The sequence below is a fragment of the Ambystoma mexicanum genome, chromosome 5q, assembly GCF_040938575.1.
Source record: "Ambystoma mexicanum isolate Mex_15411 chromosome 5q, UKY_AmexF1_1, whole genome shotgun sequence".
Taxonomy (NCBI): domain Eukaryota; kingdom Metazoa; phylum Chordata; class Amphibia; order Caudata; family Ambystomatidae; genus Ambystoma; species Ambystoma mexicanum.
Genome location: NC_090933.1, coordinates 139358576 through 139502754, shown reverse-complemented (window position 1 = coordinate 139502754; position 144179 = coordinate 139358576).

Sequence of the window (144179 nt, the reverse complement as noted above, 5' to 3'; positions counted from 1 at the left end):
TTTACTCTCCACATTCCTAATTTTACCCTCCACCAGTGCGCCAACACTTAAATACTAGACAAGTTCATAGCCATGAACACTTTTTAGCTCACCATTACAATTCCCTAAGGTGCAGGTGGATGAATTTTATTTTAACAAAATTGCCTGGAAATTATCTAAAAAATGACACATTTATTAAGGCACTATGACTTATGATTGCGGGGAAAAATGCATGCGTTATAACTGTCCACTTTAACTAATGGGAAATCTTTGTCATGCAAATTGGTTCCCTCCTGTCCACAGCACCATTTGCCTCTATGCCCAGTGTTTTTATTAGTCTCTTTGTTGTTTGAAGTGTAGGATGCAGATCGTAAATATCTGGGATGCACCGGCCAACACAGTGATCCCCCTTCCTACTTAAAACATCTGGAATCCAGTCCTCTAATCTGAAGGGGACCACATTTTGATCAGAAAAGCTTCTATTTTTTTATATTTGTTCAGAGTTCCACCTTGATTGCAGCCCCTATATTCACACCTCCCCCTACATTCCGGTCATGCAGCGGCTAGGCTCATTTGTCCTGCCACATTTTATTGCAGTTGTATACAGTTGGGATGCACACACCAGGCTTTCAGTGGGGGGAGTCCTTTGTGAAATTTGCCTACAGACGCAATATTTGTCCTTGGCTGAGAGGAACGCACATATGGCATTTTCTAACATCAGCCTGTATTCATTGACATAGGGCCTCATTCCGAGTTTGGAGGAAACCACATCGCTATTTGCGGCATGGCTGCCTTCGAACTCATCCAAACTTCAGCCTGGTGAATGGAGTAATTACCGGTCCATTCTGAGGTTGGAGGGACCGGTAATTCCCCATTCACTAGGGCCATTCCCCATTCCCATTTGAGCCCCCATAGGGCTCAATCGGAAGGCGTAAGGTGGCAATAACGGTACCGTAAATTACAGTACCGTTATTGACCAGGGAGTCCCTCTGCGGGTCCCGTCCTTAACGCCCGCTAAAAGAAGGCGTTAAGGAAGGACCCGCAAAGGGAACTCGTAGTAGGGCAGTAAGGGTTTAACGTTACCGGTCTCGTTACCGGTGACCCTTAACCCTTACCGCCCTACTCGGAATGAGGCCCATACTGTGTATTTTACTGATCAGGGTTCACTTTGCTTTTGCATCAATGGATTTCTTTTCTTTTCACACAGCTTTGTTTTGTTCAAAGATGACTGCTGAAAGTACAGGGCTTTTTCTTCTAGTCATTAATGAAATACACTTTTAATTATCTGCTGTTCATTTGTATGGTGAAACGTGGGTCTGAATTGTCACAGTGAACCACCTTTTTGATGGGTGAAAGTTTCAGTGGAAAATGCTGCGTGTTTTTCTCAGCCCGCAATGTGATGTGCTTTTCTAATCTGCAACTGTATTACATTTTTGATTTTGATGCAGGAAGAAACCCACATAGGCCCCCCTTCAGCATTCAGGTTTCTGAATGCTCGCAGGTGATTTCCCCAGTGAGCCCTTCAGTTCTGTTGGTTTGGGGCATTTGATTACACCCCACATGTGTTCCACTATTTTTACACACTTTTAACACTTTTTAAATACATTTAAAAATACATTTCATATCACATAATTCATTAAGCATTCCATACAATCTTTGTTAAGCCTACAAGTAATTATCATTTAAAATATGTTCAATATTTTGCCATAGCCAGGTTAATGCTAAAATTAAGGATGTGCTTCTTCCTAAAACTTGCCAAAACTCATTGGTATCAATCATTTTAACATTATGTAGAAACATACTTAAAAATACCCAACTCATATTTACCAACTGCACACAAGTCAAAAATAGTGAGCAGTCTCTAATTCCTCGTTCTTTTTATGTATTCTACAATATTTGTTGTCGACTGCAAGACCTAGTCTTGCCCAAATTACATTTAAACAAAGAGTTAAATTGAATCACCTATACATGAAAATGTGTCTCAATTTCCATTCTGAGAACATTATTAGATAGCCTTGGAGGCACATGAATAACCCATTTCATCCGGCATACGATATGTTTTAGCATAGAAATGTGGCCAAAATTCTCCAGCCAATCCCACTCCATGGCTTTTTTCTTCATTCCTTTAATCATGACAGTAATTCCTTAATTTTCCTCGATCGTCCAGTCAATACTATTAAAAAATTCATTATTTTGCTAAATTTATTAATCACTTTAATGGTACTGCTTTTCATGACTTACCCAATAAGAGCTAAAATGGGACTGTCATAGCTTTAATTGTTCACAATGAAATAAGCCCCAGTTCTAACTCCAGGACTTGGACAGGGACATATTTAGGGAGTCCAAGTACTGCTATGCTCACCTTCATTTCTATCTTATTCAACCAAGCGATATGGCCCACAATGTTGGCGTCAATGTCTTGTAAAATTGTTGGGACTACGCTTTGTTCATATGTAAGGATGATAGCTTTAAGACTGTGTCCGGCAGAGGTATTAAGGAATGTCTTTGCTGCCAAAATCAATTCCATTGCTTCAGTGGTATTCCTCTCTAACTAAACAGACTCCTTTGTGTCCTCATTCTTTATGGTTGCCCCAAGGTAATCATACAGCATTGTGGTTTTAATGTGTTCCTTACCTATGTCCCATGCTGTTTTTCTGGACCACATTTTGCCAAAACACAATCCTTCTTTTCGATGTACTCACCTTCAAATCATTAAAAGTAGCTTATTTGTGAATCCCTATCAGATTGTGTGCCATTCCGATAGCAGTGTGCTAACAAATGATGACATTGTCTGCATAAGCCATCCAAGGTATGTGTTCCTATCCCAGTTTCGGGGGGAAATTATTAATGTCACTTAAAGCATGGGGAAGGTCAGAGATGTAATGGTTCAAAAGCAGCGGGGCTAAAAGAAATCCCTGCTTCAATCCACTGTGATGTGGATCTCCCTAGACAAGGTGCCTTCAGCGTCCAGTCTAATTTGAATTGATGTCTGAATCTATAGTCCCATAATCTTATTTAACACACCAGCAGGAATCTTCCATAAAATATTTTTTTCCATAATAACACCCTATCTATAGCATCAAAAGCCATTAAGAAATCAACATATAATACATATAACGGAGAGGCACCCTTTTGTATGGCATCTCATTTCAGCCTGTTTAAAGAAGATATTATGGGATTTGGTTGCGCCTTTCCTAAAACCAGTCTGAAAATCATTCAGAACACCTTCTCTGGTGGCCCATTCCTGCAGTTTCTTCAATATCAGGTTATCAAAGATGTTAATTGCTACATCCGTCAGGGCAAGTGGTCTGTAATGTCTAGGTTTACTCCAATCACCTGGGAATCAAGGGGAAGACTAATTTGACAAAGATGCAGGTGCACTGTTAACTAGAATGCCCTGTGCCTCCCATTTATATGTAGCACCAAGTGAGATGTAAGTTCCTTAAAACACAATAAAAAAAAGTGCAGTATTTTGTGCCCTTGAATGCATATTGCTTTTGTAGAGTTATACAGAGTTAAAATAGAATCTTTGACTCATGCCAGTGTAGAATCACCCGGACCATAGTGTAGTAATGCCACATTATTGGCTAAAGTGATTTCAATGCCTATTTATAGATGCTGTGAGTCTAGTCATACAATAATGTATTCACACAACAGAAATGCTCACACAGAATTCCTCTGAATCACAGAAAAGTGTGCAAAGTGTTAAACCCCTGAAGTCCCTTATCTTGAAATGTAAATATAGATGTGTGTGTAATGTGAAAGGAATAGGGTGCTTTAGCATGGTACCCCTTACTGGGGACTATTACATCTCCAAATCAAAACCTGTAGATAAGAAGGCAAATTAATTTAATAGAGGGTGAACTACACACATGTACAGTGAAAGCAGTAGACACATGTATAGAATGAATACACACACAGATGTAGATCTAAAGTTTCACACACATATTCTGAAAAGACAGCACAGACGCGTTCATAGAAGAGTGCTAATTTAGTTCTTCAAATGAATTGTGTTTGATAACATAGGGGGATGCCTGAGACAATCAAGTGTTTTTTTAACAGTTTGGTAATGGTTCTGTATGGGAACACACTTTCTGAAAAGCAAACAATGTCATAAATGAAGTAAACTGTGTTGCTTAGATGGAGGCAATCATAGAAGGCGTGCATTTCAAATGCCTAGTATCCTTTAGAGCACGATGTCTACCTAGAATTAATAATGGAACATAATGCTTGTGTGAACTAAAGTAGTGATATTCATGTCGGCAGGTAAAACAACATGTTGACAAATTGTTTATGCGTACATAACATTGTAGTGATGTCCATGTAATAAAGTTCAAGGCCACTTTTGTTTATATTGTGATCCATTCGTTAAAGTTTTAGTTTTGAGAAATCCCTGTCTCTTCATTGCCCAGAATTGTGGGGTGGAATGATATGCAAGGGACATGAAATTAGTTACATCATCCTAGTAGAACCTATTAATTATTTCAAACACATATATTTCTACAGTAGAACATTGTGAACTCAAATTAAGTAAGTTACAAGACAGATAAGATGTAGATAGTAGAATGGAACCTTGGGTCTTTTGCGCAGTACAGAGATAAAGCGCTAATATGTAATATTGAGAGATTTCTATGGGCTAATATATTGAACTAGTCTTACCTGATGGTCAGTGCATTTGAATGCCTCCACTTGATGCAAACCTTAGCACAGACATTAAGGTGGAGAAGACGACAAAGTGGTTTGACATAGAGGAGGACCGGGGCCCTTAAGTTAATCTCCTAGTAGACATATGGATCCTAGTGTGATATCGGGGGAAGAAGGGATGCTTTCCAATTCCTTTCTGAGATGCCATCCCATACTCTGAGACATGAAAGTATTACAATTATATATGGATATTAGATATTTGCACACATATGACTGATTTGCAATGAGCATTTCATGTTTTAAAGTTGTACCCATTCCACCAAATTGTTGCTTTCTGTGACAACTTTCTAAAACAATAAAGTGAGCATGACCACCATATAAAATAAAACACATTCTTTGAATCACAGATTGCAAAGAGGCCTAGCAATGTTTTATTTCCTTGGTAGAGATGTGACGCATAGTTATGTGAATTCAAATTAATTAATTCAAACAGCAAAAAGTTCATTATTTCTGTTTTTGTAAACATGCAATTATTTATGTTTTTGCAAAATCTGTACTTTTAACAATTTAAACAATAAGCCACTAATGATATGTCTTATCTGATAGGTCAATGCTGGTTTAGTAGGAAATAAGTCATGCGATGTGCTGCCTGTTGAAGGTACAATCGAATAACATGCACTTTCAATGTTCCTTGAACAACTTCATCACATGAGCCTCACAGAATTGAAATAAGTAACAACACAATGTTTGACTTTTCTGTCACTTACAAAACAGGAGAATCTTCACATTAAAGACCATTGGGTACAGGGGGCGTATGGATAGACAGAGGTATTGGGATGCCCACCTGGTCTTCATCGTATGCATCTGAATCCTGGAAAGGGCACAAACCGTTCCGTAATGAAACTAGTGTTGAAGTGTTGGGTATGGCATGTTTAGAAAGAGAAATTCAGTTGCACAACACTATTGCACATAGGTACACAAACTTGGGTGATGGCATTCTTAAAGAGCGCACTAGTATGTTTGGAAAAACATTCACAGTATTGTAAACTTGAAATGTAAGGTTTAAAAACGCATGTTTTGAAAGAAGCTGCGGTTTTGCATATACTGTATTTCACATATAGTCTAAAGATCTTTACAGGTGTGCTTAAAATTCCATTGTCCAGTGATCAGCCATCAGTGTTTCCAAATAAATTGCATGTCTGCATCTTCCTGGCAGCCCAACACATATAATTGCCTACAGTGATTTCAATGCCCAATTAAGCATTTAAATGACATTTCACACCACTGTAAAAACTGAAGTATTAAGTCTAAGGGAAGTATTTGTGTTTTTTTAAAGAAAAATGTGGTTTGAACCGAAACATTTACATAGCGGCAGGTGCCGTACATTAGTAAGATGTAGAGGAGAACTGGTGTACAATTAAAAATGGATCAGAGATACGATAGGACACACTACAGAGGTTCCACCGCGGGACGAGATAACCGTTTTGCATGTAGAGGGGAGAGTGGAGCTGGGAGTCAAGAACGCCCTTGACCATTTATGAGGTGGTGCTTGAGTGTCAATTTTGAGTGGTGGAGTTGGGTTGAGTTTTTAACATGGTGGGCAGTGAGGAGCGAGAGGTGAACGTGAGAGAATATGCATGATGATCAGGAAAAAGTGGGGTTGGTGAAGGTGCTGGATCAAAGGTTCAATGAGGAGAGTAATGAACGATAGTGTCAGACATGTTTGGGGGGGTTTCAAGGTCATCTAGTGATTTGAGGACAAGTTCTAGAAATTTAGATAGGACTGATTGTGCATAGAAAGAACGTCGGCCTGGATGCAGCGAAGCAAAGTGGGAAAAGAGTTGGTAAGACTCTAAAGGTTGCGGTTGGCAAAGATTATCATTTTTTGCATTTGGAAAAAGGAGTAAGGGGGTGGCCGAGGAGAAGACTGCTTATTAGGCCAGGCAGCTCAGTGCCAACATTTGAATAGGGGGATCCAGTGATGTGGAAGTCGAGGAGAGGGTGGATTTTCTTGATCCAACTTTCAAGCCAGTTAACAGTGATCGAGCAGTAATCTCTATCAAAGAAGAACTTGCGGTGCCAGATGCAGCCCACGTCCCGAGCACACTCCTGGCTGACAAGCCAATGAGGGGCGCAAAGGCTCATTGCAGCCCTTATTGGTGGGTAATAATGATGTATTAAAATTGCCTTGGTAGATCAAACATGATCTCTGTAAATCACCTCTGATTTGCTTTGTGCTCCATGTGTTCCCTTTCCCGAAAACTAAACCTTTTAATGAGCAATTATCCTTTACATTTATTTATTTATGTATTTGTAGAGCACTCTACAGCCCACGGGCATCGCGGCGCAAACGAACTATCACCAACGAAATGCCCTTCTATATGCTGGCAGATGCACTGCAGGCCCAAACAGCAGAAATCCCAAAACCTGACTCCCAGTTCAAGCAACTTATAAATCGGGCTCTGGGAGGCGTGCCGCGTTTGATCTAATGAGAATCGCAGGACCGTTAAGATTTACAACAGATTCTAGTACAAAAAAATAGGCAGGGGATGCGAAATGAGAATAAAAACAGGTATTTTTCCCCTGGCCTGCGCTTTTTATTCATCGCACGCACACTTCACCAACGCTTGGAGACATTTCAAGTAGGTAAATGCCGGTAATCATTGTGTTTAAAAGCACAAGGTTGCGCAGCGCCGACCAGGAAACACATTGTCCTCGCTCATTACATTAGCAAATTAGCGCTCATTACTGTAGTGGTAGAAACATCCACAGGAAATAATACGGAGTTCACATGGTGCTCAAGATGACGGAGAGTCTCTTTTAAGTAGCCAGGGATTAAAAGGGTATCAACAGCTGGGCCGGATTCTCGCGCCGCAAAGGGAAACGCGAGGACGGTCGCCGGCCTTTCTGCAGCTGACAGGCCCAATGCAGAGAGCGGGAAATCTCTCGGAGCGGAAAACTGTCTGCTCGCGGCTTGCCGGCCATCATTATACAGTATGCTCATGCGCGCAGTTATACATGCTTTGGCATTCTTCCATGGCATGTGCAGATAAACGCATTCCTCTTTTCTAAGAATTCAAATCCTGCCATAATCCATAGAAAGCCAGCCAGGTCCACTATTTTATTTTCAAGCTCAATTACTTTATAAAACTCCAAATAAACAAATTGAAAGCGTCCATTGTGTTGCATCAAAAGTGAGGAATGTCGTGCAGGCCCATCAGAAACATGACACTCTGCCCTAATGGAATGTCTCCAGATCTGGAAGTTAAATATGAAAATTCATGTAGAAAATAGGAAGTATTTTCCACTTTGCTTGCCTCACACAAACATCTTGGAGCTCTTCGCAGCTCAGAGACTTCCCTGCTTATGCTCTTGGAAACAAACACCGCTCAGTTCAAAGCCAGGTGGTTCTGAAGGCAGTCACCGGCCATCTTAAGCCAAGAGAGCATGCAGCACCATCTGAATCCAAGATGGCCACCAGGACTGATAGAGCCTCAGCAAATAGACCCACCTGTGCCCCACTCGAACATGAACATCGGACACAGTTGTTTCAGGCCAACAGTGGTAGATGGAACAGTATTTCATAGCGATTGTATGTGGATTCCACCCATATCCCCAGCAGTAGCAATTCTGGGTCTTCTAGAATTGCAGTTCACAGAATCGAGTTCAACCTGTTCATACATCCGCTCCAAAAACGGCAGTCCTGGGCACATTCCCACAGAATATGAAAAAGTTCCCTCCGTTCCCCCACATGTTAAATAGTTAGCATGTTCAGTGCACCACCATTTGAATAACGAAGTGCAGGGGTAGTACACTGAAGTATTTTCAGTTGTATTAGCCGTAGCCTAGCTGAGATTCCAACTTCCCTAGGACCTATCAATGCCTCCATCCATTCTTCAGGTTGAAGTGTGCTCACATCCACCTCCCACCTTGCGTTGAGGCTGGATATTCCCTGGTTCCAAAGGCCATTATAGCCGGATATAAAGTGCAAGTGTCTTTAGTAGCAATGCTTTCCGGGAGGAAATTCGTCTCAAGGGGCGATAATTTGGGGATTTCCTGAAAGTTCTGAATTTGTTGTCAAATGGTGCACGGTGCTCTGTGTCCAGAGGCATACCAGTGTGTTTGTTAATGTTGGTGTTCGTAAGAAAGGGAGATCATGTGATTTGGTATGTCGTCTTGTCTTGTTGGTCATCCACCATGTATGCTAGTGCAAAGTTGATGCATGAGAATGACTGACCTCTCAGGACAATGTTGTAGAGTGTTGTGTGTGTGTTGGAAATGTGTCATTGTGGCCTTGAGGTGGAGTGAATGGGGATGGTTTATGTATATACTTAAGAGTAACTGGAAACTGTATGAACTGCACATTTGTAAAATAAAGCTACCTGGACTTTTCTACAAAGGGGTTCACTGCTGTTCTGTGTTTGGGGCCGCCCATACCTCTTCATTACACAAGTCCAATAGACCTTGTGCCTAGATGTCCGAGGAGGGTGTTGAGGGGGTTTAATTTCCTTCTGCAGTGACTCAGTTTCAGAACGGCAAACTAGTTTCCTGCGCAAGTCTCCTGCTGTGAGATTTGTGCCTTCCATTTTTTGGCTACCACTTACTTGGTTATAAAACAGATTATCTCTACAAACCTCCAGTACCATTTTCGTATGGGCTTGTGAGCAACCATATGTCATTTGCAAGCTAGATACTTTAAATACCTGCAATTCTGTGCAATGGACAAGACTTCATCCCAATATGTTTCTATTGGGGGACAAACCCTGATGCATGTACAAAACCGCCAAATTTCCCCCCCATCTTCGACCAGCATCATGTATTTCTTATGTTAAGAAGCTTTTACATTGCTGCAAATCGCCAGCCAGGTGAATAGATTGATTTGTATTAGTGTGAATGCTTGTTGATCAGTTTGGGTGGCTACTATGCCAGTTATGAAGGTACCATTGATAGTTAGAAACAAACTCAATTTGTCTTATAATATTGCTATTCAAGCTTGTACTGCAGGAGATTATCGATAATTAATTAATTGTTCTTGTAGGGTGTAGGATTTGAACCCAGATGTCATCAAATAGATCTTGACTTTCAGCTTCCCATTGGTAGGACCGCAAAGCCAATGTTAATGAGTGCCAATGTTAACTAACCTATAAAGAACGGTCAAGATTAGCCTATTTCACCTTAGACAGGTGTAATAATTGTTAGCATGTGCCACACGTAAATGGAATTCTTAACTTTAGCCTGCGTCGCATCTAGACACAAATGTGAATGTTAGCATGTGCCGCACTTAGACGGAATTCTTAGCCTTAGCTTGCGTCACATCTAGACAGGATTATGAATGTTAGCATGTGCCACACGTAAATGGAATTCTTAGCCTTAGCTTGCCTCGCATCTAGACAGGATTATGAATGTTAGCATGTGCCACACTTAGACGGAATTCTTAGCCTTAGCCTGCGTCACATCTAGATAGAAACGTGAATGTTAGCATTTGCCACATTTAGATGGAATTCTTAACCTTAGCCTTCGTCGCAGCTATACAAAACGTGAATGTTACAACACTTAAATGAAACTGTGAATGATGACAAGTGCAACACTAGAATGGAATCGTGATCACTAGCCTGTCTCACATCTAGACAGAATATTGAAAATTAGCAAGCATCACACTCGGACATAATAGTGAATGATAGTAGGCATCACACATAGACACAATTGCAAGGACAGCAATGCCAACTAACCAATCCACTAACAATTTCTTCCCTCTGCATCCTCCTCTCAAACTCTAACCAAACACAACCACAAGCCTAAAACGTAGCAAACCGCACAAACTTCACTACACTGCACCAACAAAACAAACCGAACATAGACTTGCACAACAGCACGTGATGACTATCGACCGTATAACACCCCAAGCCCAGCCAACGGACCCACCGGGCTGAGGCTGTCAACAGCACATCACTGCTATCTAGCACTTTTCCAGCTCATTCCCGCTAACCCACCCTCTCCCTCTTTCAGAGCCGCCAGAGCGCCAGGGGACCACTCCGGTGGTGATAGTGCACGGTACAAATATCTATTAACATTAACATTAACAGTTGGTGAAATTGCAGTCCATCAAATAGAGTACCCAATTTCAAAAGTAAAAAAACGGCACAGGTCAACTAACATAAAAGTAGGACTAACTGTTCAAAGTGGATGTCAAGCATACCCGCCTAATCTCTGGATTTTTCTCGGAGACTCAGGTGGGGGACAGCTTTCACTGATTGCTTTTTTGTTTTTTGTTATGCTTCAGGACTGTGCCACCGTGGACTCCCTGCCAAAGTGTGGCTTTGTCTCTGCAGCAATGACTGTAATGCTTCCAGCACATTGGCAAAAAGAATGCAGGTGAAGCAAAATAACGTGTGCTTATTTAGCTTCACCTTTCATTCTTTTTTGCCGACTTTCAGTGCGAATGTGTGTTTCTTTTGCTTTCGTTCTTTTTTCCCAGTTTAGGGTGGACTCAGCCCCATTGAACCACAGCCATCAAGTTTGCAGGCTGGGCAACTCACCACTGCACTAGATAACCGGATGAAAAACAACTTAAGGTGAAATGTCCAATTGCCGTACTGCAAAATTCAGGGAAAACCTTTGTATTGGTTCTTGGAGTTTACCCATGCACATTTTAACTTCTTGATTTTATGGAAGGTGAATGCCTTTTGTCCTATGCAACGTGGGTGGTTGTGAACAGGTAATTTAATTAAATGTGCATATTTCAATTTGAACTGCAAATTTCTCACATCACATCACATTACAACAGAGTTTACCTTTTTGACATGTGGGCGGAGTCATGTGAAAGTGGGCGGAGTTTTTGAGTGACTGTGGGCGGGGCATACACTCAGGAATTTTGATTTTCAAATGTAGGCAGGTATGATGTCAAGGCACTACACTTAAGTAGCGGTTGGAGGAGAAGGGGGTTTAAGTGTTACTGTTCAAATACACACATAATATAATTGATTTATCACAAACTAACACAAATCTTAAATTGTACAATGCAGCATTTCTTCTGTACGGGATTGTGCATTCCTGCTTTCCACCTATGAAGACCTACTACCAAAAACAGGGACCACTGCAGTTTCCAATGGAAACACAATCTTGAGAAAGGGGGACAGAGCACCGATTTCCTGGACAGACAGGACAAAACCGGGACGTGTGGTCACCGTCTGGTCACCCTACAATCGAAGCATGCACCAATTATTGTGATTGCTTGATTCGCTTGGAGGCCACCACTACTGAAGCTGGGGGTGTAAAAAAAAGGGCAGCATTAATCAAGAGTGTGGGAGTCCGGAATTGAAGGTGAAAGAAGCAGGGCAGTGCATGGCGGAGCTGCAAGGAGGAAAGCGATAGAGAGGGAGAAGCAAAGGAGGAGAGCAGCACTTTGGAGGGAAGGATGTGACCATCAAGACAGAGGAAGCAAGGAGCCGTACATGTGGGGATCAGTGCCGTATGAATGATAAAAGCAGACCACCAAGAGAGAGAATACATGCATGTGCCAGTGCCCATCACATTTTTATTTATTTACTTGATATTTGTATGGTGCCTATACAACAAATGGTGTTATAACTGATGGATTCACAGCATAGGTGCCGAGTACAAGGGGGCAGAAGGGGCAATTGACCCTATGCTTCTTGATCCTTCGTGGCAGGAGTGTCAATGTGCCCCTTTGGATATTCTGCATACATTTTTATGGACACACACACGTGAAAATGAAAAAAAGGATTCAGTGCTGTGCACTTTAAATCGCTCAGCATGACAGGGCTCTGGATCTTCTCCTGCTGGTCTGAGGGAAGGCTCCGTCAAGTGTAAGCTTGCCTCTCTCTTGCAATATTAGAAAGTGCTGCTCACTTTAGGCATCTTCTTCTTCTCGCTGATAGATTTTATCCATCAGCAGTGATTTTTGCGTGCCGGCGACTCTGTTCCCGGCGAGGGGCGTGGCAGCCCCTCATCCAATGAGGAGGCACGAAACGGGGCAATCCCCGCTCTGAGCCTCCCCATGGCTGGAGGCTTCCTTCGTCCCCCGCCGGGGACTCAGGTAAGAATTTTTTTTTTCCTCCCACCTCCCACCGCACCCGACTTACCTTCTATCCTGCGATCTCCGGCGGCGGGGGACGATGGAAACCCCAGCCGTGTGGAGACTCGGAACGGGGCCATCCCCGCTTCAAGCCTCCACATGGCTGGAGGCTTCCATCGTCCCCCGCCGGAGACTGCAGTACTTTTTTATTTATTTATTTATTTTTCCTTCCCCGCCCCCCTCCCTTCCACCCTCCCAACCCCACTTACCTTCTTTTTTCTTCTGGTCTTGGGAGCGAACGCGCTGGGAACACTTGTGTTCCCAGCGCGTCCGCTCCCGATGGCCGCCATGGAAAGGGAAAACGGACTACGTTTTCCCTTTGCCGGCGGCAATTATTTTTCATTTATTATTATTATTTTTTTTTCTTTTTCGAAACAAGCGAAACAGAAAAAAAAATGCCATTATCATCCTCGTCTTACGGGACGGGGTGCTAATGGCAATAAGACCCTCGGCGGTGGGCCAATACCGCCCACGGTAATGCCCCTGGGGCTTCATTAAGGCCCTCACTATGCTCGGGCCTGTAACTACGGCCCCGGGGGCATTACCTGGGGTGGTATTGGCCCGCCGCCTCGGGTCTTATTGCACCAATAATAGTACCAGATGAAACGACGGAAAGAACCGGGGGCGGTAGAGGCTAGAGCTGAGACTGATTGAACATTATTTTATTTCATTCTAGTTGAATATAAAAGTACAAATACAAATCTAATTCGATAAAACATCATAGCTAAAGCATTCATTCATACTCCATACATACCATTCAATATCAAAATTCTAAGACAGGTCATTATTTTGAGAACTCAACATTTTTCATGTATACTTTTCAATTCCAATATACTTTATTGCAAATTCAATGCACTAATAATTGTCCACATTGTAAGGCTGGTTTCACAGGTCTTCGCCATGTTGGTCCGTGGGTAGCGGTCGAAGGGGTTTGCAGTAGTGGCAGTGAGCCTTCTGATCAGAGTCTTCACTTCTGATCTGCAATGCACCACTTGGCCCTTTATTGCGAGGTGGAGGGGGAACAAGACTGTGCACAGGCCAAAGCTGTTTCGCAGCTGTAAGAGGAAGTAGGGGGAAAGGTGGGAATCCCAAAGCAGAATGCTGAGGAATCACAGCTTTGCAGGTTAATCGACTGTTGCTAAACTGATATATGTTTACACCTGTCCATTAAATCCAATGTCTTTTTTCCAATTATTGCTGCAAAATGTGCTCTAGAATGGGTGGTTTCGACATGGGGATGGGGACAGCCGCTACGCTTTGCTCGCTGCAGGGATTTCTGCCCCCGTAGTGAAAATCAAAAGTTGGCCCCCTTGATTCACAGCGTACACATTTCTTTTGTCATTGAATAAGCAATTCATGTTTGATACACTTTCGACCATCCCTAAACACATGCCAGGAGAAAAACACATGTATTAAATACTGTGCCCATTGAAATAACAGCCCTTAAACCATCCATGCCATATAAGTATCACAGTAGGATTACTGTGCCAAAAAACCCAGAATGGGCCTCATCACGAGGTGGGCGCTATCCCGGAGGTATTCCCGCCGGGATATGGCCTGCGCTAAGAGCACTACTGCCACGTGGTCTGGCGCTATTAGCGCCTGATCACAGGTTTGGCGGAACTGACTTTCCCCATTCGCCATTGGGCCCATTTGGGAATTCCCCATTTGACCCAATGGGGAATTTTTGCCATGAATACCATCAGCGGTATTCACAGCGGATTTCCCCCCAGCTCAGAGCTGGGTATAAATACTGCCAAACCCGTGATTTGGCAGACCCTTAAATGTTACGGTAATAGCGTTACAACAACATTTTAAGGGTTACCGCCCAACTCGTGATGACCCCGAATGTCATTTGTCATTACTACACTTTATCCTCGGGGGCGTATCAAATAACATAGCACTAATATGAAACAGATGTGTGCAGTTTTAACCATTGCTTGCCAATATGACACAGAGAGCCCTATATGACAACTATGCTGACCAGTTTGACAAAACAATGCTTACAACTAGGAAGTGGGCCTCAATATCACACAGGTGCAGCTCAGGACTACAGCAAGTGCTGAAACACTGGCTAAACCAGGAGGCATGTGCCTACACATTCAAACACTATCTTCAATGGCACAACGTAGGGAGACATTGTGAGTGGACAAAAGAATTTTGCAAACAAAACCACAGAACGGTACTACCATCCTACCTTCTCAGCAAAAAAACACACAAAATAGGGTCAGGAGCAGTTTGCAGCTGTAAATCAGAACAACTAAGTGTGGCAGGAAACGTTCATCATAACATTCAGTCACCACGAACACATAACTGAGAACCCCTCATCCCGATTCCCAAACAGGCCACTTCGGACGTTCAAATGTGCAGAATCAGTTTTCGGTGAGCGGAACCATGGAGCTCTGGGATAACCATTGAATAGGCAAAAGCACCCCTGTTGCCCAGAAGAATGGTCCATGATGCAGCGGATAAAAAAAGGGATCATGTCTCTTAATGACTCATACTGGCAAATGGCATATGAACTATTCCTATGAAACGACATATGAACTCATACTCAACCTCAAAGCCTCCCGAACCCCTGCCCTAGAGAGCCTATTGAATGTTATCTTTAAGGGGAAACCAGAAGTTTGGGCTAAAATATTGAGTCCCCTTTCTGATCTAGTATTGAAACCTTGCTCCACGCCTTCATCCTGGAAAAAGTCCCATTTGGTACCATTTTATAATAAGGGTGACCCACTATGCCCCCCGAGTTATCGCCCGATTGCTCTTTTCTTTTGGACATTAGAAGCAAGATCTTTTCCTCTCTTATTTTATAAGACTTAGGGCCTCATTATGACCCTGGTGGTCCCGTAATGAAGGGTGCCGGCACGGGACCGGCACCCTTCATTACGGGAGCTCCTATTACGAGGTTCCCTTTGCGGGACCCAGAACAGACATCTGGTAAAACCAGACATCCTTTCCGGGTCCCGCGAGGGGAAGAGGGAGCTAATAACGGGCCATTTGTAATGTGCCCGTTATTACCTCCCTCCCCATTCTCATTGAGCCCTATGGGGGCTCAATTGGGAATGGGGAATGATTCCTTCAAAGAGGAATTACCGGGTCCTCCAATGTTGTAATGACCCGGTAATTCCCCATTGAAGGAACCCGGTATTGGAGCCCGGTATGAAGGCAGCCATGGAGCTAATAGCACCATGGCTACCTCCATACACATAATGAGGCCCTTAGACTTCCGGACACAGGAGAGTTGTAGAATGGATTTCAACCAGTCTGGTTTTACTGAAGGTTTGTTCACGGTTCTTAATTATATGATTTTAAGTTTGTTTTAAAAAAAGAACCATTTCAACTTTACCTATTTGTTTGCCATTTATAGATCTTCCCTGTGCTTTCGATCATGTTAATAGATCACTTCTTTGGGCCAAATAACATAAATGGGTCTGATGGCTTTCTCTGCTAGATATTTTAAAATGTAAACATTCTAACACTAAAGCCCAAACTAGACTATTTTCTGCTGGCCACGTGACCAAAGCAATAGACTTCCATAGGCTTCCACTACAGATGCATTTTAGCGCCTGCTCTATTTAATCTATTTATCCGAGCCACAGGGGCACGTTTCTTGAAGCTATAACATTCTTGCCACGTCTATGTACCACCCCCATCCAATATCTTTCAAATGCCGATGATTTAAAAAAATAAATGTTTTTATTGATTTTCAAAAATAACAGAACAAACCCCCCCTCTCCAAAACATCAACCCAGAACAGTCAGAGCATATACAATGATAGTGTCATGTACTGTATTACCTCTTATAACATATTCCATATTCGTGACTGCACAGTTAGACCATCTAAACCAACAATACAGGTTCCCCACAGATTCAGAACGTCTGCCTCAGTCTGTTAACCCTATAAGTACCAACCCACCAAGACAGCCCTCCTGACAGTCCCATCTACTGACTGTCCCCTTCAAGCATCCCACCCGAACACTGCAGCAAAGCTGGCTGTGCTTCCCCTGAAACAGACACATCCCCTTCAGGGCACATAAGAACGGAGACAGTCATGAGAACGTTTAACAGTTGTCCCCAGTCCAATAATAGGCCCTCCTCTATATCCTCATCTTTACCCTGACGTAACCCTTCTGTGTCCGCTAAACCCCACCTCTTTACATCCGACAACCATTGAGGGATAGTGGATGTCAGGTTGCTTGATTGTCGTGAAGAGTATTGAAACCTCCGTCCCCAAGTACCACAGAGAGAGAATACAAGATTACTCCCTATGCGATCATTCAGTCCACAGGTGGGTAGTTCTTGCAGCTCGGATCCACGGGAAATGTTGAAACCCAAGGCAGCTGTAAAGGAAACCTTTATTAGCAATCAACTGAGCACAGTACAAGCAAACAGGCAGAATAAAGAACAGGGCTTACCTAAACTGATGGGTGAGGAAGCCCAGAACCTAAGATAGTTGGTAATTCCGTGGATGGGCACGTGAGCTGGTTTCCCTGATGACAGTAGGGAGAAGAACTGTAGGCTGGGTTAAAACCCAACTTGCCCTCCTGTAACTTGATGAAACAAAAGGACCAAAATCCAAAGTACTTGATAACGTAATGCAGTGAAGAGGAAACAATGCCAAGTCCAATTCAGGGTAATCCAAGACAGTCCAAAAGGCGTTCCGAGTTCGAGATGATCCAGCAAACAGAGCCGTAGACGTGAGCAAAAGCAAATCCAAAAAACAATCCAAGAGTCAAGAGCCGTGAGACACAAGGTATCCAAACGCTGTACAGAGTCCTCCAAAGAACAGCTGTGAAGCGTGGACATGCGGAAGTTCAGCGCTTAAATAGAGGAAGCTTCCGCGTCACCTGATCCGCGAGTGAGAAGGATGAACGCGTCACATGACCCACAGACGCGACACGTGAGCGTTGTTTTGATCTCAATGGTCTCCATGATCGCGGAATTGACTTTCTGCGGGCAGCGTCCTGTAGCCGGCGCCTGCGAGCTCCCTCTTGCAGATGCCATGGCAGACGCCAATGAAGGAACGGAGAACCCTTGAGTCTGCATGTGTGGCCCTTGGGGTAAACCCGCTCACGTGACACCCTTCCACTGTGAGGGAGATGGTGTGGAAACCTAACTGGTGTATTGTGAGTGTTGCCTGTCCTATTGTCTGACCTAGATAATTGTGAAAAAGGGACAGAATGAGAGGACAGCGTGACAGAGGACCCCTGGGGCACTTCCATGAAATTGCTCGTGTTCTTTTTGATAACACTAATACAAATTGGGCAATCTTTGTCCGTTGTTCCTCTTTCTTACTGCCTGGTCATTTACCCAACAAGCACAAGGCCGGATCACATTCATAGGACTTAGGAAGTAATGCATTGATCAAATCCATCACTTCCTGTCAATAGCATTAGATCACAGGACACTACCAGACCATATGCCAGAACCCCACTGAGTCTTGAGCACATCTGGGCCATGCATGGGGGCAACTCCGGGGCAATGATCTGCAACCTAGACAGAGTCATAAAGACCCTGTGAAGAAAATGTAACTGGATCATTTTGAACCCGGCATTCCTGGATACTTTATTTTTACATATTCACATATCACCAGCCATTCCCACTCAGATACAGCCCAGGTCGTGTCCCATTTACCCCTAATTGCAAGGACAGGGGTCTGCCGTCCATGTACTAATATGTTATATATTTACAAATCCATGCCTTTCCCTTCCCCTATGGAGAAGAACTCCTGCAACAATAAATTGGCAGCTGCTTCTTCTGGCGTATCCGACCAAAGTTTAGCCATTCTTCCAACTAACCTGGCGTGATTAAAAAAACGCCCTTGTGACATACCATATTCTTCTGCCTATAGATTAAAGGGAACTAAAGATCCGTCCTTATAAAAATCATCCACCGTCCTGCCACAATTAGACTGTAAAGTGTAGAGTCCCAAATCCCTATATATCCTAAACAAAACTTTATTAAAACCAATAGGTAAATCAGGGAGATAACATGCTGTCAATCTAAATTCTTACAAAAATCTCTTCCATGCCTTGCGAACTATATGCACTATGAATGTGTTCCCTTTAGATCCCATCACATCCCATATTGGCTAAATCCTTTGCCAATATTTTGGGAGGCCTTCCAATAACATGGAGACTGCTCCATCGGGTGAATCATTCCAGTGCCGTGCATATTGCAGCTGAGCGGCAAGGAAATACAGCTCATAATCCAGCAGGGAAAAAACCACCTCCCCGGTAGGGTCTCTGCAGTGTCAACAACGCCACTCTGCGCCTACCTGTACCCCATAATCATTCAGTGATTTTAACATCGAACATCTGAAGGGATAAGGGATATTGTTAAAGAAATACAATAATCTCGGAAGGATTATCATTTTGCACAACGCTATTCAGCCCTTTAAAGAGAGAGAGGTAGTTTCTGCCAAAAGGTCATCACATTACCAATCCCTGTTAATGCCCTCCCTGTTTTATACACAAATATATCTTCCATACCATGAAAATTGTGAACCTCCAGATATTTAAATGATCCATGTTCTCATTGTAAACCCCAATCCAGAAATGAATCCCTGTGTCTGTGCGTCATACCAGCTAGGGGAAACAGCACGGATTGATCCCTATTAATCTGGAACCCCGACACTGCTTCAAAGTTGTCCAGTACCTCCAATATGATGGGTATATTATACAATGGATTGCACATGTATAACAATGCATCATCAGCATATAAAAAGATTACATGTGTGGTTCCATCCTTCGTATGTCCACCTCCAACATGTACCTGCAAAAATAGACAGCGAATGGTTCTACTGCCAGAGTGAATAGTATCGGAGATACAGGGCAGCCTTGTTGGGTCCCCTTTGCAATGTACACCTTATAGAAAGTAGAATTCACGTCCTAACCCTCGCCAATGGATCTTGATATAGTAAGCAGATCTATTGCATTATAGTCAGGCCGAACCCATGAGTTCGTAACACTTTGAATAAACAAAACCCATTCAAGCAAATCGAATGTCTTAATGTCATTATGGGATATTATCACTAATTCCTCCTTTGCGCCTTTAATCTTATCCATGCTATGTTGCAGACGTCATAGATTCATAGACGTGTATCTAAATCCTACAAAGCCATGCTGATCTGGGTGCATCAATTTAGGAACTACTTTGAACAACCGTGAAGCAATTATGTTGCGTACTATTTTGGCATCACTGTTAATCAATGAAATTAGGCAATACGAGTCACAATATCTTTGATCATTCTGAGGTTTGAGTAACACAATAATTGTAGCTTCTTGCATTGATTCCGTGAGAATTCCGACCCTCAGAGCATAACTGTATACTTTCTTCAACTGCAGTGCCAAAAGATCAATAAAGGCTTTGTAAAATTCGACCGGGAGTCTATCGGATCCGCCCTTCTCCAAGAGACTGATAGCACATTGAATCCTCCCTTCCTCTACCGGAGCTTCTTATGTGGCCTTACCTTCATCAGAAAAAGTGAGGTAATTTGACCTGTTCTAATAAATCTGAGGCCTCGCTCTCCTCGTAGTTGTTAGAACTAGAGTACATGGTTTTATAATAGTCCTGGAATACCGCGTTGATCCCTTCCTGCGAAGACACCAAGGCTCCCACCCTGTTGTAAATCTGGGCTATAATAGACCTGAGAGCTAACCACACCAAAACTCTTCCAGTCTTATCCCTTCACCATGAATGCTCATCGCAGGTTGATTATATTCAAATGTATTTAGAAACCTCTGGAGCTCCCCAGATCTATGAAATTCCTTGGATAGGTAATTTCCACACTGATTGCCCATTGACATTTCCCCTCAACCTCTGAACAGCCATCACAGCATCCATTAGAGACATGTGAAGAGTTCTACACACCCCTAGGGTGCTGTCCATGCATAGCCTCCTGATGTGACCTCAATGGCCTCCCAAAGCAGACCCAAATCCTCAATGGATTCCCAATTAATGTCAAAGAAGGAAGATATTTCCTCAGTGCGCGCTCCTTCCACAACAGCATGCTTGAAAGAGGGGAGTCGTCGGAAAGTATCCTCCCCAAATATTCAATGTCTGATAATAACTCAGAGTGCTCCCAACCAATAAAAATATAATTGAGACGGGAATAAGAGTCATGTGGATGGGAAAAGAAGGAATACCCCCAAACCTCATCCCAAATCATAGCCACAATTCGACCAAGTCCAATTACTTCACTAGATGATTCAACAATGCTGAGGATTGTTTTTTATAGGGACATGTCATTTCCGATCTATTCAGCCCTGGATCCAACAAACAGTTAAAGTCCCTACACCAGAGAAAAATGTCATATCTATAGCCCCCACCCATTCCAGTACTTCTTGTAAATGTTACTTGTTATCCACATTCGGCGCATAGGAGTTAATAAGGCATATTTCTCTGCCGTTACAACTGCCAACCAATATCAATGTACTTCCCTCCATATTCCCCACCTTTTTGTACACTTGCATTGGGACTCCCCCTGCCACCCAAATCAGAAGCCCTCTTGCATATGATGAGTGACCCAAACCAAATACCACCCCATGAGCGCTTCACTTCCTCAAGGTCCGAATCCATATGGTGCATTTCCTGTAACTGCGCAATTTGAACCCCATGCCATGTCAAGTGTCTGGCTATTGGTCCCATTTCACTTTGTTGCCTAGACCCCATACATTCCAAGTCACCAGTCTTACTGTATTAGGAGCCATATCAGATCAGTCCAAAAACCAGATGCATCAAAACCTCCCTAGCCTACTGCCAATCTGTGTTTTCTGTGCCAACTAGTTATCTGACTTCCTCCCCCAAAATCCCAAAATGCTGACTCCTCCCCCACTCAGTTCTGAACATCCCTCCGTCCTTTCCACAAACCCCAAACACAACTGACTTGTAATGTAAGCCCAACAAATTCAGACACGGCCCATAGCCCTTCAGTGGAACCCCCGTCAAATACTTGCAATGAATGCCCACAAGTTTCCAACCTCTGCACATGGGAAACCACACACTCCATACAGACCATAGGGCCCGTGGGCAAGGAGGGCGGGTCCTGTAGCTCTGAACCCTATCTGGCCATCTCCAAATTTTCTTTTTGGTTTAGTTATCTCTGGAATGCCGCCACATATAAACAGGATAAACCCTCAACCTGGGCAAGCCAAAAATGAAAAAGAATGATAGCATATACCTAACAGACCAAAACTTGTTTGCAACACCAGAATGGACATCATACCAGAATGGATATTAGGTGACCTCACCAACAAGTTTATACCCATTCCCCTCAGACAATAAAACATAAGTTCCCTTGACACTGAGGCCAAGAACTCCAGGAGTGTATGGTCTATTTGCCCCCTGGCTTTACAAGTTCGCTTTTTTAGCCAGTACCAAACTTCCTGTGCTTTCAAAAACAGCGATGTACGGTCCACCATTATCTTAAGTTTGGCTGGCAAAAACATCATATATCCGATGTTGTTCTCCCTCAGTGTTTTCCTCAGCATATCAAAGGAGCAACGTTTCTGCACTTCTCAAGGGAAATAGGGAAACATTAAGATCTCAGTGGTCCCCATTTTGAAATGACCAAGCTTCCATGCCCCCTGCAGCACTGCATCCCTGTTCCCGAAAATTCAAAAATGTCCCTACCATGGCCCTATGTGGAGCACCTGGAGGGGGTTGCCATCTCGGTACCCTATTTGCTCTCTCAATAGTAAAAAAAATCTAAACATCCTTAATATTGAAAGTATCCTTGGGTAGACCAATTATCCAAACGTTACATCTACACGACCATCCTTCAGGATCCTTTACCCTTTGCTCAAGAGTTCTCGTCACCATAGACAGACCATCCATCCTTTTTTGTAGCAGTGACAATGTGTCTTCAATATCACTGACTACTTGTTCAGTGGCCGTCTTTCTCTCATTTAATTTGTGTATATCCACCCTTATAAGACAGACATTAAAATCAACCCCCTGAATTTAGTTTTCTAGAGATATCATAGAGTATTTTCAAACTTCCTGTAAGTTTTCCACAGTCACCCCTTTCACATCCTGGTCAGGTCCCAATGCTGTGCTCCGCATCTCTACCTTGTTTGCTCCTGGCCCCTACACATTGGTCCATTTTCTGTTGACCATTCACCATGATGGGGACCCCACTTCCTAAGTAATCCCATGAAGGTTGGATTGATTCCAAACTGATTGAACCACTTTATATTTTTGTATTTTTTATTGTTTGCTTGTTATGCGCTTATACTATAAGAAATACTGTTTCAAAGGACCCACAGGGCAAGGGATGGAGTATGAGTGGGAATACATTAAAATACATAAAACACAATACTTAAGAACAGGGGGGAGAAGACAAACCTACTATGCTTTGTAAGTATTCAGAACGTGCAAGTGCAGCAAAGAAGAGGGCAGGGAATCAGTGCTGGGTAGTCTGAGCTCATGGGTGAGCCACAGATGAAGTGCTGGGAATGTTGAGTGCTACACAGCCTGGAGCAGCGATGGGTGTAAGTGCAAACGTCCAGTGCAGAGAGTGCAAGTGTAAGTGCAGAGGATAGACAGGAGCTGGGCCGATTGGGAGCGGGGGGTTAGGGCCCAGAGGATACATAAGGGCCTAGGAAAACAATCGCAACAACTATGGGATTAGCAGGGGGAGAGGAAGGGAAGGAGGAGGTAAATAGGATCGCTTTAAGGCACTTCTGGAATTTAAGGAATTGAACCACGCAGGATTATCATGAAGTTAACCCGAGCAAAACCACTCCCAATCCTAGCCTGTGCTCTTTACTTACCAGGATATCCTATGGGTCTGAACAAACTCAGGATGACTCTGCTATATATGTCCTTTTATCCTCAGAGCTCAGTGCGGCCAGCTGTGGCCTTCATAGCCCTGCCTGAGGGCAATTTCCCAGTCAATGTTGCCCAAACAGAACCTGATTTCGTGTCACCCCAATGACATTCCAGAGCCCCCGTGAAGATCGGAAAGCACAGACGCTCAATAAACTTCGCACAGTGCACCCCTTGAGGGCACACTACTCCTTTCTGGCAATGTGCTGCACCGTTGAATCTCTTCTGATCACCAAATGCTCCCCATGCCTGTAGGAAGTTCTTTCAATATAGTGACTGTCTCTTGTGTAGACGTCAAACAGCTACGAAATCCCAGACTTTCAGACAGTCTTCAAAAGGGACACCAAGTGTCCCAGGTCACCAGTCCCTGAGCCACCCGATGCAGTCCCTGGGTCGTTCACTCCAGGAAACCACCAGAACAATGATGGTATGATCTCACAGCTCAACCTCTGGGCTCCAATGACCCTCTGGAGCATCCTGCATATAGAAATCACTGGTGCTTCGTAAGCTCCACACAGGGCACTTCAGGGGAGTATCCTACTCCAATCCGGCCATGTGCTACACAGGGCACTCCAGGGGAGTATCCTACTCCAATCTGGCCATGTGCTGGGCCCTTTAACCACTCCTGAGCATCGTGTACTACCCATGCCTCCGGGGATTCCTCCAAGATGACAGGCATCTCCTGTCTCGCTCGGTGTCATTAAGCCACAACATCCAGGACTCCCATGCTGTCTCCAAGAGGGATGTTGGGCCCCGCAGATCACCTGTCCTTGAGCCATCCGATGCAGTCCCCAGGACCGTCCACTGCAGGAAATAATCAGGATAATGATGGTAGGATCAGGGAGCTCACCACGTTCACATCCGCAGTGAAGGGTTCCCAGCCACGCCCCTGCAAATGCTGATGATTTAGTGTTATGTGACCCTACTTCTATTGGCTTAAAACATTCTCTCGAAGCACTTCAGAAGTATATTACCAAAAATGAATAAGAAATGTGCACTTCCAAATGTAAGATTCTTTCTTTGATGGCACACAAAAAGAGAAAGCACATAGACTTTTTTTGGACACTAAACCAGACAAAATTTAAAGTAATGAAGTGCTTCATATATCTTGGGTTTTCTATCCAAGAGAGGATTTCTATAAAAAGCACCTATGAGAGACTTACAAATAAAATAATGGCATTGGCTATTGAAACCCCACAAAAATCAGGTAACATGTGGTCGATATTCCGTACTGCCAGCAGTAACATTTTACAAAACAAAGATTGTTCCATGCATAATTTATGGTATGGAACTTCATGATGTAAATATCACAAAGAGACAGATTGATATAATATTCATAACACATTCATTATGTGGTGAACGTCTTTTCTCTTATCCTACTGCAAGTTCCGAAAAAATTGACTCTGTATATTTAAATAAAAATTCATAATCCAGTTTATTTTGTCAATATGACATATACCAAAGAAAACTCTAAAGATAATACAACTCTAAATTACTAACACCCAAAGCACAAAAAAACACATATGAAAAAAACACAAAACATACAATATAATTATACATTACTCACAATACACATATTTAAACACTTCATCATACGGACACAATTAGACAACAATGACATCTCATTCCAAATAATGTGTACCAATTTCATAATCCCAACATGTTTCTGTCCATAACACCACGTCGGTAGAACATTCATCAGGGAATGTCCTTTATAGTTGATAATTAAATTCTGATTCTTTATGTTTTGGGTGAACTTTACATAAAATCATTCACTGCACTGTTCAAATACTAAAATTGAAGAAAAAAGAGAAAAAAACAGATATCACCAATTGCTTCTTCAATACTATTGCTGCATAATTGCACACACTGATACTAGAAAATATAGCATCATAGTGTAGGTCTGTAAGACACACAGACAAAAGATACCTGCTATTTACGCGTGATACACTCCTTCACATTTGTAGAAGAAAATTGCACAATTCTATTGACTTTGAATCAAAACCCAAACACGCCTGCAACTGGCATCTGAGCAACACTGTCAAACAAAGCACAAGGGAACTCCAATCAACTTCATTTTCCTTAGGGTCAAACACCAACGTACATACTCTCATCAAGGAACATAAGGCAAATACAGGGGGAAAAACATATATCCTACCTTATTTCGACCCCCAAGGTTTCCCATTCATATCATTTTCATAAATTGTATTTCGTTTATACGTCTAACATGTCAACTTCAAATTCCACTCAGAGTTCTAGGGTCCAAAAAAACAAATGATGCGCAGATGAAATACCCGTCCTTAGGAACACGCTTCAAATTCATTATCAACAAACTCCATTCAGTGCCCATCAGCACTACACCAGTGAAATAGCACTGTGTTCGTTCGTCAACATCACTTGTATGTGGATCCAGTCCAGCAACCTCTTAGACCAGTACTATTTAATACCACAGAGAGTAATGGTAACCTTTACCAGCACTGCTACGTGCAAGATAACGTTTAGCCATGTCTTACCTCAAAATCGCTTCATGAGAGCTTGGTAACCAAGGAAGTTCATCAGTGTATTTGCGCACGCCAAAACTGAACATTATCTCTCACCTCCTTTTTATGTACGTTCAAATTCCCGTGGGTCAACACCAACAACAGACTAATCTTTTCCACAAAATGTACCGGCGGCCATGTTGTAAAGTCTTGACACAATGGGGGTCATTACGAGATTGGCGGTAGGGGGTTAACGGGGCTGGTAGAGTTGCCGGCCCCGTTAAGCCCCTACCGCCTCATCACGAGTTCCGCTCGCGGGACCCACTAAGGACACCTGGTTTTACCAGGCATCCTTAGCGGGTCCCACGAGCGGTCCAGCATGCTAACAACGGGCCTGTTATTAACGGGCCCGTTGTTAGCACGCTCCCCATTCCCATTGAGCACTATGGGGGCTAGAATGGGAATAGGGATGGGTTCCTGGAATGGGGAAATATCGGGCCCTCCAAGGTCGGAATGGCCCAGTATTTCCCAATTCCAGGAACCCGGACCCAGTGCCCGGAATGGGGTAGCCATGCCGCAAATAACGGCATGGCTACCTCCAAGGTCTTAATGACCTCCAATGTCTCACTAATATCTAAACAACCATAGAAACTTTCATAGACCCGCATAGGTCAAAACCGTGCATCGATGTAAACCTCCAAGCAGTCAATGGCTTACTATTTATGTGCTTGAACGTCATCTCTCACTTCCTTTTTATGTGCGTTCAAATTCACGCGGGTCAACACCAACAATGGAATATTCTTCTCCGCAAAATATACCGGCAGCCATGTTAGAAAGTCTTGACACAATGGGCCTCATTACACGGTAGGCGGTAAGTTACGGCCCTTATCGGCATGGTGCTAATAACGTGTCCGTGTAGGAAGCAGGCTGCTAATTGCGTAGCATCACGAGTACGCGGGCACGAGCTTAGCGCCATGCAGGTAAGGACCCTACCGCCATGCCGCAAAAGGCCCTGAAAAGTCCCTTAGCGGCACCGAGGAAATCGCTGATTGCACTTCCGCCCTCCCACAACACGGCATTAGCGGTGACCGCTAATAGCAGTGACCGTAAATAAGCAGAACCGGAAGTAGCGTCATCGCACAGGAACGGGAAAGAGCGTGGCGGCCATCTTTAAAAACACAATCCATTGCCATCCTCTGCCCCCAGGACCTGCACCCACACCAGAGCTTTCCAAAATCACCCAGAGACCCACTGAGAATGCCCAAGGCCATAAAAAAAGGAGCTGAGCGGCTTTGCAAGGAGCGCTTTCCAAATGAAGAGCTGACAATGCTAACCAACACGCTTGCTGCCAACGCAGAGGTGGTGTTTGCCAATGACATGCGGCGTCCCACCCTAATCAAGAAGAAGGAGATCTGGGCAGAGGTGGCCTGTAAAGTCAGTGCGGTGGGCTCCACCCCCTGCACTGTGAAGGATGTCTGGAAGCGGCGGGACGATCTACGCCTCCGTGTATGCAGCATCCTGGCTGCCAACCAAAGGCTGGCAGTGGGCACAGGAGGCAGTGCAGGATCCCCAATAAAACTGCAGGAGTGGGAGGAGACCTGTGCAAGCACCATTGGGGTCGAATCAATCAAGGGAGTAGGCGAAATGGAGCGTGGTGTGCTGACATCGTCAGATGGAGGTGAGTGTCCACACAAAACACTGCACTTTGAAACATGAGGTAATCCCCCAAATGTGACCCTGAAATCATCTCATGGATGGGGCCATCAAACATACATGCACACAACTGGGCCAATATGCGGTGCACGTCCCGACACAAACACATGCATGCAGCACCACAGACACGTGTCACCCAGATTCATGCATGAATGACCCACCCAACTGTCTAACAACCTGTATAGCCAAACATGAAGTCCGAATGCATAGAACAGGAGGAACAACATCTGCATGAAGCACGTTGACCATTCACCAATGCCATCCCTCTCTTTGTCCCCCACAGGCTCAGAAACTGACAGCGATGAGCAGGACACTCGAACGCAGGCCACACCCGCTAAGAAACAGGCCAGGGTAATGGAATCAGGCAACATGGCCAGCACGTCGAGGGGCACTGGAAAGAGTGCACTCCCGCAGAGGGCCAAACCCACAAAGCCACCCACGTCACCAAGACGTGAAATTCCGCCTGAACCAATTGCAGCACCCACTCCAGGAATCCCCCCCACGCACGATCCAACCGCAGAAGCAACATTGTCCGCTGCCAATAGCTCTATCGGCGAGGCAGCTGCCACGGCACCCATGTCCGATATGGAGGACACTTGTAACTCGCCCATTCAACACCATACACCAAACCCCCAGCAGTCAAAACAACCGAGCCCATGCCCCACATCACATTCCAGCAGCCATGTGCAGTCTGGGGATTAATTTGTGCAGGGAGCTGGAGTCCACCGGTGACATCACCTGATGCTGGACAAATACCACAATGACACCGCACAACGCAGGCACAGAGGCCATGACATGGCCATCATCAGACCGCGGCAGGAAGACATCACTGCGCTGGTTGGCCAGCATGTGGGCGAGGCTGCACTTGCGAGGGAGAAGTGCAGGGAGCATGCAAGGGGCATCAGACAAGCCATAGAAGCCAGCACCAACCGGCTATGGGAGGAAATGTCACTTGTGAGGCAGGTCCTCACACGCATAGCAGACGCGATGGACAGGCAGAACCCTCCACCGGCACCGGATCACCGTGCACCTCCTCCTCTGCCATCTCAAGGCAGACCAGCCCCCGGCGCAGGTCCTTGCGGGCTATGCGGCGCACAACCTCTCAACCCCCCAATGGTGGCAGAGGGGATGGGAACTAGGGCCAGCCAGATGTTGCTGACACATGTACAGCTATGCAGCACTGATGTACAAGCCATGTTTGGGAGTGTTGTGGGGGTGGGGGCAAGGGTTTTTGGGAGTGTTGTGGGGGGAGTGGGGAAAGGGATTTTGGGAGTGTTGTGGTGGGAGGGGGAAAGGGTTTTTGGGAGTGTTGTGGGGGGAGGGGGAAAGGGTTATTTGGAGTGTTGTGGGGGGAGGGGGGAAAGGGTGTTTGTGTTGTTGGGTCCATGCACTTCTTTTACTTACAAAACTTAATACACACTGGTGACATGACAAATCACAGGAGTGGACAATTTCATTGTGTATGTGTGCTTTACTGGTGGACAGGGCACGGTGTACATTTCACCACAAAACCCAGTGCCCAAATACCCACATCAATTGAACACTATTCATCCATGTGTATTAGAAATATTGGTCTATCAGATGCTGGCGCACAGCACGTCCCTCCTGGGCATCGCCACCTGCATGACCTGCAGCCCCATCTTCTCCCTCCTCATCCCCATCATCATCCTCACCAGGTGGTTTTAGTTCAATGTCAGGGGGCAGTGGCACATTCCGTCTGATACACATATTGTGCAGCATGAAACATGCCATGGTGATCTTGGCCACCTTCTCATGCCCGTACAGGAGTGCCCCACCCGACCTGCTGAGGCACCGGAACCGTGTCTTCAAAAGGCCAAATGTCTGCTCAATTGCCACGCGGGTACGGGTATGTGCACGATTGTATTCCTCTTCATGCCTGTTCTGTGGGTTCCGTACAGGGGTAAGGAGCCACCTCTTCAGTGGATAGCCAGCATCACCTGCATGGGTGCAACAATGGGTATGTGTAAGTGTTTACATCAAGTGGAACCTGTACATATCACACAAATCAACTTTGCATTGTGAATGACATCCACAAATCCCTGCATGCATGGAGCTAATCAAAGTAACTGCAATGTGGGAAGGTGGTGTAGTCCTTGCAAGTGGACATGCACCGTGCATGCCTACGGCAGTTGATGCCATGTACTGGGTGAGGTCCACTCATTGGTGTATTTTGGTCCAGGCACCGTTTGGACCACACTGCTAGTGAACTGCCATTCCGAAGTTGATGTCCCCATGCTGTCATGCGGCACTTCTGTAGTGGTGTACGGGTGTGCATCAGTATGATGGATAGAGGTAATACCTTTGTATGCACTCAAGGTCGCATTTCCGTTGTGATGCAGTTCAGCATACGTTTTCATTGTCCATATTGGCTGCATGTAGCTTGTTATAGGGGTTATGGTCTAATGTGCAATGTGCATGTTGATGGATATGGCATGATTGGGTTAATGGGTTTATTTAATTGTTGTGCAGCTTACTACTTGCATGTGGTTTCCATGTGTCAGGTCCAGTGTGGGCTGCCTCGGGGGACAGTGGTATGATTCTGTATGGGCATAGTTGACCATGACAACTAATGACACCCGGTTGGAGTATGCTTCCCCCCCCCAATCACACCCGGTTGGAGTATGCTTCTCTCCCCCCCAACCACACCCGGTTTGAGTATGCTTCTCTCCCCCCCAACCACACCCGGTTGGAGTATGCTTCTCTCCCCCCGATCAAATCCGGTTGGAGTATGTTTCTCTTCCCCCCACTCACACCCAGTTGGAGTATGCTTCTCTCCCACCAACCACACCCGGTTGGAGTATGCTTCTCCCCCCCAACCACACCCAGTTTGAGCATGCTTCTCCCCCCCCCCAATCACACCCGGTTGGAGTATGCTTCTCACCCCCTCGAATGTACTGCCCACATCACAATGCCATGTGCTTGACATGCTACTCACCAACTAGCCACGAACGTTGCCCAGCATGTCGCTCCATGTAGCGTGGTATCGTTGAGTTCAGCAGGACCATTAAATCATGGGTTGATCCGGGATAGCGGGCACAACAATGTGTGATGATCTTGTTGGAGTCACATACCATTTGGACGTTGATGGAGTGGTATTGCTTTCTGTTTCGGTACACTGCCTCATTGGCATGTGGGACAACCAATTTCACATGGGTACAGTCGATGGCCCTGATGCAACTTGGGATGCCTGCCAGTGAATGGTAGCCAACCTTGGTGTAAGAGATGTCATGGGCAGTCCGTGGCAGAGAAATGTGTTCACTTGTGTGCTTCAGGAGGGCATTGAGCACCTGGTTCAGCGTGCGTGAAAATACTGGTTGTGATATGCCATGTATCTGCCCTACCATATGCTGGTAGGTGCCTGTGGCCAGGAAGTGGAGCACAGTTACCACCTTCAGTAGAGGGGGGATGGCAGTACGGATGTCTATGAGGCTGACTATGTCATTGTGTACCATATCCACAATGGTGGTGATGGAATCCCGGTCCAGACGGTACAGGGTGTGTATCTGCTCAGGGGTTAGGTTGAATGGACTGGCTCTGATCCTGGGGATTCATGGCTGCCTCTGTGGTACAACTAGATGCACTGGTGGGGCTTGCTGTGCCTGTCTCACCCTCCTCCTCCTCCTGCGTCTCCTCTGTGCTGCCTGTTGTTGTTGCTGTTGCAATGTAATCATGTCCTCCAGCCCATGTAATGCTGCTAGTATTGGAATCATTTTGGTGTGTGAATGGGTGTGGGAAGGGGTGTGGTGTGCTCCTTTTGTGCTGGCCCAGTATCCATTGCCATAGCAAAAACAAAGAGGTGATGGCTGGAAGGTTTAGAATGAATCTTAACCACTGGCAATGCTCTCGGCAACCCTCCAGACCACCATTCTTCGCCTGCCAAGCCATTACAGAAGGGGAAAGACCATATGCAAATCAGGCTTGGCCCCACCCCAAAAAGGGGCAGTCCAGCCTGAACTGCTAGGCCACATCCCTTCTGCACGAGACCACAAGCATCCCTAAACATGTTTCGCCCTTGTTGGGGCTCATCAGTGAGGAGTAGCTTGGGTCTCTAGGCCCAGCAGCACGGGACCCACGTCTGGGCATACCCGTCCCACTCGTGGTGACATAGCAAAAACAAAGAGGTGATGGCTGGAAGGTTTAGAATGAATCTTAACAACTGGCAATGCTCTCGGCAACCCTCCAGACCACCATTCTTCGCCTGCCAAGCCATTACAGAAGGGGAAAGACTATATGCAAATCAGGCTTGGCCCCACCCCAAAAAGGGGCAGTCCAGCCCGAACTGCTAGGCCACATTCCTTCTGCACGAGACCACAAGCATCCCCAAACATGTTTCGCCCTTGTTGGGGGTCATCAGTGAGGAGTAGCTTGGGTCTCTAGACCCAGCAGGCACGGGACCCACGTCTGGGCATATCCGTCCCACTCGGGGTGACATAGCAAAAACAAAGAGGTGATGGCTGGAAGGTTTAGAATGAATCTTAACCACTGTCAATGCTCTCGGCAACCCTCCAGACCACCATTCTTCGCCAGTCTCCATTGCCTCCACCTGTGCTGATTGTGGGCACCTGTGGTGTTTGGGAACACTGCACATGGCCCTTTACGGGTGGTTCACGATGCTGCTATTTCCGACATGCCGGTATGGGCTTTTTGAGACTGCTCCATGCCGCTATTTGCATGTTCGCATGTCTTGTAATGGACTCCTATTTCCACCATGCCGCTATTGAGGCCATGAAGGGTCACGCGGCCACGACCATTGCGCTATTAGAGGCACCGTACTTAGCGGTGCCACTAATAGCGGGTAGGCGGGTCGTAATTGGAAGGTGCGGTTAGCGATGCCGGTAATCCTTTACCGGCATCGTTTTTCCCTTAACGCCTTCCGTGTAATGAGGCCCAATATCTCATTAATATCCAAACAACCATGGAAACTTTCAGAGCCAAGCATAGTTCAAAAGCATGTATCGATGTAAACCTCCAGGCAGTCACTGGCTTACTATTAATGTGCTTGACATAGCAATCACCTCAAAAAAGGAACTGAATTTCCTATATGCCAATCGTCATTCACACAGCATTAATACCGTATACCACATAAAGCCTTCGCTCAATGGACAATATGCAAGGCTATAGCAAGCCATAGGCTATTCTTGAACCACAGGGCACTAATACTCCTAGAACTGCCCCCGGATGCAAAACGATCTCCATAAGAAGGTGAAACCAAATATCTTAGTTATATCAAAGTGTCATGGAAACATTAGAGACTTCAACTTCCTATTGAACATTTTGAAGCTTGATATACATTTTGATGCCTGAAGTACCTTTCATTTTAGTTTCCAGACACTTGGGATAACAACATCCAAACAGGTACAAGCGTCTTATTATATAAGGGCACCAATTACTTGACCAATCACCCATCATAATAACCCAGCTGCATCACCTATAGTACAGATACATTAGTAAGTGCAACAACCAATTATGCCCCTAAAAGGGAGTCAGATTATGCCATTCCACCTCCCCGTTTAAACCAATTAAATGGCTTTTAATTTTAAAGATCATCTTTTGTTCAAAATTCAAAAGTTTCCAGGTGGTATCTTCTTTGTTTCACCCATGCATTTTCTTAAGAATAACCCTTGTAATGTCCTCATGGCTATATCCCTTTTCAAAATAATGTTTTACCATTGGTGGTTGTACGACTTTTCCCTTGATGCAACTGCGATGTTCAATCAGTCTGGTCTTCCACCTTCTGTTGGTTTTGCCAGCATAGTGTAGTCCACATGGACACGTAATCATATACACAACGGTGTCACTGTTGCAATTGAGAAAGAAAAAAAAAAGAAAGAGAAAGAAAAAAGCCCAGACTGACTACCCATCTCTCTTCGGTCTGTCAAAGAACACAGGGAAGGGATGCACTAAAACCTGCTTAATAATAGAGCAGAAAACAACACCTGTTGGGTGACAAATTATTTTAGACTGGATACTTAGTTACAAAAGTAGAAATTTCTTTTAATATTTTCTTTGTTTAAAAAAGTTGTTAATAAAAACAGACAGTTACAAATTACAACATGCATTCATCAACAGTTACATAACATTACTTAACATGTATTTTAGGCATAGTTGTCAATTTCAATATGCGAGACACCAGAAAAAACACAATTCGGTTTTCCTATAGTCGACAATGTTTCGGCCTTTTTAGAATACCAACGTGGTGAGCGCTGGTCAATGAAGTAATTATACGGCCATCTTCAGGACGGTCTTGCTTATTGAGAAACTTAGTTTCTTGCCCCTTGAGCATGTGGAGTGTCACATCTAAAAACATAAATATACAAAAATTACAATTTGAACCAGTCTACCTCAACCAGACTAATCCCAGGGTGATGGCCGGCTATACTAATATGCTGCGCCTAGAATAGTGCACCCACCTGTGGTCGACAATGATGATTGAAGACCATGGAGTGGGGGCTTCTGGAACCGTTTGTTTGTGTGCCAGGAGCCGGAACCCTATTTACAGGGAACACAGAAGAGACACTAAATCGTCTGAAACACCATTAAGATGTTAAAAAAGGAGTTGTAAGCCAAAACAGTTGGACACTTACGGATAGCACCTCTATGTAGGTAGAGGCCTCAGCGAAACAATTATTTCAGAAGAGGAAGAAAGGATGGATAGCTATATAAGTTCAAGCTTTGTCCTGTAGTATTCATCTGTGGTAATGCCTATGAAATAGGACAAAACAAATAGGTAATGTAATATTTAGTTTAATATCTCATTTTGTTATTTCTTGTATAATGATTCCAGCTGTAATTGCAGCACTAAGCAGTATTCAGGGCTGCAGGTGACTGTCAGCAACATCAATTAGTGCGAATATCTCAAAGTTGAAACTGATGTTAATCTCCTAATTCTTTTATAGCTGTGAAGAGGATGGAACAGCATGTTTAGATATGTATATTAAAGCCACTGAAAACAAATAGGCTCATGTGCGGACTCCATGATAGTTATCTATGAGTTCGCCATGTGTATTTGCATTTTGTTGTGCCCAGGGAGCATATTTAAAACACCGTGTATGTTTATATCTGGTGGTGCTCGGGGGCAACTATATACACATGACACAGCATTTTTGAAACATGCCTAAAATTTGGCAAGAAGCAACGCCACAGGGCTAAATGTGCTGGGTGCTGTGACCGGACGCTATCAACGTTCTATGACCTCAGTGCAACGCCGTGCACTTCGGGTTAGAAAGTGACCCTATGTACTTTATCTATATCGGCATGGTTTCTAAGTCACCACTTCTGGTTTTCTGTATTTGTTGTTCTATGTCTACAAAGTTCTACAAAACAGGGGGAAACTTGACTTACCAAACATCTAATGCCTGTTGGTATAGTCCATGTATTCCGTGCTGAAGTTGCTCGGTCCGCGCTGTAGTCGCTGGAAACACTGAAAGCGGGGGCGTGGCCGTTATTTATGTATCAGGTGATTTTGGAAGCGGAGCCGTGAGAAACACGTGACCGCTAATCCGCCGAACGCCTGGAAGGAAGAAAAACATCCGTCTTGAGGACGTAAAAACCATGTGTTACTGATCTCAGGGTGCTGATGGTCTTTACTAGGAACGTTTAACACAACTTGCGCGTTTTACTTAGATCGGTAATGTTTTTAAGACAGTCATTTCGAGGCTTGCATTGAAGCTTCTAAGTCTGTTTAAAGCCAATTTGCATTGTGACAATTATCACATATAAAGCAAATTTTATTATGTTGCATCAATATTCTCAGACGTAGTCGAATGAAAGAAGGCATACAGATGTGTTGTCTTGATTCTAAAATTAATACAACTCCCTTTTTGCAAATGGAAATTCATTAATATGTGTAGAATCTCTATAAATCAGAGGGAGAATAACCCGAAATGAATGATGCATAATGTGACAGGGCGGGGTAAAAGTACATTAACAACGACTAGATTTAAGGTTGTGAGAAGGAGTACTTGTCTTTAAAGAAATGAACTCCATTCTACGGCTATATTTAGCCCATATTTCACTGTCTTCAGATTGTATATCCATTTTTCCTCGCATCTTGTCAATGTTTGATCACGGTTCCCTTTTCTAGGGGATGGTTTGATGACTTGAATGACACACCATACTAAGTCGGTGCACTTGTGTTTTTTCTGCGAAAAGTGGGCTACAAGGGGTTTATTTTCAACTTGGTTGCGAATGCAAGATTTGTGCTCGCTGATTCGTTGGCGTACAGGTCTAATGGTTTTACCAATATAAACCAAGTTACATGGACACTTGATTGCGTATAGTACCCATGGAGTGAGACAGTTAGTAAAGTCTTTTAAATGAATGACCGAATCGCCCAAAGTAATTTCTTTCATGGTTGCTGTTTGTGCACAGACAGAGCAGTTGTCATGATCACTGTTTCCAAGGAGCCAGGACCAGCCCAACGTCCTTGGAAGCAGGCCCCAAACCCTAATCCTAGGCACCAGCCGGTCCCTACTGGGACCTTTTGGACCCTGTCCTGGCGCCGGTGGCACCAGGCTCATCAAAACCATCGGTCCCGGCACTGGAAGCGCCGGGCTCATAATTGGTGTGAAAGTGCTTGGGTGGACTTACCTGCAGCAGACCATGCTGCTTACTTACCAGCCACTTAGAAGCCCTCTGTGAACAGGAACTACTTTCTTACCTGGGTGGGGCAGCTCCACTCCCTGGATACAGCACTGGAACTCTTCTGGAAACTGGAACTCTTTTCTTACCTAGGCGGGGCCGTGGAAGGAGATGCCTCATCACTCCAAGGCTATTTAAACCACACCCGATAGATGAAACGTGCTTCGCGTTATTCTGCATCTGCAGCAGAACGCTCACCGAGTCTGTTCCAGCCTTTCTTCTTTCGATCCTGAACCTGCAAGAATTATACTTACCATTCCTGTATCCAGTCAACATCAGCACCTGCAAAAGACAAGAAACAACAGGTTAGCAAGACAAACTTTACACGCAGTGCTTACTCACCTGATCCATCGGCAGCGGCCGTGTCTCACGCTGCACCTTCGCCTGCAAAGACAAAAGCATTGTTATACTTACCGGCACGCCGTGAATTCCGGATTTCTTCATTCTGCATCGTCGCCTGTGAAGACAAAGTATAGTTAAAACTTACTAGCATTCCGCTGACTCCGGCGCTGCAAACCAACATCTGAAAGACAAAAGAAAAAGACATTAAGAAGGTATTTACTCACGCCCATCACGCTCGTCGCAATAAAACGCCTGCGAATACTCCGGCGTCTCTTTAACACGAACTAAGCTGCAAGGAAAGAGACAGTTAGAGCGCTTGCCATACCTACGAATTTCCAGGCGCTTCACTCCATCTTCCATCTCAAGAGTCCTGCAATACATAAGGGAAAAGCATTATACAGAGTCTTCAATATTAACGTGCCACGCATTTAAAGACTATAAAGACAAAAGGTGTCCAGAAACTCACCGCTCGTGCAGATAACGACGGTAACCATCCTCTGAATTCAAGAGGCCAATTTTTCACCACTGAAGGAACTGGCAACGGCACCCTGCACCAGACGCAGATGGAGAGCCCAGCATTCACCTATCTAAGGTGAGCACGTTGACCTGGGGGGGCTCTACAGAAAAGCTGGGAAGAGAGAGAGAGAGAGAGAGGGACATTCAACAACCCAGACCATTAACCCCCATATTCTTTCACCTGCAGAAACCTCACTCTTCGAGTTCGACACACAGTGCGAAGAGGTTCGACCCCAGAAGCCAATCGAGTCCTGCACATCACTTTTCGAGTCACAGACACCTTCCTGCCAAGACCCGCGCCTCCGTGGGAGTCAGGTGAGCGTTACAGAACGCGAAGCCCACCACAAAACTCCTACCCAGGCGCAATGGAAACCTCAGACACTGATCAACTAGCCCAGTTGCTCGGGGAATTAAGAGCAGAAGTACATGCAGCTCGTCAGGAAACGAACTCTCTAAGAAGAGAACTGATTATTTCCAAGGAGCGAACTGAGGACCTCGCTAGGCAGTTGCTACAAACGCAGGCAGGACAGACACCTTTGCCCGCTCCAGGAGGAAGTTATCCTTCTGCATCATCTTTAAATCCAGTGCAAATCAATCTGCCCGGTAATGTGCCCTTGGCTCCGCCCGAACGCTTTTCTGGTGATCCAAAGAAATTTGCGGTGTTCATCAACCAGTGCCGCTTACACTTCTTATGTCGACCAGCTGCTTTCCCAACAGACCAGACCAAGGTGGCTTTCGTGCTTTCTTATCTCAGTGGCAGCGCCGCAGATTGGTCGATCCCTTTAGTCACCCAGGATGATCCGGTTTTACATGATTTCCAGGCCTTCCAGTCCAGCATGGAGAAACTGTTCGCAAGACATGTACAAGGGCAGGCCTTGGACAATGAACTTCTTTCATTACGACAGGGTAATCAAGACCTCTTGACTTATATAGCCTCATTCAACAGACTTATAGTGGAAACTCAATGGCCCGAGGATAAGAGAATAACGCTTTTCTACAGAGGCCTGCGTGGAGAGCTCAAGGATGTGTTAGCTCAAGTTGTGAATCCTCCACAAGAATGCTCAGACTATATTGACTTAGTTGTCCAATTGGACCACAGACTACAGAACAGGAAGGCAGATCATTCCAAATTTGATACCCGAGTGTTTTCTAAACCACAAACCTCTACTAGGGGAGCTGACACGGTGGAACCCATGCAAATAGGGGGCATGAAAGGACCTTTAACCCAGAAAGAGCGGGAAAGAAGAAGGCAGCTGCAATTATGCCTCTATTGCGGAAACTCAGGACACTTTCTTCGGGACTGTCCAGTGAAACCAGCTAAGAAGGCTGTAGGAGCCGCGGATACCTGTACCACAAATTCTGAGCAGGGAAAAGACCTAGCCCGACAAGAGCAGAGGTCCTCTTGCCGAGCGTTAAGATCTGTCCCGGGACCTCGCATTTCGTGGTACCCATGGTCCTCATTAGTCCTGAACGTCCGGATTGTTTGCATGCAATTGAAGCTTACATCGACAATGGAGCAATCGGTAATTATGTGGACCGTGAAATGGTATCAAGGATGAATCTACCCCTTGTCCCTAAGGCTGTAAAAGACGTCATTACTACTGTGGATGGCACGGAGATAGCCTCCGGACCAGTAACGCATGCCACCCAAGAAGTGACGCTAGTGAGTCAAGATGGACACCGGGAGAGAATCGTGTTTGATGTGATCAAGGCTCCTCAGTTCCAGATCATTCTGGGAATCCCTTGGTTAGAGAAGCACAATCCTCAGATCGATTGGCGAGCAAAGACGGTTCAGTTTCCAGAATGTTTTACCACTTGTTATCCTAGGCCTGATGTTTCACTGGCGGCAATCTCTTCTGAGGAGGTTCCCAAATTACCTCCCCAATACCAGGAATTCCAAGACGTCTTCCGGAAGGATCAAGCTAACACCCTGCCTCCTCATAGGTCTTACGACTGTCAAATAGATTTGATACCCGGAACAACTCCTCCTTGCAGCAGGATTTATGCCCTCACCGAGCCAGAGAATCTTCACCTCAGACAATATTTGGACCAATACCTAGCTAACGGGTTTATCCGTCCTTCAAAATCACCAGCTTCATCGGCTTTGTTCTTCGTTCCGAAAAAGGAAGGAGACCTTAGGACTTGCATAGATTATCGCGCCCTGAATCAAATCACCGTTAAAAACAGATACCCGTTACCTTTGATCCCTGAACTCCTGGACCAAGTCAAAGACGCATGTATATATACAAAATTGGATCTCAGAGGAGCCTACCACTTGGTACGGATAAAAGAGGGCGATGAATGGAAAACGGCCTTCCGCACCAAGTACGGGCTATTCGAATATCAAGTGATGCCCTTTGGACTTTGTAACGCTCCTGCCGCTTTCCAATATTTTATGAACAATGTCCTTAGAGAACTCATAGACGTGTGTGTTGTTGTCTACATTGATGACATCCTCGTCTATTCATCATCCGAAGAGGAACACCAGAGACACGTTAAAAAGGTTCTCGAGAGATTGCGTCAACATAATCTTTTTGCTAAGCTTGAAAAATGCGTTTTCAACGTAACTGAAGTCGAGTTCCTGGGATTCATATTGTCACCTAACGGAGTCCATATGGATTCAAAGAAAGTTGATGCAATCATCAAGTGGCCATCACCAACCTCAGTAAAAGGAGTTCAAAGCATGTTAGGCTTCGCTAACTTTTACCGCAGATTTATTCCTGAATTTTCTCGGATAGTCCAGCCCATCACCGCTCTGTTAAAAAAGAACAAACGTTTTGAGTGGTCTTCTGAAGCAGAACAAGCTTTTCAGGACTTAAAAGCTAAATTCATTTCTGCACCTGTTCTAAAACATCCTCGCCCAGAACTCCCCTACATCATGGAAACGGATGCTTCTAGTCTTGCTATGGGGGCAGTTTTATCACAAAGAGATCCGGTCACACACCAGTTACACCCTGTAGCCTTTTGGTCCCGCAAGTTTTCGGCTCCCGAGATCAACTATTCAATTACAGACAAGGAACTTTTAGCTATCAGATCGGCCTTTGAAGCATGGCGGCATTATCTTTTAGGAGCCAGACACACAGTCACCGTAATGACTGATCACCGCAATTTACAATATCTAAAGACGGCCAAAGCTCAGTCTTCCAGACAGCTTCGCTGGGCTCTGTTTCTGGCTGAATTTGACTTTATAATTACTTATCGACCAGGCAGTAAGAACGGAAAAGCAGATTCCCTCTCCCGGATGGGAGTAGCTGAACATTTGACCAATCCAGAACCAATACCCATAATCCCAGAACAAAGGATTTTGGGTTTGGTCAGCACTCAATCTTTTGAAGACATCAAGACCACGGTTAAATCACTCCTAACTCCGGCCGATTTGCAGGACTGGCAATTAAAGGGAAAAGAATTCTCAGTGGATCAAAACCTACCATATTTCCGAGGTCGATTGCACTTGCCCTGTGAGAAAATACAAAGACAAGTAATCTCCTGTTATCACGACTCTCTAATGGAGGGTCACCCTGGCATTACCAAAACCATGGAAAAGATTAAAAGACATTTCTGGTGGCCATCATGTAAAAAGGATATTAGAGACTTTGTAATCTCCTGCGGTGTGTGTGCCCAGAATAAAAGTCAGAAGCAGAAACCAGCCGGCCTATTACAGCCACTAGACATCCCTCCCTGTCCATGGCATACCCTGTCCATGGATTTTATCACGGACTTACCTCCATGCTCGGGGTATACTACCATTTTAGTAGTCGTGGATCTATTCTCCAAGATGGCTCACTTCATTCCCCTGAAGGGTCTACCTTCAGCCTCAGTACTGGCCCGAGAATTCTTGGAAAACATCATTCGCTTACACAGTTTTCCCTCGGTTTTAGTCTCCGATAGGGGAAGTCAATTCATCTCCCACTTCTGGCGCAGTTGCTGTCGTCTAGCCCAAATTGATGTAAGACTTTCGACCAGTCACCATCCCCAAACTGACGGACAAACCGAAAGGACAAATCAGACACTAGAACAATATCTACGTTGCATGCTCCAACAAACTGAAAACCCCTGGAAGTATATTCTTTGGATCGCTGAATACGCTTACAACAATTCGACTCATTCTGGAACCGGGAAGACTCCTTTTTTCCTATTATACGGACACCATCCTAGAACCTCCAACCTGGATCCTCCCCAAGAATTTGAAGCACCTGCTGTGGATCACTTGCACTCGGAGATCACCCGTGCTTTTAAGGAAGCCACTGCCCATCTGCAAAGAGCTAAAGCTCAATTCAAAAAAGGAGCAGATCGACACCATAAAGAGGCCCCTCACTACGCTGTAGGAGATCAGGTCTGGTTATCCACTAAGCACCTGCCTCTAAAAGGACCCCGCACCTTCATCCCGAGATACCTTGGACCCTATCTCATATCTGCCATCATTAATCCGGTGGCTGTCAAATTGGAATTACCTACGCATATGAAAATACATCCAGTATTCCATGTCTCCTTATTAAAACCAGTACAACCAGAAACCCGATTGACTGAACTTCCAGAACCGGTTTTAGTAGATGGAGAACTTGAATTCGAAGTGAAGAACATCCTAGACTCCAAAATCTCCAAATCTAAGTTATATTATCTGGTTGATTGGAAAGGATACAGCCCCCAGGAGAGGTCTTGGGAACCCTCAGAATATGTCCACGCACCTCGTCTGGTCAAGAAATTCCATCTGAATCACCCCAACAAGCCAAAACCCCCGGAGAAGACACGCTTAGGAGGGGCCTTGAGGGGGGGTGCTGACATGATCACTGTTTCCAAGGAGCCAGGACCAGCCCAATGTCCTTGGAAGCAGGCCCCTAGCCCTAATCCTAGGCACCAGCCGGTCCCTACTGGGACCTTTTGGACCCTGTCCTGGCGCCGGTGGCACCAGGCTCATCAAAACCATCGGTCCCGGCACTGGAAGCGCCGGGCTCATAATTGGTGTGAAAGTGCTTGGGTGGACTTACCTGCAGCAGACCATGCTGCTTACTTACCAGCCACTTAGAAGCCCTCTGTGAACAGGAACTACTTTCTTACCTGGGTGGGGCAGCTCCACTCCCTGGATACAGCAATGGAACTCTTCTGGAAACTGGAACTCTTTTCTTACCTAGGCGGGGCCGTGGAAGGAGATGCCTCATCACTCCAAGGCTATTTAAACCACACCCGATAGATGAAACGTGCTTCGCGTTATTCTGCATCTGCAGCAGAACGCTCACCGAGTCTGTTCCAGCCTTTCTTCTTTCGATCCTGAACCTGCAAGAATTATACTTACCATTCCTGTATCCAGTCAACATCAGCACCTGCAAAAGACAAGAAACAACAGGTTAGCAAGACAAACTTTACACGCTGTGCTTACTCACCTGATCCATCGGCAGCGGCCGTGTCTCACGCTGCACCTTCGCCTGCAAAGACAAAAGCATTGTTATACTTACCGGCACGCCGTGAATTCCGGATTTCTTCATTCTGCATCGTCGCCTGTGAAGACAAAGTATAGTTAAAACTTACTAGCATTCCGCTGACTCCGGCGCTGAAAACCAACATCTGAAAGACAAAAGAAAAAGACATTAAGCAGGTATTTACTCACGCCCATCACGCTCGTCGCAATAAAACGCCTGCGAATACTCCGGCGTCTCTTTAACACGAACTAAGCTGCAAGGAAAGAGACAGTTAGAGCGCTTGCCATACTTACGAATTTCCAGGCGCTTCACTCCATCTTCCATCTCAAGAGTCCTGCAATACATAAGGGAAAAGCATTATACAGAGTCTTCAATATTAACGTGCCACGCATTTAAAGACTATAAAGACAAAAGGTGTCCAGAAACTCACCGCTCGTGCAGATAACGACGGTAACCATCCTCTGAATTCAAGAGGCCAATGTTTCACCACTGAAGGAACTGGCAACGGCACCCTGCACCAGACGCAGATGGAGAGCCCAGCATTCACCTATCTAAGGTGAGCACGTTGACCTGGGGGGGCTCTACAGAAAAGCTGGGAAGAGAGAGAGAGAGAGAGAGGGACATTCAACAACCCAGACCATTAACCCCCATATTCTTTCACCTGCAGAAACCTCACTCTTCGAGTTCGACACACAGTGCGAAGAGGTTCGACCCCAGAAGCCAATCGAGTCCTGCACATCACTTTTCGAGTCACAGACACCTTCCTGCCAAGACCCGCGCCTCCGTGGGAATCAGGTGAGCGTTACAGCAGTGTCCACATCGATGGTGACTGACTAGAGGGGGGAGCCCCCAAAGAGATGGCTGTAGATTCTTGGCCTGTTTGTTTTGCTGATAAGTGTGTACTAAATTCTCTTTGATGTTTTGCTGTCGTTTAAAAGCAAATCTGGGAATTGATGGGCTAAAGTCTTCAGTGTATAGCATTTTCCAATTCTTACGGATAATTTTCCTTAGATTATTACTGATTGGACTATATGTGCTTACACATGTGATTTTATCATCATCTTGATGACGCTGTGTTGGTTCTAAAGAGAGAGCCCGGTTCATGTGTAGCACTTGTTTGTATGCCCTATGTATTGTAGTTTTTGGGTAGCCTCTCTCTTTTAATCGACTTTTCAAATTAATCCCATGCTGTTTATACATTTCAACATCTGTACAATTTCTCCGAATGCGGAGGAATTGGCCTTATGGAAGGCCTTCCTTGAGACTTAAAGGGTGAAAGCTATTGTAGTTCAAGAGTGTGTTTCTGTCCGTGGGTTTTCTGTAAAGCACAGTTTCTATGTCACCACTTCTGGTTTTCTGTATTTCTAAATCTAGAAAGGGAATTTTGTTCTGATCAGTGTGCATCGTGAATTGAATGTGAGGATTTTGAAGGTTCAACCAACTGTTGCAATTGGTCATCTCTTTCAGACACCATTTACCTCTTAGACAAATTTCAACCTCATTGGTTTTCTTAGTGTACCTGCACATCACACACTGGCCGCACAGAAATTACCTACCACCGGTTACATACCCCATAGGTTAGTTTGTCAAACATTGGTTTGTTGTTTATCATTGATATCATTCCTAACTAAGATATTTCTCAGATTTTGGATTCTTCGATAGGCCACTAATTGAGCTGGTTTCTCTTTGTTATACAGTGGGCTTCATTACGAGGTGGGAGGTAAGGGATTACCGGCACCGGTAAGGGCACCAGTGCCGGTAATCCCTTACCGCCCTACTACGAGTTCCCTTTGCGGGTCCCTCCGTAACGCCTGGTTTTTGCAGGCGTTAAGGACGGGACCCGCAAAGGGACCGGTAATTGCTCCATTCACCAGGGTGCAGTCGTTAGGGTTTTGGAGGCAGCCATGGAGCGGTTCCATGTAATAATGTCGCCACAAAAATCTCGCCATGCAAAAATATCGCCGAAAAATGGCAGTTTTTTGTGGCAACATTATTGCATGGAACATGCAGGGACACCCCCGCAACCCCCGTTTTTTTTTTTTGCCCCTGTCCCCATATATATGGTCACCCAAATAATATTGCCACAACATTTTTGCGGCAATATTATTTACGGCGACCATATTTATGGCGATATTATTACCTGATACAAATGGAGCTAACAGCTCCATGGCTGCCTCCAACCTCATAATAAGGCCCAGTTTCCTCCAAACTTTCATGACTACTGATTTAATCTTATAAAAGAGGTTTGATAAACAATTCACAAATACTAGTACCGTCTTTTCCTTTCTCTCAGAGGAGACTTTTCCAAAAGAGCTTCTCAATTATTATTATAGGCTCGTTTTAATGATTCTTTCACCAATTTCATAGGGTAGCCTCTCTTAAGCAATTTATCATTGAGTAAATTGGCGCTGTTCTCCTAGTCTACCTCAGACTGCTGTTCCTTTTTAATCTCAAAAATGGTCAGAATGGTAGGTTTGATTTAATGTGTTTTCGCACGGTGGCTGGAGTAGTGTAGCAAAGTATTCCTGTCCGTAGCCTTGCTATAAGGCGTTATTCTGAAATTCCCTTCTTAATGGAACACAGTAATATCCAGGAAATTGATCTCTAGATCACTAATTTCTTTAGTGAATTTAAGGAAATGATTCTGTTGGTTAAGCCATGTTACAAAATTAACTGCTTCCTCTCTCGAGCCTTCCCGCACAATAAAAACATTATCTATACACCTAAGCCACTGCTTATCATTCGATTTGCAGGGATTATCATCAGAATAAATGATGGATTTCTCAAACCTTTCTACATACAGGTTCTACCGACATGTTGTTATGGACAGAAACATGTTGGGATTATGAAATTGGGAAACATTATTTGGAATGAGATGTCATTGTTGTCTAATTGTGTTTGTATGATGAAGTGTTTAAATTGGTGTATTGTAAGTGATGTGTAATTATATAGTATGCTTTTTTGTTTTTTTATATGTGTTTTTCTGTGCTCTGGGTGTTAGTAACTAAGGGGGTAATTCATAGAATTCAGCGCACAAGTGGCGCACGCGGCTGGCGCACAGTGTGCGCGTGCGAATCCCTGCACCAGCCGCATGCGCCAAAACCCATTTCCGCGCACAGCGTATTCATGGATTCCAGTTACCAAAACCAGCCGTGGCGCACAGTGGTGCAGCGACCCTGCAGCAGCGCCAGTTACGCCCCCAAGAACGCCTCTCGCGCAGGGAAAAGCCATCAAAATCCCCAATCCAGTGCAAAGGGCTGCGCTAACCCTGTACCAGCACGGCAAGCGGGCTACGTGTATCACTGGGGTGCGCGGGAAGTACCTCACGTCATTTCAGCTGGTACGTGCATTGCAGGGGTGCGCGGGAAGTGTCACACGCGATTCCATCAGGGTACGTGTATTTCAGGGCTGCGCTGGAAGTTCCACACGCGATTTCAGCAGGGTACGTGTATTTCAGGGGTGCGCGGGAAGTTCCACACGCGAATGTCCAGGCTACGTGTATTTCGGGGTGCGTGGGAAGTTTCACATGTGATATCAGCAGGGTACGTGTATTCCAGGGGTGCGCGGGAAGTTCCACACGCGAATGTCCAGGCTACGTGTATTTCGAGGTGCGCGGGAAGTTTCACACGTGATATCAGCAGGGTACGTGCATATCAGGGGTGCGCGGAAAGTATCACACGCGATTCCATCAGGGTACGTGTATTACAGGGGTGCGCGGGGAGCACCACACGTGAATTGCACGTGTGGGTCCTCCCAGGTGTACCCTCTACACCCTCCATGGCCCCTGCAGGTGGCTCACACCACAGGGGCCTACCCTGCACATGTCCTGCAGGCACCCCATCCACCATGGCCATGCCCCCCAGCCAACCCACATGTCAACTTGCACTACTGCCCACCAACGCATGTCCCCCTGCACCCCCAGCCACCAGGGGCACCCTCCACCAGGCCCCCACCCATGTCTCCCACCACCCCCACCCCCCAGCACTGTGGGGCACCTGTCAGCAGGCCCCCACCCATGTCCAACTCATGTCTCCCACCACCCCCACCCCCCAGCACTCTGGGGCACCTGCCAGCAGGCCCCCACCCATGTCTTCCACCACCCCCACCCCCCAGCAGTGCAGGGGCAGCCTCCACCAGGCCCCCACCCATGTCTCCCACCACCCCCACCCCCCAGCACTGTGGGGCACCTGCCAGCAGGCCCCCACCCATGTCTCCCACCACCCCCACCCCCCAGCAGTGCAGGGGCCGCCTCCACCAGGCCCCCACCCATGTCTCCCACCACCCCCACCCCCCAGCACTGTGGTGCACCTGCCAGCAGGCCCCCACCCATGTCCAACTCATGTCCCCACCACCCCCACCCCCCAGCACTGTGGGGCACCTGCCAGCAGGCCCCCACCCATGTCCAACTCATGTTCCCCAAAGCACTACTACACATTGAAGTTGGATAAAAAAATATGTATTAAAGGAAACATAAATAGATTCAAAAATAAACAAACAGAAATGGCAATGTACAAAAATGAAAAGAAGCATGTCCGTGAAAAAAAGCAAAACCAAAAATCATAATCCAAAGTAATGGTGTCCAAAGTCACTGTCCACAAAAGAAAATCCAATGGGAAATAATAATTGAAAGCCATTGCTCCATGGATAAATTGTGAAAGAAAAATAAAATCCAACAGTGAACTATGTACAGACGAACAAGCCAGGGTCCATTATCCCAACAAAAGAAATGAAACCTATCTAACAACACTAACTAATAAAATAAACTATATACAAAAATGTGGCCAATGTCCAAAAGGTCCAAAATAAATCAAAAAACAAAGGAAACCTAACACTACCTACATAACTATGTACAAGGGCAGCGGGCTAGTCTGACGGCTCACTTTTGGATGTCCCGGGCCAGGGCATCATCGAACTCCTGCTCAATGTCCCGGAGGCGGTCCTCCTCCATGGCCCCGAGGGTCCGCAGGGCCGTCGACGTGACCACCTCCAACCCCCTGCGGATTGCCTCGAGGCACTCGGCCCGCCTTAGGGCCCTCCGCATGGAGTTCTCCGCCCTGACCATTGTGAGCCGTGCCTCTTCCGCCCGCTGCCGCTCCGCATCTATGGCGTGGCCCAACCGCTGCCACACGGAAGACACTCTCTGTCCTGGGTCCCCCTGGCCTCCGGCCGATGCCTGCCCCTCCGATGTTGAAGGCCCCGAGCCTTCATGGCTCCCACCACGTTGCTGCTGCTGCTCTGCCTCTGCCCGTGCACTGCCTCCTGTTGCCTGCACATCCTCCGCCGGCTGGGGTGCAGTCGTTGATGTGGCCACCCCTGCTGGACGTCCGACTCCCGACTGGGGCAGGGATGCCTCCTCCACCAGCCTGGCCGCACCGTCAGAGGCAGCTCCACAGGGCACCCAGGTGACTGATGGGTGGGAAGATGGCACGGAGGATGACTGGCGCGTAGGGGGTTCCGTTGAGGAGGGGGTCGGAGCAAGCCCCATCAATCGGAGGAATCCAACCTGGGTGACCTGTCCCAGCAGGCTGACGCGGTCAACGCCACACCAGTCAGGACAGGCTCAACCCGGACCCGGATAGCCACGTCCGCAGGCAGAGGAAGGCCAGTTGTCGTTTGCTCATCCCCTGCCTGAAAACGGGTCTGGACGTAGGCATCCCTGCTGGTGCAAGATGATGCAGGGACAGGGTCAGGGACAGGATTGCACACAGGCACCTCCGCGGCGGCCTGTGCTGCCTCCTGTCCCTGGTCCTGCACTGCACCACTAGCACCAGTGGGATCCCCACCTCCAGACCCCGTCTCTGTTGCTTGCACGGCCTCCTCCTCCACAAACCCCCACCAACCTGGATGACTCCATGCCATCTTCCCCCGTTGGGCCCCGTGGGGTCCCTGCTGCCCCTTCTGCTGCCGAGGAGTCCAACTCCAACCTCCGCCTCTTGAACCTCCCCCCGGCAGCTGCGGCCTGGGACGCGGCACCGGACTCCTCACTCCCCGACGAGATGACAACATGGGAGGGGAGCCGGGCCTTGCGTCTCCGGCTGGCGGTGGGATCCCCGCTGCTGTGCTCCACAGCACCTTCTCCGCCCTCTTCATCAGTTGACGCTGCAGACAGGGAGAAATAAAACACAGGCATCAGTGCACTGTACAATGGACACATACACACATGACAGTTGTACATGAGTGGCATTGGCAAACCTCAGACATGTCATCACAATCCCCAACACACATGTCATTTCAACTCGCACACATGAGCCATACCACAGCAGTATCGCAACTGCCAGCACCACCCATACACATACAACAGCATGAGCAGGCAAAGCTGAGCCAGACATCACATGCAACACAGGAAGTGCACCACACATGTACACACACCACCACACTTGCATGCATGTGTACACCTCTGCCAAGTGTCGCAGTGTTCAGATGGGCATCCATGTCACATCTGCCAATCAGGCTTCCACATCCCGCTGTCACATGCATCCATGTTGCATCACTGTTGCACCCTTGTCAAATACACACAAATGCACATGTACACAGTGCTGATACATGCAGCTGAAAACAACATACATGCGTGACATCACGGACATGTCTACTTACATACACATTCATCCAAACATGTGTGCCCACACAACTGCATTTGGCATGCAAGCCTACACACACAAGCACCATCCATGTCTCACACATTACAGCCCTCGCATGTGTTAGCCCCACGGCCCTGTACACCCCCACCCATACTCGACCCCATACAAACAGATGTGCAACCTGCACACTACTGAAACATCACCACACGCACAGCTCACAATCAGGATGCATGTACACTTACCGCTCGACTCCAGACGGGTCTGCCTCTCAAGGACCTGGACGTGGAGCGCTGGGGATATGCGTTCCAGGACCCTCATCTGATCTTCCGACAAGTGGCCCCGGCGCCCCTTGGCATCCGCTGCCTTCAAGAGGCGCCGGGCCTTGTTCAGGGTCCTGGACCTGAAGTCCTCCCAGCGCTTCTTGACATGTTGGAAGTCGCGGACTGCCACCCCCTCCGCGTTGATGGCAGTCACGATGTCAGTCCAGATCCGAGTCCGTCCTTCCTTGTCGGCGCGGGAACTTCCGAAGAGGGCATCATACTGCCCCAGGACTTGCTCCACCAGGACACCAACTTCGGTGGCACTGAAGCTGGTGCCCCTCTGCCTCTCTGGCCGGGGTTGTCAGTGGTGCCAGATGTTGCAGTGCCCAACATGACAACCCCAGAGGCAGGAGTGGGTGGGCAACTGGGTCCTGGGGCTGGGCTGTGGAGTGATGGAATCCCAGTCGGGAGTCTTCGGTTCCAGCAGGGGTGGTCACAGCAACAGCACCCCTGGCTGATGTGCAGGCAGCAAATGGCAGGGCACTTGGGCAGCAGGCAGTCAGGCAGCAGCAGATGGCAGGTGGAAGCGTGCTCGGGGCTCTGGGGGGCAGTAGTTCGGCCTTCTGGGCAGGAGCGTGGTCTTCCGTGTGCTTACGCGTGGCCAGCTTGATACGGAGTGATTTGGCACGTGAAAATTCGGCACGTCAGCGTGTAATTCGAGGAAAGGCCCTTAGCGCGTAAGCGCGTCTGCACGCATACGCAATTTCATTGGACCGAAGGCCCCTCAACCGCAAGCGCCCCTGTGACGTGACGCATACAGGCGTGCATGGGCATTTCAGCGCGCGTGAAAAACTGCACGTCCGCGTGTAATACGAGGAAAGGGCCCATGCGCATAAGTGACGTGATGCGCGCGTGCGTTTCCCTCAGCACGGGTTAAAGGTGAGCGGGCCCAGCAGTTCGCTGTACGTGCCTTTCGTGGAGACCGACGTGTGTTGCTGCTTCCTGTTGTTTCGCGTACCATCACAACTTCACAGCTATCAAGGACGTATCTCTTCTTTTGGCGGGGGTATTGGCTACTCGTTGTTAGGCAGAAACCTGTGCAGTTCCCCCTGGGACCACTGCAAAAGATTTAGGACTACAGGCGTTTGGCGGTGAACCCACTTGGTAGCAGTCTGTACCACACAGATTCACTTGGTAGCTGTGGCTGAGCAGTCAGACTTCTCTCAAGAAAAGTTGAGCAGTATGTGGAGTATACAAAATAGGGCAATTCTTCGCAGCAAGACAAGCAAACACGCAACGAGGTTTAGTGTAAAGATATTACGGTATTTATTTATAATGAAACATCTATGGAAAACACTAAGGCAAATCACGGCAAACAAATCAAACACAATTACTCTACGAAGTAGAAACGATCAATCCCCCTAGCAATATCGACAACTCTAGGTTCTACCGGTACCACTTATTTTCAGACAGAGGTGTATACCTCAACCCAGATGACACTCGAATATTAGTTAGGACGGGAGAGAAAAAGATAGGCAGGTTATGAAATCAACACAGTTCAATCTTAGCGGATAAAATGCAAGGCAGGAAGGCAAGAATCACAATAGATCGTAAAGTTCAGAGGCCAGGCCCACTCGGAGAGAGGCAAGGCGCGATGTCCCAAAAAGTCTCTAGTGGAGATGCATTCAAGTCTTTATAGCAAATTGTTATCGGTAGATTGAACCAGTTCAGAACAACGAATGAAAAAAGCTTGGAGGCGACCCAACGGAACGGAGAGGATTAAGACACCTCACTCGAACCGATCAAAAGGGAGGCCAAGCGGACACGGTACCTTGTTGTGGAGGGCAGCTCCGGCGGGGGCAGTTGTTCCTGGTGGTGGATGCACGTCGGGTCTTTGCAAAGAGTAGAGATGATCTCGTTGTCGAAGAAAATGAAGTCCGGTGCACCACCAGGGAAGAGACCAGCCGCAGAGTGCTCCGTCACAAGGCACCACCTTTTGGTCGCAGTTCAGGGGTAGTGGCTATCCGGTTGCCGAGGTGCGCTGCATGGGCAATTCGACCACTGCGTCCTGAGGCACATAAAAACCAAAGGGGACTGGTTATTCCCACCAGTCAGGGGAAGAGACTCTCCGGCAGGGAGATCTCCTCTGTCGTCGGGAAGTGGTGAGTCGGTTCCGCAGGGCTCCACCGGAGGTGTCGTCGTGCAGGTCGGCTCAGCGTTACCCTCGTCAGATTCTTAGGTCCTGTGGCGACTTCTGAAGGTCCAGTCCCAAAAGCCCTGCTTTTATGCAGAAAACCCCCATTCATTCAGCCTAGCTGTCAATTAACACATGCTAAGTGGTGAGCGGGAAGGCTCACCACTTGGGCCAATCACTCCAGAGTGCGACCGGAGTTGGCAAGGCAACTCGGTCCAGGGTGCCTAAACCCCCTCCCACACCCCTGTGGTAACCCAGACAGAATGGCATCACTTTGGAGGGTCTCTGTACAGAGCCCGCCAAAAGTGGAACAATGGGCTCGACCTTTGGTTTAGGAGTCACAGAGACGAACACAGACGCCATTTTACAAACCGAGTTCTGGCAGAAAATACCATCCGATAAACCTATTTAAGATAAGTAGATCGGTGGCACGTTAGAGATTAACGCGAAAAAGTATCAATCTCCAACAATGGGACGAATCCCATAGGGTTATGTTTGGGGACGAACATAACAAGTAGTTTCCACTGCCACCAGCCAAAACTCGACGAGGGGGGACGGGACAGTGCCCCCTCGAGTAACAGATCCAGGAGTAATCGAATTACCCCTACTAGTACGTCCATAATAAGATGGTTTGTACTAGTTCTGTTAGTAAATTTAGGTCTAGTAAAGCCAATGGTGACTTTACATGCCCAGGGAGACAGTAGTCAGTCCCCGGGTATGGAGTCTATGGTGGGGGATCCGCTAGGACGCCCCCGTGTTACGGCACGTAGGGTGCGGTGTAACACACATAGAAAAACATATGAGACCCTATGGAGTAAAAGACCCCATAGCCCATAGAACACATTGACATTTGAAGGAATTACACACCTACATGTCCAAGAGTGGGAGAAAAGAGTCTCACTCTTGGCAGGATGGAAAAAAACAAACTCCCGAAATCCAGCAAAGCTGCTGGGGGACTCACTAGGTTAGGAAATTCAGCCTAAACAGAGAATTCTCCCTAACACGCGTGTTTTTCTGCATCGCGCTAGTCAGACGGTGAGTCGCACACGCTCGTTTTCCCACTGCGGGTTCCCCTGTGTATCGCACCCATTTTTCGATGTCATAGTAGCCTGCGTGTCCCACGCGTACGTGTTATTCGTGTTACTGGGTGCCACCGCGTACTGCGGGAGGTTGAATCCACGCACGTAGGCTGCAGGGTTGCGTGCACGGTTTTACTGCAGTTTTGGGGTGCCTGAGCATTGCTTGACCCGTCACTACATCACCGGGGTCACATACAGCCTTGCAGGTGCAGGGGGGCTGTTAACATCTTGCTTCCCACCCCCTTCCACCCAATTGCCCAGGTCAATTGTGGTGTACACCTCCCATTGGCACCACTCCATCTGTGCCGGCACTACTACATCTGTGCCATGGTTGGGAGGACACCAAAGGTGAGGGGCGCCTCAGCTGGGCGTCCTCCTCGTGGTGGGCGTGGTCGGGGACGTGGCCGTGGTGACCATGGAGTAGGGGGACTCCAGGGTGTCCAGGGCGGCCACAGAGGGGGAAGAGGCAGGGGTGCGCCACTTGAGCACAATGTTGTGCCATGTGTCGGTGCAGTCATGCCAAAACCCCCTGTGGTTCCGGGGGATGCAGCTTCTGCATCTGGCACTGGTGCCCGTGTGACCCGGCAGTCTGTTCCATCGACTGCCACGGGCCCAAGGGTAGTGGTAGCTGCAGGTGCAGCTGTGGACACCGCCACCCAGGCTCGGGGTCTGCCAGCGCAGGCTGCGTTGGCACTTGAGGAGCCCTTGGTAGATCTCCAACAGGCCAGGAGGGGAACCATAGGGGCAGGCCGGGCTGCTCAGACCAAGACACGTGTCCCTGGGGCAGTCATGTCATCTGCTGCCCCGAACAGCCGGGTGTTGGCAAGTGCAGGGGCAGATGCACCCAACAGCACCCCAGTTGTGAGTCTACCAACCAGGACCGTTGCGGTCAATGACCCTGCCACAGCTGATGTTGCTGCGCAGGGTCCATTAGTGGGCACCCAGCTGCCACTGACACAAGTCAGGCCTTTGGTCATCCCTCCACCTGCCACTCCCTTGGCTCAATCCACTGAACCCACTGGCCATACTGGTCAGGGCGGCATTAGCCAGCCAGGGTCTGCGCCACAGCCAAGAGGAGGAAGGTTGCACCTGCAGCACAGGCTGGAACCCCACACACAGCCACGACCTCCTGCACGGCGAGGAAGAAGCCTTTCTGTAAGCAGGAACTGGACTTCCTCGTGGACTACGTGCGGAGCCACAGCCTTGACATGCTAGTGGGTGCCAATAGTCAGACTACCGCTGCCCAACGTGACACCCACTGGAAGCATGTTGCGGAGCATGTCAGTTCATTCGGCCATGAGGTGCGCACGGCGCAAGAGTGCAAAAAGCGTTGGAATGACATCAAACGCAGCACCAAGGCTAAGCGTGCCTCTAATTACAACTTGACTCTGGTGACTGGCGGTGGGCCTGCACCAGAGGAGGAAGAGCTCACTCTGCATGAGGCACTCGTTGCAAAGTTCATACCACCTGAATTGGTCGAAGGAGTGGGAGAGATGCTGGACTTTGATGCCCAGTCCAGTGAGTGTTGATGCGTGTTTGTTGAGGACGTGTGTGTTTCACTTGTGGGATGTGTTGTGCATGATTGCCGCTACATGTGACGTGTACATGGTTCTGATGTGTAAGTAATGCAATGCTTCCGTCATGCATGTCTCCTCTGCCTGCATGCGGGGACTCCATGTAGGCATGCTCCCTTGCCCCTCCTCCGCCACTCTGCACCCCAGTTCCACCTTTGCACTGGTGTTCTTCAATCTTGCCAATGTGTACTTTCTTGTTCATGCGTCCTGTGTAGATGCTAACTTCCAGCTTAGAATCTGCAAAACATATGCCGTGTGGTGCAGCCTTAGTACTTGATGCAGGGTATCTCACTTGTACTGTGCATAGGTCAGATGTCCCACAGGGACATGAGTGCCCATTCATGCTCCATGTGCATTGCACGTATGCCCCTATGTGTCCTTGACTGGATGATCACTGTAATACAAGTCCTTGGTTACATACATTGCCTGCCATCTCATCAGCCTTCCCATGTCAACTGTGGCTCAGTCCTGCGTTGCACACATGTTTAGGGTCTGACAATCTGTGTGGCTTACAGGCCTCAGCCTGTTCAATGGCCAATGACTCTGTCCAACTGTTGTTGTGTCTTCTTCACACATGGGCGGAATCCAGAGTTTTCATCATGTGTCCTGCTTACTGTCCCAGCATCATTTGCAGTGTTGTCACTTGAATCACATTAAGCTGTTGATGCCAGTCAACACTGCCTGTCAATACACAGGTGTATGGTCAGCCTTTTGATACCATGCTAGGCATCCCTGCTTTGGTACTGGGGTTGAGGGGTGCTTGGCTTCTAGATATGGTACACATTGAATGCACAATGCACGTGATGTCTGAATTTGACATTGCACTGCCTTCACATTTCCTGGCACACACCATGGAGTCCTTGTACTTGTAGGTAGTGAGTGGCGTACACATTTTCTGCACTGCATAGACCCACTTCCATGGAAACTGCCACCTTTCAACAGGTCTGATCACAGAAGCAATTCAAAGTTGACCCAGCATGCATGCCAGGTTATATGTTGTGTGTCACATGTCTGCCTGATGCGTTTGCTGTCGGTGTGTGTGTGTGTTGTGTGCTTCAGACATGTGTAGTGACCTTTTTTCTCTCTATTTTTCAGGTGATGACGCAATGGAGGCGGAGGATGGTGTTGTCATGCCAGACACAGGGTTGTTACCACTTCATCAACCCGGCACTAGTGGGGGTCGTGGGGTGGTAGGCCACAAAAACCCCCAAGTGCTACAGTCCATCTTGTCTCTGGCTGCCTATGAGTCCAGCCTTGATGACGACTCTGACGTCCATGTTGAGTTGGATGAGCATCAAGTCCATGTGTCAGGGGTGAGTGATTCTGATGTGGACACTCCTCTGTCTGCGACACCTGCACTGAGGGATCAGACAGTCTTGGTTCCTCCGCCCGTGGTGGATCGGGACGCAGGGTCACCCTCCACACCAGTCACTGATGTGCCTGGGACATCACGTCGATGGGGGCATGTATTCGTGCAGCCGCGGGCGGTGCCAACACAGCGAGGACCCCTGGTCCTTGGGTCCCGCAGGGGTCAAGCCCGGCAACACGGTCGCCGCGCGCAACCGCAGTATACTGAGTGGGAGCAAGACATGACTGCCAATTCAGAACGGCAGGGGGCAGCAATGGAGAACATCGCTGAGAGCATGGAGCGTGTGGCCCGATCTGTGCTCCCCCCTGCTAGGCAGGTGCTTCTCCAGCGGCAGGCGGCACGGTCCACGGCCCGCTCGCTCAGGCTGGGCATGGCGGACTCAGACAGGGCGCGCCAGGCTGAAATGTCGTCTCTGCGTCAAGCAATTGCTGCTCAGGCAGAGGCGCACATGGATGCCCTGAGGGAGGAGTATGCTTCCCTCAGATCCACTCTGGGTGTCCTCATGATGTCCCAGAGGCAGCAGGCAGAGGAGAGGTTTGCATAGCTTGAGCGTACCATCTCGGCTGAGCTACAGGCTTGCCGGGAGGTGCAGCGGTTGTCCAGCCAGGCCTTGCAGGAGGAACTCCGTGTTAAACATGCTACCTTGCAAGAGGAAGCACGTGTATCATGTGAGGTTCTGCATGCAGACCTACATCACATCGCCACACAGGACCAGGCTCACCCGTCCGGCAGACTTGCTGCCGACGAGGGGCAAGCTGCGGCTAGGCGTGGCCAGGCTACTGTGCCACGTCCTCCTTTACAGGATGAGCCAGACTCGGACGACCATCTATCTCCCACATAGGTCGGGCTGTGCAGGCGTTGAGCCCATGGAGGTTTTTGTTTTTGGCTCAGCATCATCGCATGTGGATGTTGAGCAGCACCCTGTACCTCCCCACTCCTGGGTGCCTCCCCTCCCCCCCGGGTCGTATGTGGCCATTTTTGATTTTTCGTTTAGTTAGTTAAGTTTCTGTTTGATAGTTACTTTAATTAGGTAATGTAGGTTTTCCATAGTTAGTGTAATTAGTTAATATAGTTTAAAATTGCTTGTCTATTGTGCTTTCATGTGATGGTGCGGTGCTTTGTGGCTTTTGAAGGCATCCACTGTCTGTTCCAGCTGGGCCCTTCAGGCTTGTCTTGTGTATGTGTTTGCTGCTTGGGGTCCTTGACTCACATATGCCACTCCTGCCTCCCTTATCCATGGGCTCGCAAGGATGGTTCGGTGTCACAAACTTTTACACAAGGGCTTTGGACTGTCATATCTGTGGCATGTCTGGTGCTGTGTGACTTGTGTTGACACCCCTAGTGGGGATGATTTTGGTGTTATTGTCCACTGTTCATCTTTTGCTAGATGGGGTGTTTCATGATTAATGTGTACATTAATTGCTATGCATTGTGTAGTATGTTTCTTATCTTTACTGTACACGTGCTTGTTGCAATTCATGCTGTAGATAGTGTTCCACACTTTGGATGTGAACGACGGACTGATGGTGTGATTTCTGATGTGACTCTCTGACATGGTCAAGTAATGAGATGCCTGAAGAGACACACACAGATGACTTTGAAGCATTAATCATGTGTTTCATGCCCTTTCTGCAGGCGGATGAGCCTCCAGAGCACCTTTGCCAGCAGACATGGCCCATTGGACGACGGAATTCTGGACACGTTTGTTGGTGCCCACATGCACATGTGTGCACAAGCAGAGGCACAGGGATTGCAGACCTACATCCTAGAACTGCTGACGTGTTCCAAGGAACTCCAGGCAAGGTGAGCAGCACAGGGGGGCCACAACACAGCAAAGCTTGCACCAGGCGAGTTGCACATGCAGGCTTAGTCACAGCACTGAGGGTGAGCTTGGACGAATATTGGTGTTGAAGCACACAATGCAGCTCAGATGTGTTGGTGGACTGATGGCTGTTGATTGTAAGGTTGTCTGGGACACCTGCAGGGGCAGTGGCACATACCCTCCGGTACACCAAGGTCCATTGAGGCACTTGTATCAACCATGTAGCCTTCCGAGACATGGAAATGGGCAGCTCACAGGGACATACAGCAAGGGACATACTCGGGTGCAGTGCATTTCATTTCCATGTACTTATGATAAATGCACTGCCAACTTTGTTTCGGTCATGGTGGTACGCAACTTGCTGTGAAGTCATGGCTTGCTATATGGGTCTGTCTGCTTACCCAGGGAACATTGCATGTTGTGTGAATTGTGACACATTGGTGTTCCATTTGCCACGCACCCACCGGCGGCTGACTTACTGCATTGACTGTGTATGACCCGTCACAGGGGTGATGTTATATATGGGTACGAAGCATCTACACCAGATTGTCTGTTTGTAGAGTAGTTTGTTGCTATGGGGCATGTTTGGTGGTGTGTATTTGTGTAATTGGCACGTACAGGTTGTTGACTGTGGCTCTCTTTGCAGTGCTCCTGTGACCGGACCTGAGAGTGCGCAGGCAGGAGGCCAGCACTCAAAACCAGAGCTAAGTGTCTTGTTGTTTTTCTTTCAAACTGCTCTGCATAGGCTTGCTGGGGGGTGCACTAATGCATGGATGTATGTGTGATTCAATTTGGTATGTTTTTTTCCAACTAATCACCCGGAATCCTATGCAATTTTGAACCCTGTACCCTCTACCTGGTGTTCCTGCTTCCCGTACCTATCCAAGCAACGTTCCCTAAGCCTCTTTCCCCACTGGGGTTACGGATGTCTGTGTAAACCCCGAACTTGCAGGCGCCAAAACCCTAGAGGGGGTGGTTGGTTCGTACCACTCCTAAGCCTGGACTACAGAAGGCCATGACAATGATGTCCAAGTTTGTTTGGATTGTGTATGTGTTCATGCAGGTAGTACATTTTCGTGCATTTCCTACTTTCATGTGTCATTCCTCCTCCCCTCTCCTGCCACTCATTCCAGTTATCCAGTGTGCCAACACCTGTCCCGACTGCATATCCCTGAACCTCCTTCCCCACCAGGGTCTCAGGGGCCTGTGTGAGTTTGACCTTGCAGGCACCCGGGACACGGTGGTGGTGGTTGTTTCGTGACACTCCCGCGCCTGTGCACGGGACCTGTGACAGTAGACATCCGCTCATGGTGCATCATCCTATGTTATGTACCACACATGGTTCACATCCTGTTGTGACATTGTTTTACTGTGCTACCTTGGTTGTTGCATCATTGTGGTAGTACTTGGCCTTTGTGAGGTACTGCTACGTCAAGTCATCTACTGGAGGGTGTTCTGGTTCGTTTTTATGCCTTGGATTTTGTGATTTTGGAAATGAGTGTGGATTCTGAGGGTGCAGGCACCTTTTTACACACAAGGTGGGAGATGGTGACGAAGGGTAAAGGTGATCCAGTGGCCAGGTGGAATTGAGGGTTGATGGCTCCATGAGCCAGGTGCAGTTGTTCAGTGGGTCATGGTCATTTGTGAGGGAGGGGGGGGGGTTGTTGTTGATAGTTGCCTTGCCCTGCAGTGTGATGGGAACCCTGACATTGTAATGGTGGTATCATATGTACATGTTGTGTTCTGCTGATCAATGCCTGTTCATGTGTTGTGTTTACCTTTCAGGTGCGAGGGGATAGTTATGGTTTGACATGCTGGGGTGTACACATGGTGAATGTTCACATGTGATGTGTAGAGAACACTGATGGTCACTTGATTGCACATGCATATGTTGAGTGCATGTCCTTGCTGACCCACACACTTGCACTCTGATGCACTACATGTACTCCCACCCTTGCATATCCACGTGTAGACTGTTTGCCTTTTGGTGCCCACTGTGTCCCTGCAGCACATGTTCTGTGACCAATTATGGATCCTGTACATGCCTAATTTGCTTTTTGCTGTGGTCTGTCGCTTAGATGTGATGCTCAGGGTGTGCATCACACACAATGGCTGTTCACTGTGCTGTGCGCTGAGCAGTGTGTTGCAGGAGTAGGACACAGCACACAGAAGCTGCAGTGTAGATTTTGCAATGCACAATGTGCATGTAGACAGGCATTCATTGTTATGTTACGTCTACAACTCTTGTGATGCATTTTGAAATGACTTATGGAACGAGCAGCAACAGTTTTGTAAAAATTTGCCAAAGCAATTATAAACAAAGTAAAAAAAAAAATAAAAAAAAAGAAAATGACTTATTTTGGGTGGGAGGTTGTTGGTCTGTCATTTCATCTGATTCCAGATCAGGCATCATTGTCTGATGCCACTGTACATTTTGGACATGGCAATGTGTACCTTATTGTTACTGTGTTGGTGTATGGGTATTGCTTGCCATGTCATGTTGTGGTTTGGGAGGGCTTGATTGACATAACAGTGATGGCCATGGCCTGTTTTGCAGGTGTGTGTGATGCACACCTTGCATGTCAGGGCCATCCGCTTCTCAAAGCAACTAGCTGGGGGTAGATCTCTCTCCGCGGCAGGGCCCTCCCTCTGGAACAGCCTTCCTGCCTCACTGGAACTTGAGGGGAACCATCTCCAGTTCAGGAAGCACCTCAAGACCTTCCTCTTTGCTTCTGCTTTCTGTCTGCCTCTCCCTTGCAAAATTCTTCACTGGAACTGCACTGGATCTGCAACTGGGCCACTCTCACCGACCTCGGTCCCTGGCCCAGCCACTCTACACTTGCACTGCCTCCCTGGCAACCCCTGCACTGCGGTACTGTCTCTCTATCCCTACAGCCCCCCCTTCCCAGCACTTGTCTGCACTTACCTTTGCAGTTGCCACCAGCTGGCCTATGTATTTGTTTTTTGGCCTACTTCCCCTGTACTGCACTCCCCCCCTCCTCTTCCCCTTGCACTTTTCCCTTCCTCCTACCCCTGCACTTGCACAATCAAAATGACACCTGGCCTAGTAGACCGTTGTCTGTCTTCCCTTGTTCCCCCCTCCCTGCCTCATCGCACCTTGAAATACTTGTGTATAGGCCATATCATGTCACGTCATATGTGTGCCTTTTGGTCACACAGGAGAGCTTGTGTTTAAGTAGCTAGGGATGCAGACAATGTGGCACTTCCATGGCAACTATCTCAGGGTGGTAGGGTTGTGACAGTTGACTGTCTCTTTGTCATCATCGATTGTCACCTGGTATGTGCCAGGCCTGTGTGCACTCCGCAGGGGTGGGAGTTTAGGTGAAAAATGTGGCCACAAGCTGGGTCCGGGCTTCCTCGCCACGTGCCCTGTCCCCTCCCATGGGCAGCGCCTGTGTCTGTGGTTGGGGATGTGGGGGTACCACCATGTCCACCGGGACGCCCTGCCGTGTTGCAACATTGTGCAGGACACATGCTGCCACAATGATCCTGCACACTACTGGTGGTGCATAGAGAAGCTGCCCGCCAGAGCGGTCAAGGGAGCGGAAACGTGACTTGAGCACTCCGAATGTGCGCTCCACTATGGCCCTGGTTGCAATATGGGCGGCGTTGTATCTTACCTGGGCTGGTGTGGTGGGGTTCCGGATTGGCGTCATCATGTGGTTGCTCAGAGGGTAGGCACGGTCCCCTGGGGAGGTGATAATAGTTGAGATTCTTAGGGTTTGGGTATTTGTCTGTGTGTGACTTGCATGCATGTGCAAGGGCATTTGTACTCACCTAGGAGCCATGTGTCGCCATGCTGCCCAGCTTCCAGGGCCCGGCTCAGGGCGGACATTCTGTATATGAAACTGTCATGGGTGGAGCCAGGGTAGTTTGCATAGACAGGTGATGATTCCCTTTGCATCGCATACCACCTGTACATTGATGGAATGCCAGTGCTTGCGGTTTCGGTAGATGTGCTCAGTGACCCTAGGTGGACGTAGGGCCACATGGGTGCAATCTATGGTACCGAGCACTTTGGGGAAGTGTGCCACCCTGAAAAAATCCAGGACAACGGCCTGCCTTTCTGCGGGTGTTCTGGGCATGTATATGTGCCTGCGGACTGAGGGTCGCGCTGTCATGATTGCCAGTACCTGGTGTAGGCAGCGTGACTGCGTGGCCTGTGAGACCCCCCCCACTATGGCAGTAGTCCGCTGAAATGACCCAGTGGCCAAAAAATGCAGGACATTGAGCACCTTCTCCAAGGGGCTCAATGCTTGGGAGCAAAGGGTGGGGGATGTAAGGTCATCTTCCCACTCCCTGACCAGGTCTAGGATGATGTGGGGTTGAAACCTATACCTGCCGTAGACCTGGTCGTCAGGCATCCCAAAAAGGCTTGTCCGTGGTGCGAAAATGCGTGCCCTGGCTATTTCCTCCTCCTGCGGTGTCCCACGATCAGTGCTGCGACAAATGGGGCATTCATCGTAGCTGTATATACGTGTTTGTTGTTTGCGCGCACTTTTGTACTGTGCGCGGGGACGCTTCCGCCTGCCTTCGTGTGGCGGACGCGTTGACGCCTGTGTGCGTCTTTTGCCGTGCGCGGGTTTCCCGTATTCGGATCCATGAATACGGGTTGTTCGCGTGCGTGTGGGCGTTCCGTGTAGTTCCCTGCAGTACTTCCTCAGTTACGCCTTCTTTTTCACGCGTTGTTCCCCATTCCGCGTGTTACGCCCACTGTTCCGCCCACTTTGTTTGTGTGCCCCGCGCTATGTGCGCTTTTGCTGTGCGCGTAGCCCACGCCGTGTATGCCTGCATGCGCTATGGCTGCATTGGGCGCACGGACAGCGGGAAACACGCGCAGCGTCTTCCTTGAATCGCACGCGTGCGCTGCGTTTCTCACGCTTGCGCTCCCTTGCGCCTGCTTGCGCATGGATTTTCGGCGCACGTTTGTTCCATTAATCGGCCCCTAAGAGTTTTATTATCTTTAGAGTTTTCTTTGATATATGTCATATTGACAAAATACATTGGATTATGAATTTGTATTTAAGTCGTCTGAGTCAATTTTTTCAGGACTTGCACTAGGATAAGAGAAAAGACTTTCACCACATCTTAAATGTGTTATGAATATTGTATCAATCTGTCTCTTCTTGATATTTACATAGTTTGGTTTGCCACACACACTCGAGATGGGTCACACCCCAGTAGGGGTCCATCTTGGGGTGGTATTGTGTCACCTGTATTATATAGGTATACAGATACAGGGCAAAATCATAAAGTTTTTGTTTTCGGGGAACCAATTCTCAAGAAGGGACGTTAATCAGGAAACAGAAAATGGTGCGTAAAGCACAGAGAATTGAAAAACCCCTCACTACTAAAACCCAAGGGGAAGTAGAGATTGACCGATTGTCATCACATACAACTTAACAACACCATAGACATATCACACAAATACACATTGCGGTGAAACTCATTGGAACTAGAGGAAAATTAGAACAATCTAAGTAGGAAAAGTATATATAAATCTTACTTTATTAATAAATATTAAAAGCAGTAAATATTCATACAGTAGTGCATCACGAAAAACACAAAAGACAACTGTCTATACAATAAGACATACAATGGGGAGAGTGGAGATTTTATCAGTCCTCCTTTCGCATTTGAAAAATTTGACTATAGCGGTTATGCTTAAACGCTATTAGAGAAAGAGAGTGTCAACATGTTTCGGCCAGAAATCAGATTAGATACGTTCTCAGGTATCCATTCAGGAGTAAGTAAAATGGCCATCTTCAGGACAACAAATTTCTTTATGATGAAGCTGATGTGTAGTTTAGATGAGACATCATGGATCTAAAAGAATGTATGCATAATTAATTAATTGGACGAAATGCATGGTTTTTAAAGATTGCAGTTGTCTTATAAAAATGTCAAAATGGTTGGAAGACACAATGATTTAGGATACGAGGTTGTTCCATTCGATGGATGAGTTTAAACCTTGATTGACCGTATTAAGGTTATAGATCCATCTTTGTTCTGCCAGAGTTAGTGTCAACTCTCTATTGCCCCCTCTTGGTGAGAATGGATTTTTTTGGGTAACAAACCACAATAGCTCTGTATGTTTATGGTTAGCTGTTGAACCTTTTTATGGATAACTTGGAGTCCACCTCTATTTATGACCCCGCAAATCCATTTAAGCATCACATCGTCAAATGGTTAGGTTACATTGACGATGTTTTCCTTATTTGGAAAGGTGACATTACTCTCCTTCAATCCTTTCATGAGTGGCTTAATAATCACAATCATCATATTAAGTTTACCATGTCGTACGATTTAAATTCTGTTTTTCTAACTAACATGGAGGTGACAGCTGCTGCTGAAATTAACCTATCATGCAGGCACTTTTTCAAATACTGCACAGATTTGTAATCTGTTGTTTTTTCTTTTTCATATTTGTTAGACTCCGACGGACGTCGCATATTTGGACATATTTACCAACATTAAACCCGTTTGTTGGACGCCCATACGCCCGGTCTCCCAGCACGATTAATATAAGAGCCTTTCCTTGAGCCATTCACGGCAGTTTGTTGAGGTAAATCACTTAGTGTGCATTCATTATGCATCTTTCTCTCTTTAAAGTTTTTTTCGTGTGTTACACAAGCAACTTATCGGGTCTCCCCCTATCTGTCTCCATCTACAGAAGGATACATACCTTCAACTTTGGTTGCATTCACTTTTGACCCTTCCATGCAGCTTCTTTGTACAATCAAAAGACGCAGTGTTAAAATATAGTGGAAAGAACGCTGGTGATTAAACTATCTGTAAATCCTTCTTTAGCTCATTTTGGAACATTAGCAGCTGATTTGTCATTTTCCAATTCGCTTTATGGAAACTCTTAACACCTAAATTATGCTAGATATATCTGTATATGTATAGACCTTTGCTTACATTAAATGATCATACATTTTTGACATTTAATAAAATATGTGAACATAACTTAATATGTTTTTTAAAAAAAAATAGGATGTGGTGAAACTTGCCATAGTTCCTACGATTTGTGCCACTAGTGTGCCGCCAAACGTATGTAAAATAACTCTGAAACGGATGAACGTTTGCATCTACTCCAGCACACTTGACCCAGTGGAACTAAGTAAGAGATTGCTCTGATTTTTTTGTCACTCAACTACGAATTACCTGTATGTTGTATGTCGTCTTATTTCTGAAGTGTACAACACCTGTTTTACCTTGTGTAGGCTATAGATTATATTTACTGCCTTTTAAACCTTTTTATACATCGCAAACCATGTGAACATTACCAATAGAAGACAACTGCAATCTTTAAAAACCATGCATTTCGTCCAATTAATTAATTATGCATACATTCTTTTAGATCCATGATGTCTCATCTAAACTACACATCAGCTTCATCATAAAGAAATTTGTTGTCCTGAAGATGGCCATTTTACTTACTCCTGAATGGATACCTGAGAACGTATCTAATCTGATTTCTGGCCGAAACATGTCGACACTCTCTTTCTCTAATAGCGTTTAAGCATAACCGCTATAGTCGAATTTTTCAAATGCGAAAGGAGGACTGATAAAATCTCCACTCTCCTCATTGTATGTCCTATTGTATAGACAGTTGTCTTTTGTGTTTTTCGTGATGCACTACTGTATGAATATATACTGCTTTTAATATTTATTAATAAAGTAAGATTTATATATACTTTTCCTACTTAGATTGTTCTAATTTTCCTCTAGTTCCAATGAGTTTCACCGCAATGTGTGTTTGTGTGATATGTCTATGGTGTTGTTAAGTTGTATGTGATGACAATCGGTCAATCTCTACTTCCCCTTGGGTTTTAGTAGTGAGGGGTTTTTCAATTCTCTGTGCTTTACGCACCATTTTCTGTTACCTGTATTATATATACATGGAACTTCATAATACAATCTCAATGCCATTATGGTCTAGACTTGAAGGACTATTTTTGAACAAAGTTTAAAGTTATTCTGCCCATGGCTATTTATCATGAATTAGATCGATTCTTCACTTGAAGCCACTGTGTGGTGGAACATTTTAATTTATATTAAAAAATTAGATGTCCTCCATCACTGCTGTTGGAGACAAATCTGATATCGGAGATGAGTAATCTGTGTATATTCTGTACCAATTGCTTGTCTGATCTAAAGACCTCTATGGACATTTGATAGTATCGTCCCTTGGTGGTAAAATGAAACTGTTACAGTGGGATTGATGTGCCACCAGACAACATGTTGGAGAGGATTCTCTTTTTAGGTATACTAGTTTGACGAACAAGCCCTTAACTTCTCTCCCATTGTACCTGGAAAAATGTCTGAGTCCATTTTGGCGGCAAGCATGCCTGAGGCTTCGATTTAATGTATGTCATACAAATAAAATAATTGGCACAATATTACAAATTCCTCCTGCGGCCAAGCTATTTATGATTTGCACAGATGGTCTAAGTGTGGCGACTCTTGATCACTTATTAACTGAATGTAAAGCACTGAATGTTCTGGGACTATTGCACTACCTGCCATGTGCAATACCAAAAGGGACACTTGAGTGCCCTGCTTGCATAGATGTGCCCTGAATAGAAACATTTGTGCAAAGCATGAGCATAGCATGAGCATATCTATGTTTTATTTCTTTTTAAATTGCACCCCTGAAACAAAGGCAGTATGGTAAAAATAGGAGATCGGACTCTACCCACTTATGCTCTTGTGTCTGATGCACATGTATAGATCAGCTGCATTCCTGACACCTGCAGATGCATAGAGCAGTGTGTTCTGACCCCCTTCTGCCCGCAAGCAAGTGCTCCACATACAAGCAGGACCTGCTTGAGAATCAAAGGACATGTATGCAGATGTGGAGAGAACATTCCTTGTCATATCCTGCGTCGAGGATTTTCTTGCATTGGTGAAGTAGGGTTTCTCTGTTTTGCCTATTTAACTAGTTAACTTTCAGAATTTTGCAAAGACATTGGGCCTCATTACAAGTCAGGCGGTAAGGGGTTAACGGCACCAGAAAAGGTGCCGGCGGCGTCAACCCCATACCGCCTGATTACGAGGTCCCCTCGCGGGACCCGATCTGCATGTCTGGTTTTACCAGACGTGCAGAGCGGGTCCTGCGAGGGGAAGAGGGAGCAAACAACGGGCCGCTCGTAATCGGCCCATTGTTTGCTCCCTCTCCCATTCCCATTCAGCCCTATGGGGGCTGAAATGGGAATGGGGAAGGCCCGGGTCTGGGTTCCCAGAGGGAGGAATTACCGGGCCCTCCGAACTCGGAATGGCCCGGTAATTCCTCATTCTGTGAACCTGAACCCGGACCCGATTTTGGTGGCAGCCATGCCGCCAATAGCGTCATGGCTACCACCAAAATCGTAATGAGGCCCATTGTGCCTGATTTAAAAGGCGTTTTTCAATGGGATTGCGCCATTGCAAAACGCTTTTGTAAATCAGGTCCTTTGCCAAACGAGAAAACAAAGAAAGAAACGCCTGCACTATGCCAAATTATTGCAGTGTACATAGAGCACTTCCCATAGCTACCTTGACTAAAATGTAATCAAACCCTGACATGATTTTCACTTTCATTAGAACTCTTCAGGGGAATGCAACTCAGTCCATTCATGAGGAAAAGGCCCAGAACAAGTGAAAGCTTAGGGTGATGGATGCTTCCTGCAGAATGGAAAAGAATGTCCGTGAGGGGTCCCATTTTAGGTAGAAGGCCTTTTGACAAAATCTTATTATTCCTCCAGTGACACCCTATTTTGACTTCTCAAATGGCTGTATTTTGGTAAAGCATAGCATTGGTAAACGCCACCTATGTCACGCCAAAAACAACCTAAGCAGTTAACCACTCCAGGCATGTAGATTTCAAACTTTCACGCTTATCCACATCGAAAAATATTAAAGCACCTGCTGCCACATGTTTTGTTCTGATTAAGGCTGAGGGGTTAAACGTAATTTGAGCCGGATACTAGCTTGACGCCCAGTATAGTTCAAAGCTAACTTTAGGTAATTGGGCCGAATCCTAAACTATGAAAACAGAAAATGAAGCTGGGGCGAGGGATGCAAACTCATTTTAAGGCGAGGGAATTGCAAGTGTGACCCATCAACCCACTATTGGCCTGCTATGTTTCGTATACAAATACATGTGTTCTGAGAACGTCTCATTGACCCGAGCGAGTGAGAAATCACCAGAAAACCACATAAAGTAAGAAATTACAATTTCAGGTAAAGCATTACATTCTAAGGGAGAAGACTATCATCTAGACCCACCTGGAATAAACTAAACTCATCTGCGGCAACCGTTTGGCTCTCATTGCACAATGCCAAACTGTTAGCTGCGAGGCACCCAGAATGTGAGCAACCAATACTACCTGAAAACCTTTAAAGGAAATGCATCAACAATGCAAAACAGAAAGTTCACCTCTCAGGTTTCAGTTTTAGCCGAGTCATAATACTCCACTATTAATACACTATTTTGCCTGCTCATGTTTTGTGCAAAATATGTAAGCATTTAATTCACGTAATATCACTCACACTTGAACCAAATGAAATATGACAGTCTCTGTATGTTATGTTAGATGACATTTGTATAGCGCCTAATGCCAATAATATGTCCCCAAAGCACTGTGGGTGAACGTCCTTGAAGGACTGAAGACTGAGGTATGAGAATTGAAAGGAGGATTCTAGAAAGTGTGTGTGCATTTTAGCAAGTATGAAGGTAGGTAGAGGTGGCTAGGTCTCTTCTACTCACCCATGAAAATCTGGCTGGTGGGTGGTTGCTGTGAAGGTCTGTCTGGGTAGTATGCAAGTCAAAGACATTGACAATGTGCCCAACTAGACCACATTTTTCCATGGGACTTAGCTGCATTCTAGTGTCAGAGTTGATGTGCGTAATGAAGTCGAGTAGTGAATTGCTGCAGATGTATGAAGGTGGGTGGCCAGGACCCAGGAGGGAGGGGGAACGGCTATGTTATTTTCAGATGGAGTGCTATACGTACCGGACAGTGAAGGTAGATATCTAGTTGCAATGAGGGTATGCAGATCATATCATACAGACTGATTGGAATCCTTTCTGTGCATGCTAAGTACTGTTTTGTTGTCTCCTCAAGAGACTCATCATTGCCCTCACCTACCTGTCAGGGGGTGATAGTTTGCCCAGGAGGTGGATTAGGTTGGTCAAAAGGCAGAAGGAAAGAGCCAGGTCTTGAGTGCCTTCGGGAAAGCTAGCTGATCCTCTATGCAGCGGATACTGAATGGAATCGAGTTCCAGATGGTGGGAGCTTCGACATAGAAAGCAGATCCCTCTATTTTGGTCTATTTAGCGACTGGGATGACGAGGGGGAGAGCTGATCCTGAACTCAGATGTATGGTGGATCTGTAGGCTTTGAGCTTGTTTTGAACATATTCTGGTCCTGTGTTGTGCAGGGCTTGGTGTGTGATGCATATTGCCTTGAAGGTGGATCGATGCTTGATTGTCAGACAGTAAGGGATACAGAGGGTGGGTGAGATGTGTTCTCTGGAGATGAGGGCTTGAAGGAGCCTTGCTGTAGTGTCTTGAATCTGTTGGAGTTTTCTGAGTTGTGATGCAAGGGCGCCCAGCTATAGGGTGTTAGAAAAGTCTAGGTGTGAGAGGACGATAGCCGTGATTGCAGTGACTCTGGGTGGCAAGGTCAGGTAGGGGAAGATGCATCAGAGAATGTGTAGGTGTAGATAGCAGAATTTCTACACTTCGACACTGAGCTGATGTGCTATGATAGTGTTAGGTCTAGTGCATAGTGCATAAACGTTTTTTTACTGTGGTGGAGGTAAAAGGGGGTGGGTCTAGATCACACATATCATGATTTCTGTTTTTCCTGGGTTGAGAAGGATGTGGTTATTTGTCATCCAGTGGTCGATTTCTGTGAGGCATGACAGAAGGCCGGGGGTGGTGTTGGCATTGTCTTTTGGGATCTTTAAGATGATCTGTGTGTCATCTGTGTAGTTGTAGCAAGATAGGCTATGTGAGTGGATGATAGTCAGGAGGGGACTCAGGTAGAAGTTAAAGAGCAGAGGAGGCAGAGAGAGAGAGAGAGAGAGAGAGACGCCCTGTGTTACTCTGTGAGTAACAGGGTGGGAGTCGAGGTGAAGGGAGGCAAGTGTATTATTTGGAATCTGTTGGAGAGGAAGAAGATCGACTTCAAGGCTGCATCCTTGATGCCGAGAGTGTAGAGTCTGTCTATGAGGGTGAGATGGTCAATAGGCGTCGAAGGCCACCAACAGGTCGAGAAGGATTAGAGTGGCACAACCTTCTGAATATGGGGGTTCCTTTGAGATCATCCCAGATGGAGACTAGCCACGATTCAGTTCCTCATAGGGGTCTGAAGCTGGATTGGGCAGGGTCATGGAGGAGGTTGGTTTCTGTGAAAAGGCATAGCTCGATATAGGATGTCTGGTCGATTAGCTATGAAGTGGTTGTTTGAGATAGCCCTTTAGTTGGCCGTTAGAAGGGAGTCAACGGTGGGTGTTTTGAGCAGGGGTTTGATGTATGAAGTCTTGAAAACTGCTGGGAAAGGGCCAGAAGTGAGAGATGAGTTAATAATCAATCTTGTGAGGTTGCCAGCACAGGTTGAGGATAGGATTTACTTTAGAAGAGAAGGGCATGGGTCTCCGGGGGATCCTGAGGGTTGGCTGTTAGCTAGTACCTTTAGAAATTCTGGGTGAGACATAGGAGAGAAGGAGGAGACATGTGAGTGGGTGGAGGGCGGGTCTGAGAGCCTGGAACTGGATGCAGGGGGGCGGCCGGGAGCAATGCTATTTTAGTGCCAATGGTGATGTTTCTTTCCAGGGCTATGTTGTGGAAGTGGTCAGAGAGAGTCACAGAGTGCCTGGGTCTGGGAGGAGGTGGAGGAGGAGCAAGAAGAGCAAGAAGGGGCATTGACTTCAGAGTTAATCTTGTGCAGTTCCCTACAGGGGTTTGTGGCATTGGTGATCCCATTCCACTAAAACGATTTTTTGGCCTTGCATATTTCTGCCCTGTAGACGTTGAGCTATTCTGCTGCAATGAGTCTGTACTCCATCTGTGCTTCTGGGCTTTGATAGATTTGAGAGCTCAGGTGAACCATCTGGGGGAGAGGCCATGTCTGTGGGAGATGGGTTTGATAGGGGTGAGTGGGCTAAGAGCATCTCAGAGCCATTAGTCAAAATGGCTGCTGACCCGACTGGAGTGGAAGGGAGGGAAGGGAAGCAAGCAGGTATTATGCCAGGTCCTGGGTTTCAGAGAGGAAGGTTGGTTAATGGAAGAGAGAGTGAAGGATGGATATGATGGTATGGTCCACCCAGACTACTGGCTTAGGCGGTAGTGTGGTGATTAAGGCAGGAGAGCTTAAGTTGCTTCAGGCTGTGGCCTGCAGAGTGTGTGGGTCCTGATACTAGTTGTGTCAGATGAAGTGCTTCCAGGTTGTCTAAAATGGGTCGTGCCACGGGGTTATGTGGGAGGTCAAACCAGATATTGAAATCCCTTAGCATAGTGAGGAAGGGGTGAGAACCCAAACAAAATATATATAGTATAAGTATAAACCATATTTTCCTTACAACCGGAACACAATATAAATAAATCCTGATATGTGTATTATTTTCAAAACCTTCACAAAGGCAGAGCTTGGACTAGTCATGAGTAGGGTATGCAGTACATATAAAACAAAACTATTGAAAAGCTTATGGTAAGTCCTGAATTAAGAAAAGCATAACATGTAGCATTAGGATGCTTTCGTTTTATGTGTAGAATTTCCAGTTGAGACAACGTTGTCCAGCCAACAGCGCTGGCATTCATGTCTTTATTTTCATTAAGTGTTGGACTAGTGAAACAACAATCGTATCAAGATAGAAAATGACATAAGGAAACACCATTCCAGGAAAAGCTTTTCAGTGATTGTTTGAGAGGCAAAGATGTGGCTATGTGTGGCTATGTGAGCTGATGGTTACATGTGATTTCATGGAATCACAAAATAACAAATCCAATTACAGCTAATACCAAAATAACGAATTGCTTTTTAGTTGTTTTGGTTGGGTTCCCCCCATAAAGCTCCCTTTTTTTGTTCCTAATACTTTTCCCCACCCCCAAAAGCACTATTCCCACTCCCAACCCCAGGGGTGTTGCTAGGTCTGGAAAATATCTGGGGCTACACTAATGTCGGACCTTTCAGGACTCAGGGCTAGCTAGCCTGTTGGTTGTAGCCCCTGAGTTTCTATCTGCGAATACTACAAAAGACCCGGGTCTATAGTTATTTTGTGATTCCACATAATTGTGCGTTTATTTATCCTAAAAGGCCATTCTGAGCCTACTGCCGCCATCAAGGTACACGAGGTACCCAGCGCTCTAAAATGGCCCATAGTTTATTGCCTACAACACCTTCCACTGAATCCAGGCCCCTGATGTGAGCTGATTGGTCTCCGGGCCCATATTCGTTCCCATTGGTCACAGGCAGGCGAAGCCGGCCCACTCCTTCCAAGGCCCACGGGAGGCAAGGCTAGCTCCTGTTTTGAGCCTGTTTTGCCGTGGTTGCTGTCTGCCAGCCCCCCTGGCTCCTGCACAGCCCATTATCAAGGTAACACTACCTTCTTTTATGCATGGCATTCCATGCTTACTCACTATCTAACTCTGCCACCATTCGCATTTAGGCGCCAGCATCCTCGTTAACACTGGTGATTACTTCAGTGAAGTTAACTGTCTCTGCCCCATTAACTGCACGTGAGCCCTCTGCTACAGTGCACACCGTGTTCCTGCCTTATCTTGTCGGCACCCGATTTAAAACACATCACAACGAAGTCAGCCGCAGGCACGCTGTCTTTCGCCTTATAAACCTGACATTAGCTGCCATGACACTCACTATGTATGATTAATATGTCATAGTACCACTCTGGGTATCACTACCGCCACATGTGGGTAGACAACTTCCCGACTGGTCACAAAGCAACGTTGGTTTATATTGCACTTCTTTCTATTTCGATATGCTCATTATGCCATGCTATTTCGACTGAATTGCTATTTTCACATTCAAAGTTTGCCATTGAATTGCCATTACTCAAACTCTAGATTTTAGGCTGCTGTTGCCATGCCAGTATTTGTTGGTGAGCCTGTAACCCATGTGCAACTTCACAGAACACTCTAGGGCTGAACACAGATTTAACGCTTTGTAGACAACTGTCTTATCTCAAATCTAGATGCTACCAATGTATTCTAGTCATTCTGTCTGATGTTAAATTTAGATGTCACCTATTGCCTTTAGTCATACCGCTATATCTTAATTCTAGGCTCTACTAGTGCATCTTTGCCACGCTGTCTGATGTTAATTCTAGATATCACCTATTGCCTTTAGTCATACTGCTGTACTGCAACTTTAAGTGTTACAAGTGCATTTTTGCCTTGCTGCCTGATGTTAAATCTAGATGTCACCCATTGCCTTTAGCCATACTGCTGTATCTTAATTCTAGGCGCTACTAGTGCATCTTTGCCACGCTGTCTGATGTCAAATCCAGGTGTCACCCATTGCCTTTAGTCATACTGCTGTACTTTAAATTTAGGTGTTACTAGTGCATTTATGCCTTGTTGCCTGATGTTAAATCTAGATGTCACCCATTGCCTTTATCCATACTGCTGTATCTTAATTCTAGGCGCTACTAGAGAATCCTTGCCACGTTGGCTGATGTTAATTCTAGATATCACGTATTGCCTTTAGTCATACTGCTGTACTGCAAATTTAGGTGCTACTCATTGCCGCTAGCCATACTGCTTCATCTCAAACCTAGGTGCTATTGGCGTACCCTAGCTACACTGTCTCATCCTAAACTGAAGTGCTTCTCATTGCCTCGTAGCTAATTCACTTAGCCTTACCAAGGTGTTATCTTAACGGAACTCAGCCTAATTGTGTTAGCCTAACTAGGTGCCACACTAACATACATCGATCTAACCGGTGTCAACTAAGTCAATTCCCGATCACCCATCACTCTTGCTATTACCACTGAGCATGTGTACATTACCCACCAACCTGCTCACTTGCATCTGGATCCTCATCAATACTGCATTACAGCCCAGTATGGTTCCTCAGCTACCTAACATGCGATACGCAACCATGCCTTACACCAAGGCCTCATACCCAATTATAGATAACCCCCAACCACTACAACTTACCAGTCTCCCCCGTTTTACTATCGATAGGAACCTAGGACTTAGAGCCAGATTAGCCAAAATATATGAGCCACTAGCCCGCTCACTGCCTACCCAGAACTTTACATTATTACATTATTACAAAATTATACATAGGTCCACCACTAAAAAATCCAATGTGTCCCAATACTCCAAACCCAAACCCTCACTCAACTCTCCCATTCAGGCTTCCCCTGAGTCAACACAGGACAAGTGCCACAGTACTACCACTAAAAATGTATCCAGCCCCAAATTAAAGGGAGCCTTGATCAACGCCAGATCGCTAGTAACTCACGCTACAGAAATTGCTGATTTGATCCTCAAAGAAGACCTCGACCTCCTTGCCATTACTGAGACCTGGCTACACCCAGCAGCAGGCCCCATGCTCATGTTGGCAGTCCCAGATAATTACTCTATCCTGAGACAAGATCGTCCTAATTCCAGAGGAGGAGGTGTTGCCATTATCCACAAATGCAGTCTCACCATGAGACTAGCAACACCTACCAACATCCCATCTTGCGAAATACTCGCAGTCAAAATCCCACTTACCAATACCCAAACTCTCAACATCCACTTGATCTACCGCCCACCAGCCCCCATTGGCACCTTTGATGAAGATATCAATACTATCCTCTCCAGCAACCTTACCAGTTCTACCCAAGTCCTCACCTTAGGTGACTTCAGCATGGGATACAATGATCCTGAAGAGCATTCCGCCAGCACCGTAGTCAACACTCTCTCGGAACTAGGTTTCGCACAAAGAAGCATGGCACCCACACATTCCAAAGGCAGAACACTCGACTGCGTAGCCGATTACAACTGCCTAGCAAACATTACAAACATCTCACCTCTAGCCTGGACCGACCACTACCTGGTTTAATTCTTACTCTCTACTGACAGACCACCACCCCACCCATTATCAGGGCCCCACCCACTCTCACAAGAAATAAGAATATGACATTCGAAAGACTCATCCCAAAACCTACTCCCTACACTCAACTCACTCCCAGACAACCTGGACCCAGAGACCCTGGTTGATGAATATAATAAGATCATGGCCACTTCGTTGGACCTAATTTCCCCCCTTAAATTGAGACCAAGCAAACCGAACACACACCTAAACAAATGGTACACTTCATTCCTTAAAAATTTAAGGCAGCGAAAAAGGAACTGTGGGGCCGCTTGGAAAAAATCCCCCTCAGCCGCGAATAAACTCAAACTCTCCAAACTAGCCACACTCTACAAAAAAGACATTTACCTGGCTAAACGAACCTCTTTTGACTCTCGCATATCCCTAGCAAAATCAAACATGAAGGAACTATTCTCCATCCTTAAAGAAGTTGAAACCCCCATAGTACCTCCTCACACCTGTACTAAAGACAAAAACTGGTGTTCAGAAATCCAAAGCAGCCTAGCTAACAAAATTGCGACCCTCCAAAGTAAAATCTCCCGTAAAAAAGCGTCCCTCAATGACACTCTTCCCTCAAAAACACCAGATACACCCACGCTCACAGATCTCCCTCGCTTTAACTTCCCTAAAGTCACGATTCTCGAAGTAGAAAAAATCATCCTGTCTCTGAAACCCTCCAACTGTCAGGGAGACCTGTGCCCGGCACAACTCATCAAAGATGCCGCCCGCGACCTTTCCCCATTCATCACAAAGCTGATTAAATCCTCCTTCGCATCTGGCTCCATCCCCACCAATCTGAAACAATCCTGGGTACTTCCACTATTAAAAAAACCCACACTCGACCCAGCCATGCCCACAGATTACAGACCCATAACGACCGTTCCCTTCCTACTAAAATTCCTGGACAAGGTTGCTTATGTACAAATACAGAAGTACTTGGAAGAACACCACTTATTAGGCTCAAGACAATCAGGGTTCCGCCCTCAACATGGAACTGAAACAGCTCTCATCGACTCGAAAGCTCAGATCGATTAGCTCAGAGACAATGGCCAAGTTGCCCTACTCCTCCTCCTCGATCTGTCTGCAGCTTTCGACCTGGTCGATCACACTCTCCTATGCACACACCTCCACACATCAGCCCACTTCTCGCCCCAGGCCATCACCTGGATTACCTCTTTTCTCAACGGCAGAACCATGAGGGTCTTCTCACCTACTGCGGCGGCAGACCCCATACCTATCACTTGTGGCGTTCCACAAGGCCCCTGTGTCTCCCCCACATTATACAACATATTTACCAAGCCCCTTTTCGATGATTTGGATCATCTCGGTATCACCTACACTAACTATGCAGATGATACCCAGATCCTCCTCCTGCTTTCTGGAGATTATGGAAAGGATTTGGCCTTGTTAAATAGGGTGTACATCATCATCCAGGCATGGATGGCCACACATGGACTATGCCTGAATGATGATAAAACAGAACTCATCATCCTAGGCACAACATCCAGCTTAAAGAAACTTGGCCCTGCCTACAATTTCTTTATGATCGATGGTAACAACATCAAGGTTGGACAAGAGGTTAAAACTTTAGGCTTTTACCTGGACTCTAATTTCTCCTTTAGAAGACAGGTGAGCTCCTTGGTTTCCTCCACGGCATATACGTGTAAATTAATCTGCACAGCTAAACCATTTCTGTCTGACACCAGCTGCCTTACCCACGCCAGAGCCCTTATACTGTCCCGCCTAGACTATTGTAACGCCCTCTATCTGGGATCATCCAAGGCTACCACCAGCAAATTACAAATTCTCCAGAATAATACCCTCAGAGCGGCTTTAGGCGTCTCCAGAAGAGAGCACATCTCAGGATTTAGTGGACAGAACAATTAGCTCTCCATCAACGACAAAATTCTGTTAAAAACCGCATCGCTCACTCACAAATCCCTCAATAACGCTGCCCCTACCTACCTGATAAACAGATTCCACAGACAACCTTCCCTGAGACCTACCAGAACTGCCTACAAAGACTGCCTCTCTGTCCCTCACTTTAAACGTGCCACCATAGGGGGCAACAGTTTCCCAGTGAAAGCAGCCAAACTGTGGAACTCCTTACCGCCAAATCTCAGAGAGGACCTGCCTTACCAGAACTTACGTTTCAAGGTCGTTTCTTGGCTGAAAACGTAAGCCGTCAAAGTCACTTCAAGCGCCAGGCTGTCCCCCTGTCGTGCCACTCGCATACATTGTAACCTTGTGCGCTCACTTGTCTATATGTATATTATATCTATGTAAGTCATTGTTGATATGTATATATTATTGGTGTACCATCTTGTCTCTCTGTATATTGTACGACTACTGTAACCAAGCTTTCCGTATTCTTGTAAAGGCTGCACCCTGATACCCTAGGGTACGCTCGTGCTTTACAAATAATAAAACAAACAAACAAACAAACAATCACTGCATACTGAGCTGATGCCTCTGCTCCTCGATCTTAGCACCCAATGACACACATAGCACTCAAAATTGTTTATTGAAAATTGTTACTGGAACCTGTCAGCATCTTAATTCAACTGTTAGGAAATTCTCACCAAACTTTGGTTCTCAGCCCCCAGTTCAGCACTTTACCATATTATGCTTCCATTCACCATACAAGGACTACCCATGAAATCAGTTGACAGGGCTTCAGCTCATAGGATGAATAGGGGACTGTATGCCAGATGCGATAAGTCAGAAGATTTGGTAGCTTGAGGCTATGAAAAACACTTAGGGAAAAGATAACCCAGTGCAGCAACATATGACCTGGTGCAGGAGGACAAATGTAGGCATGGGTGCCCCTTCCAAGTTTACCTTTGTCTGACTGGAGGTGGACAAAGTTGCCGAGGTGTCTACAACTAAAGATGGAATAGGGGTTAGGGGACCACCTTTGCACTGACCCTTAATAAAGGATGTGGTCAGAAAAAAACTGAAATGGCAATACCAGTGGCGATCAAGGATGTAGAAATGGCCTGTTACCTTTTGTTCCTATGACTAACAGAACGGGGAGTCTCCCCATCAAGCAGATATGACCAACCGCCCTCTTGAACTATGCCAACCTGATTCAGGATGATTGAAGCAGAAAGAAACAATCAAACAACTTATCACAGATATTTCTGGGCTTGAATCTACTCTCTCTGTTAAGTTGCTGTGGGCCTGTATTCTTCAGACCATAGGTACTGAACCTGAGCCCGCACCAGATTTGAGAAGCACTGCTCTACAGGTTCAGCATACGCCAACCATGATGCTAGTCATTAATCCTAATTTAAATGCGGCCCAGGTCCTCACACATGACCTGGGCAGCAGAGCGTTAGGGAGAATTTTAGAAAAAGACCCAAAATTATGAAATCAATAAATCTCTGGATCTCAATAAAATACAAGACATTTGCCCATCCAAAAAAAAACAATGGTAATAGCCTCACCCAACCTTGAAAGGTCTGAGACAGTCAAAGACCGTAATATGTGAACAATAAATACGCCTGAAATTAACTCTAATATTTCTCAAAGTCTAGAAAGATTGAAGGTGATCCCTGCAGGGGTTTGTGACCAGACTTAAGATAATGCCTCGTTACAATGTTGTTGGTGCAGGAAAAATTGGTGGGAATGTGGTGGTGATTCAGTTACCGCTGCATCCCTGCTGCATATTTACACAGGTGATGATTTACCTCCAGCACAAAGTTGGAGGTGAATCTGCCATGCTACTGCCTTTGTTTGGCAGAATTAACTCGGCGGAACTACCGCCAGAGGTAATTCTGCCAAAAACACCAGAGTCCTATGGGGAGTTACACAGCCATCCCACCATTTTCAATCTCATGATATGTCCGAGGGGCCAAGTGGTGGCAACGGTAAACGAGTTTGGCAGAATTACCACCAAACTACCACCAAAACCGTAATGATGCCCAAGGTGTTTAAGTTGACCTTATCTTTGACACTTGTGTCTGAGCACGGCAGAATACCAAATGGCACTCCTATAATAACACAGGGTCCAAGCACAGCGATCTCACTCATTTTATCCAGGTAATAACAGTTGACTCAGCAACAGTATATCAGTTAAAACATCTATCTTCGAAGTCCAGAAATGCACACCAAACCCAGGTCCATTACCCGGTATAAGAAAACATCTATCAATGGTTGTATCTTACTGTCACCAAAGTATCAGTGTCTCCCCAAGTTCATGCAACAAATGATAAAAGACATCTTGTTACATAAGCAAGTTTAATAGAGGTACCAATTTTGATCAGTAAAATCAATGTTCAACTTCCCGGAGCTCAACAGACCATCAAAAATCATGGAAACTGACTGGAGCATGTGAAGGATACCACTAAAGAGATAAAATGGCAAGCAACTACCCATGGATTTCAACTTTAATCCCTATAAACAAAGAGATCTTTCAACAATATCTGAATCATGGATATTCTAGATATGGCCAATGGTGGAGTTGCAGATCTATGTAAACGTGTTGCATTCTTACTTACAAAATGTCTAGTTAATTCTGCAACCACATTAACTATCATGGAAGCTATTTAACGTGCACATTGAGTACCTCAGGTAAGGTAAAGTCCACGTCAGATAGAAAAGAAATCTTTAAAATTCTCACAGAACGGGAAACTCCCAGAGGCCCCAATAAAGAACCACTGATAAAAAACTAGCATTGGTGCACCATAATCCAAGAGGCAATGTCCAATAAACTTGCTAAAATTAAAAAAGTTATAGAGGCAAAAAAGGAATCCCTAAACATTCAGATATACTCAGAGCAGGCCCAGCCTCCCACAGTATTGTACGATCGGACCGAAAAAAAATGTCCGACTGTATAATGAGACCGAAAAATGCTACCACCAAAGGTTCTAACAGCAAAAGTTTGAACCTTTGGTGGTAGCATTGCAGGTAAGTGTAGCGAGCGGGGTGTTGCAGGGGACACCCCTGCAGCACACCCGTGGGGAAAAAAAAACGGGGGCTGCAGGGGTTTACAGTATAGTGAGCAGGGGTTGCGGGGGAAAACCCTGGAGCCCCTGTAGTATGTAAGTGTGTTTGCATGACAAAGGTGCAAACTTTTGGTACTTCGCACCTTTCTCATGCAAACTTTCCAGCCGCGGCAAAATCAGCCGTGGTCGGATCACTTAGAACCACCTCCCACTACATCAGAACCACAATGGCAATTTAATTTTACTCCTATATATATGAGGAGGAGCTAGGCAAAGTTATTAGAAAACTGAAACCCACCAGTTACAAGTGAGACCCTTGCACGGCCATGATTATTAAGGAATGTCCTGACATCCTAATATCTGCACTTACAACATTTGTCAAAAACTTGTTTTGGGAGGATAGCTCACGGGCAACGTGCTCGATTTGGAAGCAAGACGATGTAACACCACAGGTTTGATCCCGGGTCCGCGCTTAGAAACCTCTGTGTATTAAGCACCTTATAAATAAACAATTACAATGCCTCATTTGAAAAAAATCTTTTCCCCTACGGTCTTAAACAAGTATGGGTCACACCATTGCTAAAAAAGCCAAATCCTTGCCCTGCAACCCCAACCAACTACAGACCAATCACAATAACGCCCTTCCTCCTCAAAGGGTAGATTATGACCAGATCTCACATCGTAGTAATAATCACCCTATTTTAAATAAATTTCAATCAGGGTTCAGGCAGGGTCACGGGCCCGAAACGAGCCTCCTGTGCCTAAAGTTCAAGCTGCTAGAAACAATGGATAGTGGGCTTATATCACTGCTCATGATTCTAGAACTTTCCATAGCGTTCGACCTGGTGGACCACGATATATTGGCCACCAGGTTGAAGGACGTTGGCCGGTTTTTCCGATCAGGCGACTCAGCGGATGATATCATTCCTGAGCGGGAGACAATGTAGAGTGGCAAGTGGGGAAGCGGAAGCTAAACCAGTTACCTTAACTTTTGGCGTACCACAGGGGTCATGTGTCTCGCCTACTCTCTATAATATATTCATGGTTCCTTTCTTCGATCTTCTGGAACAAAATAATATTATATTCACAAACTATGCTAATGACACACAATGTGTCATCCCTGTAACAGGATCACATAGAGATGACGAGACAGCTATCGACGGCATCTATGATGTTATACAGAAGTAGATGGTTCAAAATCATATGGCATTAAACAATGGAAAAACGGAAATGATGTTAGTCGGCTCGAAACCGAAATTAGCCAGATTGAGTCCTTTATTTAATAGCTTTACTATAGCAAACCATAAATTGGACATCCTGAGTAAAGTAAAAATACTAGGAGTAGCACTGAACAACAAATCTAAATATGAAATCATCATAATATATAAAATTACTTACACACCTACAATCATTTATCACCCAAGATAATGCAGAGACGATCGCTCGAGTCATCATTTGCTTGGAAATCGACTACTGCTGTAGCCTACTAAGCGGTATTGCACAATATGAAATCCAACGGCTTCAGGTTATTCAAAATAGCACAGTAAGAGTGATCAAAAAATTGAAATGGAGGGATCACGTATCAGAGGCCAGACATAATCTACACTGGCTACCTGTTAAGGCAAGAATCACCTTCCGGTTATGGTGATTACTCATAAATGTACATTGGGCAAAATGCCAGACTATTTTCAGAACTGTATTGCGGAAAAGAAAAACCAGAGACAGCTCAGATCCAGCAACACGGCACACCTTATGACACGTAAATGCAAAAATAACAAAAACCTGAAAGGAGCCTTCAGCCTTGCAGCCCCACTACCCTGGAATAAACTCCCCTGTGAGATCAGCGAAACTCAAGCAACAAATGCATTAAAAAAGAAACTAAAAACACTACTGTTTTGCTAAACACAGTCTGATGTGCCAATACAACAGTGCAGCATAGGGGCTCTATCTGTTTGTTATGTTCTGTTACTTGTTTTACCCTTAAGCCTACGGGTAATCGGTCTGCCCGGTAGAAATACAAAAGTAAAGTAAAGGTAAAGACGAGAAAAATTGAGAAAAGTCTTAGGGCCTCATTACACGGATGGCGGTAAGGGTTTACCGGTACCGGTATTTTACCGGTACTGGTAAATCCTTACTGCCTTACGACGAGGTCCCTTTGCGGGTTGGGGAATTTAACGCCTGCTTTTTGCAGGCGTTAAAAACCAACCCGCAAAGGGGCCAGGGAGCTAATTACGGTACCGCAATTTGCGGCACCGTAATTAGCGCCTTCCCCATTCCCATAGAGCCCTATGGGGCAAAAATGGGAATGGGGAAGGGCAATGGTGGAAGGGGGAATTACCGCCCTGCCAACCTTGGAATAGGGCGGTAATTCCCCTTTCCACCAAGGTGGTGCCGGTAATTTACCGGCATGAACCATGGCGCTACTAGCGCCATGGTTCACCGCCATCCGTGTAATGAGGCCCTTAGATAAGATCAGTCGTATCCTCATTCCTCTCATTGAAGATGGGATTTAAAAATGCTCTAGATATAATGAAAGAGACGGGTGCAGAGCTAATTTACCAGAGGTCAGTTAGCCTTAAAATGGCCATCATACACTCTGATATTATTTGCATAAAAACAGGTAGAACAATGGAGGTCATTACGACCCAGGCGGTAAGGGTTAACGCCGTCGTTAACCCTTAACGCCTGATTCCAATTATAACGGCTGCTTTTAGCAGGCGTTAAAATCCATGGCGCTAAACCGCCTTGGTGCTAATTACGGCACCGTAATTTACGGTGCCGTAATTAGCGCCTTCTCCACTCTCATTATGCCCTATGGGGCAAAAATGGGAATGGGGAAGGGTAAATGGGAAATGGGGATTTACCGCCCCACTCACCTTGGAATGGGGCGGTAAATCCGCCATCCACCATGGTGTAAACATAGTTTACACCATGGTGGTAAAGTTGGTGTACTTACCGCCTGGGTCGTAATGACCTCCAATATATAGCAATGATTCAGAAACATAACTCAGAATGAAACACCTGTCAAATATTACTGGTATAGTGTTGTATGGTTATTTAACGTCTTGTTTCTTTCCTCGTTGTTCTATGTAATTAGTAAAATTGGGGTAACAGGGATTGGGTAGTCTACTTGCTGCCAGAGTACGCCTTCTTCCTTTGGTGAGACAAGGTAGTGGAGCTGTAACCAGGATTAGGGCAGACCTGTGGAACCAGTTGGTCAGTAAATGGTAGTTTATGGATGAAAGTTTGGGGTTTAATAGGAGATGAACAAATTTGGATGAGAAGTGGGAATTGCAGGGGGAGGGGGGGTTACAGAGTTACATTGATGTAATAGGAAAGGCCAATTGGATTCCTTGTATGTAAAAACCTTATATACAGAATTGCTGGTTGTTTCAGAATGTGCTCTTACCATGGATAAACAAGACATATTTAATGAGTTGGAGTGACATTCATTTCCCCATTGATCCCATAAGGTCTGCCCTTCCACTCATAATGTGTCTTGTAAGCCACAATTTAGACCTTCGTAGCAGAGCAGAGCTAAAATGCCAGATATCAAAGAAGCTGCATAATTTTTATTTCTCCAACATTTATTACGAATATCAGAGAATAGATTATGGTTTGGTTACTCAGTCCATGGTATGCAGTTCATATGTGAAGTAGTAAGGACCTTTACTTTCCGATCATTCACCCTCATTGTAAATATTTTGCTTCCTGATAAAGTACTTGAACCCAGACAATGGCGTTTTGATCGTAAATTGATACAGCAACCCAAGATCTGTAATATGACTGGGCAAACAACTCCCCAGCCTTGCTTGTGGCTCGAACAAAGTAAGCACCTTGGTATTCGGATTACCATGGGACTTGTTAGCAGCCACTAATGGTGCCCATGGATCTACGTGATGTAATCTATTTCTTTTGATTTTTTTTGTTGAGGATGATTTGATCAATTTCTTTTATTTTGTTTACATAGATTTCACCACAAATATATGCAGGAAGACCCCCTCGAACCCCCCATATCCACTCCACCTTAATGATTACCCTAAACCACCATCCGCATATTTTTGCAGTGAAAGTCGGTAAAACAAATTCAATCAAATCGTCCTTGATAAAATCTACAATGATGTGATCAAGGTATATACCATGCCCACACCTGTGTCATGGGTTCATGTTAGTAGGGTTCTGCTTGGCTGGCTAATTAGAGTCACCAAATCGCCTGTTGTGATTTGGTGTACTGTGATAATTTTGGAAGACCTAAGAAAGGAGCAAATCACCTTGTAGGAGCTGGAATATGCAGGGTGACCACAAATTGTGTTTTAGTTTGGAGGATTGTGTTGCTATTTATTGCCAGTAAATTAGACTTGAGGGTGTTTTGATCTCTATTTGCGCTCTTTTTTACCCCTTTTTTTGTATGTCTGTGTATTTCTATACCCTTGCATCCCATCATAACTAACACCTCAAATAGCTTCTGTGTCTTTTATTTGTTAACTTTCTATTTTGCATCACCCAAAAAAGTGTCCTTTTTGTAATCATAATCCCATTTGCCTGTGTGTTTGCCCTACTACCCCTCTGTGACTTGTTCCATTTGCAGCCCTTATTATGCCTTTAACGCTAAAATAAAGTTTTAAAAAACATGTAATGAAACTATTCCATTTTGTAATCCTGCTTGTTTGCAAAACCTAAAAAACGTTTCAATTGTGTGTGAACCAGCCAATCCAACATGCTTCAGTCACATGACTGTTTGTCTGATCACCCTGTTTAGGTACATGTGTTTGTCCTAATCAGTCCATTGAGTTGTTATTGTGGTGTTGTAGAGGAGGACACAAAAGCCTCTACCGGAAGTATCGCCCCTAAATTGCCTATATGTTGGGAACTGGAAATAGTGACAAGCAAAATACCTGTAATGATGCCTACAACATAAGCAGCTTGTGAAGCAAAGAAGTAATTGAGAAGACGATTCTTTATGTACCCACGAAGAACTGACAGCCTCTTGGGAAAAATCCTTGAGGAGCATGTGAAGACGGATGGAAGAAGAGACTGGTGATGTCAATTGAAGAAAGTGGCACACCTCAGAAGAAATGACAAAAGAAAAGATGAATAGACCATATAGAATCTGATGACTTAGTGAGAACCGAGTAAACGTTCAGATGCGGAGTGAGGATCACATATGTGAAAAGCACGGAAGAAAATGACAATCATTTTATAATTGTACAGATGCAGTAACGCTTTGCAGGGACACCACTGTCATCCAACAACTTGAGCCGTGCACAACCACGAACCCCCAACGCTCACATTCAGGACCTACCCATAACTGATAGACCATGTAGTTCCTCCATTAGAAACTATAGACTGTGTTCCAGACTATAGAAAATATTCGAACCTCTCGCCAGGTCAACTACCAAAATAAACCCTAGGAATTCATGCCCCCTCCAACCAAACCTACCAACGCTGTCTTAAATAATACTTTTTTCAGTCCTCCAATACCTAAGCATGTAAACTGTTACCAGAATAAACCTTATAATACACCTCTCGAGAATACAATAACAAACCAGCTCCCATTAAAAACACTGACAGAGAATAACGTCCCATACCTCAAAGGGGCCCTAATAAATGCCCGATCCTTAGTGGCCCACGCCACAGAGATAGCGGACCTTATTCAGGCAGAAACTTTTGATTTCCTAGCCATCACCGAATCATGGCTTCATACTGCAGCCAGCCCCGCCCTCTCTCTTACAGTCTCGTAGGACTACACAATACCCAGAGCCGACAGAATTTAGGCATCCGGTGTAGGCATAGCTATCATAGCCAAAACTAACCTAGCTATGAGACTAGCCCCCTCACCTGATGTTAAATCCTGCGAATCCTTGATCGCTAAAATACCCATCTAAGGTTCCCAAGGCCTCTCCATTAACCTATTATGTAGACACCCAGTCCCCAATGGATCATTTGAGGAAGACCTAACCATCATCCTCTCTGACAACCTAAAAAATACTTGACAAGTCCTCCTGCTAGGTGATTTCAGCCTGGGATTCCAGGACCCTCAAGACCAGCAAGCAGCTTTGATCGCTGGCTCTCTTACTGAACTAGGCTTCAGTCAAAAAGTGACTCTCCCCAGCCACATCAAAGGAAGAACTCTTGACTGGGTGGCAGACTATAACTGTAAGGCCTCCATTACGTCTATCACTCCACAGTCATGGTCTGACTACCACCTCCTAGCATTCTCACTTGAAGCCATAACACTGACCACCAAAAACATCCCATCGGCCCCTTCCGTACCCACCAGGAATAAAAAAAAATCACAGCTGACAAACTACTACCTTTAATACTAGCAACCCTTAATTCACTACCAGAGTCCACCAATCCCTCTATTCTAGTGAATGAATACAACAAAATAATGTCTGAAGCCTTAGATTCCATTGCCCCACTTAAACTAAGAAAGAGTAAACCCAAAACGCACCTGACTACCTGGTTTTCTCTGCACCTTAAATCACTGAGACTAGAAAAAAGAAAAAGCGAAGCCATATGGAGACAACTACCTTCAGACGACAACAGGTCCAAACTTAGCAATATATCTTCCCACTATAAGAAAGAAATAATCCTTGCCAAACAAGATACCTGCAACAAGAGAATCCAACAAGCCAACTCAAGCATAAAAGAGTTATTCATAATCCTTAAAGAACTCGAAACTCCCCTCCCCACACCAGACAACTGTGTAAAAGACAAAAACTGGTGCACTAGTATTCAACAAGCCTTATCTAACAAAATAGCATCCTAACCTTCACAACATAATCCAACAACCTAGCAAGCCCACAGCTGCACACAAACCTATTCACCGCTTCAGCTTCTCCAAAGTGTCTATTCTAGAGGTTGAAAACGTCATCCTCACCTTAAAACCGTCTAACTGCCAAGGTGACTCATGCCCAGCCCAAATTATCAAAGATGCTGTGATGGTCGGGGGGGCCGCTGTGTCAGGAGGGCCCCTCCGGTGTATGTGGCCTGCGCGCAGCAACGCCGCGCAGGAACAGACACGGAAGCGTCTGCTCGTTCCGGCGCTCCGGCTCCAACTGCCGGGCGCCGCCTTTATTCTTAACTGCGCATGCGCCGGCTTGCAAGCCGCGCATGCGCCTTCGGTGTACTACGTACACAACATCCCTCCTTTTCCCCCTCAAACGACAAAACATTAAACATGGGGCCAACGTGGCACAAACATTATATACTTAACAGACTTTTGTTGCTCAGGTCGCTGAGTCCATGATAAAGTCTTGGAACCTTTGTGGAGGGCGGCGCCCCTCTCTGCGGGGGTACCTGGGCGGTCCCATTTCGACATTCTCTGGTTCCGCAGGGTCTCCGGGCGTGTCAACGTCCTCCGGTGGCGCATCTGCCGCTTGCCTTTGGCCAGGGTCCGGTTCCTCTCCAGAGGTTGCTGGTCCTATGCGTTTGAAGAAGGACGCGTTTCTGGTCACGGTCCCACGCGCGTTCGCCGCTGTGACCATGGATCCCTTGACGTGGGTGACACCCATCGGGTGTGTCTCATATGTCATTGAGAGTTTCCCCTCTGGCTTCCTGTTTCGGACCAGGACGGTGTCTCCTACCGCTATCTCTTTTTCCGGCAGCCTCCGCCTCATTGTCTCCTTTTCGTTCCTCGCTGCCCTGTCCGCTGCCACTTGTGTGGCATCAATCACCCCCGGACGTCGCTCACCTGCTTCCGGTATCAGCCCTCTTGGTATGCGCTTGAATAGGGCTTCGGCGGGCGCGATTCCGGTGGACTGATGTGGGGTGGACCTGTACTCACGGAGGAATTCGATCAGATTATGGCGCAGGTCTTCCCCTCCATTGCCGGAGATGCGAAAAATTTTATTAAGTGTCCGCATGAACCGTTCAACCTCTCCATTGGCTCTTGGCCACAGTGGGGTCACTTTACGGTGTTTGATGCCACGTTCAGCGCAGTATCTGGCAAAACGCTGCCCTTGGAAAGGAGCGCCGTTGTCAGAGCAGATCTCGAGCGGGAAGCCGTGGGTGGCGAAAATTTTGTCCATGGCCAGGATGGTGTGATCGCTGGCGGTGGATTCTACGAGCTCCACCTCGGGGTACCTTGACCACTGGTCTGTCACCACTATGAAGTGTAGGCCTCTTCCGGTCGAACCGAAGTCTGCGTGGACGGTACCCCACGGCACGTCGCTCCGTGGCATGGCTTGGATGGGTGGGCTCTTTTCTGCCGGACTCGCAGCTTGGCAAGGTATGCATGCCTTTACGAACTCGGTCACTCAGTGTTCTAGGTCGGGGAACCAGACTTTCAGCCTCAGGCGCGCCTTCATCTTGGCCATGCCTTGATGGCCCGTGTGGGCTAGCTGGAGGACTCTTGTGACCAGGGATCTGGGGATCACGATCTGGTCTCCCCGCAGTAGTAGGCCGTCCGTGGACACTGAGAGCTCGTGTCGAGCCTTCCACAACAGTTGCAGGTCTCTCTGCGTCTCCGGGTGTCTTCTGGCGTTGTTCAAGAGGACGTCACGCCATTCCCCTGTCGCAACCGCCCTTTTCACTCGCAGGAATGCCTCGTCAGAATTTGAGTCATCCGCAATGTTCTCCCTCGACAGGGCCACAGGCAGGGCTGATTCGACGACGAGATGCACAGCGTCCCCCGCGTCGGACAACTCGACTGGATTCTGGGCGTCCCTCGTGCCGGGGTGGCGGGACAGGTAGTCTGCGGGGTTGTGGGTCCCTGGGCGGTACACCAGCTTGACGCTGTATTCGATGAGCGATAGCATCCACCTTTCGATCCGGGGAGGTGGCTTTGAAGAGGTGCCTGACAGAATGGGAATCAGGGGTTTATGGTCGGTGACCACGACGACGGGTTTGCCGAGGATGTATATCCTGAAGTGTTTGCATCCCCATAGGATGGCAAGGGCCTCTCTCTCGATTTGCGAGTAGCGCCTTTCCGTGTCCGTGAGGGCCTTGCTAGCGTAGGCAATGGGTCTCATTGCTCCCAGTTCGTCGGCCTGCATGAGGACTGCCCCTAGTCCTACGGGGCTGGCGTCAACGACGATCTCTGATTCCCGGCTGGGGTGGAAGTAGGCCATCGTCTCCTGCTCTGACAGGGCCTCTTTGATGGCGTTGAATGATCTTTGTTCTGCCGCTGTCCATTGCCACGGTACGTCATTCCTGGTGAGTGCTCTCAATGGTTCTGATAGGGAGGCCAAGTCTTTGATGAATCTGCCACAGTAATTGACCATCCCCAGGAAGCTCCGAACTTCTGCAGGGGATGTGGGCGGAGGCGCATCTCTTATGTCTTTTACTTTGCCGGGATCAGGTGAAATGCCGTTCGCATGGAAGGTGAACCCAAAGAATTCCAGCCGATCTTTCAGGAATTCGCATTTTTCTTGGTGAAGTGTAAGACCCACCGCCTGGAGTCTCTCAAACGTGCGTTCTAGTCTTTTAAGGTGTTCGCTCTCTGACCTGGCGAAGACCAGAATGTCGTCGGACATGTTAATGACACCCCTCAAGCCGGACAACGCTCCTCTTATTGCGTTCTGGAAGACCTCAGCCGCGGATGAGATCCCGAAGTTGAGTCTCTTGTATTGGTACAACCCTTCGTGCGTCGTGAACGTGGTGATGTACCTCGACTCGGGGTGCAGTTCCAGTTGATGGTAGCCTGATCTGAGGTCTAGTTTGGAGAAGACTTTGGCGCCTTGGAGTTCACCGACGATGTCGTCCAGGGTGGGCGTGAGGTGGCGTTCTCTTTTGATGGCCGCATTAGGTAGCCTCATGTCCACGCAGATGCGCACAGCCCCTGGTTGCTTCGGCTTCGGGGCCACTACGATGGGTGAAACCCACGGGGTGGGCCCTTCTACCCGTTCGATGATGTCTCGGTCCATTAGCTGCTGCAATTCCGCCTCTACTTGTGCTCTCAGGTGAAACGGAATTCGGCGGTGTTTGAGGGCCGTCGGCCTTACGGACTTGTCGATGTGCAATCGAATGGGGTCAGCGTTCAGTTTGCCGATGCCCTTGAAGAGGCTCGCGAACTTGTGTAACATGCCTTTTAGATCTGCATGGTATACCCCAAATGTGAAATGCACGATGTCAAGCGCTTCTGACGCAGCGCAGCTCAGCAGCGAATGGGGGCTGACGTCGGTGACGAAGAATCTTGCCTTGATGGAGTTCTGTCCATGCGATACTGGGGCGATAAATGCACCTTGGATGGGTAAGGGGGTGTCGCCACCGAATGCATATATCCTCGCTGTCGACGTCGACAGTTCTGGTGGGCCTGGCAGGGCTGCGTAGTGTTTGGTGGCTAGCACGCAGACTGAGGCCCCGGTGTCAATGAGGATGGGGGTGGGAATGCCCTTGATGTCGACGGTGCACTTGGGCTGGCGTTTCGTGCTGGGACATCTCGCGATGCTGGAGATGAAGAAGACTTCTTCCTCTTCCTCCTCTTCTTCTTCTGCGAGATCCAGGTCTTGCAGGCCTTGGTCAATGGAGGAGATGCCTCTCACTCTGCGGGAACTGCTTCGCTCCGCTCTCTCTGGTCCTCTCGTTGTTGTGACAGGGGCAGCTGCACGGCACGTCCTGGCAAAGTGGCCTGGTACGCCGCATCGGGCGCATGTTCTTGACCTGGCCGGGCAGTCACCGCTGTGGGGGAGGTCATACCCACAGTTCGAGCACGATGGGGCGGTGCTTGGAGCGGACGCGGTGTCAGGCTTTCTCGGCGCCCATCTTGGCCTATTCGCAGACGACCGCCCTACTGCAAATGCGTCTTCGTTGTGTCCTGGTCGCGAGGCAGCATCCATTTTCGCGCCTCTGGCCTCTGCTAGTTCGTGTGCTCTGCCCAGGTCTAGAATCTGCTGGAGGGTTAGGCCAGGCTCCCTCAACACCTGCCTCCGGAGTTTACCGGAGCTGCACCCCTGCAGCAGTTGGTTGCGGACCATCTCCTCTTCGTCGGCCCATCTGCAAGAGGACGCCAGGTGTCTCAGGCGGGCGCAGAATTTGTCTAGGGGTTCATCGTCTAACTGTTTCTCAGCGCCCATGACGAATCTATCAAAATCCACATTGGCCATGGGTAAGAAGTGGTCTTTGAGTGCCTGCTTGACGGCGTCATAATTGACCACGGGGATGGTCAGGGAGTCATAGATCTTGTGGACTTCTGCGCCTGCTGAATAGATCATGGTCGCAATCTTTTCATCATCGTCGTCAACCCCTGCTGCCCTGAAGAACATGTCCAGTCTTTTGACCCACAGCAGCCACTTCGGTCCTAGCTTGGAAGGGGGCCCAGTGGCATCAAACTCTGGCATGGGGGCTAGGGAGCTGCGGGCTCTGCGGGGAACTGGGGCTGCGGCACCCTCGTCGTCTGCGCCGTCACCCATTTCTTCCTGCTAGGTACTCACAGGTGGTAGATGTGGCCTTGTGGTAGTGGTGGGAGCGAAATTCCCTTCTTTCTTCTTGTTTGCCACAGCCTTGCACCAGCAAGACTGTGGGGGTTCCAAAAATTGCTTGTCTTTTTTTTTTTCCTTCTAGCGCCGTCGGCGAGTGGTGCACGAGCACCCTGTTGGGCCGCAACCACGGTCGCCGCGCGTGACGGGGAGCGGATCGAAGAAGAGAAAAAAAAAATGGCCGCCGGTGCGTCGTCAGCGTGAGACGCGGCGGACTTAACTATAGCCTTGTAGCCGGGCACGGGAGTGGGCCGTGGCTCGTCCTCGTCGCCAGTGTGATGGTCGGGGGGGCCGCTGTGTCAGGAGGGCCCCTCCGGTGTAAGTGGCCTGTGACACGGAAGCGTCTGCTCGTTCCGGCGCTCCGGCTCCAACTGCCGGGCGCCGCCTTTATTCTTAACTGCGCATGCGCCGGCTTGCAAGCCGCGCATGCGCCTTCGGTGTACTACGTACACAACAGATGCCATCAGAGATATATCACCCTTCATCTCGAAGCTTATTAATGCATCCTTTTCCACTGGCACCATCCTCAGCAACCTCAAGGAGTCCTATCCATACCCACCAACTACAGACCCATTACTACCGTTCCCTTCCTGCTCAAAATCTTAGACAAGGTAGCATACCTCCAAATACAGAAATATCTAGAACAAAACAAACTCCTAGGAGTCCGTCAGTCAGGCTTCAGACCCCAACATGGGACCGAAACAGTGCTATTGGACCTTAAGGCCAAAATTGATGCACTTAGGGACACTGGAAAAACCGCCCTATTACTACTACTTTACCTATTAGCGGCGTTCGATTTAGTCGACCACAAAGTCCTCTGTGACCATTTGGACTCGGCTGCGCACTTCTCTCAAGAAGCAATAGACTGGATACAATCTTTCCTAAACAATAGGACCATGCGTGTCTTCTCACCTTAAGCATCGGCTGACCCCACTCCCATCACATGTGGAGTACCACAGGGATCATGTGTCTCACCTACCATGTACAACATATTCACTAAGCCCCTTTTTGATGATCGCGACGGTCTTGGCATCACCTACACCAGCTATGCAGATGATACCCAGATCCTCTTATCGCTGACGGGAGATTACGACAAGGATTTGGCCTTGGTGAACAGAGTGTACCTCATCATCCAGGCATGGATGGCCACCCACGGTCTATGCCTGAATGATGACTGAGCTCATCATCCTCAGCACTACTCCCAATCCCATCAAAGTTGCCAAAGAGGTTAAAACGCTAGGCTTCTACATAGGCGCCACTCTTTCATTCACCACACAGGTTAACTCTATGGCCTCAGCCACTGCTTACACCTGTAAGTTAATTAGAGCTGCCAAAATCTTCCTCTCCACGCACAGTTGCACCACATTGGCCAGAGCCCTAATTCTATCGAAATTGGACTACTGAAACGCTCAATACTTGGGGGGCCAACAAATATATCATTAATAAAATCCAGATACTCCAAAATAATGCCCTTAGAGCAGCATTGGGCATAGCAAAAAAAGACCACATTTCAGAAATAAGGAGAATGAATAATTGGCTCTCCACCAACTATAAAATTCTGCTAAAAATGGCCTCACTTACACACAAGTGCCTAAATAACGCTGCTGCATGCTATTTTATAGAAGGATTTAACAGACAGTCTTCCAACAGGCCAACAATAGCCGCCAACTCCAACTTCCTGACGGTTCCTGGGTTCAAACGTGCCAAAACTCGCGGGTGTAGCTTCCCAGTTAAAGCCGCTCAACTGTGGAACTCCCTACCCCCGACCATAAGGGCAGACCAATCATACAGACATTGGAGACACAAAATTATCACTTGGATTGAAGAAAATAACCTCTAAAATGTAGAGTGCCTCCCGCCGACTCCGCTAGTACCTTGTACTGTATATACTGCCTGACAGATTACCCCATCTCCGCCTGTATTTATTCTATAAGGTCTTCTAGTGACATTCTGCTTCTGGAGTCGACCATTTTTATGCCTGTATATAATATCTAAATGTTTTTGACCTCCTCCTGCTCTGAACTGTTTTACTTTCTCTTTGTTGTACACAATTTGTTGACATCATCCCTTGTATATTCCTGTACAGCCTTGTAACCAAGCTCTCTGTTGTATATAATTTGTTGACATCATCCCTTGTTTATTCATGTACAGCCCTGTAACCTAAGCTGAAAATATTATTGTCTCTCTCTGTGCCGTGATACCTTCGGATCAGGCGCGCATTATAAATAAATAAACAAACACACAATCAAACAAACAAGTAGACGAAGTAATCATAAGGCTGGCTATACGTAGTGAATAGATTGCAGCGATGCGCCAAGGTATATATATGCATAGGAATCTGGAAGTTCTACATCGTATTTGAGCAAACCAGACCCCGTGAATAGAAGGACTGGAAAAAAGTGGTGCAGCAAGATAAACTCAGCTGAAAATGAAAGGAGCACCAAGAGGCCTGCTTGGCCTAGTGTCAAGGGGTGAAGCATCCAAAAAACGAGTTAATTATAATGGAATGCTACAGTGTACGAGAAGGCAAGAAGTCGAACTCCTGTTAAGGTGTGGCAGAAGTACATTGGGTGCCACGTTTTATTAATTTAAAACTATTAAATACAGCATGGAAGCTCAAACCTGGTCTCTGGTCAGATGAAAATAGACTCTTGGACAGCTACATCGAGACAAGAAGATAAAGTCATACCCCCACTCCCTTTTATTCTCAGGAGCAGTGCTACTTTACAAGGCTGAGTACAAAGACTATTCTCATGGCAGACAGCTTGAGTGATGATGGATGGTCTAATTGAGTGGGGAGGCATGGTCAAGTCCGACCCACCGGCACCTGGGGTAACAGCTTGTGTGCTGCTAAATGAGTGGAATATTCCAGAAGGGCACATGCGTGCCAACCAATTATAAAGGGCCACGTATCAAAGAGCCTTATAGTTTAGAGGCCCAATAAGACGTTGTGTATTTTTTGACGCTCACAATGACGGACGTCGGATGATGTCCATTATACTCCCTGTTTTAGATAATTGTTATTAAAACAGACAAAAGTCTTTTGCCAACTTCCTGAGTCGGTTTTATTATTGATGTTTGAGTAATTTCTCCATCCCCATCCACCCTGTAGAGTTGTACCTCATCTTAAAGGAGCTAAAATAGTTCACTGTGATATTCCTACCTAATAATAAGGAAATTGAAGTTGGGCAGGGACCTCACAGTGAAAAGGATGTTGATTCTTCATGAGATGGATATATTGATTTGTATATGGAGAACTCAATGGAGAATGATGGGACTCTTGTAGTTGTAGACCCTTCAGGTGTCGGAGATGCACTGCAAGGGGAGGTGTTGCCTGAGATGGCACAATCATTGGCCAACATCTGAGGAAGGGGAGAGTAGTCAGGGCTGAGGATGTGCCACTGACACAGAAGAATACAGCAAAGGGGGATGTGGAAGAAGTCCTCATGCCATAGATGGTGAATATCACTGCAGAGGATGGGCTGGTAATACCTGACTTAACAAAGGAGAAGGGCTTTGTAGCTACAGATCCACTGGAGCCAGTGGTGGACATTGCCTTTGTCAATGTTGGAGGTGAAGAAAATGTGTATTGATTCCAGAAAACAGAAAAAGGGGAGATGGTAGAAGGTGGTGTAGGAGAAGATGAAAGAGCAAGAGAGGAAGAAAAAGATATGACCTACGTGGTCCCTCAGGAGATGTCTCAGGAGGAGAAAGAGAAGGAGCCCTCTTCACCTGTTCCTGCCTTTGCATATTGGACAAAGCAGGTATGGGGATCCCTTAACAAGTGTGATATCGTACCCAATACATTCCCAGGCAAGAGAAGTTCCCATCTTATAATGGATCTGGATGCACTTTAGGTTAACAGAGATAAAGAAAGTGAGATTGCAGGAAGGCACTGTAGAATGCCATCTATCTCACATACACGTTTAAATATGTGTGACTCCAAAAAGGCTGACCGAGAGCGGGATAGTGTGTGGAGAAGTTCAAGTCTGGTTCACAAAGTAAAAGGACTAGACCACAGGTACAATTGCAGAAGGGCATACCAGAGGGAAACTGCCCGTCAATGGTTGCCAGGGTAGGCTTATCACAGGTGGGGCTTGTTAAATGCATGAGAAAAATCGAGGAGGGTTTTCAAAGTGAAAGCAAGGAAAGACAGAGGAGCAAACAGTGAGGAAGGAGAACCATCCTATGATGCAGAGAAAAAGAAGACAAGAAGGTCTACCAAGATTCTTGGTGCTAGATGAGGGGGCAATGGGGTCATCTTCAAAGAGAAGTGACTAGTGAATAGGAAGAAACAGAAGAATTAAAGGAAAGAGACAGTATAGCAGAGTTCAAGTTCAGGATAGGGAAACATGAAAGTGATTTGAGAGATGAGGAAGGAGTGGGCCAGAGACTGGGAAGCATGCTGCGAACTTCCAAGAGAAAGCCCCCAAAGAAAGGGTGAGAAAAGCAGGTAAATTAATTGTAAATGGTTGAAGCTAGAACTCAAAGCCAAATAGTGAAGAGAAGGAGATTAGGTGAAAGAGGGAAAACGGAAATAATGGAGAGCCCTTGTGAGCATGTATGGAGATAATAACAGTTTGTTAGGCACTTCGATGTTGATTAGAATGGATTGTCAGGAAACTAGTTTTCATTATTTAGCTATTTTTCATATATAAATATATATGTTTCGAATTGTTTCCAATGTTTTCGTTTTCCTTGTAATGTTTGTGTTTTGTACAATATTTTGTTGATTTAGAAACTGAATAGAAAAGGGAACTATGGATAGCCCCAGTTTTGGTACACATATTGAATCCTCTAGCTGCACACTCAGACTGTGCAGTGTTTACATAAAATTGCAATTCCAAAATGGCACCAACGTGATGACGTAACGGCATTACGCAGTGACGTCATCGCACTAAACGAGCCTGCATAGTGTACATTTTTCACTTTTTAGGGCCACCCTGGGTTTAGCCTTCTACAGTCTCTGCCACTTAAGCACAATACTAAGATTCAGAGGTGAGTGGCAATTTGTATAGGTTAGGAAGAACTATCCTCTAAAAGAAAAATAGGATACAAGGGTGATACTCGAACTCTTTTTCTACAGAAAAGGAAATGGGCCCACATGTGTGAAGCAACAGAAATCTTTGCAGAGGTCAGGTTTATTACGGATCTAGTAGTGAGTTTACTTGATTATCTTTTGCAGATTTATTTGGAATTTCTATTGGAGAGATACCTTAGTCATGATTTGGTGTGACTTCTTTGTATCACAGATGTATCACAATTAGATACACTTCAAAACATCCAAAGGTACAATGTTATGTATCTCAGATACAGGTATGAGGTTGAAGTAATTTTGTTTCACATCTTTTAGTAACCATTACAAAGAAACCTATGATTGACCTAATATTAGATATTTACTTCTTGTTTTGTTTTATTTTCACGGTTTTTCTGCAGACAGATCCCTGATGCAGGATCATTGATCTGAAATGCCTTGGACAATATCAACGTGCTGTCTGTTTTACAACTTTGATGGGTTTTTTGGATGTATAATTGACGTTTGGTCAAATCTTTTTTCAATGATTGCCTTGAATATAATTGAGCTATAAGCAGTGTATTTACATTTGGGGTACATTTCGTGTATGGCTCAAAGTTAACTCTGCATATCCATTTTTTTAACTGACTCATTCTGCTTAATGATCGTCTAAAAAGAATTGTTGCTTTTATAATTGATTCTAACTTATTACATTTTATGAACTTCTACTTAGATGTTTGGTGGGTTGCTTACCAATGCTTTGTTATATTTATGCACTTTTACTTCATGTTTTCTGAGTATGAACTTTTGTGCCAAGTGCTCCTAAATGCACCGAAATAATAAATGTTGATTAAAACTGTACACTAAAACGTGACACCCAGTACTAGCAAGGGGGTTCTTGGTTTATTTGTTTCTTGTAAATGTTCCGCATAGTCCAAATACTGGTGTGTTCCAAATACACAATACCATTTTTTCCTCGAAAAATTGAAGTTACTTGATACTGTTATAATTTGTATAATTGACAAAGATGGTACCCACTATAATGTTTTGTGTGGGATCAGCACTTCCATGCCGCCAGACATACTCAGGTAGTGAATGTGAATGACCAAGTGGTGCTAACACTTACAGAGTTTGGCAATATTTCCGATGATATACCATGTGAATAGCACCAAAATCAGACTAAGGCCTATCCCTTTAAAAAAAGAGTATTTCATGTCATTAAGACAGCCCTGTTTTGTGGCAGTTCCAACCCTATCAGCCAATCAGATGTCCAACGTCAGCTATCCTGAGTCAGGTGTCACCCTAAATAAATGAATACATCACTTCCTTTGCTGACCAGAAATAGGAACTTTTCTCTATGATTTCTGCTACCAATTAAACAGAGATGTTTATGTTGCATTATTCTAAGATGCAGCTTACTGCTTTTTTTGGAGGGTGGTACATGTTGGGCTGGTGTTGAGGACAGCCATTTTCTGTGGTTGGTGCCACATTTCATGTGCCACACACTCGCTGTATACATGGCTACAGCTTAATCTGCTATAGGCGTATTCCCTCCAAAATAGTGTAAGGCACATCACTTCATACAGTGTATGCCATTCATAGTCAGGACGTAGGTATGAGTCGTGTGTTGAGAAGAGAATCAAAGGATTCCATTAGAGTGAAGGGAAAATGTATGAATGCAAATTTCTTTTTATCACTAGCAGTAGAACAAATACAAATATATTACACTGACAAAGTGAATGATTAACTGGAAAATTCAGCACATTAAGTAGGCAGAATCCGTAGTATATTAAAGATAAAAAGCGCTTTATTGTGCACCACATCCATTATAGGCGAAGGAATAGGTATCCTAGGTATCAGAGCGGTGAGGTCAAACAAATCATTGTAACCATAAACTAGGAAGGAACAGGGTGGAGATATGACCTTGCATAGATAATCCAGCAGGCACAGAACACTCTTCACAATGAGCACCATGGAAATTGACATGGCTAGGCAGCACCTTCTGTCCAAATTGTTGGACATGGCGTTGGAATGGGCAGGACAGGGACATGAAGCCTGGCAAGCTAGTATGATGCAACAGGTGACCTCTATAAATATGGATGTGTGGCAAGACAGAGGCCTGTTACATCAAGCCCTGACAGACTTGTATATGACGCAGCCCACCAAAGATGTGCAAATTAAAATGGTCCAACTCACTGCATACATGTACTGCCACATGATAGTTATGGAAGAAATGTGCCGGGAGAGTGTTATCTCTGTGTAAAATCAGTCTGAGCTTTTAGATCAAACACAGAGTGAGTTAAGGCAGGTAGAGGAGAAGATGCTACAGGGCCAAAATGCTGAGCTAGAATAAGTAACATCATTCAGCAGCTCAAGGAGGAGTTGGCAGTTCAGCAACTAACTAATTCCGAGCAGGAGGCCCAATTATCTGCACCGAAAGAGGAGTGCCAAGAAAGGGTTGACCCTATAGAAGAGAGTCAACTAAAATTGAACCAACAAGTGAAATACAACAGAGCCTGCTTAGGGGATATGATTGCATAGAAAAAGAGGATAAAGCAATAGAAAGAGGAGAATAATCAGTGGGCTATAATACAGGTCCATTACCAAGCAGATGTTGACCATGAGCGCCAGAAGTTGGGTGCTTTAAAACAACAGAGAGATCACCTGAGTGAACAGAATAGCAGGCTGTGTCAGGAAAAGGATGGCATGTGCCAGGACGTGTGCCAGTTGAAGGCAGACCTGGAGAAAGAAGAGTCAGGCCTTCAGGAACTGACTAACCTAAAAGCAGATTATGAAAAATTGATGGGACATATGAGGTGAATAGAATTTGATCTAGAGCAGGAAACACAGACCAAAACTGCACAGAGTGAGGAGATTATCCTCATTCAAAAGAAGAGGTCTGAGTATTCCCAGATCCTACAAGAGTTACAGAAAGAAAGTGAGGCCACGTTTGAGGAGAACAAGGGGCTCCATAGCCAAGTAGTAGAACAAGGGAAGGTCATAGAAGTCAGTCAAGCCCTGAAAGCAGAGCACAAGACTCAGGTCACTGCATACTATCAATAAATAGGGGCTGAGAAAGAGAAATTTGAGAGGTTAGAAAAAGAACGGGCTAGATTTAATCAGGACCTGATGAACCCCAAACAGGTAGAGAGTGCAGGGCAACCCCTGATCATGGTGTGATGCCCTCTCTACCAAGGGCCTCAAGCCATTTCCCCACCTGGCATGCGCAAGGTGCTGCTAACTTTGTGCTGATGATTTCAGAAGAACAAGATAATAGGAGACAGTTGGACTTAAGTAGGCCTTGCATGACTGTGCAGGAAGGCCTGGCCACATCAGAGAGTGATGGACGTGCCTCCCTGCTTAGGTTTAAAAATATTTTGGCCAATATATCTGACAAGGAGGACTCCCAGGAAGAGAAGATCAGGGAGTTCGAATGGCAGAGACGTCAGCTACAAAGGGACCACTTAGTCCACTTTGCAGATTAAGAAAGGTCTAAGTTTAGGCCCTAAAAGAGCATCCTGAAAACCTCCACCTGTTCAGTGGGTTGGGGGGAGTTCTCCACCAACCCCAGAAGAAGGGAGGAGTCAGATGAGTATTCCCCTGTGCAAAAGAGGGAGTCCAAGGGAAGTGACCCAGAGAGCTCTGAATACAACAGGGGAGAAGCGATTAGGCCCTGTATTCTGGGAGAGAATCCCAGTCTCACAGAATCAGGGAGCGCCTAGATGATAGGGATGGGAACTCAAATAGCAGCAGCTCTGAGTCTGAGGGTGAATGGACTCAGGTGCAGCGGAAGAAGAAGGCTGCCAAACAAAAGGGAACTCTGGTAAAAGACCTCATTAGACAAAAAAAAGCCATTAGAAACGTCATGACCCTTTACCATAAAAATGCCAAGTACTCAGTCTGGGAGCATCTGGAGGTGTATGACCAGATGATGATGTCATTTGGCATAAAAAATGGCCATAATTCTATGGAGTTTACCAAGTGGACATTCTCCCCAGAATACTCCAGCTTCTTTGCTTGGCTGGAGGATCAGAATCATTCAAGGTGGGCTAACTACAAGGTGGTCATCTTGAAGCACTTCTCCGTGCATCAGAACCCCCAGGAGGCTCGCAAGGCAGCCTACAACCTGCAGTGTGGAAAGGATCAGGCCCGAGAGAATTTGTCCAAGAATTGAAGCAGGCATTTACCCCAACTGCTAGATGGGCACGCACAAACAGTAGGGAGTTCATAAATACCTATTTCCATGCACTCCCTTAGTACATAATGACGCAGCTGGTTAGGGACATCCACTAGGAAAGGACCCTACACTGTGTAATAGAGCAAGCTACCTGGATCTCTGAGGTCCAAAAGCCTGTAGAAAATAAGAATTCCCCCAAAAATCCTAAACCAACCAATACCCCTGCTGCTGCCAAGGTGGCGGAGGTGAAGATTACCCCCATTTTGGACCTCGAAATGGGGAGGGGCCTAAAAATACACCTCCCGCTAACCTAACAAACCAGAGGCAGAGACGACCCTCTGACCAGTCCCAAACAGGTGGTAGCCAGGCTGAGTACCCCACAAACGTGTCACCTGACTCTGACACCTACATCATCCCGAGGTACAAGGGGAACAGACTCATACTGGAGTTTAGTTTAGTTTAGTTTAGTTTATTATTGGATAATGTGCTCCAAACCCAGGGGTAGCCGGGCGCAGTAGTTAAAAGTATACTTGAGCTTGGTTACGTACAATAATACAATAATACATGAAGAAAGTATAGTACAAGTGTTGTTAACGATTAGCAAGCAGGTAAGAAGGTACAGGCCGAGAGGCACTATTATGCATCGAAGGAGTCGGATCAGGGATCAGGAATATCATATCAGTTATTCACAGTGGTTAGTCAGTGGTAGGTCCAGGGAAGGAGAATTAGTGGTTAGTTGTCATTCGACCAGAGCCAGTTCTTCACGTGGCGTCTAAAGCTTGCGTATGGTAGATTAGCTCTCAATGCAGAGGGCAGGGCGTTCCATGCGCAGGCAGCTTTCACAGGGAAACTGGCTCCACCCGTTTTTTTTAGTTTAAATTTGGGAATTTCGAGTGAGAGGTGGTTAGATGCTCTAGTGTGGTAAGTGAAAGATTTTCTGGTTATTCTAGCCGAAATGTATGGTGGTGCAGCGTTGTTCAGCCCTTTATGAGTAAGGGATAATGTTTTGAGGAGGACTCTATCGCTGATTTTTAGCCAGTGGTGATCTTTCCTAGTGTTGGAGATGTGTGCTCTGCGGGGTATGTCCAGAGCTGCTCTAAGGGCATTGTTTTGTAGTGTTTGCAGTTTGTTTACAGAGGTTTTGCTGGCGCCCGAGTAGAGGGCGTTACAGTAGTCTAATTTAGACATTACTAGGGCGTTGGCTAGCGTGATGCAGTTGGTTTCGGAGAGGTAAGGTCTGCAGGCCCTGATTAATTTGCAAGTGTAAGCCGTGGAGGATGCAAGGGCATTGGTTTGTTTTTTGAGAGATAGTGTGGCATCCAGGTAGAAACCTAGAGTTTTTAACTCGGTTGCCACTTTGATTATATTGCCATCTATGTTGAAGGCACGGTAGTTAGGGCAGAGTTTTTTAAGGTTGGCATCGGAACCCAGGATCAGTATCTCAGTTTTGTCGTCATTCAGGCAGAGGCCGTGGGAGGCCATCCATGCCTGAATGAGGAGATAAATCTTGTTTACCAGAGCTGTGTCTTCGGCAAAGTTGCCAGAAAGTGGGATGAGGATCTGCGTATCGTCCGCATAGTTAGTGTATGTTATCCCCAGTCTGTCAAGTTTGTCGAAGAGGGGCTTGGTGAAGATATTGTACATTGTGGGGGAGACACAAGAACCTTGTGGGACGCCACAGGTGATGTGTATTGGGTCAGCGGAGGCTAAAGGGGAGAACACTCTCATCGTCCGGTTGGCAAGGAAGGATTGTACCCAGGCTATGGCTTCACTTGAGAAGTAGGCGGCAGACGCTTGGTGGTAGCATAACATTGCATGGTTCACCAGGTCAAAGGCCGCCGATAAGTCAAGGAGGAGGAGCATAGCTGTGTTGCCTTTATCCTTCAGCTCGTCGATTTGAGTCTTGAGGTCAATTAGGGCCGTTTCAGTGCTGTGTAGTGGTCTGAATCCAGATTGGCATGATCCTAGTAATTGGTTCGCCTCTAGATAGTTTTGTATCTGGAGGTAGGCTACTCTGTCAATGATTTTTAGGAGGAATGGTACCGTGGTGATGGGCCTGTAATTGGTGGGGATGGCTGGGTCAAGGGACTGTTTTTTTAGGAGGGGTAGTACCCATGATTCTTTAAGGTTGGTGGGTACCGTGTTAGTTTTAAAGGATGTGTTAATTAGCTTAGCTATGAAGGGTGCTAAGTCTCTGGCTGCATCATTGATGACTTGGGAAGGGCAGCTGTCTCCTTGGCAATTGGTGGGTTTCAGGGAGGATATCACCTTTTCAGTTTCCAATATGGATATGTTGGTAAATCTGAATGGTTCGCGATTGATTTGGGTAGCTATTCTAGGTGTATCAGACAGTTGGGTGGTTTGGGTTGCAGTAGTGCTCAAGGATGCTTTTTTCTTAGCAATTTTGGATTGGAGAGTTATAATTTTGTTTGTTAGGGCGTTTTGGATGCTAGTGCACCATTGTTTGTCCTTGGGAACATTATCTATGGGATCGATCGGATTTTACATTTCCCGAAGGATGGAAAAGAGTTCTTTCGAATTAGAATTCGCTTTGCTGATTCTCTCATTGAATGTGTCTTATTTGGTTTGGTTTATTTCCTTCTTGTATTGTTTAGCAAGGTTGTTGAGAAGAGTTTTATTCTCAACTGAAGGTGTGTGCCACCAAATAGCTTGCAATTTGCGTTTTTGGGTTCGTAATTCTTTGAGGTGGGGGGTAAACCATGAGTTGAGGTGGGCTTTTCGTTTACTTTTGTTTTCTTTGATAGGAGCAATAGCATCCAAGGCTTTGGACATGGTATTGTTAAATGTCTCTACTAACGTATTTGGGTCAGGGTTAGTCGTGCTTGTTATGAGATCAGGTAGGATAAGCGGAAGCAATTTTTCCCTCGTAATATCTTTTTCGTTTCTAGTAGGCATGGGTGGTACTGTTTCCAAATTGGCTGGTTTAGGTGGCTCTATAGTGGATGAGAAGCAGATGAGGTGGTGGTCTGTCCAGGTTTGAGGTAGTATATTAGTGATGGTAGTGGTGCAGTTTCTGTTAGCTATCCAATCTAGTGTGCGACCTTTCATGTGTGTGGGGGCTAAGACTTTTTGGGTGAGGCCGTGATCGGTTAGGATGGATTGGATGGAGTATGCCTGTTTATCCTCATCATCATTGAAGCCCAGATTAAAGTCGCCTAGTAGAAGGAGCTGGGTGGAGTCTTTGATGATATTGCTGAGGAGGCTGGAGAGGTCTTCTTCGAAACTGCCTAGTGGGCCTGGTGGTCTGTATATCAGCAGGACTGTTAGAGTGCTGTTATTTGAAATAGGAATTTTAGCTGAGAGGAGTTCGCAGGAGGTGATTTCAGGGTGTGGGGAGAGTCTGGTATCTAATTTTGTTTTGGCGATAATGGCCAGGCCACCTCCCCTAGAGTTGGGTCGATCGGCTCTTAGTATGTTGTAATTGTCAGGTATGGCAATCATGAGTGCGGGACCTGCAGCATCATGGAGCCAGGTCTCAGTGATCGCAAGAAGATCTAGATTGTCTGAGGCAAGTATGTCCGCAATTTCCGTGTTGTGTGCTACGAGGGATCTCGCGTTGATGAGGGCTCCTAGCAAGGTGGAGGATGTAGTATTTCCTTGTATGATTCTAGAAGAGGGAAGGTTAGGCTTCTTCTGGACCTGCGGGCGGTCTGTTTGTGTTTTGGGTCGTCTATCTGCAGTTGGGGCAGATAGGTTGTAGTTGGGGGCGGTCAACGTTGGACTTGCGCCTTGGGGAGTAGTTCTTTTATTTTTGATGTCATAGAGGCGTGGCAGTCTAGCTCTAAGCCGCATATTTCTCTCTTGTAGGTTGCACAGAGTGGTGTTGGTCTGGGCCATTGTTGTGATAATGGTTAGTATGGTCCAGAGGAGGGAGCAGAGTGAGTAAATATGGCGAATCTTAATGGTGCGCATAATGGATGGTGGCAAAGAGTAAAGGGCCACTGAGTTTCACAGTACAGTAGAACCTGGGGTGTGTGCATCAAATGGCATCAGCGTTTGGAAATCCTAACATTGGCTAAGGTGCACGCAACAGGGGACATCTGGATTTGGCAGTCCTAACAGTGCCTAAAATGCACACAATACGAGTCATTTAAGTTTGGCAGACCTAGTAGTGACTAAAATACACACAATACGAGTCATCTAAGTCTGGCAGACCCAGTAGTGACTAAAATGCACACAATACAAGTCATCTAAGTTTGGCAGACCTAGCAGTGACTAAAATGCACACAATGCGAGCCATCTAAGTTTGGCAGACCTAGCAGTGAGTAAAATGCACACAATACGAGCCATCTAAGTTTGGCAGACCTAGCAGTGACTAAAATGCACACAATACGAATCTTCTAAGTTTGGCAGACCTAACAGTGACTAAAATGCACACAGCACGGGGCAGCTGAATTTGGCATTCCTAGTAGTGGCAAAAGTACACACAGTGATGATGCGTCTAGATTTGGCAGATCTAGTAATCAATGTATTCAATCGCATACAATTGGATTAGGCAGGCAGGTTGCTGTTCTAGATAGTAGTGAAGACGAGGGCAAACAGCTGGTCACAGTCTAGATATGATTGTGGGGTACTCAGAGGACCATTATGAAAATAATTGTTAACGCAGTTAGATAGCGTGCGCTAGTAGCATGCTTGGGGAAACGGGATGTCAGCAATGAACATGAGATAATGCACGAGTCGTCATAATACACAGGCAGTTGCAGGGCGGAGAAGTTCCGAGTTCAGGCAAAGAGCAGGGCTGGGGGGCTGAACCTTAATAGGCTCAATCGAGCAGTTACAGCATGTGCATGAAATGTTACCTTGGTATGAATCAGTGGAGATCCAGGGGGTCTGGCAGACGGCAGACTAGGCAGTCAACAGGCAGATAACAGGCACCAGCCTTGTCCTCCGGGGCCTTGACGATGGAGGGCCGGTTTCGCCTGCCGGCGCCCAATGGAGGGAGTAGTAGCTCCTGTAGCCAATCAGATGGCTCGGGGCTGCTGCTGGCTTCCTGGAAAGGTACGGATGGCTAAGGCATCAGAGGGGCGGCCATCTTGAAAGGGGGTACCGTGTGTACCTTCACGCTATTGTCGAGCACCAAGTATGCTCTTGCGGTGCAAGGTGGGTACAGGGCTGCGTGGGACACGGATTCCTGTATGGGGGTGTGATCAGGCAAATAATACTGATGGGCAGGAACGAAAATGCAGCGACGAGGTGAGGGCCTAGCGCGATCGGACAGCGCTTACCCAAAGGCGTCAGCTGGGCCGTGGTGCATGCCTCGGCGGGCCCGCTGCTCCAGCAGTGCGGGGCCGCGTGTGTGGAGCTCCTGCTCCTCGGCTCGGATCCGGGACTGGAGTACATATGGTTTCCCCCAGCTCAAGATGGGATCCAACCAGGTAACTATAGCCCCAGGTAATTTAACTCCCAACTCTCTTCCAAATTTCCCACAAAACTTCCCACAGGAGGGCAGTAATGTTCCACCCTCCAATTTGAGCTTCTTCCCCAGGTACTCTCCAAATCCCAACTTCCAGAATAATCCTTGTGTGTCTCCCCGCTTTCAGGAGTCTAGACCCCAAAATCAGGGAGAAGGGAGACCAAGGATGGAGGGCAACCCAGGAAACCCTCAATACCCAAGCTACTCTGGGAGAAGGGACAGTTACCCTTCCTGAGAGCAGCAAAGATTTGACCCAAGACCCCTGTATCAGCAAGAGAGGGTGTCACAACTGGAGCGCTAGGTCCAGAGCTTGACCCCGGACCTAGACCCCATGTTGAGGGCTCAGCAGAGCCCTCAAATGAACATGGCTGCCCTCAACAGCTCAAACCAAGGGTCTGGCACCCCGGAACGATCTTGGGGTGAAAACCCTGACAACCAACAGGTTCCAGTGGAGGAGGCTCTGGAGGAAGGGGGACACAAAACCCTACAGGACATTTCCTTTTTCACCTGTGAAAGGCCCCTAGAAACCTCTGAACCTGAACCCAAATCTCCTACCCCAGAAAAACTGCAAGCTAGGGAACAGAGGGTAAGTAGGAGAAACAAAGTGATCAAGAAGACCCCTTTTGTGGAGGAAGTCTGTGTCCTCCAATTTGAAGGGGAAGAATCACTGGAGGATTCAGGGAAGAAAGGTTTCTCTTTCAAGGATGGGGGTATTCCTCCCAATTAAAAATGGGTCCCAAAAGACCCTAACTTTGACTGGGTAAGTATGGGGACTGACCTAAAACTGCCTATCCCTGAACCCCAGAAATATAATCCTGTGAACTCCAAAATAAATGAGGGATCCTCCCCCAAACCGGTTCAGGTTGCCAGGAAAAGGGTGACAGCGCAGAAGCAGGGGAAAAAACGGATTCCCAAATCTCTGGATGCCAAGTTTTGTTTACAGATTCCCGAACGCCGACCCAGAAATTTGACCAAGTTCACACAGTGTTGGAGTTCAAAATAAAGAAGTTAACCACCCAGCTGGCCTAAAATACCCATTTCATTTGCCCCCTGGAGGAGAAAGAAGACAGGTATTATGCCCCCGTCTGGGTGCAAGGGCAGTGTGCACTTTCAGTGCTGGTGGATACAGGATCCCATGCCACCCTCCTGTCGAAAAAGGTATTTGAGGAACTCAGTTCAGGAAGGGGGGAGATTCACCAGATTCCCCTCACACCTCTTCCTGGACAATTCCAGAACTTCGACGGGAAAGACATTTCCGTCGAGAGGACTGCGGATCTGGAGATCAAAATTAGGCGACACAAGTTGAAACACCTGGTTATAGTCATTACTCCAGAGGGAACACCCTGTTTCTTAGGGAATGACCTCCTTTGGAGGTTGTCGCCCATAATAAACTGTGTAAACAAGGTCCTCTGGACACAGACTAACCGGCCAATAAAAGGAAGCAGAGCACCAACTATGTAAGTCTAAATGGCACATGCCATATGGTTGAGCAGCGGTCTGACAAAATTGAATTCCAGTTTAGGAATAATCATGTCCCCGACTTAACTGTAATCTCCATAGGATAACAAACTGGTGATGGGAAACCTTCTCCATTCTTGAAAATCAACCTTCCTCCCAGTTTTAAGTGGCATTTCACACTGGAAGGAAATACTCTGATCCACAATTTGAAAACCCAAAGCACATGATAAAAAATGATGAAAAACCAGCTCAAAGCGTGGCTGATGTTCAGAAAAAGGGTGAACAGCTGTTTCTCCCCATTCAGGTAAATGAGGGAGGGAAGCCTGGAAAAATTTAATCAGCGAAGCATTACTCAGGAAACTCCCAAAAGATCAGACCATTCCCACATTTAAATTGATTGATAAGTGGGAAATGGGCCTGGATCTCCCAATTCCAAACATCTCCTGCTTAGCAGGTGCATGCTAAAAATGTCTATTGGTGATAAAAGCATAGAGCATAACTGTTGGGTTGTGCGAGATGTACCCTCTGCCTTCTACTTAGGCAGTGACATTCTCAATTGATTCACAATTAATTTGGACCTCATTAATTACAAAGTCTGGTCCTGACTGGGGGGGGACGGTAACCCCCTGGGCTTTGACAACCCTGAAAAGGCATTTCGGTCAACTCAATTGCTACTGTATGCAGTTGAAATTCAAACTGGAGAAGAGGTCACCATCCCAGGACTGGCCCGACAATGCATTATCCCCCTAAAAATTAAGGGAAACAGAAACTCCAAAACCCGGACGCTAATGTAAATTTAAATCATTATCTCCAACAGCAGGGGTTGTATTTGAACCCGACACCATTAGTTAACTTGGAACTTGACACTATTCCAAAATTGGTGGATAACAGCGACCCTAGGAGTATCAGTATGGGCTCAGACACCTTTATTGGAATGGCGGTTGATGCCCAACATTTCTCCATTGACTTAGGGAATTAAATCATGGGTGGGACAGATCCCCAATGACTGCTACGACTGTGACGACGACTTACCTCCTGAAAAGATTTTTACCCAGCAATGGGGGGAATTTATTGATGTACTCTTCCTGCCCTTACGGGGGGAAGAGGTGACCTGCAAAATCAGGAAGAAAGAGGTGATATTTCAGGTCAACAGTGACTTCCTCTCCTACCTGAAACCTCCTGTCCAAGCCAACACCATAACCCGAGATCTCTCCAGGCATCTGGAGGATACCATGGAGATTGCTAAACCCGAGGTCTTTCCAGGCTTCAGGCAGATGATTGAGAAAACGGATCAACCTCAATGATGCCTGTGAGACAGAGGAGAAAAAGCAAAAACTTAAACAGGTGTTTCTGGATTTTCAAGAAATCTTTGCCGTGGAGTTGTAGGACTTTGGTCGCACCAAGATACATTCTACATCCATCCCAACGGAACGTGGGATGGCTCCCGTATTCGTGAAGCAAAATTGGTTGCCTCTCGCGTCTATGGAGACTCTCACAGAGTCTCGTGGGATTATTCGTCCAGTCCATATTACCTTTAATAATCCGGTACTGGGGATACTAAAACCTAATGGCCAATGGAAACTATGCGTAGACCTTAGGGAGTTGAACAAACGTGTCTGCATGTCCTGATAGCCTCTTGCCTACATTGATAAGGGACTGGCCCAGATCCAAGGGTCAAAGGAGTATACCACCATTGACTGTATCATTGGATACTGGACAGTACCTGTGAGTAGGGAAGACCCGTACGAGCCGACCTTTAACTTTGGGGACCAGCAGTACACGTGCACCTGAACTCCCTTTGGAAATATAAACTTTGGCAATGAATTTAACATCTTTCCGCACAAGGCCATACCCGACTTGGGTGAAAGGGAAAACCGGGCCTATGTGGATGATGTTCTAATTAAAAGCTCAACTTTGGAGGAACTGATTGCGGAAAACCGCTATGTTCTGACCCAGTTGAAGGAAGCCGCAGCTAACTGACCTTCCAGAAGGTGCAGTGGTGTAGGACCCGTGTGAACTTCTTAGGGCATAAAATCACCCCTGAGGGTCTCTGTCCCCAGGTGAAAAAGGTGGAAGCATTACTAAAATTGAAAGACCCCACAACTCTGCATGAACTAAGGAGCCTCCTTGGACTGACTAATTACAGTAGAAAGTTCATAGAGGACTATGCAGAGGTCACAAGACCCCTGGTTCATTTACTAAAGGCCGGGGTCAAGTGGGAGTGGGGTCCAGAGCCAGCCGAGCCAGTGACACAATGAAAGAGAAGTGTCTCACTGTTGCCTTGTCTAGCTTACTCTGTCAAAAACAAGGAGTTCTTGTTGGAGACAGGGTTCTTAAATACCTGCTTAACAGCAGTATTATACCAGAAGCATGACAGGGTCAATAAAGTCATCTCCTATGCATGTAAGACTTTATCTTCTATGGAAGAAAAATTCAATGATTGTGAGAAGGCACTCCTGGCAATGGTGTGGACATTGAAAAATTACCGCCCGTTCATCCAGGGGGAGCACATCATCATCGAGACTTCTCATCAGCCTTTGCAATACCTCCAAAGTGACAGAATCCGGATGGGGAATGTGAGTTATTCCAGAATTACTTCCTGGATTATGTCCATGCAAGGCTTTCCTGTGGAGGTCAGATATGGCCAAAACAAGAAGAGTCCCCTCGCGCAAGGTTTGGCTGACTTGAATGATTGTGCTCGAGAAAACTGTCTCGAAGACGAAAGTCTCAAAACAGAAGACAACATGGATATGTACCTGAATTCCCTGCACAAAGTCTATGAAGCAGACACGTGTCAGGAGATGCCCTCAGTCTATGTGGACGAGTGCTCCTACCATTTTGATAACAACAGGGAAAAGGAACTGGTGGCCGGCATTGGGGATGCCTGGGTAAATGATGCCCTGGAGCCCTCCTCCGGGTACAAGATCGGTCCCCGAAGTAGTCAGGTGGTGGAGTTGATGGCGGTTCATCAGGCCATCCTGACTGCCGTGCAATACTGACTTCACAAACTGGTCATAATCACTGATTCAGATTATGTCCGGAACGGGTTCGTGGAGCACCTGATTAATTGGAAAACCAGAAGCATGCTGTGTGCAAACAATAAACCATTCAAGCATGGCAAACTAATCCAATCCATTGATGATCTGGTCATATCTAATGAGATGACCATCTACTGGAAGAAGATCAAGGGTCATTCCAGAATAGAGGGACCAGACAAAAATGGAAATGACCAGGCTGACCAGTTGGCCAAAACCAGAGCCATCCATGGAGATCTCATTGAGATTGAGTCCCTGTTGAGGGGAAATCAGTTCGCTGCTGTCACCAGGTCCCAAACACTTTCCCAAAATGAACTCTCAACTGCCCAGTGGAGTAAGGAAACCCCAGATGCTGATCTGCTTACAGTACAAAAAGGGTATCGGATTATTGGGAAATGTTATCAGCTCATTGAAGACCCTGTGAATTTTCCTCTGACCAAAACCGATTACATTGGGAAAGAGGATCTCTGGGTGTTGATGAAGTTTCCCAAAATGTTCAGAATCCAGGACGGTTTGTTGTTACCGAGGTCCATCTCTGGATGTGACCAGTGGGTGGTACCTACCTCATTCCAAAGCCTGAGGGTGACTCATGCCCATGACGCGGCCATAGCCAGTCATCAGGGGTTTCATACTACTTTCCAAATATTGCGAGAGGTTGCATACTCACCACACATGAGGCAGGACCGTGACCAATACTTGAAGGGGTGTCATGTGTGTGCACAAGTTCAGCCAAGTTCCCTCACAAACTGAGCTCCCCTACAGAAAAGGGGGATGACACTGCCTGGGTCAGATTTACAAGTAGATTTGTAACGCTCACCCGGTATCCACAGGGACGTCACTCAGCCTGTTCTGACCTCTTATGACCTCAAACCCTTCCCTAGAGGCTATTCGACTGGAGACTGGGCCTGAAACACAGGATTGGTAGAGTTTAACTCCCTATTGTCTCTGTGTGCTTGAACCCCTTCTTCCCTGGGGTCCAACCCTTCCCTTTGATCCACAGCTCACCTTGTTTTCTTGGATATTGTGCTCTCCATCCTGCCTTCAGCGCAGGGGTGCGTTGATTGATGCAGGCTCGTTGCTGCCTAGTTACTTCACTGGCAAGAGTCCGACAGGTAAGTATAATGAGTCTATTGAACAGGTCTCTAACTTCGTTCCTTTCCTTCCTTAGATGATGGCCGGCGTCCGGGGATGGCGGCGTGCTGCTGAGATGAGTAGCGCTGAAGGTGAGTGAGAGCGCGATGCGCGATGCACCCCTTTCGTAGTTGCATTGAACTGAGTTCTTTTTCTGTGTCTTTTAGGTGCCGCGACGTTTTCAGTGTGGATGCCGGTTATGAAGAACAAATGCGGTGGGTAAGCGCAGTATGCAGCGCCTCTAGATGTTTCCACGCTAACCTGGAGTGTCTTTTCCCTCTTTCAGATGGATGAGAAGCTCCGGAGACAGAGTTCCGCCAGAGCGGCTGGGATTTTGGTAAGCGTTTGAAGCTCGTACAGTATTTAAAAATAAGCGAAGATTTGCAGAATGCTTACGAATGCCTTTTTCTGTTCTTTTTCCTTTTCCTTAGGAAGCGGCATGCCGGGATGGGAATGACACAGTCGAAGATGCCCGCAGAACAGAAGGAGCGATGACTGATGGGCAGAAGCGCCGCAAGGTAAGGCTGTTCCTAACAGTGTTCTTGTTCTTGCAGGAGCAGAGCGTAGAAGAAAGATGCAGGCCTGGAGACCGATCCGAACACGGTGAGTGTCACGCTGCAGGTGCAGAAAATGCAAAGCATGTTTCTCAGCCTGGGTGTGGCTTAAATAGTCTCTGGGTATCCCAGGTGCCTCTGGGCTGAACCACGCCCAAAAGACCAGACCGCACATGCAGTTCTGGGACCTGAAATATGTGGGGGCATCCATCTTATCCCCATCAATGCACTACAAGTCCAATTCCCAATGTTATCCTATGGGAGTGAGTGAGTCTGGTGCCACAAGCGCCAAGTCTGACTCCAAGTGGGTCTTTGGAGGGATGGAGAGGCCCTTGAGGGCCATGTACGTGATTGTGGCCTGGCTCCAGCCTGACATCTTGGAGGGCTGGGGACATGAGGGGCAGGAATCATGACAAGATTTCATTGAGCCCGTGATTCACTCCTCCAGTGGAAACAAGTACATGTTAACAGTCACATGTTTGTTTGCCAAATGGGTGGAATGTCTCCCGGCCCCAAATTGCAGGCCAGAAACAGCAGCAGCCCTGATGATCAACCACATCTTTTGGCCTTCCCCAAAGAAGTGACTTCACCAGCAAGGTGATGACAAAGATATAGGAGATACTTGGGGTAAAGAGAAAACTCAATATGGCCTACCGCCGAGCCTCTAGTGGGTGAGTTGAGAGGTACAATAAAACAATTGTGAGCATCCTTAAGAAGTTTGTGGCAAACTCTGGGCCTAGTTGGGAAAGCCGATTACCGCTTGTCCTGTTGGCATCAGGTATACACCATCCTCTGCGACATAAATTTCTCCATTTGAGCTAATGACTGGATGAAAAATGGTGTTACCACAGCATCTGCTCTACAGAACGCAAGAGCAGACTCTGATTAACACATCCACAACACATGAATATATTGAGAATATGAGAAAACACCTTCAGCATGCTTTTGCATATGCTCAGTGGAATCTGGAAAAATCGGCAGATGGGATGAAAACCCACTAAGATCTAAAGAACACCAAGTAGGAGACAGGGCCTACTTGTACAATTTTCAGAGGAACCAGACCAAGGAGCGGAAATTCCTTCCCTCCTGGCACGGCCCCTTTGAAATTGTAGTCAACGTCTCACCTGTCGCCTATAAGATCTGCATTCCGATGGGAGAACAGACAATAGAAAAATGGGTCCACATCAATCTGTTGAAAAGCTGTCATCCCAGACACACTTTGCGACTGATTGATGAGCCAAATAAAAGCGGAGCAGAGGAACCCTCTGAAGAATGAAAAGGAAGGATGAACGATCAGAAGATCAGATGGAAATATATATATTTATAAAAAGGGAGTCATTTACTTGGTGTTATTGTACAAATGGAAAAAAGAAAAAAATAGTACAAAATTGTTTATGAAGCTAGAAGGTATGGGAACTGTAGGTTATTGTTGCGTACATTTTTTGTAAACCTCCCAGTAAAAATGTGTGTAAAAAGTACAAAAACTTGTTTTTTCTATTAGAGAACTAACCTCCTTAAATTACAGCCTGGAGAGGAGAACCACAGGGACCTGAAAGGGAAGGAAGAAAGGGGGTGCCATGCCACACCCTCCAACACAAAGATGGAAGGGGAGGCTGGAGTGCCCACTCCCAAAAGATGGAAGAAAAGGGGGTGCCATGCCATACCCTCCAATGCAGAGATGGAAGGGGATACTAGAGTGCCTACTCCCTTTGCTTTCCCTGTCACATGAGTGGCAAGAAGTTATACACTGCAACCAAAAATGGCCCTGCTTTGCTTTCCCTGTCACATGAATGGCCGGAAGTTATACACTGCAACTAAAAACGGCCTTGCTTTACTCTTATTAAACATGATTGGCAAGAATGTCAACACTGCAATTAAAAATGGCCTTGCTTTACTTTTAATTCACATGAACAGAAGCATTTAAACACTGCAACCAAAAAACGGCCTGGGTTTTTCTTTTGTGCTTATGAAAAATTAAAGAACCATATGGAAAGGGGCCTACGCATCATCATCTAGGGACATGTAGCAATGTGAATTCATGCAAGGAGAAGGAAACAAAGAATCCTGTGAGCTACAAGACAGGATTTTAAACATTAAAAGTAAAAACGGCCTGCACATGTGTTGCAAATGAAAACGGGTTTAAAAATCCAGAATGGGAAAAGATACCAGTGCTCACAGAAAAATGTAAAGGAAACATGAGGTGGACATTACTTCAGAAAAAAGCGGTTTTGGCTGAGGCAGGAACTTCGCCATGACAAACCCCACATCCAGCTGGATTTCACACATATCCTCTAACAATCCCGCAATTAAATGTGATGCTGCTGAGGGCATCAAAATTCCCTATTCTGCAGACATGATGGCAGGAGCTCAGAGATTTCAAAGAAGGCAAAATGTGTCTGAATCATGACAAGAACGTGTGAGTCATTGTAGCACCCACTTCAAAGAGCAAACTGCCAATTTCAAAGGGACTCATACAAAACCTTCTTGTCACAAGCTGACCCAGGTGAACAGATGGCTGTGGGGGATAAGGAGGCCCTCCCACATGTTGAACAAGACACTCCCAATTAATATAAAAAGACTATTTCATTTTAGGCATTTTGCGCAGCCATCAGACTAAGGATTCATTTCAATTTCAAGGCATTTTTCTTGTAATTTCCAGACGTTTTTGGTCTATATATTGCATTTACCTGGGACTTTTTGGACTGTGATAAAGTTTTTTGGCTGGTCTGAACATGTGACAAATGTGACAGTTCGTGAAAACATGGAAAATGAAATTAGGAACATGGTTGATCATTTGCATATTCATAACTGTTGTAAATCCTTCTGAAAATGACAAAAATGTGCCACATGGCCATGCTACATCGTACGGATCTGGTGATCGGCTTATCTAATTCCCCATGACCAGCTAAAACCAAATGTCTATTTCATATGGCAGTTGCTAGTATAATTATAAAGTTATGATACATAACTAGTTTTTGCCAAAAAGTTGAGCTGAGAACAAAGCAAGGTAATAAAGGGGAAATACAGATGGTGCTCCAAAATCCCTGATCCAATCCTCACTGGGGGCGGAGCGACAGAGAGAAACTGTCCAATCCTGGTGGCAGGGATAATTACAGGGTACTCCCCCTAGATTGTAAAATTAGTGATGTCATTTATGCTATACAAGGGGTACTGTACTAGGACTTAGGACACACAAAAACCGGGGAGACAAGAGAAGGAGGACGGAGAGAAGGCTGCTGTACCTTACCATCTTTGAGAGTGCAGTGACCAGACACTTGCCCTATCTTCCTAGAGTGTCCTGAGTTCCAGCTGGCTTTCCTGAATCCTAAACCAAGGCTTGCTTTGCAAGTAGCATATAATCCCAGCCCTAAATCGCATAAACCCTTCATTTCTGTAGTAGTACATCCAATGTTTCCAATTGAAAACCCCAATTGCCCATGTAGCACAGTCATCTCCCCATAGAGGAATCTCTTGTTTGCCTGTGAATGTTAGCATATCTCCTTTGAAAAACCTCTCAGTTGTCTGTGTAAATACTTAGTATTTTTGTAAGTAAATCAATTCATTCCACCATTGAAATTCACGGTACACAATTGTTGCAATTCAAAATCACCCATCTTGTTCCTGGTGTTTTTGTATTTATAATATTTAAATATTATAGTCATTAAAGTGTTGCCTCAAAAGAATTATTCTCCTTGTAACTAAAAACCAAATTTGTCCATGTATTGTTTGCATTACCAAACAAATTCCTATTTGTATCTGTCAGTTTAAACCCCAACCGGGTGCATTAGTGTGAGCAATCCCTTTGCCTAGAAGTCTACCTTTTATGTGCCTGTGTCCTTGTCACTGAAAACCGATTTTCTCATTGTAAGCTAAACCCCTTCCCTGAGCTGTCAATGTAAGTCCCAGTGTAAACAAATTTCCATTTGCCACTGTATTTTTCCCTTTGCATTTGCTTTCTCCCAAAAACCGATTTTCCCTACTTCATGTCTATTTTGCCCTGCAGTGCTGATTAGTATTCTCTACACCTTTGCCTATCTCCTAAGTGTAAGCAATACAAATGTTCTTCTATTCTGTCCCCTAGCAGTTGTGAGAAATAATAAAAACCCCATTCTTCCATTTTGCTCCAAAAACAGGGTTTCTCTTTCTTTGCTGGCTTCCCATCTTGTAGTGGTGGGCTTCACCCCAAATCTGATTTCCCCCTATATTCCTATTCCTTGCCACTGACTTCCATTCACAGGAATCAAGTTTAATTGAGGTTTGGGGGTGAGTTTTGCAGGGGCGAATGCTAAACTGTGGTGCTATCACTTTCTGTGGAATTGTTATTTTCCTGTTTTGTCATTAAAACAAAAGCTAGTGTAACAGTCTATTTCTACCTGATTGTATTTTCCTGTTTGTCATTATAACAAAAGTGAGTGTAACAGCCCATTTCCACTTGGTCGCATATTACATTTTTGTTGCCGCAATTTTGGTGGCTGCTGTATTTTGATTTTTTCCTTTTTCATGAAATAATAAATTAATGAATATCTGATTGATACACACCGGCCTGGTTCCTAGTCCATTGTCACACAGGGTGTCTGTGGAGGTTGGGTGCGAGACGGGTTTGAGGCCTACTCAAACATAATCCATAGTATATTAATATCAAAGATAAAAAGAGCTTTATTGTGCGCCACATCCATTGTAGGGGAAGAAGCTACCTAGTTAGCATGTGCCGTACAATATACCGTGACAATGGGAATATTTTCTTTAAGAGGTATATGCTGTCATGCTGTTGCCACAAAACACAAGAGTCTGGTTTTCTATAACATTGCAAGGACATGCTATCCCATGCAATCGTAATGGCTTCAAAGGACGACCCTAAATATGAAAACAGTAAATAGCCCCATTAGAGGCTGCATTACTGCAGCGTTGAGGCGTAGCAACTGCAATCTTTGCCCTAATGAAAACAGGTCATATTAATCGTAGTAGTGCAAACATTGCTATGCTATAACATGCAATAGAGGAATATTTTTTTATGCAAGGAAGCCAATGTTTCCCTAGTGCACATACAGTGCAAAATTGTGCAATGTTGCAAAATGCTTGGATATTGACTGGCAAGCAGCCCTAAACTCCTGGGCACTTACAGAGCAACACTTGTATGCGCTACGCTATAACATAAGGGCTGCCTCCTCAAATTTGATTGGGGGGCATGACCCCTGTGAGTGGGGTTATACCCTTCATTGCACGACTTCAAGATTGCGTGGTGGCTATAGGGCCACCTTGCCCACAGTATAGCTGCCAACACCTGTTGGCCACAAGGAATTTGTAAGCCATTCCTTAAAGTAATGTTACCCCATTTTAAAATGTTAAAAGAAAATAGCAGGAAAGCAGCGCCCATAGTGGAGTAGGTTGACATTGTGCTGATATGTGTTATAGCACATTAGATGTACAGTATTTGCTCCCAGAAACACTTACCTTGAACTACTTTAGCAATGAATAAAGTGATGTAAACTGGAGTGATGAACTCTATGAGGGTCATTCCGAGGTTGGAGGTAAGGTAAAAACGATGCCGGTAATGAATTACCGGCTTCGCTTACAGCTACGGGTTATTCTGACCAACCAGACAGCTATTTTACGGCATTACCGGCATGCCGTAAAGCGGAGCTGATCACAAGCCATGCGGACAGGCAAATAACGGCCTACTGAAGCCCGAAAAGTACCTTAGCGGCATGGAGTAAATACCGGCATCTCTGAGAAGGTGTTAAGAACCCTGAGCAGTGTTACCAAGAGCCACAGGTGCGCACAATCAGCACAGGTGGAGGCAATGGAGTCTGGCACAGCACAAAAGGAGCACACCCACACACCACACCCCTCCCACACCAAGATGATACCAACAGTAGTAGCACTACTGGAGCTGGAGGCCCTGCTTGGAAGGACGCAACAACAACAACAACCACAGCCCCCACCACAGAGGAGACACAGGAGGAGAAGGAGGGTGAGACAGGTCCAGCATGCCCCACCAGTGCAGCCACCGTTACCACGCCGACAGCCACCAATCGCATCAGAGCCACCACCTTCAACCTAACACCAGAGCAGATCCACACCCTGTGCCTCCAGGTGTTCTCTTCCTCGCAGGGAGACGGCAGCCCCTGCCTTGGCCCCTGGAAGTGCTGGGCCGGTTGCTCTCCTGCTCCTCGCTGTCATGCTCACTGCCTGTGGGGGTGTAAGAGAGGGACGGCATGAGTGATGATTTGAGAGCCAGCATTTGTACATGGCTACAATAGCGCATTCAGATATTTGTGGGTTATCGGCATTTGGGTGGGGAATGGCACATAATTCAATACTAGGATGGTAAATGCATGCATATGTCTGTGTCACTCATGTTGGCCGGCTACTGTGCTGGCTCACATGCACACTGTTTACATCAACTGCCCTGTGTGCCTCATGGAATGGGCCACTTTGTGTGGTATGTGTCATATAGGTTACGGCCTTGCACCTGGCACTAGCCTGGGTCTCACTTCCTTCGACATGATTTACTGGGGGGGGTGTGTGGCCGACCATGCCGTGGCTCCTTGGCCAGACCTTAGCACTGACTTTCATAACATTGGCATTGGAAGTATTGACTTTGGACACTCACCTCCATCAGCGGATGACGTTGCCCCTCACTCCATTTCTCCAACCCCTTCGATGGACTCGGGGCCTATCATGGCCGCACATGTCTCCTCCCACGGCATCAGTTTCATGGGCGAACCTGGGCCTCCTCCAGTCTCCAAGGCTTGGCTTCTATTGGCAGAGAGGATGCTCCGCACCCTCAGCCGCAGGTCATCCCACCTTTTTCTGCAATCCCTTGTTGTGTGGGGGGTGTTGCCCACAGCGCTCACCTTCTGCGCCACTAGAGCCCAGATGTCTTTTTTTTTTATCACTGCCACCCTCCGCATGTCGTTGCTGAAAACAGTGTCAGCATGCTCGTGGAGGGTATCCACTAGCATTTGGAGTTCGTCAGGGCTGAACCGCTCTTTTCAGAGGTGGGCAGCACCCTTTTTTGGCGCTTTGGGTATTCCTCGTTGGTATTGGTATCCTTCCGGTATGTCGAAAGTGTGTCAGGGGTCCTGTCTGGTGAGGATGGCAATGGATTGTGATTTTAAAAATGGCCGCCGTGCTCCTTCCAGTTCCTGTGCGATGACGCTGTTTCCAGTTCCGCATTTTAACGGTGACTGTAAATAACGGTGACTGCTATTTACAGTCACTGCTAATGCCGCGTTGCTCTAAGGCGGTAGTGTTCGCTACGGTGTGGTTCATGCCGGTAGGAGGTTTTTCGGCCGTTTTTTCGGCATGCTGCTACGTTCATTACCAGCATGGCGCAAAGCTTGTGCCCGCAAACTCGTAAAAGTGCGCTTTTAGCGGTCTATTGCCAGCTCGGACACGCTATTTGCGCCATGCCGGTAATGGATGGTACTTACCTCCAAACTCGGAATGAGGGCCTATGTGTTGCAATGATTGGGATAGAGGGAGCCCAATGATAACACATGTTTATACTAGGTGCACTGCTATGTTCCTCATTGTACTAAATGTTGAGACTTGACAAACGGCTAGAAAATTATAATTGGTTATTTATAACGCGCTTGCGCGAGCAGTAGATCGAAACTGCGTCGCTCTGCACCCTCTTGATTCCAAGGCCAGCACGTTGCCCCTGATCTACCTCCCATTAACAATGTTGTTTTTTTCTTTGGTGTTACTGATTTTCTGCCCACTCGGAATTTACCCTAAAAAAACGTGCACAAAACCAGGTTTGGAAGCAAAATGGGTTCAATAAAAAACATCCAGACTACATACAAATTGCAAGGTGTTCAGACGTTAAGCACCAGCACGTCTTTCACTGCATCACAGGAACGCATGTTTGCCCAGGACACTTGTTGCCTCAATGCAGATGTGGTTCAGAATTGCACCCCATCTTAGCAGAGATTCTGAAAGAGGGCATCTGAGCATGCACGTAACGTGAAACATGTTTGCAGGCTTATGAAACCAAGTTGCAAGCATGTCACATGAATCTCTGGGCCTCATTACAAGAAAGCTACCGGCGCCGTTACTACCGGACCGGCAAACTACAAGTTCTGCTCACGGGTGCCTTTCCGCCCGCCAGGTCTGACCTGGCGGGCGTACTGGCAACCGCGAGCAGAACATGTCGGATGCACCGGCACCATTCATGAATGATGCCGGTGCATCCGACCTCCCCATTCCCATTTGAGCCCTATTGGGCTCAAATGGAAATGCGGAGTAATTATTAGCGGCACCCGGCAATGGGGATGTAGTGGGTCTGCCGGGGCTGGAATGCCCCGTTACATCCCCATTGCAGGGTGCCGGTAAAAAAATGAGGCCCTATGTCTCAGAATTGCGTTATTTCCTGATAATATTTATGCCGGTCAAATATCAGTACTAAACTCCCCCAAAGCAATCGACAGTGCTACATTCAACACCACTTCGTGAAACCATCCCTTCATTCTGTTTGTCAAAAACAATGTGTTCATTCATTCTTCATGATGAGCCCTTCTCTTCATTTGTGATAACCTCCCAATGCAAGCTGTGCTATTTATATTATACACCTGCCTCCTCGGAGCACCGCAGGGGGAACACACTATAAAAATGAAACATGAACTGTCCAGAGGATATACGTGCAGGAGCTAATCTTTTTTACCTTTTTCGACTGGGTGTCTTCATTCAGCCAATAAATCAAGCTTCCTTTTGCCAGGTTGGAATCTGTGCGCTCAGTTGTACACTTTTCCAAGGGCGTCTGGAAGCAAGATGCAGAGCAAAGCAGGTTTTGGACACCAACACCTCAAACACCCCTACTAAAATTAAAGCAGAATTTAGTGGGGCAGTTTACAGCAGTTGCAAATCATAAAGAGGCAGTGCACGGAATTGGCGCAGATAGCAAATCATGACCTCGGATAAGACGCAGAAAACAGAAAGGAGATTTGAAGTGTTTTATAATGGCGCAATCCCACTGGAAAACACTCTGGGAATCAGGCCCTTCATGCGAATGAAGCAATCAACTCCAGGTAGTATTTAGCCATCAAAATATATGCAACTTAAAATGTTGAACAGAAAAATGCATATCATTCTTCATGTATGTATTGTTCTTGTTAAGCAGGGCCACTGCCCATGTTGCTAGGCGAAGGATCCCATCTTGTAACTAAGCTCTGCTCACTCTCTGCAACAAGTGCCACGATGCCCATGGGGTGTTTTGCGCGCTCTACAAATATGAATAAATAAATAAATAAATAAGGAGAGTCCTTACCATCGCATCGGGCTGTTGGGGGGCGGGCGGTGAACTATCTTTCCTATGTCTTGAGCTGTTCGATAGGGATGAGGAGTAGAACGCGAGGCCGGCAGAACATCGGTTAATGATGCTGCAGCGAGGATCTGCTGAGGTGGTGGTTCCCTGATGAGGAGTTCTATTCCAGTAATTGGGTGCAGAAGTAGGCGGTAGTGCGGCGTCACTCAGGGATGGTGTAGGGAGGGGGTATTCCTGTCCGCCAAGTTACAAGTCAAATTTCGTTGGAAGTGACAGGTTTGGACGTGGATTCATCAGGACCGGCAAAATAGGTCAAATCTATATGAAGAAAACATGATTTACAAACGAACTGCTCAGTCATATGATTGTGTCACAAGCGCATCCAACGTTTGGAGTTGCCATGCAACCTGACTTTTCCAGAAAATTCTTCGCCTCGCCCCAGACTTTTGCATCTTCAGAAAAGAACTGAAAATCCACTGTTGCAGTCCACAACACAATGGCCTTTCCCTGCTCTATGAACCCGACCATTACTTTGGCTGCCACAACAACGTCCCTGTCATTGCATGCTTCTTTTGAAATTGTTTGTCTCTCCGTGTACTAATGTGCAATAACCAACCGTCCACCAGGAACTCATCTGATGGGTTAACCCGGCACCTTCTAATGGAATAATTATTCCTTATGTTTCTGATCAAACTTAAGTCATTAATTAATAGTATTATTCCTTAAGTTGCAAAATTTCACTAAAGACATTTAGAATTATTAGGAGGAAGGAAGGTGCATATAGTGACTGTAATAAAATACATTACCTTTTTGTGGAAAACCAATATTCTTGCTGCTTACATAGAAAATGTTACATAATGTTTTGGAGGCAGGACAACATCATATTCAGAGGCTGTACCTTAATACACCAGTAATAGGGGAGAGACAACACCATTGACAATCTTGCATGGCATAAATATTTGTGACATTTCTTGTCCATCTGAACAGCAGAACATCACACAATTCTTTGGGGTAGGAGGCAATTACATTCGGTCACTGTATCTCAAGGCGCCATTATTTTGTGTAAAGACAAAATATGTGTTTCATTCAGTGGATGCAAATGAGTTCGTCCTTTTTTTGGTGACAGAAATTGCGTGTTCATTGTGTAAAAAAAGACTTAGGGCTGGATTTACAAAAAAGTGTTAACATGGGAACGTCCCATTGAAAACATTTTTGCAAATCAGGCCCTTAGAAACCTTTGGAGCTGGAGAGTGCACTTATTGATATGATATGATACGATATGATATGATATGTGATATGATATGATATATTTTATTTATATCGCGCTCGTACACAAGTTTTTCAGGGCGTGACCAAGCAAAGGGAGGGGAACAAGGCAGAACTAAAAATAAAAACAACAATCTTACTAGGCCCAATGACATTAAGAACGTGCACGTGCATGGAGAAGGGAAAAGGGGGAAAGTGCGTGGAAGTGGGAGAAGTGGAAAGTGCAGAACAGAGGAGAGAAAAGAATAAGCTAAATAAATGAATAAATACAGGCAATGAAAAAGTGGTAGTGCAGCCAGCAAGTGGCTAGTGCAAGATTAGTAAGATAGGGTATATCTGATAAGTGCAGAGTAAGAGTGGGGGACTGTCTGGGTACAGATACAGAACTCAGTGCAATGGGAGGCCCGGAGGCAGTACAGGAGGGAGGCAGGGTGAGAAGGTACCTTGGCCCGAAGGGAAAAGGGTGTCCAGGTGCACAGTGCCAAGAGAGAAAAACAGGTCAGCAGGGGAGAAGAGGGGCAAAGGCAGAAGTGAAGAGAAAGGTCTTGAGGTGCTTTCGGAAACGGAGATGCTTCTCCTCAAGTTTTAAGGTTGGCCGGTAGGCTGTTCCAAAGCGAGTCCCCAGCCGAAAACAGAGATCTGCCACCAGCTCGTTCCTTTGAAAAACGACTAACCCTGAGGGAGTTAGAGGTAGAGGAGCGAAGGGCTTGAGAGGGCAGGTATTTGCGGAGGGATGGTTGAAGGTATTTTGGACCCAGGCCCCAGAAAGGTTTGTGCACAATGCAGAGGGTTTTAAATGTAATCCTTGCATCCACTGGGAGCCAATAAAGGGATTTCAGAGCTGGAGAGATACGATCCCAGGGCTTGAGGCCAAGGACAAGTCTCGCAGTCCTGTTCTGGATTAGTTGTAGAGGGCGGAGAGTGGAGGCAGCTAGATTTCGAAAGAGGCTGTTACAGTAGTCCAACCTGGAGAGAATCAGAGCTTGAGAGACAGTGAGCTTCTGGAGGAAGGAGAGGAAAGGCAGAATACCTCTGAGGAGGTGGAGTAAGAAGTTTTACTTTTTAGAGACGTCAGAAATATGTGCAGAGAAGGAAAGTGTGGAGTCAAATATGACCCCGAGGTTCTTGGCCTCGCAGGTTGGGGTAGGAGGAGGGCCAAGGCAGGCCGGACAGAGAGTAAGGCGAAAGGATGGTGAAGGTGTACCGATGAGGAGGATCTCAGTCTTGTTGGCATTTAGACAAAGATCGTTGGCAGTACACCAATTTTGAATGGCAATGAGGCAATCAGAAATGAGGGAGGGAGAGGAGGTGTCATCAGCATAGCACTGGAAATTTGAGCAGAAAATGGAAATGCAGTAGGCGAGAGCTGCCAGGTGTTGGTTGAAAAGCCAGGGCAAGAGGTTAGACCGCTGGGGAAAACCACAGGTAGAGCAGGAGATCGATGAATGGAAGGACCCAAGTTGTACCTAGGAGGGTCGATCAGAGAGGAAAGACATCAGCCAGGCCAGATCCTGATCAGGGATACCTAGGTTGTCATGGAGACGGTTGAGCAGGGTGGTGTGGTTGACCGTGTCGAAGGCAGTGGAGAGATCAAGTAGGATAAGGACAGAGGGAATGTTAGAGTCAAGGTTGGAGACCAGATCTTCACGGATATTCAGGATAGCAGTTTCCCTGCTTCTGGCAGCTCTGAAGCCAGATTTGTGGTCATGGAGAGAGCCAACAGAATTGGAATGCCAGAGGTCAAGATTTATTCTAAACCTTCCAGCCATCAACTCTTTTGTTTTGCTTAGCTGAGAGATGGCCAGCATTTCCAGGAGTTTATCCAAAAAAGGAGTAATGGAAATTGGGCGATAGTTAGCCCGACAAGAAGGATCAGCTGTGGGTTTCTTGAGCAGAGAATGCACAATGGAGTGCTTCAGGGGGGGAGAGGAAAGATCCAGAGGCAAAGGAGAGGTTGAGAAATCAGCAAGGTATGGAGCAAGGGTATCAATGTGGTCCTTAAAGGTTTTAGAGGAGCAGGGATGGACTTGTTTGAGGCTTTCATAGATCGGACTTGTCTAGCAACCTCATCAGGGGAGAAAAAAGGAAAGGAGGAGAAAGAGGGTGGGGGGGGTGGCTGGGGGAGGGACAGCAATCAGAGAGGTCACCAATGAGGAGGAGTTGAGTGGTTGAAGCCAGGAGGGAGGAGGAGAGGACTGCCCAATCAGAGAGAAAATAATTAATTTGACCATGGGGCTGGTAGAGAGTAGCAACAGTGAGAGAGTGGCTAGGAGTGAGAGAGAGCCTGCAGACCAGGCATTCGAAAGAAGAGTAAGTCTGAGTAGGTATGAAAGAGGCTGGAATCCACTCAGGGTACATCAGGGCTACACCCCCTCCAGGCTGGTTCGATCTCGTAGCAAAGAGGATCTTGTAGCCATCAGGGAGGGGAGTGTCAAAACTCGTGACAGAGCTGGCCGTGAACCAGGTCTCAGTAAGGCCGAGGACATCAAAGTCAAGTTCTTTGAGGAGGTGGCAGATGTCAGATGAGTGTTTGACAGCTGAGCGAGTGTTGAGTGTGGCGAGATGAAGAATATTGCCAGCCTTACAGACTTTCTGGGGAGGGGTACAGATCAGAGGTATGCCCTGCGGAGGAGAAAGAGCCCTAGGAGGGACAGAGGAGGAGGAGAGAGAGGGTAAGGTAGCCAAGGTGGGAGTGGAGGGGACAGCAGGAGATGAGAGGAAATTGATGAGGCGAGGGAACCATCTAAATGGCTCTAAATCATTGAGACATGTTTTGTGGCAAAGGCAAGAACTTAGTATGTGAATAGAAAATGCTCATAATTCTTAGGAGGTAGGGCAAAATGACATTCAGTCAATACATATCAGTGCACCACTTTTTGTTGAGACATAATACTTGTTGCTTATTTAGAAACACACTAATGATTGTTTTAGGTAGGCGGAGAAGACTTTCTTTAAATAAAAAAATATGTTCCTTCAGTTGTGGTAAGACAAAATGATTGTTTCTCACATATAAAGGTCTCAGAATTCCATGGAGGGAGGAGAGGGCACTGAGTGGCAGCAACAGAGCATGTCAACCTTTTGAAACAAGACGAAATATTAGTTGCTTATTTAGAAAATTATCTTGTAATATTTGGAGGTACATTAAGTCAGTGAATGTCAGGGTGCTATTTTTTGTCGAGACACAAAATCATGTTGTTTGTGTATAAAAAGTCTGATAAGTCTTCAAGGTGCACAGGTGATTACATTCAGTGACCCTATATCAGTGTGTCTTCTTTTTGTAGGGAGACAAATTACTTGCTGCTTGCAAATAGAACGTCTCAAAATAATAAAGACGGGTGCTTCCAAGTGACCACGTTGGATGCCATAAGGTTCAAGGCATTACTTGTCAGTAAGAAGAACCTCACAGAATATTCTGGAGGACAGCAGGGGATACAATGAGTGGATGTAACAGAGTGCACCATTTTATGTGGTTAGACAAGACATTTGTGGATTGTATACAAAACATTAATTCATTGGTGGTTTGAGATTGCTTTCAGTTGCTCTATATGAGTGCATAATATTTTGTCATAGGACAAATACGTGTTGCTTCTGTCAGATAAATATTTTTATGTCATGAGGAGATTTTATTCAGTGGCTGTATCTCAGTGCTGAATTTTATTACAAGATGAGGCAAGATTGACATTGACCACCTCACATGACATAAACACATGTTACATATCATGTCAGTGAGATGAAAACATCACAGAATTGTTTTGATGTAGGCAAGAGATTGCAATGAGTTGCAATCAGTGTGGCACGATTTTGTCATGAGGCAAAATACAAAATGCTGTTGAATAAAAAGTCTAATCATTATTTGGGGGTAGTAATGGCGTACATTGCGACGCTGTTAGTTGGTGCATCATCTTTTGGGGAGAGATAAAACACTTGCTGCTTGCGTAGGAATTATTTGCAGATTGGTGAGATTACATCCAGTAATGGTTAAATCAGTGCACCTTTTATTTGTGCTGAGAAAAAATACATGTTGCTTGCATATAAAACAATCTTATCATTCTTTGGAGACAAAGGAGATTATATTTAGAGGTTATAATTTATTGCCACATGATTAGTTGGTGAGACAAAATATGTGTTGCTTTCGAAATTGGGAATAAAGTAATCTTACATAAGAGAGAACTTTCAGTTTTTGAAACTGTGTGTGCCTTCTTTTTGCTGAGACAGAATTCTTGTTTTTTGCACTGAAAATGGTAATAGTTATTTTGTGGTACATAGAGATTACATTCTGTTTCTGAGAATAACAGTGCCATCCTCTTGTGTGAAGACAAAATGATTGCTTGCATAGACAAATCTTAGAATTAATTGGGGGCATGAGAAAACGATATTCAGTGGATGCAACTCAGTGTGCTGTCTAATTACTAACGGATAGTAGAATGCCAGTTACCACCATTCATGACATAAATTCATGTGGTTTTTCTTGTCAGGGAGAATCAAATGACAAGAGGCAGACAGGAGATAGCATCCATTGACTGTAAATTAGTGTGCAGCATTTCTGTAGTGTGACAAAATACTACAAAGCCATAATTCCTTTGACGTAGTATGTTGTTATATTCAGTGACTGTATGTCAATGTGACTTCGTTCTACGATCCCTCATCGGTAGCCTTCCTCGATCTTGGCTACATTGTTCAGCTGATTGGCTGATGACCCCTTTATCTTGGCCTATCCGACGCCGGCAAGGTGTAAGCCGGCCCACCATCCGAAGGACCACATCCAAAGGACTGCTTCCTGTCCCGTGCCAACGTATCTCAGTCCACCATCACAGCTGAGTGGGAGCAGGAGCTCCAGTCCATTGCAGGAGCAGTGGCACCCTCCCACAGCAGCCTCAGGCCGTGAGGTAAGCCGTTGTGCTTTTAAAACGCTGCCCCGACCTCCCGCGCCTATATCTGCCGCACGGAGCACTTCGAGTATTTTGCGCCAGTATTTGCAACTGGCCTTGTTGCCTCATTTCTGGCATGCCCTTGCCACCCTTTTCGTCCGAATCCAGCTGCCTGCATGCCTTCCTGCACAGGCATCCATTACTGGCTACGAGCGTCTTGCCCTGAAAAGATGGCCGACAGCCTTCGTTCTACGATCCCTCGTTGGCAGCCTTCCTCTATCTTGGCTACATTGTTCAGCTGATTGGCTGATGACCCCTTTGTCTTGGCATATCCGACACCGGCAAGGCGTAAGCTGGCCCACCATCCGAAGGACCACATCCAAAGGACTGCTTCCTGTCCCGTGCCTGTCCGCTGCCGTACGGGCCTGGGCCAGTACCCCTGGTCGAATGCAGTGAATACCCTATGCTGACCCTAATCCATGATTACAGATAACGCTCTTTGGCCCCACTGAAGTACTTTCCCTACTAACGAGTCGCAGTTAGTGGCCGGACTTTGCTATGAATCTTTGACATTAGCCCACCCTACTGATGCAAGTCAAACTGATATCACCTCCCGCTTCGCACGACACATGCCTTGACGCTTTTGTGTTTTTGCGCGCCGCTCACCTCAGAATTTTGAGCCTGTGTGCTGATTAATCAACGGCCTGCCTAATTGCCTCCTCTCATTAATGCGGTATTTGTTTGCACTGTGTAACCTGCTTACACGTACTTTCTTTGTGACTTTACTTAATCCGCAGCAGAACAGCAATCCTTTGTGCCCATTATTACTCCTGCCGCTGTTGCCTCCACTCACCTCATAGTGCCTGTCCTTCAATGCACACGCGCCTATGTGTTGTGCCCTATGGTCGCTAACAGACCACCTTAATTGTGTTGTGCCCTATGGTCGCTAACAGACCACTTGATTGTGTTGTGCCCTATGGTCGCTAACAGACCACTTGATTGTGTTGTGCCCTATGGTCGCTAACAGACCACCTTGATTGTGCTGTGCCCTATGGTCACTAACAGACCACCCTGATTGTGCCTCGAACAAACCCCAAACTTTCTGCTAAGTGCTCTAATCCCGAATCTAGTATTACCGCTAATAAACCTCAGAGCTTACAAGCATTAGCGCAGCTAACAGACTCTACCATACCCATAGTAGCCTGCACACACCCTTATTCGAACCATGTTAGCCTGGCTAGTACTCATCATGCTACCCTTCTGTATCATGCCCGAGTGCACGCCTTGTAGCAGAAATAGCTATATCTCCTTCAGCAATGGACTCGCCAAGATTGGCTGTCCCAGTCACTACCCCATTCCCTGCCCTACACCCTTCCTGCCCTCCCAACCTCCTTTCCCACATAGGGCACCCACAAACCACAGCAATAAAATCAGCATTATGCCAAGTAATCCTCCACCTAACCTCATCACAGATGACCATTTTGACAATATTCGGAACCCACTGAATACGCTAGATGAGCACCTGACAGACCACCCTAACCTCATGACCTGCAATAATCTAGACTCCCCACGCTACTTAACAAATTGACCAACAATACCAGAACCAAAGTCACTAACAAAAACATCCCTGCAAATACTATGCATCTCAAAGGAGCCCTACTCAATGTTAGATCCCTTGTGGCCCACCCTACAGAAATTGCCGACATTATCTGTTCAGCAAACCTGGATTTCCTCGCCACTACTGAAACATGGCTCCATGCCGCAGCAGGCCCCGCTCTAACCCTCACAGTTCCAGATAACTATTCCATCCTTAGGGCTGACAGACATAATACCCGTGGAGGAGGTGTAGCACTCATATTCAAATCTTCGCTTGACATTAGATCTGTAACTTCCCTTCCTCTTAACTCTTGTGAGCACCTATCCATTAAAATTCAAATCACTCCTAAAAACACCATTTCCCTGGAACTTAGATACAGACCCCCTGGTCCCATAGGTTCCTTTGAGGAGGATATAACCTCCCTCATAGCGGAAAAATCTAAACCTTTATCCCAAAACATCATCCTAGGTGACTTTTCCATGGCGGCTGCCATTTTCTTGGTCGTTTTTTTTTCTGTCCCAAAACACCGCAGCGTTGAAACGCCTCAGCGTTTCGGGACAAAATAAAAATAGCTTTTAGTACCCCGGTCACGCAAATTTTCGCTCGGGTCCTTACCTATGGGCCCCGGGGCATTACCTGAGTCGGTAATGCCCCCGCCGCTCGGGTTCTATTGCTTAAATATGGAGTTGAGGCTTTAGACTTATCTGTAAGAGGCAGACCATGGGGATTTGCAGTCTGACAGAATTGAAAGCTAATACTATTAGCATCAGGACAAAGAGTTCAAAGTTTTTCAATGATATGAACGTGGTCTGAGTAGGTGAGGCCGCATGTATTACTGGTGTGTGGTGTATAATACCCAAGTACACAGCATAATGGTCTGCCCATTCTAGGGGATATGATTGCATTCATGTTAGTATGTGGAGGAAGGCTATGAATATCAGACATGGTTTGTCCCAAAACCCATTGGTCCTTCTTCATCCACTAGAATGGGCATCGCTTACCAGAAGTCAACGCTCTACATCTGTTATGTACCCAGATAATGTGAAGGGCCAGAGGAAAAGGGACCCTTTTGATGGAAAAATAACTAGGTCAAAAAAGCCAGAACTAAACCAAATACAAGATCTTGAACAGATTTCTAATACCAGTAGGCAATTGGCCAAGTGATGAGGAATCCAATAGCCTGGAAGCAAGGCTGTTTTTGGTGATCATTCTCCTTTGCACTAACACAATATATATTTATGCAGTGTCATGTGACAAGGCAGAAGTATATCATTTCCATACTGGGTTAGGAGACTGCATCAGTGAAACTGTGCAAGGAAACAAAGAGATTCAAATGTTTAGAAACTTTGAATTGATTAGTACCATTCCCTAACACACCACATACACAGGTGAGGAACAGCCCATTGGAAAGCACAACAACCAGAGATGCAGCAGCAAAGACTGTAAACCATGTCTTCAAGAAGTCTACCATGCTGGGCTGCAAGACTGATCCTAATTCCCAAAACCTCAACCAAGGCCAGAGGCTCCAAAACTCATTGTTGCCATGCTGATTTAACTTAGGACAGATGTAATGCGACATCTTCCAAGTTGAAGATGAGTGGATATGGAGAGTAGTAGGACTGATACTTTCATCCAAACAAAAGATTTGCATTTAAAACCCTTGTGGATATCCAAACCTTATTACCCACTGAGTAGGTGGCAGATCCTGGAAAAGAATCAACAACTATATCCATAACCTTCTTAGATTTTTGAAGGTTCTCACCAACCATCTCCAAAAAATGTTGTAAGGCACACAAATAGTCTTGAACATAGGGACCAATTGCCGGGGTGAAATTACATCTGGAAAAACCTATGAATGATTCCGATACAGACTATTAAAAAGGTGTACCCAGAAGTCACTCTATTTTTATCAGCAAACTCAGCAGTATTCAAACATTCCAATTAGTCTGCCTGGCATTTACAAAACAGTGTAAATACTGCTTCCGAGTCTGATTTGACCATCTCCAGCTGACCATTTGTCCAAGCTTTTTAGAACCCCATTCCATGCACTGTTTCTTACAAGCGGATCCCCAGACCTTTTAAACATTAGCGTGAAATTTGCTGAGGGACAACCTTACAAACTAATGAATGAACATGGGAAGTCTTCACTGGGAAAATGCAAGGCAGGTTAACAGCAACGGTTAAAGACTTCAGTCAGGTAAATTGGCCAATCTTGGAATAAATATCCACAGGTTACCATTATTACTATGCAACTTTCATAAAAAAACAGCTCTGCAATGAAATCAACATCAATATTAGGCCATGGATATGGAACAACTTCCAACGGTTATAAGAGACCAAATGGCCAAAGGGGCAAAAGATACATTTCCAGTTCACCAGATGAAAAATAGTTCTTGGGCATGAAAAGACTTAGACCACCAAAACACTTGGTGCACTATATCTAAAGTTGTATTTCAACCCTTATGTATTGCAGGTGCTGTTCCATAACAAAACCTCTCTTTCCCTCAGACTGAGAAAAAAAGAAAGATGGAAGGAAAATAAACTAATAAAAGATAACCAATCTACAGTCTTTTCTGGCTCAATATAGTTGCAGGCAGACTATGCACGTGATTCACCCAAGATACACCTGGATAAAGCAGCTGCCTTAATATTGTTGGACCCAGCAATATATGGCATTACAAAATCATACTGGCATGAATAGTGAACACACATGATTGGCTTGATGACTGTTCCAGCAATGAATGACATTAACCACGTTGAACGACCAGCAAATTCCTAAGGTAGATTTGTATCGCAAAGGGAAAACATGATCCCAACAACAAAAGTCTCCACTAAGAAAATGATATATTCATTGACATTAGTTCTCATTTTATCAGAGTATTTCCATTCACAGACAAGATTTGTGTTCAGGGGCTTCTGCTGTTGAACATTCATTTGGCCATGGTACCTTTTCTGATTCTTTCAAGAATGGTCAAGCCCTTTCTATATTGAAGAGACCAGGCCTTAATCTGTTAGCATTTGCCAACCATCGGTCCATCACCAACTTGCTTTTCTGGATGAATTGCTGAAAAAGTGTGCAGTAAACCAATTCTCTCAACACTTAATAACTCACTCTTTGCTTAAGATCTACCAATCTGGCTTCTGCGGCATGGAGACAGCTATGCTTCAGGTGATGGATGATACCCTGCAAGTGATGGATGTTGGTGGTTACTTTCTCCTGGTTCTTTTAGATCTCCCAGCTGCATTTGACATGGTCAACCATACAGTTCTAATTAGCATCTTATACTCCTGCATGGTTTTGCATGGTTTTGTTCTGAAATGTTTTTCTCCCTTCTTTCCCACCACACCCAGTTTGTGCAATTGGGTTTCTCCAGATCAGACTCACCATCCTTGTGATGTGGTGTTTTACAGGGTTCAATCTTATCACACATGTTATTTAATATCTACATGGAACCTCTGGGAGCCCCTGTTTCAGGGGTGGATGCCAAGATACACCATTTGGCTGACAACACCCAATTGTTTCTTAATGTGACATCACTGGCTGATGTTCTCCAACTGATGGACTGTCCTCATGCTACTGATGACTGGATGCTTTCACATTCTCTTAATCTGATCCCTTCAAACACACAGGTCTTCTCATTGCTTCTTCATCTCTTTCTCCAGCCCTTCAGGACTGGCTTGCTCTTCTCGCTTCTCTTGAGATTGCCTTCACATGTGTCTTCTATTAAATCTCTGGTTTTATTTTAGATTCCCAGTTAAACTTTAAAGCTCACATTTCTCATCTCACTAAACCCTGTTTTTTTCAATTATCCATTCTTCCACTTATAAAATATTGTATGTCTCCTCCTGACTTTTGCATTGCTGCACAATACTTGGTTCTTTCCCGCTTGGATGAAGTTAATGCTGTATTGGAAGGGCTTCCAACTATTGCCCCTCTTAATTGAGACCTTCACTTAGCTGCTCAACTCATTACACATTTAAACACATTATTCCTTCTTTGATTTCTCTTCACTGGCTCCTGATTCACTCTTGTATTATCATTAAAATGTGCTGCATTATTTATAAAGCTGTGGTGAATCAACAGCCTCCATATCTGGTGAACGAGTTGTACATCACTGGTGCTCCAACCAGGAATGCTGCATTTTGCACTTTAATCTTCCCTAATTTAACGAAGCACACTCTTCATACGCCTTTTTATCAACTGGTCCTCATAGTTGGAACACTCTCCCACCTTCTCTCCATCTTCTTCCCTCTTTACTGGAATTCTGAAAGCCCTTAAAATGTATATTTTTCAAATGGCATATTCTTGATTTAGTTCCATCTTTATTTGTATTCTTTTATCATTAACATTTGGCTCTGATGTTATATTTTATAGGTGGAGTGATTTTATTCTGTATTTGTTTTTTTGTTTTTTCATTTGTGCAACTTAGTTTAAAAACATTTCACACATCATATACAAGTAAAAAAGCAACTATTTCACACATATAACAGGAAAGGAATCCATGTACTAAAATGTACATTATTATTCCATACAATCAATGGATCCAGCTAATGCATTCAATTTAACTCATACGAGCACTTTTAAAAAGTGATTTCATGAGCAAGTAAATATAATATTATAGTTCATACCTTTTAGGTATGAATCTTCAATTTCTTGTCATATCTTAATTAGAGCAATTTTAAAAGATATTTGTTGACTATCCTATCAACGCAACCAAAAGGCATTTGGTCTAAAGGCAAACACTGAGGGCACACATGATTTGAAGTATCTATAATATATACCTGCCAGCAATTTGAATTAAGTTAATAAATGACTTTTAGATTCTATTAGGCACTATCTTTGAAAATTCGACAGGATCGTAATTCTTTAGGAATGTTATATCTCAGACCGATTACTGCTAAACAGGGTAACAATTTCATGCAAAGCAGCAAATAGGTCCTCGTAAGGTTAGGAGAAAGACATTTCAATAGGTACTCTCGTGACTGTTCATATAAGAAAGCCATAGTAATATCCTCTAATATATTATTTTATCTTACACGCCCTGCCAGATTCATAGAAAAGTCTGTTTTCCCGACCAGTTCTTTCTTCAATTTTTGTTTGAATATAGTAAGATGGGTTAAACCCAAATTGTTTTTATGTTCTATTTTATTTTTCAGGGCGGCTAAAAAGGACCTAATTAGTGTGTAGTTAGTAGTACTTAGAATATCTGCTATGAACTTATTCAGGGGCAGATCAGACAAAAGAAGTATTTTCAGATAGAATATAAATACTTGCCTCTTGGCCATTGTATCAAGAGAGGTGACGGCCAATTCAAGCCGAATGGTGTGAATACTAAAAGAATTTGGAAGGCCCTATGCTTTTCTCCAAGATGTCCCTATAATAGTCCTTGAATTAAACTCTTTCTATACACCAAGAGGAGACCACCAAATTAGAACCCCCTGTGTTTGCTGCCAAATTCTCGCATTTTACCCGATTTTTCAGGAAAGTAGTTTGCCTAAAATTACAATCTTTAACTTCCTGCAGGTGTGCTGCAATCAGAATTCCCAACTAAGGGTAGGCCTCCGTGCTACCAATTACTTTGTTCTGGATGCACCACATCATAGGTTTATCATTCCTACCAATATCAGACAGCATGGTCTTAGTTATAGTCGTGTTTATCAGTAGATTGTTTTCCTCTGAATAGGACAACAGGGCGTCTAACAGCCTCTCATTTCCTACCGATGTGTGTTCAATCAAAACTACATCTTCGGCATAGCCTAGCCATTGAACGTGTTTACCAGCGATTTTGGGGGAAAAACCACTCATGTGTGCCATGGCATTTGGTAAGTCTGAAATATAAAGATTAAACAGCAGGGGTGCAAGGACGCACCGCTGCTTAATGCCTGTGTTTCAAGGTATAGGCTAGAAGCATTTGAACTGTTGTACTAGATCAATGTAAATAAATCAGCCTCAATAAACCCCCGGGGAATGTTTAAATGGGTCTGTTTTTATTGTATTACACAATGGCCCTGCTGCCTCGTGTTCAGGGATGTGCTTTATAAATTGTAAAAATAAAATAAATATATTTCACATCATGATTATTAATGGCATCAGGAAAACATTGAATGTTCCAATCTCCAGGGCTGCTCTAATGACTTTATCAGACTTGTTGGTCTCCTTCATACATGGACGAGAAGAATTAGTGGCAAAACTGGAGCAATGGTAAAAGCATGTGCAAAGCTTTTGCAGCGCAGTCGTCCAAATCCTCAAAAAAAACCTAAACCAAACTCTCCTTCTTGAAGAGGCAATACATTTCAGAAGCATAGCACAAACATATTCAAACCCCAGAAATAATTGGCTCAATTCCAAAATAGACGGCACCCAATGGTTAAATAAACTAGCAAAAGCTTCATGCACATGTAGTCTATCTTTTATTGACAAAGGAAAATACATTAAAATGGTATCGAAATAAACCATCGCAAAAATTCTAAATATAAGAAAAGATGGCATTCAGATACATTTGAATAATCAATACAACCCAAAAGGGATCATCCAATATACATAATTCCCAAAAGGTGTTTTAAAAGTAGTCTTGCACTTATCACCCCATCTTTGCAAATAATAATTCACAAATTTAACTTGGTGAAATTCACATTGCAGCATGCAAATTCAAAAATAAATCACGACGCGGAGGAAAGGGATCTGTGAGACAGGCATGGTATCAAGAGAGACACAGACTCAAAGATGTAAGTTTCAAAAACTTTATGTATTAAGGTTCCTGTGTTGGTGTAATTCCTAACTGGTCCTAACTCTCAAGGGATGGTTCTCTTAATTGATGTTTCTAAGGGCCGTTGAAGTCTGAAAGTCCAAAATAATAACCCGTCTGTGTCTAAACCTATGCTTGTCCTCACTCTTTACAAAAGTGTTTTAGGAAGTCTTTAAAAAGGAGAAAATAGTGGTTCAAAGAAAAGGAAATGTAAACCAAAGCTGGTTTCAGATAGTCTAACCAATGGGTGTAGTTCTGCCGGTGCAAGATAGTTCAATTAAAAAGGGGGGCCCTTACAACCTTCCAAGCAGGGCTCTTGGAGCAAATCAACAAAGTTCACTATTTCCTTGGGTCCCTTGGGGTTCCCTTCCCCGAGCTCGGACACTTCCAGTTATAAACAAAATAAATACACAGTTCTGGTCAGGCCTCTCAGGGTTCCCTTCCCCAAGTGTAGGTCCGTCTTTACACAGTTCAACAATGTCTCTTGCACAACTCTTGTTAGGCCTCTCTGGGTTCCCTTCCCCAAGCTTAGGCCCCTTCCGTCTTTTAACAAACAAAGTTCTTCTAGTCAGGATGTACCTTTCACTGTGAAGTTCTTGCATGGGGTAGCATCAGCCCCATTCGAGAATGCTGGGCTCTTTGCTCCTCCCAAGCGAGACCACTCTGACCTTTTACCCCTCTACTTATTCCTTGCTCTTCCTTTTTAATCTTTAACCTTCATGTGCTTCCTGCACTCCTTCTTGATCTCCTTTGCTTCCTTTGCTTTATCATGCACACTGCACCTATCTGCTTCTTTCTTTCAAACCTTTCACTTTTAGGTGCTTCCTGCCAGCCATCTTACTTTCTTTTGTTTCCTCTATTACCATGCACACTTGCACCCTTTTGTTCACTGTGCATACTTGGGCCCTTTGCTTCACCGTGGACCTCTTTCTTTTGTTCCCCTTTATTTCACTGTGAAAACTTGCACCGTTTTCTTTACTGTGCACACTTGCACCTTTCTTTGGTTCCTTGTCTTTATATCGTGCCTCTTGAGCACTTTCCTTTCTTTACTCTGCTTTACTTTCCTTCTGCGCCACTAGTGCCCTTTTCCTTCTTTCTGTTTTCCCTATTTCCATTATTTCATACACTTTCTGTACTGTGTATGCTTTCACACTCTTTCGTTCCATGCTGCTTTGCAACCTGTGCCTTTCTCCCGCTCCACTTCAGTCAAATGCACGCTCCCGAGTTTCTCTCTCTGACTTTCACGAAACTCACCGGGCAGCATCGCGTTGACAGGCGGTCTCCCTCTGGATATGCGGGGTTGAGGTCAGGGTCTGACCGCCTGCCCCACTGGCACATGTCGCAAGGAAACAAATACTTTGATGAATGTCGCCAACACAATGTAGGCTGCCTCACTCCGGCTCCTTGGAAGCATGGCTCCCTAGCCATGCTGCAGCCCGTCACTGAGCCAGTGTCTCAGCATGCCAATCTCCTCCAGAATTCAGCTCCTGCTGCTCTCTTCTCCTGCACTTCTCTGGTCCGGACAGCATCCCCAGCTCGCTTGCTGCTTCTGGAAGAACTCCACCTTTTAAAGTGTAGGGAAAAGTCAAGCAGAGCCAGGTGTGCACAGTTGTCATAAAGTGACAGACCTTGCCTGACTCTGTTAGTGGGACAGCCTAGTGGTAGGTTGTATTAGTATTAAGCCCTGCCTGTCTTGTTTCCCAATGATTTTCCTAACGGGTAGGCCCAAAATCTATTTAAAATCATGTATCTTCTATGACTGATAGCCCATAACTATTCACATTGCCCCACACCCAAAAGCAATATAGCCTTTCCTCAGTTAAGGCACTGCCATTGAAAATCAAGCATTTTAAAGTTTCTGGTTCATTAACTAAATTACAAAAAAGACATATTCTCTTTGGCCTACTGATGCACATTCTGGATCCTGGTACCTCCAGGGTTTCAAGCAGATCCAGGTGAAATTTAAAAAATAACTGGCACATTTCCTTATTCAGATAATGAATTATACATTGTTGCTCCTTACCATATCGAGTCGGGTATAACAGATATCTCTTTAAGGAATGCCTGCCTTCAAGGGCCAGTTTTACCCAGTCTCCACTTTTGGCTGTCATCTTAAATTGATTAATATTCTTCCTTAAAGCGTAATCGTTATCATATTTAAAATCTACCATACTAAAAAAATTGTATTATTTTCTCTAAACATCACGAGCTGGTTTGAGTTATTATAAGGTTCTCGTAACCAGGATTAATGTCTGGCAGAGAGACGCCCAGGACCCCCCTTGTTCATTTGCATTATTTAAGTACCTTTGGGTCTCACCCTAATTTAATAGGGGAATCCAGACGTGGACTCCTTGCTCACTATTTTTAGAAAGGCACAGCTCTACCCTACTGATGAGATCCAACCAGACCGAAACACTTGTCTGGGGTTGCTGGTGGTACTCTAGTTCAGAGGAGAATTGCCTAGCATTTCGGTGCTGGACTGCCCCAGTGCAGGACAAAGACTGATATGTTTTGGATATTTCTCCTCTGTGAAAGATAATGAGCTAAAGAATCTGGGTAAGGCTCTCGTAACCAGGACTAATGTCTAGCAAAGAGAATCCCAGGGCTCCCCTTGTTAATTTGAGTTATTATATAACATAGCCATATTTAGCACATATCTAATGTTTCCTTCATTCGATGTCATGTTATTTAAGAAACACTTATCTCTCTGTATTTTAATCATAGTTTTTAAGGCTATCAAACGCAGTTCAGCCGGGTTAATGGTGGACAAATATGCTTTGATAAAGCCAACTCAGAGCGTCATAACTTTCCTTCTATCTTGTCAGTAATGTTTTCCATATTCAAAGTACTGGCTTCAAGGCCATACATAATTGCAGGGACACATGGCTGCCTGTATAGTGTAATGATAGGAATAAGAAAAAACCCTCAAATATTCCAATCAGTTCCACAGAGTCATGCCCCAAGTGCCACAGCTCTTATACGTGTATCGGGTTGCTGTTGGTACTCTTGGTCAGAAGAGAATTGTCATAGCATGTCAGTGCTGGACTGCCCATGTGGGCGGGGCAAAGACTGATATGAAAATAGTTATTTCCCTTCTGTGAAAGGTACAGTGAGCTAAAGTGTGGCTGCAGATTTGAGTGGGTATCATCCCAAAGAACAGGTCATTTAGCTGTGTTTGTTCTCAAAGAGGGGTGCCTATGGACTATTTCTTAATAGCCCTTATATTCAACTGTTGTTTATTGGAATTATTAGCACATATCACCAGGCATAAATATGTATATTCTGACACTAAGTCTAATGGTTGTTTGTTAAGGCACCAAGCATATGATCTTCAGAGCTTGTCTGGGGGAACAAATAATAATTTCTGTTTTATCGACATTTATGACTAGCATACTATGCATATCAATCAAACATTTCTTCTTGAAAAAGGATGAACACTAAATGGATTCTCCATTCTTTCACCTTGGCATTTCAACATCTAACTTGCCACCTAACCCATCTCATTGCTGCCTTCTCTCCTAACTTCCAGTGTTATGCGGACAACACGCAACTCTCCTTCAAGCTACCTTCATCTGCCTCCTCCTCTTTCTCTCTCATACCAGATTGTCGGTCTGCTATAGAGGCATAGTACACTGCTAACAATAACTGCCTTAATGCCAGTAAGACCAAAATCCTTCTTATTGGGACTCCTTCTCCCCCTTTCCCCCTACAAGATTGCCACCCTCCATGGACCCCCTTCACCCACCTGTGAGAAAAAACCTAGATGTCATATTCGACTCCTCTCCTTCCTTCTCTCTCCACATCACGGACCTTGCCAAGAAGACTCACTTTCAGCTTCACCTCCTCAGAGGCATTCTTCCTTTCCTCACCTTCCCCCAGAAACTCAATATCTCCAGAGCTCTGGTCCTCTCCAGACTGGGCTACTATGACATCCCCTTTCTCAACCTACCTAACCCCTCCCTTTTCCCCCTTCAACTAATCCAGAATAGGACTGCAAGACTTATCCTTGGCCTCAATCCGAGGGACCGCATCTCTCCAGCCCTAAAATCTCTCCAATGGCTCCCTATTGCTATGAGGATCAAGAGCAAAACCCCCTGCATCATCCACAAGGATTTCTAGGGGCCCGGGACCCCTCTTCATCCAACTTTCTCTCCCTAAATACCTCCATGCTAGAGCCCATCAGTCTTCTAGTTCCAACTTTCTGCAGATAAGCTGCTTCACCAAGCCTGGTTCCTTCAGTTTCTCACAGGACACCATGCCATCCCCTACCAGTCTTCCCCTGCACTTGGTTCCCTCTGACCCCCCACCACCCTGCACTTGCCCTTCTGGGCTCCCTCCCCCTGCACTAGCCTGCACCCCTTACTCCTTCCAAACTGTTCCTCGCACTTAGCCTGTGGATCTTATGCCCCTGCACTCTCTTCTTCCTGGGCTCTGTCAACCTGGCCTCCCCGGGCATTCGTTTAACCCTCCAGCACTTCCCCCCCTCTCCTTTGCCATCCACTTCTATTACTGCACTTGCACGCTCCGAATGTCACAAGGCCTAGTAGGACCATTTCTGCTTTGTCATCCCTGCCCCCCCTTTGTGTTAAGGCACATTATAAAAACCCAATATCTAAATAAATAAATCATATAATCACAGAACTGAAATTAAGAGTTCATGAACAACACCGAGATAACAACTTGCTCTGATCTGTGTACTTTTTTGAGGAACAGGAATGCAGAAATGGTATCTCAGTCTGTGACCACAAGACACCTGGAGAAACATGTCAGCATCAGCAGAGGCCCTTCTTGGACTGAACTAACTAGCTAACCTTGACTGTCTAGACATCTGAGGAAGATAAACTTATCTTTGGAGCCTCTTCTTACTTTAATGGTTTGGGTATTCCTGTTTCCTTATAGTTATAAAGAATGGGCTGAGCAATCCTTAATTAAATGCTTTTTCTTGCCTCAACCCAGACCCAACATCTGATCAAACATCTTCTACCTCAGAAACCACACCTCTGAGAGGATCAATCTGCATATGTTCTCCAGGGCACAGGTATTTAGCAGTTTAGGAGCTTGCACTAATTTAAGCACTTTGACGAGACACTCAGGCTCCAAACATTCCTGCCTCTCCTACTTTATTTCTGGAAGGTGAAAGCCAATCTGCATGACCAACTCACTCAACCACTGAAAAGAGGGAGGATGGCAACTTTGGACAGGGCATGCTTTATCTACTCATGGAGTCTCTTCTTAAGATATGTATTTTATATCTGTTACAACCACTTGGTTTCAGGAGTGCTGTACTTAAACTGGACATTCATGGTGTCCCGTTCAATCAATGATAATGCTTTTTATTTTAGCACCTCGGGTTACCACTTTGGTAACTCTGGTGTGCTAATGGTGTACTTAACACATTCCATGGGCCATACCGGGGGTAACGTCCTGGTGCCCTGGTGAACCACCCTCGCTTTGCTGGAGCCATTAACTCGGGCTTCCGGGCAGTTACCCCCGGAATGGCACTTGTAACAGGTCAAGAACGCCATATTCTAAGATTGGAATGTTGGCACGCCATTGTAAACAATGGGTCACTTGAGGATCTTTACCACTGTCACAATCCTTGATTTTATTTCTTGCAACATTCCTCCTCTATTCGCAATGTTTCCCTTTGCCAACATTCCATCATGACAATGAACAATGCAAGGTGCAGAACACCTTTTCCAACTATCTTTTTTTGTTTCTGTCCTGTTTTAACCTGTTTTTGTGATGGTGTCGCAATATGATGGCACTGCAGAACTCTAGTGGGAGGATTTAAAGGGTGCTTTCATCTCTTACCCTCTTTATGTGCCATCTGCTTTGCCTTGGCCCATAACTAGGATGTTGGCCGGTTACACCTGTTACAACCATACCCCCTGTCTACTATGCCTCATTGTCTCTTGCTGCAGATTACACAAGATTACTTCAGCAGAGAATTCAGCACCAGAATAGCAAAGCATCTGGTGAAAAGCTGCTTCACTGATACAATAATTATCCAAAACTGCATTCAATGTTGCCACAAGGTGTATATGGATCATGAACAATGAGGTTTCCATAAGAAAGTTATAATTTTTTCAATTAAATTTGCCATGTTGTAGATTCCATTATATTTAGTTGGTACAGCATGAAAAGATTAATTTAGGCCAGGCTAACATATCAGTGCCAGACATATCATATCATATCACATCATGACATATCATGAAGCTGGCTAATGTGGCGTTCCATTGAAATATAAAAGCCAGTACAAAACAGTGATTTCAGAATGGAAAGAAATGGGCCTAGTCAACTCCACTAAAATGGACAGGTGCGCAAGTAGAAGGGAAGCTATCTGAGAGCTTAAAACTGACAGATATGCCCAATGAATAAGAAATAAAATGTGGTGCCGCAGATGCTGACTTTGTGTAAACTGGGAAAAAGCTAATTTTGACAGATTCAAAACTGCAGCACTACACATGGGAAAATATACATTGAAATGATGGGCATGTGAAAAATACCAAGGAGTAATTGTGCGTTACATTTAAAAAGTTAAGCAAGTGACATATTTCAGATAAAGATGCTTAGTTTTCACAAATAATCTGACATTCAAAGAGAAATGCCCACTTGTTGGATTTTCTATGCAACTGTGGCCTATGTGTGAATAATGCCTAAAGTGAACTAGTATCTCTCCAAAACATATGTCAAGAAAGATTGTTGTTTAAACAACATGCCCAGATATAATGCTAAAATGTTACATGTAAGCACATCTTGTCATTTTAAAGCTGTATTTTCTGAAGTATGGATGCAGCTGGTGTTTATAACTCAAGACCTGGGCTGGGCCCACCAGGAAAAGCAGGCCTGGTTAAGTTAGAAAAGCAAAGACATAGAGAATTAGATCCAAATTGTGGGAGTTGTAGATAACACAACCAGCAGAAATTACCTTTAAGGTCAGGTCTCCCCAATAACTGTGCATTAGTGGCCAACAGAAATGACCTTTTCAGGGCTGACTCAACCTCAAGAAATGGCTTCAGAGCCACTAATGGATGGTCAAACATTGTGTATGAAACAGATAAGTAGATGTTTGTGTCAGGTGACAATGGAGAAATGAAACTTAGGAATAGGTGTGGGCTATGTGAAACTGAGGGACACATGTGATTGGACTCCTTTTTCCTTAATAAACAGAGAATCATGTGTCCCAGTGAGCTCATTCCAAACTCATATTAAAGGGGATAATAAGCCAGTCGGTATCATGTAAATATTAATCCTGTGTGATATATACAATTTAAGTTATAAAGACAATTATGATCCCGGCCTTCTCATAATTCTGGTGTAATGGACATTTGGTGTTGTGATAGGTAAGTAAGGTCTGAATCATGAAGGGTCAGAGTTGTGACTATCTCGGCTCAGGAATAAATCAATAAAAATGATAGCTCCTCCCAGGAAGGGCGTGCCAAGATAAGATTAGTATTTTCTGACTCGCCATAAAATATAGAACTCAAATATATATATATTACATGGCCTGCGGTAGCAGCCATGTTGTTATGGTTAAATTGCTCCTCTCATAGGAAGAGCACTTTTTGGATGGCTTATAACTTCACTCCCCTAGGACAAATCCTCACCAAACTATGCAATAAAAGTATATGGCCCACTCTGAATATTTTTGCAAAGTTTGGTAATATTTGGTCCAGGGGGGGCAAAGTTATAGGGGGTCCCAACATTTCTTTTTTTCCCATAGACATAATGGGAAAAAACTTTGCTCACGCCTACAGCCCAAACCGCTGGACGGATTTTCACCAAATTTGCGACAGGAGTGGCGGCTTGGTCCCGAAAGTGTGCTTTTGTTAATTTGGTGTAAATCCATCCAGTAGTGTTTTTTAAATGTCCAAAATGTGAGGCAACATAATTAGTGATATATATGTCTGCTCCGCGGACTCACTTCGCTGTACTGTCCGCGGACTGGCCTCCGATTGGCCAGAAAATGTGTGGACTTTTGCATGGTCCGCGGACATCGGGATGCGCTCGCTGATTGGCAGGTGGGAAAAAGGGAAATGCGTCAGTTTTCCTGAAGCGCCCGCCACCTTGGATTCGCAGACTTTTTTGGGGTCTGCGGACAGCGCAGTGAAAACATTTTTAAAAAAGCAGCATTTCACTTGTCAAACTCAACAAACAATCTCTGAGGATGTGGGGGGATGAGTATTGGATTGGATATGGCCATAAGAATCAAAAAAACGGGTTGTTTCACCCCCCGAAAGTCCACAAACATTCCAGATGTCGTGGTGCAGTGCTGTGGTGTTCACGGACACTTCAGATGTCCTACGACATCTGTACCTATTTCTGCATTACAGGGTTGGGGAGAAGCTGTTTTTGGATGGCTTATAACTTTTGCGCCATCCAATGAAAATGCATGTAATTTTGTAATTTTATTCTAGAACTAATCCTGAATGGTTTTGCAAAGTTTTGTGGGAGGTCCCAAAATATTGTAACGGCATATGAATGTGGTGTCATTTGACAAATCTGAACTGTTATGCTCACCTGGTATCCACGGGGCCCCCACCCAGCCAGTAGGTGTTGGTGCCCTTCCCAATGATTCCCTGGTGTGGT